This window comes from Pinus tabuliformis, chromosome 6 (genome assembly GCF_031772625.1).
Source record: "Pinus tabuliformis cultivar Carrire ecotype Pingquan chromosome 6, CPIR1, whole genome shotgun sequence".
NCBI classification, from domain to species: domain Eukaryota; kingdom Viridiplantae; phylum Streptophyta; class Pinopsida; order Pinales; family Pinaceae; genus Pinus; species Pinus tabuliformis.
The window spans coordinates 799,089,724-799,211,619 of NC_142292.1; the positions used below are offsets into that span (position 1 = coordinate 799,089,724).

General features: G+C 37.0%; 1 pseudogene; it reads left to right on the forward strand.

The window, feature by feature from the left end:
• Nucleotides 1–67,677: 67,677 nt before the first annotated feature.
• LOC149261213 (nucleobase-ascorbate transporter 6-like) lies at nucleotides 67,678–120,493 on the forward strand (annotated as a pseudogene).
• The last annotated feature ends 1,403 nt before the right edge of the window (nucleotides 120,494–121,896 follow it).

Below are 121,896 nucleotides of genomic sequence, written 5' to 3' on the forward strand. Positions count from 1 at the left end.
TTTTCCTACCCCTGGTAGGCAAGGGTCCAACCCCTGACCCAATGATACCAAGACCGGACAGGTGGACCGACGAGTCTGTGATATGAGATCGGGATCGAAGGAAGTATGAGTGAGGAAGAGAATCAGCAGAGGATGATCGGGGGGGATGTTGAGACAAGAGAGGGCAATGAGGGTCCAGTGGTAGAAATAATGGGCGGAGATGGTACATAGAGAGGATACTGAGATGGTTGAATAGACGATACAGCAGTAATATTAATCTGATCAGAAAAGAGAGAGAGGGATTAAGAGGAGTATCCGTGGTTGAAACCGATCCTACGGCTGAGCGAGCCCTGGTCATCGGTGGCGTAGAGTGCCTGTGTTCGGGATCCACCACTGGTGAAGAAGCGACCGGAAACGGTCCAGCAGAGATGGGTCACGATGTAATAGGAGAGGCGGTCCTCGAAGGGGCAGGAGTGTTCCTCGGAGAACCGTCTGATTTCCGAATGAGTGGGCATTATTTGATAAGGTGCCCCACTTTGTGGCATCGCCTGCACTTGAACGGGACACCCTCATAGTCCTGTATCTGGGTCCAGTTATGTCTCCCCACTGTAATGTAATCTTTTCCTCCAGCCCCTCCCGAGTATCTAAATGTACCAATATACGAGCGAGTGTCCTACTTCTGGATTCCACAAATGTGCGATCATGATCTAAGTAGGTGCCTAGAGCATTACCGATCCTCATGAAAACTTCTTCGCACCAGTACTGTAATGGAAGACCTGGAAAACGTACCCAGATTGGTCCATCTCCAATTTGTTCACGTTCAGGATCGAATAGTGGGCTCCATCTCTTAAGGAGGACCGGGGCCATTTCGACATGCCAATACCTAGCCAGAACTAGAACATGTACTTCTGGCATATCAATAAGCATTCCTCCCCAAATCTCATTCACCCATTGCAATAGCCGTTTAGCTGAATATGCCTTGCCCCGGACATGCCCTACCAGCACAGTACTGGCCATAATTGTAAAATATCCTAAAATCAAATCCTCTCCAAATCGGATGGTGATATCTCTTATAGTAGCCTTAATGCACTTCGACTTCTTCTTGCAAGTACGGGGTGCAGACGGATGGTCGAACAGAGGGTTTGGTACTCCTTCCTGAGGGAAGGGCTTGACCAGTTTAACCTTGACCACATGGGATTCGAAGCACCCTGAAGGGAAAGATCCCGCACAGGGAGTGTGAGACGGGGCCGGATCTGGGGGGTTATCAGATGGATCAAGGAAAAAAGATGGTGATAGAGGGTCGAATGAGGGTGAAGGCGGGGGATGAGAGGAGAGAGTCTGTAGAGTGCCCGGAGATAATGGAGGGGCCTCCAAAGCGAGAGAGTCACAAGGAGGACCGGAAAAGGGTGGAACCGAGCCGTTCCGGGGGAGTGAAACAACGGGCGAAGGATGATCAGATACCGGGCCAGTTGTCGGCGAAGGCGGTGCAGACGGAGAACCAGTTACAAAGCTGGGATTTTGGAATATAACCCTATCCGGAAACGGTTCATCCGAATAGTCCACCGCATCTGTCTCCATATTGTCGGCCATATTGTCCACAGGTCGAGAAGCGAAAGCGACGGGTGTAATCAGTGACGGTGAGGAGTACAGGGAGCTATGTGCAGAACCGAGACGGGTTTCAGAAAAGAGTTCGGATGCCCTAGACTAACCTTGACCTTCACGAGCACGATCCTCCATCCTCACCAGGAATCTCTAGAGAGAGAAGTGTTATCATAATTATAAAAATTATTTAAATTCGGGTAAGTTCTTCCACTTAATGAGATACTCTGAAATTAATCAATTATGTTGTTACTGGGTTCTTGTTTCTGTGACTGATTCAGGCTCAAATATGATTTTTCCTTCTTCGTCAAGTTCTGGCAACATTGTTTGAATTGTGATATTATCACTGATAACCTTCTTTAAGTATGAAACATGGAAAACTAGGTGTACTCAAGAAGATGCAGGAAACTCCAATTTGTATGCCATAGTACCAATTGTTTGCAACACCTTGTAAGGACCATAGTGCTTGGCTGATAATTTATTATCCTTCTTAGCTTGGTTGAGCGACATTTTTTTGTATGGTTGTAGTCGTAAAAACAACCGGTCGCCTACATCAAAACTTCTTTCACTATGATTTTGATATACCTGTTGTTTCATTCAATTTTGCGCCAGAGTGAGGTTATCCTTTAAGAGTTGGAGAACTTGTTGTTGATGCGCGATGTGATCTTCCACTACTTGAACCTTATAATTTTCTCTTAAATATGATGTGATGGATGGTGTATGATATCCATAAAGTGCCATAAATGGGGTCATTTCTTATGCATGAGTATGGAAGGAGGTGTTGTACCACCATTCATCTAGAGGTAACCACTTGAACCATTGTGTTTGTTTATTAGATACAAATAAATGAAGATATAATACCAAACATTTGTTCACTATCTCAGTTTTCCCATCAGATTGAGGATGATAAGATGAGCTATGATCTAATTAAGTACCAAGATAAGAAAATAATTTTATCTAGTGAAAAGGGGATCTCTGTCACTTACAATAATCTTTGGGCTTTTATGTAGCTTTTGGATTGTTTCCATAGATGCAATAGCAACTGTAATGGCTTTAAAAGGATGATATAATGCACAAAATTGATGCATACTTGGTAAGTTTATCAACTACCACCATGATGACTGTTGTAACTTTGAGATAGTAGTAGGTCAGCTACCAATGCCAGAGCATCTAAAATAATTGTTTTGGGGTTTTTGGTTTTAGTTTTGGAAGACCAATGAATGAAGATAGATGTAGAATTGAAATACTTAATCCTTTGGGTTATACTAATATCTCAGCAAAGGGATGCTATAAAGCTTTACACAGTGATATAGATCAAAATAGTGGTGAGAAGAAGACAGAAAATAATATGATTATCACAGTTTCCAGACTTTAAAACAAAACAATCATAAGTAGGAAAACCTTCTAAACTATGTTCCAAAGGTTCAAGGCAGTATACTTAAGCTTACATAAGATGTTGATGATTTATTGATTAGAGGGGATTAGTTAAACAGACAATTCATTAATCCATTCTCTTAATAGATGATCACTTTAGGAGCTTATAGGAATAAACTAAGACATAATTATTCCTACCTAGATATCTCTATAAGTCATAAGCATATGAAGAAAAACATAATGATTGATCACTAGAAAAACTTACAAGATAACGCAAACTGTGTAAAACCAAATTCAAAATCCTCTGCTTTGTATTAAGGTTCCAGAAACACTGAGTACATCAAGTGTCTACAAAAGCTTCTTTCAAAGGTGCAACCAAGTTCAAAGTAGAATGAACAGTCACAACTTAACAAGCAATGAACAATAAACCTTGAACTTCGAACCATTAATAACTCGAGAAGAGAGTTATTTATACAATAATGAAACTTGAGAAAATATCCTAATAATGATTAAGATTTATTCTATGAAAGGAAAGATCTTCATATAAGAAGATAGGGGCAGTTGTTGAACTACTTCTTGCTGTCCCTTTTATTTAGGTTTTGTTGGCTTTGTTGTTTGATATTTTTCCCCTTTAAGTTGTTTGATTGTTTGTATCCTTTATGTTGGTTAATTCCTTCATTTTATCTTTCATCTGATACTCTTTAAACTTTGTGAATATCCTTTAACCTTACTAAGTAACCTTTACTGTGTTCCTTTTTACCTTTACTGTGCATTTCATGCTTTTTTGTTGTGTTTTCCAATAGTAAGATCTTTGTATTTGTTTTCAAACTATATGCAAGCTTTTTTTTTGTAAGCCTGGAATAGAAGTTTTTACCTGCAAAACAAAGAAATTGTTAAGAAAATTGGCGACACGGGAGGACATCAATGACTTTGTTGAGCTCAGAAGGATATTGGAAGGAGTCCAGAGCGTAACAGAAAGTAAAATAATGGCTTTATTGGTCACAGAGGCTTATGGAGGGTTTACTGTGAAGACAGGGGAAACAAAGAAAATATGGTGATTTTTGCATTTAAACTTAAAAACGGCTTTCTTTTTTAAATATGGGGCAAAGTGAACAGTGGTCATTTTGTCATTATGTGGGAGGTGGTTTTGGTTTTCATAGCACTACTTTATAGGGCGCAGGCAATTTTGGGAGGGGTCACTCGAAATAATATGAGCCTGACACATAGCAAAGGGAGGTCAGTGGAATACCACTTTTCGGGCGGGTAATGCTCGACAGAGAGCCAACCCAAAATCACTGAGGATCGTTGGATTTGAATGGACATGATCGAATGGTGGTGGAGCGAAAGAGCAGCATGGAGGGAAGTGGAGAAAGGAATGGAGGGGCCCAACGGTTAATCATGCGGTATGGGCTTTATTATGGTTAAAAATCAAGTATTATCGGGGTTGTATGTTTAAACCGTAAAAACATTTTAACAAAGAAATCCTTCGTAAAAACAGATTATGGCAGACTTGAAATAATATGAATGCGGGCGGATAAATGACATCGTTTCCGGGTTCATTGCATATCGCAATTGGGGTTTAGCGAAGGAAGGCCCATCGCAAAGGAATGTGATAAGGGCCGGACACGATATGGAAATAAATTATAGATAATATGTGATCGAGTCTAATTCCCATCGCATATCGAGGATCGCAATGGCAGAGGGTAATGCTTTAGTCGGGACTTGCGATGGGAGCGGATGAAAAATGGGTATGAATTATGATATATATTTGCATCGGGTCCAGGCCCATTGCACTCACATATCGCAATGCAGGGAGAGTGTATGCACGTTGAAAGGTTTGCGATGCGATATTTCATGGAATACATAGTTTTATTATAAAACTTATGGTTTCAGGGTATTTTAATAAAGGGAGTTAATATATACGGGAAAGGGAACTTTTAGGGGTTTAATACTATAAGTTAGAGTTAATATGAAATATGAGCGGAAAGGGAAAATAGACTAAGTATGATGCTTTTTTATAAGTTATTTCCCTCACATATATATATATATATATATATATATATATATATATATATGTGAAATAACTTATAAAAAAGCATCATACTTAGTCTAGTTTCCCTTTCCGCTCATATTTCATACTAACTCTAACTTATAGTATTAAAACCCCTAAAAGTTCCCTTTCCCGTATATATTAACTCCCTTTATATATATATATATATATATATATATACACACACTTAGGCTAAACAACTTTTTGTGGGTTTTTAGGTAAAAGGGGATTTAACATGGGTTTTTCACTTTTCCTAGGAAAAAAGTATTTTAACCTTAGGAAAAGGGGTTTTATGGAAAATGAATGAATATGAATTGTATGAAGGTGGGAAGGAAAAATTAGTAAATATAGGGATGAATGGGTAGTTAATTAATTGATCTTGTAGACCTTCATTTTCTTTGTGTAATTGCCTCCTGGACATAGAAACATATGGTAAAACATGATAAATGTACGTTTTTTCCAATCAATCATCAAACTTCTGCAACCTTTCTTCTACTTACCCTTTGCTTATCCTATCATTTTTTCTTCACTTAATAGGTGCATTTAAGCTAGCAAACCCTTTTCCTTTTTTTTATTTTACAAAAGCAAACTATAAAATTCTAACCTTATAACATCCAAGGGCTCAAATTAAACTGATGAGCACCTTATTATTCTCTACCTAACTACTGATCTGCCAAGATTAAACAGTTTGTCCAGATCTTTATTCTCTAACTATAACATCAAATTTAAAGCATGAAGTAGTCAAGATTAAACAATTTGATTGTTATGGGTTGTGGCATTTATGACAAGCTGCACACAACCATTATTTTTCATAAAAATAGTAGTGGCATTTAGACTTGCTCACTTTCATAGTTTATTTGTTTTCTTTTCTTTCTAACCTAACATTTTCTTTTTGCCTTTATTTTTTAGGACATCTAACCTAACATTTTCTTTGATATGGGCATCATCATCAACATTTTTTTCAAAAACATTTTATTCACTATTGTTATGTCCACATCCTAACTTAACATTTTTTCAAAATTTTTTTTTTTTTTGACTATTTTACTCTACCTTATCAAAACCAAAAAATGCTACAACATTGTCTCCATATGGGGACTACTTTCTCCTGTAGAATGCAGAGAACATGCAGATCCATGTGCCTTCTCCTTGGGCTATGGAGTCCTTGTTGTAAGAAAGATCACACTGACATCTTGAAAAGTAAAGAAAACCAGAGTATTTACAATGAAAACTATTTCAACTTATTAGTACTGAATGTAATGTTTGAGAGACCTTCCATTTACAGGATAAGTGGACTATAGCCCCTTGAGATTCTACAACACAAAACTTTTGTTAACCTTGACTTCAGCAATTGCTAAAGGTCCAAACCATAGGTTGTCAAATTTGCCATGCTTTCCTTTCTCTTCTCTCCTGGCATCCCATCTTAGAACTAGATCACCTTCCTTAAAGTCACTCTCCCTGGCTCTTATTTCAAACAAGACTTTCATCTTATTTTGATATTTATTCAATTTGTATTGAACTTCATCTCTATTTTCATTAAGTTCAATAATCTGATTTATTCTTCTTGAAAAATCATCAGGTTCGTCTATTGAATCCTATAGGAATTTTAGAACAAGGAAGGCCAAATTGGTAGGGAAGATTGCATCGTTCCCATAGACTAATTGAAATGGAGATTTTCCAATTGATCTCTTTGGAGTAATTCTGTTTGCCCATACTGCATAAATCAAATGTGAATCCCAGCTCTTCTTATGATTAGCTAGAGTCTTTTTTATTACCTTTACCATACTTTTGTTTGATGACTCTGCAAGGCCATTACCTTAAGGGTAATATGGAGTTGAATGATGTAACAAAATCTGATATTTCTGGCAAAATTCAATCATTTTAACACTTGAAAAAGATGTTGCATTATCAGTGACAATTTGAGTTGGACAACCAAATCTAGATAAGATATTTTCCTCAATAAACTTAATTACTACTGAATCAGTAGAATTTCTGACTGGAATTGCTTCCGCCCATTTAGTAAAGTAGTTTGTTGCAGTGAGGATCCATTTATGGTGATTACTTGAAGTGGGGTGAATCTCTCCAACAAAATCTAATACCCATTGAGAAAAAGGTGCTGAAACTATTGATGGAACAAGTGGAAGAGCTGTTAATTTTTGTTTACCAGAAAGCATTTGACAAGGAACACAACCTCTGACCTTTGCCCCTACCTGTAAGAACAATGTGGGCCAACAAAATCCTCCCCTCAGAATCTTGTATGTTGTTGCTCTCCAAGCATAATGTCCCCCACAAAATCCTATATGAAACTCGTCAATGATTCCTTCAGTTTCTAATTCTATTAAACATAATAACAAACTATTCAGTGGATCTTTCCAGTATACATTTGCATTTATAATGCAATACTTGACTGATTTTAACTTAAGGGTTTTGCACTAGGTTTTGGAGAATGATGCTAGACACTCAAAATGGATCAAGAAATTTACAAAATCTTGATACCAATTCGACAACAAGAATTTTTCATCAATGTGTATAGGACTGATCTGCTCTGAAGGTAGAGGTTCTTGTGGATTCTCCCCTTCTACATGAAAGGAAGGTTCTTGTGTATTCTCCCCTTTAGGATGAAGGGAATGTTCTTGTGGATTCTCCCCTTCTGCAAGGAAAGAAGGTTCTTATGTATTCTTCCCTTGTATTTCTAAAACGAAATTGATTCCAAGTACTTTGCAGTTGGATTCAGCTAGAAGCTTGGCTAATCCTTGACCTTTTACTAGCTTGGTAATCTTGATAGTTAGATCAAACTCCAGAATTTGAGTGATCCATCTACCTCTATTGCCATCAGTGTCTGGTTGGGTTAGGACAATTTTCACAGCACTATTAGGGACATAAGCAGTAATAGGTGAATGTAAGACATACATCCTGAATGATTTCAGGGCTTGAATAAGGGCATACGCTTGCTTCTCAATGATTTCATACTTAAGCTCAACACCTCTCATAACCTTGCTAAAAAAGGCTATGGGTTGGTCATGGGAATCTTCATTTTTCTGTAATAGAACAATAGCAAGGGTTGTTTCAGAGGCAAAAAAGAAAATACTAAATGGCTTAGTATAATCAGGGTTGGCTAAGGTGAGAGCTTCAGATATTGCCCTTTTTATTTTTTCAAATGCATGCCTAGAAGAGGGAGTCCATTTGACTTCATGGTCCTTTCAAAGCATGTCAGTTATATCTTTCACAATCTCTGCATAATTTGGAATAAACCTCCTTAGAAAATTAATCTTGCCCAGAAAAGCTTGAATCTCCTTCTTGTTTCTAGGTAAGGTCAATGTTTCAATGGCAGATACTTGCTTGGGGTCAATTACTACTCCCTCCTTTGAAATTATATGGCCCAACATTTTTCCTTCTTTGATAGCAAACAAGGACTTCTTAGGGTTAAATGATATTCCAAATTTTCTACACATATCAAAAACCTTCATCAAGTGCTTTAGATGTTTCTGATCAGATTTAGAAAAAACAGTTATGTCATCAAGATAAATAACCACAAATTTATTTACCTAACCCATAAAAGCTATGTCCATAGCTCTCTGAAATGTTGCTCCAGCATTGGTTAAGCCAAATGGCATCCTAGCGTACATGAATGTACCCCAGGGTGTAGTAAAGGTTGTCTTCTCTTGTCTGTTGTATTAACATTTACTTGATTGAAAACTGAAAAACCATCAAGCATTAGAAAGTCTTTGTGCTCCTGAAACCATTTGAAGTAACTGATCCATTTTGGGCAAAGGATAATTATCTTTTAATGATGCCTTGTTCAAATTTCTAAAATCCACATAGAGTCTTATTTCTCCATTTTTTTTCTAACAGGAACTAGATTTGCAACCCAATTAGAATATCTAAAAGGGAGGATGATCTAAGCATCTAGCATTTTCTTAATCTCCCTTTTTACAGTTGGTAGAAGATTTGGATTTATCCTTCTAAGTTTCTGTTGATAAGGTTTTGCTTCTGACTTCAAAGGAATCTTATGTTGTATTAATGAAGTATCATAGGTCTTTAGATCAGCATAAGTCCAAGAAAAAACATCCTTATAATTTTGCAATAACTTAAGATATTGAGCTTTGATCTTAGGGTCTAGAGATGCACATATTTTGATGTTTTTGATATCTTCATCAGTTCCAATGTTAATCTCTTCTATGTCATCTTCTGAAGAAATGGACTAAGGGTTTTAGAGGACATCATTTTGATCAAACAATTTTTCCAAAGGAATGAATCCTTTTGGAATAAAATTATTAGATAATTGAATAATGTCATGATTAGCAATTTGGGTTTTAAAATCTGAAGTATCATTTCCATCTGCATTTTCATTTATTTCAGTTCTATCTTCATCAATTTGTAGAAATGAAAAATCATCTATTACCTGTAGAAATGATTTCAAATGTTCATCATCTTCGAATATTTTCCAATGTTTCAAATTATCTGGGATAAATGGCCTATATTTGACTTGTATCTGATAGAGTACATATGTATGATCAAGAATTTTAAAAGAGCTAGCAAAGCCAGCTAAGGCATTTGCATGAATATTCTGATCTCTGGGAATACAAGTCAAATTAAAAGCATCAAATAATTTTTCAACGGAATCCCATACTTTCAACTACCTCTTCAATTTTGACTTGAGTTTTATGTTGGTTTGAAGTGAGTTGAAAACAAGCAAAGTCTTGATCTATTGCATAAATTAGATGGTTCCTTGGCTGGTCAGCCTTACAAACAGTATGTACAAATCTTACCTCTCTATATAATCTTAATTGATGTCCTCCATAAACAAGAATAGTAGCATATGACATATCCATCTATAGAGTTCCCCCCAATTTGGCACAGAAAGACCTAGAAAGGAGCATTCCAAACTTGGGAGGGATATCTATGACAACAATATCAAGTACTACACTTTTCACTGGAATTTGGGCAAGAGTAACCACTAGATCCTTGATCAATCCCAAACCGGGCACCCTTTTAGAATCAAAGATGTACAGGTCATGGTAGGATTTAGTTATGTCAAATTTCAAATGATCCATGATAGATTTTGGCATAAGGCTGTGTGATGCTCCTGAATCAAGCATACAATTATACAACATGGAATCATTTGTTTTAAGAGTTACATAGAAAGGAGGCACTATCTCATCTATCATGTCTGAACTAGGGCCAAAAACTATTGCTAGTTTTTTATCTTTCAGACTTATGACATCACCTTCAGCATCAACCGAGGTATTTAGTATCCATTTTGTGACTTGGCTTTTATAACCAGGGTTTTTAGAAAGTTCTGATAGTGGAATTGGGATCTTAACCCTCTCTAATTCTTTTTCAACATTAAATGTAGTCAAAATGTTTTTACCAATTTGGGTAGTATCAATTGACTGATCTAAGGGATGAATAAGAGTTGTTTGAGCTTCAACAGTTTTGCTACGTGGTTCAATTATTGGAGTTTCCTTTGGAGGTCTCCCAGGACCAGGCCTAGGCCTAAGATCATATCTCTTGTTTAACTCTGCAATTAAAAATTCAGAGAAAGCATTATATTTAGAGACTTGTGAAGCTTCCTTATCTTCTTGAACCTGATTTTGTTGTGAGAGAGGAATGATGGTTGTTTTATTGGAATAAGAATCCATACTATTAATATCTTCAGTAATTGTCATAGTATTATCATCAAGTTGTTAGTCATCTATCAATAGAGTAGGAACTTGTTGATCATTGCTAGGTCTTTGAAGAATTTGTAGTGGTGGATTTCTTTTATACTGACCTTGATTTTAGTTTTGAGGTCTAGTAACTGTTTGTTGTATTGTCCTAGGTTGGGTCTCAATCTTTGAAATCCTATTTGATAGGTTTCTAAGAAGAGATGTTATTTCATCTATATTTGAGTCTTCTAATTTAGTCTTAGAGGAACTAGAGGCTTCTTGAACAGATTTGAGTTTTCTTTGGGCCTTTTCTTCCTTAAGTTTTAAAGAAGTTAAGGCTGCTCTATTTGCTTCTACTTCTATAGCGTTTGTTTGCATATCTTCAAGGGTTCTTGAAGTTCTCTCTCGTGTCATAACAGCAAATTCATCATCAAAAGCTTTAGAAAATCTAGACTTAGTTGCTACTACAGGGGGCTTACAATCAACAGGCATTTTGTGATAGAGTTTATTGAATATTTTGATAAAAACTGATACTAGTTCACCGAAGTTCCTTTTAAGCTCTTCAAATTTTGCGAGGAAGTAAAGAGGATCCGTTTTCACACCCCGATGCTTTTTAAATATGGTTGTAATCTCTTCCCAATTTCTAATGGAAGTTGTTGGTAACTGCCTAAACCAAATCCTCACATTTCCTTCAAATGACTATACAATCAATCTCATATAAATGTTTTCTTGTTCAATATTCATGTTGTCTACAAAGTCTAGGAAAGCTTGAAGATGGTCCTCAACTGAGGGACCAATTTCTCCATTGTACTTGGGAAGGTATTTTAAGTATCCAGTTGAGAATGCATCAAGGTTATTAAGTAAGACTAAGGTAGCATATCTAGCCTGTACAATAGGTCGGAAAGCCATGACAACTGGTGGTGTATGAGGTGCTTGAGGTGTATGAGGTTGTCCAGGTGGAGTATGAGGTGTTTTTGTGGATGTAGAGGATGAAAAAGAAGTAGAGGAAAAAGATGATGATTTAGAGGTTGATGAACTAGTTGGAGGTGAGGGAGGAAGAAATCTCCTAAAAGACTTCAAAGGATTCTTAAGAACTAACTTTGGGACCTATAAATGAATACCTTCTTTTGTTTCAAAGAGAGGATTGGAATATATAGAGAAGGTCTCCTCAGGTTGTTCAGAAGAAGAAGCTTCAGGACGGTCAAAAATGGAAGGAAAATGATAGGTGGTAGGGGATATGAAATATGTGGGTTTATATTCTGGTATATTAACACCCAAATCAGATGCAGTTTTAGGTGATCCTGATGGTAGTGTGGGTATTGGATGAGATTCTAATGAATGAATAAGGTAGGCTGACTTAAAATCAACTCCTTTATCTATAAGTTCAGCAACCCTAGGTGATAAATGGGAGTAACCAGGATTAGATGGGATATTACTATAGGGGTCAAATGATTTCTTCAAACTATAGGACTGAAGAGGAAGAAGAAGATGGTTGGTGTCCCATTTTAGAACTGGCTTTTCTCAGAAGCCTTTCGGGATCTGACAGAGGACTAATTAACTCATCTTCAGAATGAGATCTAGTATGTTTAAAAGGTGCTAGCTTGGGAGTGTGGAGTCGCCTAGGTGAATGATTTTAACTTTTCTAAACCTTTAATCACATTAAAGGAAAAGAATAAATGAATATCGTTGTCCCAAGGGAACCTAAAAGAAATTCGAATCCCCGGCAACGACGCCAGTCTGATGTTGTACCTCTGAGATAGTAGTAGGTCAGCTACCAATGCCGGAGCATCTAAAATAAATTTTTTGGGGTTTTTGGTTTTAGTTTTGGAATACCAATGAATGAATACAGATGTAGAATTTAAATACTTAATCCTTTGGGTTATATTAATATCTCAGCAAAGGGCTGCTATAAATCTTTACACAGTGATATAGATCAAAATAGTGGTGAGAAGAAGGCAGAAAATAATATGATTATCACAGTTTCCAGACTGTAAAATAGAACAATCATAAGTAGGAAAACCTTCTAAACTACGTTCCGAAGGTTCAAGGAAGTATACTTAAGCTTACATAAGATGCTGATGATTTATTGATTAGAGGGGATTAGCTAAACAGACATTTCATTAATCCATTCCCTTAATAGATGATCACTTCAGGAGCTTATAGGAATAGATTGAGACACAATTATTCCTACCTATATATCTCTATAAGTCATAAGCATATGAAGAAAAACATAATGATTGATAACTGGAAAAATTTACAGGATAACACAAATTGTGTAAAACCAAATTCAGAATCCTTTGCTTTGTATTAAGGTTCCAAAAAGACTGAGTACATCAAGTGTCTACAAAAGCTTCTTTCAAAGGTGCAACCAGGTTCAAAGTAGAATGAACAATCACAAATTAACAAGCAATGAACAATAAACCTTGAACTTCGAACCATTAATAACTCGAGAAGAGAGTTATTTATACAATAATGAAACTTAAGAAAATATCCTAAAACTGATTAAGATTTATTCTAGGAAAGGAAATATCTTCATACAAGAAGATAGGGGCAGTTGTTGAATTGCTTCTTGCTATCCCTTTTATTCAGGTTGTGTTGGCTTTGTTGTTTGATATTTTTCCCCTTTAAGTTGCTTGATTGTTTGTATCCTTTACACTGGTTAATTCCTTCATTTGATCTTTCATCTGATACTCTTTAAACTCTGTGAATATCCTTTAACCCTGTTGAGTAACCTTTACTGTGTTCCTTTTTACCTTTACTGTGCATTTCAGGCTTTTTTACTGTGTTTTCCAACAATAAGATCTTCGTATTTGTCTTCAAACTGTATGCAGGCTTTTTTCTTTGTAAGCCTGGAACAAAAGTTTTTACTTGCAAAACACAGAAATTGTTAAGAAAACTGGCGACAGAGGAGGACATCAATGACTTTATTGAGCTCAAAAGGATATTGGAAGGAGTCCAGAGCGTATCAGTAGGTAAAATAATGGCTTTATTGGTCGCAGAGGCTTATGGAGGGTTTACTGTGAAAACAGGTGAAACAAAGGAAAAATGGTGATTTTTGCATTTAAACTGAAAAATGGCTTTCTTTTTTAAATATGGGGCAAAGTGAACAGTGGTCATTTTGTCGTTATGTTGGAGGTGGTTTTGGTTTTCATTACACCACTTTATGGGGCGCGGGGGGTTTTGGTAGGGGTCACCCGAAATAATATGAACCTGACACATAGCAAAGGGAGGTCAGTGGAATACTGCTTTTCGGGCAGGTAATGCTCAGACAGAGAGCCAACCCGAAATCACTGAGGATCGTTGGATTTGAATGGACATGATCCAATGGTGGTGGAGTGAAAGGGCAGCGCGGAGGGAAGAGGAAAAAGGAATGGAGGGGCCCAGCGATTAATCATGTGGTATGGGCTTGGTTAAAAATAGAGTATTAGCGGGGTTTTATGTTTAAACCATAAAAACATTTTTACAAAGAAATCCTTCACAAAACAGATTATGGCGGACTTGAAATAATATGAATGCGGGAGGATAAATGGCATCGGGTCTGGGTTCATCGCATATCGCAATCGGGGTTTAGTGGAGGAAGTCCCATCGCAAATGAATGCGATAAGGGCTGGACGCGATATGGAAATAAATTATAGATAATATGTGATCGGGTCTGATTCCCATCGCATATTGGGGATCACAATGGCGAAGGGTAATGCTTTAGCCGGGACTTGTAATGGGGGCAGATGCGAAATGGGTATGAATTCTTATATATATTTGCGTCGGTTCTGGGCCCATCGCAATGAGGGGAGATTGTATGCATGTTGAAAGGTTTACGATGTGATATTTCATGGAATACATAGTTTTATTATAAAACTTATGGTTTTGTGGTATTTTAATAAAGGGAGTTAATATATACGAGAAAGGGAACTTTTAGGGGTTTTAATACTATAAGTTAGAGTTAATATGAAATATGAGCGGAAAGGGGAAATAGACTAAGTATGATGCTTTTTAATAAGTTATTTGCCTTCACATATTATATCAATACTTAGGCTAAACAACTTTTTGTGGGTTTTTGGGTAAAAGGGGATTTAACATGGGTTTTTCACTTTTCCTAGGCAAAAAGTATTTTAACCTTAGGAAAAGGAGTTTTTATGGAAAATGAATGAATATGAATTGTATGAAGGTGGGAAGGGAAAATTAGTAAATATAGGGATGAATGGGAAGTTAATTAATTGATCTTGTAGACCTTCATTTTGTTTGTGTAATTGCCTCCTAGACATAGAAACATATGGTAAAACATGATAAATGTACATTTTGTCCAATAAATCATCAAACTTTTGTTGTCTTTCTTCTACTTACCCTTTTCTTATCCTATCATTTTTTCTTCACTTAATGGGTGCATTTAAGCTAGCAAACCCTTTTCCTTTCTTTTTATTTTACAAAAGCAAACTATCTAATTCTAACCTTATAACATCCAAGGGCTCAGATTAAATTGATGAGCACCTTATTATACTCTACCTAACTACTGATCTGCCAAGATTAAACAGTTTGGCCAGATCTTTATTCTCTAACTATAACATCAAATTTAAAGCGTGAAGCAGTCAAGATTAAACAGTTTGACTGTCATGGGATGTGGCATTTATGACAAGCTGCACACAACCATTATTTTGCAGAAAAATAGTAGTGGCATTTAGACTTGCTCACTTTCAAAGTTTATTTGTTTTCTTTTCTTTCTAACCTAACATTTTATTTTTGTCTTTATTTTTTAGAACATCTAACCTAACATTTTATTTGATATGGACATCCTCATCAACATTTTTTTCAAAAACATTTTATTCACTATTGTTATGTCCATATCCTAACTTAACATTTTTTCAAAATATTTTTTATTTTTTGACTATTTTACTCTACCTTATCAAAACCAAAAAATGCTACAACAATGACACTCTTTCCTTCGAACTTGGTTAAACATGTGATAAAATCCATTGAGACCTCCTCCAACATTTACTTGGAATGGCTAAAGGTTATAACAAACCTAGGGTCTTAATTGTCTCAACTTTATTTTGTTGGCAAACCAAACATTCTGTCACAAACTTCTGAATATTAGATTTAAGTCCATCCCAAAAAAATTGTTCTTAACCCTGTGGTAAGTTTTTAAAAATATTGAGTGCCCTCCTAATTGGGAAGTGTGCAATTCCAAAAGAATATTTTGCTTGAATTGGGAGTTCTTACAAATATATAAGTGATCTTTGTACCATAATGAAACATTTTTCTAGCTAAATGTATCATATGTATTGGGATCTTGTTGCAACTTTTGAATGAGTGTCCACACTTATTCGTCATTCTCCCATCCATCCCTTGCTTCAGTTATCTGATCAAGTTGGATTATAGAAATGACACAAATCAATGCTTCCACATCCTCGTCATTTCTTGAGAGTGCATCTGCAACAACATTTTTCTTCCATTTTTTCAAAATGATTTCAAAGTCATAACCCAACATATTTGGGACCCATTTTTTTTCTTTTCTAAAGATAATCTTTGTTCCAAAAAGTATTTAATGCTATCATGATTTATTTTTACCCTGAAGTGTCTTCCCATTAGGTAAGGTCTCCATTGCTTTAGTGCATGTTGTATTTCCAATATTTCGTTCTCATAAATAGGTCTATGTAAATACTTTCCTTTGATTGGATGATTTTAAAAATCAATGGGTCTTCCTTCTTGCACTAAAACAACACCAATTCCATTTCCTAAGGCATCACATTCCACAATAAATCTGTAGAAATTTCCCTGTAGATCAAACTGATTATGCAATGTACTAAAGAAAAATACTTTATCTACTTCTACTATCAAACTTTGCGAAAGCTTAATCAATTTTGAGCAAGATCAAATAGAACACATATAACTGATGAAGAAGATTCAATCACACATGAAACATAGAATAATACTCTGGGGAAAGCCTCAGCTAAAAACCCTACTATCTGTATTATCATACAAGTGGAAATATCTCAAGATTACACAAAGCTTTAGCTCACAATCTATCCAGCTCTCAGTACAATCCCTCACTGTTGCTCATAGACAGAATAGAAAACACATATGCCTTCCTTCACTCCTCCAAGCCTCCTATTTCCTTGCGCAGTTTCTCCTGGGTCCTCCAACTGCAACCTATGTGATTCTCACCTCACACACAACACTAACCTCTGAAATAACTACGCAATCCTGAAGGATTTAATTCCTTCTGCATGGATGAGTTTCCTTTATAGGAAAATTCCTCCAACTAATAGTACAATGTCCCTATCTTTAATCTCAACTAGGTCTTTCTCTGAACTGACATGCATTGGTTATTTATGAGACAATATTCAGTTATCTGGAGAACACTAGTTGCATGCATGCATGCATTAACTGACTGAACTCACAATTAGTTCCTCCAATTGTTTGGAACTAATTTAACTGTACTTAGCTCAGTTAACTGAGCTAACTAATTACAACTCAAATACAACTCATCCTTATCTCCTTAATTAAGGGATAACTTCCTCAATCAAAGGGATAACTGTTGCATGTCTTCACAAAGACTTCATGTTTGAATTTCACCAACTAATTAACTCAAGATGAATTAATTAATTATTTTTCAAACAGCTAGTGAGTATAAATTCGAATTTTAATTCTCAATTTTGATTCAAGGACAAATCAAAATTGGAATATATCCTGAAATTCTATTTTTAGTATTTCTATTTTTTGCTATTTCCAATAGAGTTGGAGTATATCCTAAAATGCTATTTACAGCAATGCTATTTTTAGCATTTCTTGTTGCTATTTTCAACACTCCCTCTCAACAAGAAAGGCATTCAACTCAAAACCGATCCTGAACCTTTGGAATGTTCTACATGCAACACTTCTTTCAAGTGTTGTTGCTCCAGAAACTCTGAAACAAAAAATATAAAACTTGAATCAGTATGATGCATCTATCATCAAAGTCTCTGATTATTATTACCTCTATCGACTGAAAACTCTGCACCTCTATGATCTTCAGTATCTGACTGCTCTAGCCTCTGTCACTTTGATCTCTAACTACATCAATCACACTGATTCCTCCTGCTGAATTCGTGTTGCTGGTGGTCCTATCTCCCAGCACTGCATCCACACTGCACCTCCTCTCATCATGTTGCATCGTGCTGCCCAATGTTGCACTGCAACTCAATTACTGAGAAGTAAGTAACTGATCTCCCAACTGACCTCCCTGTTGGGCTAGAAACACTCTCTAATGCTAAAGCTACCTCTATCGCTAACAAGTGCTCCCTCTCTGACCTCTACGCTATTGCAACAACTCCTTACATCTCACACCATTGCACACCTCTCTGTGCCATCTTGCACTGGTGCAACACTCATGTGCCTCTCGCATTGCTACAGCCTGCTAGCTCTGCACTGTCTTGGGACTCCTGCACTATATCTCTCTCTGTCGCTCCATCCACATCCGTCTCTACCCACTCAGCGAGTCCTACTACTCCTCGTCGAGGCTCATGTAGCAAGTTCTAATCAAAGAGGTTGGGTACCTCAAGGGTCCTGTCGCTATTTTAGCCTTCTTGGGACTATCACTTCACATCGCCCCACCACACACCTGGAGGTATAGTTGCATGTGATCCCTCTGCCCACTTGGCTCAAAATTTCCCCCTACTGGAGGTATCTGCATGAGTGGATTCCTCCACTCTGTCTCCTCTCAGCATCTCCAATTATGGCTCCTCCACAATTGTCTAAGACTTCTTCTCGGACTGCATGTTGAGAGGCAATTTACTCTCCCTCTCAACCACCAAGTCTCTAACCTTTTCCTTTCTCCTCAAGGCTTTGCATGCATCTTGTACCTCAAGTGAATACAGGTTCTTCACTAGCACACCAATATGTTTCATATTTCTCACCGTCATGAAATTTTCTGGAAAAAATTTAAATCAGCGATATCTCCCTCATCCGAACTCCGATTCAGCCGATTTTTGTTTTTGAATTTGGGTATCTTTTCACAAGGAATCCAAATCTGCTATTTGTTTTTGAAAATTTTGCACAAAGTTTTTCATATCTGCTCTGCAAACTCGCGGCTCAATTTTTTTTTTTACTTCGAATTTTCTTCTTCGTATATTGTTCACAGCTCCGATAAACTTTTCTTCGATAAACTTGGCTCCGATACCATGTAGAAATTTCTCTATGGATCAGCTAGCTCTGATACCATGTAGAAATTCTCATTGTAGATAACCTGATAATGCAATGTACTAAAGAAAAATACTTTATCTACTTCTATTATCAAACTTTGCAGAAGCTTAATCAATTTTGAGCAAGATCAAATATAACACATTTAACAGATGAAGAAGATTCAATCCCACATGAAACACAGAAGAATACTCTGGGGAAAGCCTCAACTAAAAACCTCGCTATCTATATTATCATACAAGTGGAAATATCTCAGGATTACACAAAGCTTTAGCTCACAAGCTATCCAGCTCTCAGTACAATCCCTCACTGTTTCTCATAGACAAAATAGACAACACATATGCCTTCCTTCAGTCCTCCAAGCCTCCTATTTCCTTGCGTAGTTTCTCCTAGGTCCTCCAGCTGCAACCTGTGTGATTCTCACCTCACACACAACACTAACCTCTGAAATAACTGCGCAATTCTGAAGGAGTTAATTCCTTTTGCATGGATGAGTTTCTTTTATAGGAAAATTCCTCCAACTGATAGTACAATGTCCCTGTCTTTAATATCAACTAGGTATTTCTCTAAATTGACATGCATTGGTTATTTATGAGACAATATTCATTTATCTGGAGAACACTAATTGCATGCATGCATGCATTAACTGACTGAACTCACAATTAGCTCCTCCAACTGTTTGGAACTAATTTAACTCGTCTTAACTCAGTTAACTGAGCTAACTAATTACAACTCAAATACAACTCATCCTTATCTCCTTAATTAAGGGATAACTTCCTCAATAAAAGGGATAATTGTTGCATGTCTTCACAAAGACTTCATGTTTGAATTTAACCAACTAATTAACTCAAGATGAATTAATTAATTATTTTTCAAATAGCTAGTGAGTCTAAATTTGAATTTTAATTCTCAATTTTGATTCAAGGACAAATCAAAATTGGAATATATCCTGAAATGGTATTTTTAGCATTTCTATTTTTTTTTATTTCCAACAGAGTTGGAGTATATCTTGAAATGCTATTTATAGCAATGTTATTTTTAGCATTTCTTGTTGCTATTTTCAACAAAAAAAATCTTGAAGTTTGGTATAGATAAGACTGGTGCTTGGCACATTGCCTATTTAAGATGTTCAAAGGCCTTAGTTGCTTCTAGAGTCCAAGAAAATGCATCTTTCTTCGATAATGTTGTTAGAGGTGTTGTTATTCTCCCATAACTCTTAACAAACTTGAGATAGTACCCTGTCAACCCGAGAAAATCCTCAAAGACGCTTTATGGTTGTGGGGATTTTGCATTCCTTAATGGATTTAATTTTTTTAGGGTCTACCTTAGCACCTTCATGACATACAATATTACCCAAATATTCCACATCTTGTACTCCAAAGAAACATTTGGAGGTTTTTGCATATAATTGTTTCTCCTCCAATAGTTTGAGCACCCTGTCAACATGTTGAACATGATCCTTCTAATACTTATTATAGATTAGTATATCATCAAAAAATACTAACACAAATTTTCAAAGGGTTTGAAAATGGAATTCTTAAAACCTTGAAATGTGGAAGTTGCATTAGTAAGGCCAAAAGGCATGACCAAAAATTCATAATGACCCTCATAAATTTTGAATGTTGTTTTTGGAATATCTTTAGTCTTCATTCTAATTTGATGATATCCTAAACGAAGATCCAACTTGGTGAAGTAGATTTCTCCATGCAATTCATCCAACAATTCATCAATGATAAGTGGGAAATTTATTTTTAATAGTGAGTTTGTTGAGCTCCCTATAATATGGACACATACACCATCATCCATCCTTCTTGTGCCACCAATACTACTGAAGCAGAGAAAGAAGTTTGACTAGGTTGATTAATACTAGCCTCTACCATTTCTGCAACCATACATTCAATTTCACTCTTTTGGGCATAAGGATATATATAAGGTTTGATGTTTGGAGGAACACTTCCTAGAATTAAATGAATAGCATGATCACGATCATGAATAGGTGGGAGGTCTTTGGGAGTCTCAAATACCTGGAATGATTGTCCAAGGCTTTTTGGAGATCTGGAGAAATAGATTATTTCGATGTTTGAACTTATAGTGAGCATAATTGTGTAATTACATGCCATTTCTCTCTCTTCAAAATATTTTTCATGCCATTAGAGTTGATTATATTTCTTGGTTTCTCTGTGATGCCCCTTAATTCAACTTCCTTTCCTTCCCAAAAAAAAATTCAAGAAAAGTTCTTGAAAATTAAAAGTTATCGTCCCCAAAGATTGTAACCATTGGACTCCTAGTACAACATCAACACCACCCTTTGGAATCATTTGATGACAATCTACTAGAAGAAGATTTTCAAGGGTCTTCTCCATAGTGGGTTTTTCCCTGGTCTCCTACCAATCCTGGTATCTCTATTTTTGCATGTTTTTCTTCTATTATTCCTCTATGTTTCGTTGCATTTATGATGATGTTATTGTTCTTTCTACATAATTGCATATTTCATGAATAATTAAGTGAATATTAATAATTTTATGATGCCATGGGTTGAACTTAATGTGTTAATGAAGAAATGCAATTATCAAATCAAAGAACAATGTAGTCCTATGAAAAATTAACATGGTATCAGAGTTGGGCTGAAGACAATCCTTGGAGACCACCCACATGGAAACACTTTTGATGGGAGCAAGAAGGGGATGGTGGAGACCTAAAAGAATTCTAGGGTATGAAGGAAACCCTTGGTAGTTAGCGAATAAGGATTTGATGGTTAGGGTTTGATGGAAACCCTAGTTTATGGCAAAGATTTGATATTTGATGTATGAAACTATAGCATGGTCTATGTGAAGATTCTCAAGCACTTGGGACATATTTGATGAAGCCCTAGATGTTCGATTGTTGATAAAGTTGATTGAAGGAAACATTCTTATATGGACTATGGATAGTGATGACGCTTGAAGGTTGGTTCAAGAGGGAGAGGATCACCTCTCATTTAAGATAAGTATTCCTTGACTTATGATGTTTCTTTGTGTCTTTACTCTTGTTTAGACTTATGGATCTGATTATTGTTTTGATCATTGCTTATAATTCCTAGATATGTATTGGAATATGTGGATGTATCTAACCTCCTTGATGAGATGTGATAAGTAGATCCCTCTTGAGGATAATTTGAGATGTCGGAAAGAAAATCTAGATCTCGAAAGAGTTAAAGAGGCACTCAATGGAAATAAAAGCTAGATCTGGAAAAGAAGTAAAGAGGCACTTGATGAAAAGGTGACAAGTACTACAAGCTTCGTATGAGAAGGTGCACAAGTATTTGAACACTACAATATATGAAAGGTATATTGTTTCAATGATATGTTTTAGCTATAACATTGGATGACTAGGTAAGCCTTATGGTATGTTGAGAATGCCTCCTTTCCAAATGGTTCATGCTTGCATATGAAACAGATTTGGATTTATGTTTCCTATGATAAAATGGTGCACCTGGTATTGAATACTTTGATCATGTTGATCTTCTTGATTCTATGAGGCTACTTATTGTTGATCTTGGATATAGTGGCATAACTTGATTTTTGGCTAACATCTATTGTTCTTGGAGATCATGATTCTGTGAAGAAATCTAGTACCTTGACCCTGGTAAATGATACTCTTGACACTTTACATGAATACAACATGATGGATCTCTTATAAAAGGCTACCTCCTTGATACTGATAATGCCTATGATATGTATGATGAAATTATGTTGACACTCTTGTTGTTTTTGGTAAAGTTTTATTGAATGACCTGACTTGGTCATATGGTAACCTTGATGAACAGAACAATGAGATTGATACTCTAAGATCTCTTATTAATCGTGGCCATGTCTTTGATAGTAATTATGGCATATGGTAAAATTGAGTGCCCTAACTTGATGGATTTACTTGATATTGTGTTCATGATCCTTGAAGTATGTTGTCACGCATGGTCGTTGCTCCTATCATGTGAATCTAAAATTTAATTAAAGATTGATGTGATTATGTGATTATGTATTGGCTAACATGAGCATGTTATGACTATGATGGGTATATGTTTTATTTTATGATCTGACAGATCTATTGTTGCATGAATTTAGTACATACATGTTGATGACATGAAATAAGTCAAATGAAGTAGATTCCCTATCAGGGGGAGAATCTCTTCTCAAGATTCTTACTTTTAATACTATTTGCATTCTATACTGTTGAAATATAATCTAGCATTATTAATGTGCAGCAAGGTCTCAGATATGAAGCATATACAGAAATTAGGGTTTCTGCTCCATCGCAAGCATAAAACTGGGAATACTCGTCCCTGGATGCACGCATGCTAAGGCCCAGGTAGCATCCAAGCATCTAAAGATGCACCCATGCTAACTTGATGAGAGAAACCAGAGGTTTGACTACTATTGACTATCATCTGAAGGTTTCTGAAGTTGTCTAAACTCTGAATCAAGATGTTCACCTAGAGGATGTTAGTTCCACAGATAAGTAGCAGATATCTAAAAGATTTGGAAGCAGGGAAGTTTGAATGTTTACAGGTGACCATGACATACATATAGATATGTCATTATGTTTGAAGTTTGTGCCACAAGATTTTGACATGATTTGGTTGATTGATATATATGAGTTGTATATGACCTAGATCTCTGGCTCAATGATTGATATGTGTCTTGGACTATATATCTCTCTATGATAGAAAATTTGGATATTGACATGATGTCTAATATTTTGACTTGAAAACTAATAATTTTCCTTGATGGCCATGATATATAAGCATAGTGACTTCCTATGACTTGTATTATGGGAATGACTTGATTGCGTGGTTGATGACAACCTAATGGCATGATAATAGATGATGATGTGACTTGATGAAAGCCCTACCAGTCATCAGGTTCAAAGAATTGACACTCAGATATTGATGACTTTTGATATTAGTATTGATCTGGCTTATAAACTTTGATGAGTTGATTTGATTGCATAATAAGGATTTATGAAAGGCTAATGGTTTGGTAAAGTGTTATGGTTGTAGTGTGCATTGCATGAAGCAAGCTCCCTTAATCCTAACATTTCCGCATTAACAGTTATCTAATGAAGTCATATGATGTGTTGATTCAAGCCTTTACCTCATAAGTGTTCCAAGGTATGGCTTTTATTTTGATTTTGATTTTTATATACTAACAATCTACTATTGTCAGGTAAAGAGCCTCTGATGATATAAGTAAGAGGGATATGGCTTTTGAAGCTTGTAATAATGTATCATGGCATGATGAATTGATTTTTAAAGTTGGGAAAATATCATCTATATTGTCAAGCTATTAAAGAAGCATTGAAAAGTGGAAATGCAAATCCTTAAACACTCTGATTTGAAGTTAAAGATGGTGTTGAACTTGACATGGCATCTGACAGTTGATTGAAGCATTGATGTTTCGTTTTGAACATCGATTTGTATCATGTGCATAGAACCTGAATAAGTTCATGATTGAGCTGATCAAAACATATTTCCGCGAAGAATCCTTTGAGATTTTTGCATGATATTATCTATTCCTAGTCTGGATATTATTATTATGATATATGGTTGTATAGAGATATTGATGTTGATTATTAATGAGCACATATGAGTGTTGTCGTAGTATTATATTTGCCATGATGAGAGGACAGTGACACAACCAAGGTTGAGTATGATGTTCCTAGCATGACTAGATATGAGCAGGTTGAAGAAGCTCCTTAGAGAGTCGTATGAGCATGATCTGGATATGACATGGATACATTGTGATAATAAAGAGTGGGATATGATTAGCAAAAATACCATATATATATATATATATATATATATAGTTGGGACCATGATACTCTCATATTTGTAGAATTTTCTCTACAAATCAGCTAGCTCACAGATATCATGTAGAAATTTCACCTGCAGATCAAACTGATATATGCAATGTACTAAAGCATAATACTAGATCTACATCTACCATAAACTTTGCGGAAGCTAATCAAACATGAGCAACATCAAGCATGAACACATATAACTGATAAGAAGGAATCAATCTCACATAACACAGAATATATCACTAGGGAAATCACCAGCATAAAACCCCAACACTGTATTATCAATCAAGTGGAAATCCTCAACAACATACAAAAAGAATCAGCTCAAAAGCTATCTTGCTCTCTCTGTACTCTGATGATGTAGATCATAGACTCCCTAGGCCTCAATATATAGGCCACAAGTCCTCTAATCCCCTATTTCCTTGTGCAATTTTGATTGGGGTCCAATTACAAAACACATGTGAATTGGCCCCAGATCATACCTGATGTCAACCTCAGGTCCAACTACGCAATCCTTGAGGACACCAGTTCCTTCTGCATGCAAGGAATACTTACTAGAAATATCCTAGCATCTGATAGTACACTGTCCCTCATCTAATCTCAACTAGGTCTCTGATAGAACTAACATGCATCAGCTATCCATGAGTGAATACACAGTTATCTGAAAATAATAGTTGTCACATGCATGCAAGCATCAACAAACTATATCTCATTGATTTAACAACTTGTTAAATTAATCTAACTGGACTTGACTAAGTTAAACTAAGTCAATTGATCCTCTCAATATAGAACTCATCCTTAATTCCTCAATCAGTGGAGAAAATCAAGGACACATTCCCCAATTAGTGGAGAAATGATTACATGTTCTCACAAAGACTTCAAGTTTGCTTTTCCTTAACTAATTAACTCATGGAGAATTAATTAATTAATATTCCAAACTGCTGGTAAGACCAAATTCGAATATACTTCCTATACATAGACCAGGGACTGCTATAAATAGGAAGGGACCTAGAACTGCTATTTTTAGAAGATGTTATTTTTAGCAGTTCCACCTCTCACCTAAGGTGGCCAAAATGCTCATTGGCCAAACTACTATTTTTAGCAGTTCTATTTTCAACACTTTCTAAATTTAGCATTTCTTGTTGCACATTTTTCAACACTCCCTCTCAACAAGAAAGGCTTCCTCTCGAACTCGATCCTATAACTTTGGAATGTTCTGCATGTAACACATCTACCAAGTGTGGTTGCTCCAGCAACACTCGGAACAAAAAAACTCCCAACTGACCACTCTGTTGGGCTAGAAACATATTTTGATGCTAAAGCTCTACCTGTTGCTGACAAGTGCTCCCTCTCTGACCTCTGCGCTACTGCAACATCTCCATGCATCTCGCACCATTGCACCCTTCTTTGTGCTACCCTGCACTATGCAACACACTTGTGCCTCTCACATTGTTGCAGCCTGCATGCTCTGTGTTGTCCTGGGATTCCCTACATTGTAGCTCTCTTTGCCACTCCATCCGCATATGTCTCTACCCAATCAGTCAGTTCCTACTACTCCACATTGGGGCTCCCGTAGCAAGGTCTCATCCAAGAGGTTGGGTACCTCAAGGATCCTGCCCCTCCTCCTTGGGATGATCACTCCACATCGCCCCACCTCCTACTTGGAGGTATGGCTGCATGTGATCCCTCTGCCCACCTACGTCGAATTTTCCCCCTACTGGAGGTCTCTGCATGAGTAGATGTCTCTACTCAATCTCCTCTCAGCTTCCCTGGTTGTGGTTGCTCCACAACCTCCTGAAGCTGTTGCACCAATCGTGGCTCCTCCATAATCGTCTGAGACTTCTTCTGGTGCTACATGTTGAGAGGTAATATACCCTCCCTCTCAACCACCAAGTATCCATCAGTTGCCTTGCTACTCAAGGCTTTGCATGCATCTTGAACCTCAAGAGCATACAGGTTCTTGACCCGTGAACTGATCTGCTTCACATGTCCAGTGATGATGTGTCTAAGGAAAACCTTTCCCTTACTGAAGACTACATCATAGCCTCTATCTTCCAACATTGCGATCGACACCATGTTTCTCTTCAGTCCTGGTATATACTTGACATCGGTCAAGGTAAGGCGAGCTCCATGCTCCCTCTGAAAAATAACCATGCCTACACTTGAGACATTATACTTCTCATCATTACCCATCGCTATGAGTATCTGGAGATATTTCTCCTCCAAAGTACTGAACAAACTCTTGTCGTCAACCATGTGGAAAGAAGCTCCTCTGTCAAGAAACCAACCACTTCCCACCATGGATGAAACCATGCATGTGAAGAGCGTGAAATCCAACTCAAACTGTGAAGCAAGTGCCTCACCTTCAGATCCTTCCCTAGATCCCTTCTTGGATTTCCTCTATGGACAATTTGTAGCATAATGGTCCACCTCATGATAATGAAAGCATCGTACTTTCAATTTTTCAACCTTCTTCCCACCATTGGAAGAACTGGATTTGAAAAGAGAAACCTTCTCCTTCCCCTTCTTTGCCTTACTCGCTAAGGCACAGTTCTCCTCATCCTCCATGGATGAAGAACCGTCTCTGGTGCTCTGTCTGATCTCCTCCTGCATCAAATTTGACCATAGTCATTCCCAATCTGCATTTTCTCCCTTCCATTAACCGAGTCCTGGTAGCTATGGCAGCTCTTAGGAAGGCCAAGGAGTGTTAGACTCACCATATCATCATCAGCTGTCATGACCCCTACACTTGCAAGCTCATCCTTGCATGTGATGAGCTTGGTCAAATACATAGAGATCGTCTCATCCTTTTCACACTTGATCTTTCAAAGTTTGTCCTTCAGTGCCAGCTTCCTCTGATCATTGTTGTTCTGATAAAGATCTTTCAATGTTTTCCACATCGAAAACGGAGTTTCCTTCCCATGGAGACTTGAGATTATGTGATCTCAAACTCCCTCTAGGATGATTCTCCTAGCTCTAGCCACACACTTCCTCCATTCCACCAACTCTTGGGCATTAGATCCTGAGGGCTTGGGGACTTCTTGATCAATGAAGTCCTTCACCCCATTATCCTCTAATACTTCCTCCATGCAATCCTTCCAGGCTATATAGTTTGAGCTGCCATCCAGTGCATACTCAAGCCTCAAGCCATAGAACACCATTGATGAAATCTGAAACCACAAACTTCTTCCTTCTTGTATACTGCTCTTCCTTGATCAACTTAGCTCCAATACCATGTAGAATTTTCTCTACAAATCAGCTAGCTCACTGATATCATGTAGAAATTTCACCTGCAGATCAAACTGATATATGCAATGTACTAAAGCATAATACTAGATCTACATCTACCATAAACTTTGTGGAAGCTAATCAACCATGAGCAACATCAAGCATGAACACATATAATTGATAAGAAGGAATCAATCTCACATAACACAGAATATATCACTGGGGAAAGCACCAGCATAAAACCCCAACACTGTATTATCAATCAAATGGAAATCCTCAACAACATACAAAAAGAATCAGCTCAAAAGCTATCCTGCTCTCTCTGTACTCTAATGATGTAGATCATAGACTCCCTAGGCCTAAATATATAGGCCACAAGTCCTCTAATCCCCTATTTCCTTGCTCAATTTTGATTGGGGTCCAATTACAAAACACATGTGAATTGGCCCCAGATCATACCTACTGTCAACCTCAGGTCCAACTATGCAATCCTTGAGGATGCTAGTTCCTCCTGCTTGCAAGGAATACTTACTAGAAATATCCTAGCATCTGATAGTACACTATCCCTCATCTGATCTCAAATGGGTCTCTGACAGAACTAACATGCATCAGCTATCCATGAGTGAATACATAGTTATCTGAAAATAATATTTGTCACATGCATGCAAGCATCAACAAACTATATCTCATTAATTTAACAACTTGTTAAATTAATCTAACTGAACTTGAATAAGTTAAAAACTAAGTCAACCGATCCTCTAAATATAGAACTCATCTTTAATTCCTCAATCAGTGGAGCAAATCAAGGACACATTCCCCAATTAGTGGAGAAATAATTGCATGTTTTCACAAAGACTTCAAGTTTGCTTTTCCTTAACTAATTAACTCATGGAGAATTAATTAATTAATATTCCAAACTCCTGGTAAGACCAAATTCGAATTTACTTCCTATAGATAGACCAGGGACTACTATAAATAGTAAGGGACCAAGAACTGCTATTTTTAGAAGATGTTATTTTTAGCAGTTTCACCTCTCACCCAAGGTGGCCAAAATGCTCATTGGCTAAACTGCTATTTTTAGAAGTGCTATTTTTAGCAGTTCTATTTTTAACACTTTCTAAATTTATCATTTCTTGTTGCACGTTTTTCAACAATATATTGAGATAGTGTAGTTGTTCGATACAAGCTTAGGCTTTTGGTTCGCACCCCCTTGAGAGGGAGGATGATTATTGTATCCTTTTGTGATTTATATGATTATTTATGCTCTAACATGATAATTGATTTGATGTCTTGTATAAATAGGTGACAGTTTCTACTAATATATGATTATTACTTGATACAAGTATGATGATATGAGCATGATGATAGCAGCGTTGATTAAGGACACTGAGCCATATTCTTCCCCCATGTTTGAGCTCCTAGGGTGAGGAATCGAGATGGAGGGCTCTTGGGGTTGAGGTAACTCTGGAAAATAGGATGTTACCCCTATCTGTTACCCATAGGGTTAGAGTAGTATCTAACCCCTATATTGGTCTTTGCAGAGTATACCCCAGTTGGCATCATACCCATAAGTCGAGCTTTTTGGGAGTACCACTCCTCATCTGGCCAACGAGTTGAGAGTGTACTTGGAGTTGTACAACCCAAGGTAATTATGATGCATGTGTTCTACCACTTGACTATTTAAGGTCATTGATGAGAATATCAATAGGAAATAGGATGGGTTGAGTAGTAGCTTCCCTATATCACCTATTTATCAATATGGGGTCATAGTAGTATCTCCCCCATTGGATTCTAGGTTGAGTAGTATCTCCTTGATATGGTTCCAAGTTGAGATGTGCTCCCTGATGATATGATCTCTGATGATGATGCAGGTCATAGATCTGACTCCCCACTGGTATTTTCGGGTAGTAGCCCGATGGTGCATCTGAGTAGTAGCCTGATGACATTTCTAGGTAGTAGCCTGATGACACATTTCTGGGTAGCAGCCTGATGACATTTACAGGTAGTAGCCTCATGACACATTTCCAGGCAGTAGCCTGATGGTGTTTTCGGGTAGTAGCCCGATGACATTTCTAGGTAGTAGCCTGATGACACATTTCTAGGTAGTATCCCGATGGTTATTCTGGGTTGTAGCCCAGTGAATAGATGGGTGGTAGCTTAAGCTCCCCTCTGATGGAAAATTCTTCTTCTTCCAGATTCAATAATATTTAGCATATGAGCAGAACAATTGAAAGATAAGTAGTAATAAGCAAGAGATTTACATTGATGATCCAAGATGATGAGATACTTGATATGGGACTTATGTCATGTTGATCGATGGTCCAATATTGGAAGGTGGAATTATCCCTAGTTGAGAGGGGGTGTTTAAAATATTTAACTACGGTCGAATTCCACTTTGGTCTACTCATTTAATGGATATTATAATGGCATCAGATTCCTCTTTCCAAGAGGACCAAAATCAACCTAAATATCACCTCATTTGGACAAGCAAAAGTTGAGTTATGAATTATTTATTCATACATATATTTTGGATCAGGTTGGCCCTATGCACATGCACCAATGGAGAGGTCAAGTGGACCCTCATGGAATTATATAAATAGAAGATACCTCAAGCTAATTTGGACACGCACATCAAGCTCTCTTCTCCTCTTCTATTTTGTCTTGGCTTGCACAGGTTTGATAGAGGAAGCTCGCTCAAGGGTCTGAAACTTTAGGATGAAGCTCACACTGAACTAGGTTTTTCTAATTCAAAGTCGTTGGCACAGAGTGGTCATGAGAGTGAATTTGGGTCCTTGGTCGCTGGAATAGAGTGGTCATGAGAGCGACTTTGGATCCTTGGTCGCTAGCACAAAGTCTTCATGAGAGCGACTGGGAGTTTGGGTTAGTTTGGTCCCTAGTTGCTCGCACATAATGATATGGGCGTGATTGAGCTTTCATAGTCGCTATCTTGCGGTTTATAGAGAGTGACCATGTTAGTCATATTCATTCGCACATCTCCTCCTCCCTGCCACTGGGACTCCAAGATGATATTTCAGTGTTCTAAATATTTCACTCAGTGACAGAAGAGTTCAACAGCAGGCTACAGGAAGTGACAGTACATTACAGTTATCTGAATCAATGTTTTGATGTTTAGATGCATTTCATGGATATTCTAGTTGTTGTGAAGATATGGATCATTGTACTCTCTTTTGTTGAATCATTTGATGACAATCTATTAGAAGAATATTTGCAAGGGTTTTCCCCATAGTGGGTTTTTCCCTGGTCTCTGACCAATCTTGTTGTCTCTATGTGTGCATGCTTTTCTTCTATTTTTCCTTTATGTTTCATTGCATTTATGATGATGTTATTTTTCTTTATACATAATTGCATATGTTGATGAATAATGAAGTAAATCTGAATAATGTTATGATTCCATGGGTTGAAATTAATGTTTAATGAAGAAATGCAATTATCAAAGCAAAGAACAATGTAGTCCTATGAAGAATTAACAACCATCACTTGACACTCTAGTGTTGGATATAGGAAGAAATTCAATTCCTTGGCTATCTTACAATGAATAAATTATGGGGACTACCCAAATCAATCAGCACTATTACCTTTTTCTTCTTGATATATCCTTATATCTTGAGAGTTTGAGGAGTGGTAATTCCTAACAATGTATTACAATATATGGTCGAATTCATTTCTTCTTTCTATGGGGTTGGTTCCTAGTGTATATCCTCCTCTTTTGATGTTTCTTGTTCCTTTTCTTCCTCCTCTTCACAATCTATCTAGAATCATTTATTCTCAACACACTAATGACCTTTACTGTATTTTCTATTGCAATTGTAACAAAGCCCTTTTGATTTTTTTTCCTCCAATTTTTGTTGCTTCAAACTTGTAGGTTGTGGAAGGCTAGGAGTAGTAAAACTTCCATATTTATAGTTGTGAGTGGTAGACTTCCTTGCTGCTATAATTTTTCTTTCAATTTGTCTTGCCACCATGAATGCCTTCTTCAATGAATCAGGTTCCCAAAGGCGAACCTCATGTTGGATGTTATCCTTTAAAGTCCCTATGAAGACATCAATCCTATGCTCCTCTAGAATATCAATTACCCTTATATTCAATTTTTGGAAGTTTTCAATGTGCTCTGCCATTGAACCCTTTTGTTTGAGATTTATCAATTGGCGAAATAAGGTGTTTCTCTTTGTATCCTCATAATGTCCTATCATTTCTTCCATAAAAATTAAAGAAGTGACAATTGGTTACGAGAAAAAAGGCATCGATACCATCAAAAACTTATTCAATTCTAAATATAAAGATGCAATGTGTACCTTTTGTGTGTGTTGCACATCATGGAGATCAAAATATTGCTCCATCTGTAGTATCCATGTTACCAGATCCTTGCCATCAAAATTCCTCATATCTATATTTGTAATGTGATGGTCCTTAAACCTAACATTGGAGTCTCTAAAATCATAATTCATATTCATTTTTTTCTCGTCCCAAGTTTCATGGAATAACTTATCACCATTAGGAAGCATTTCTTGTAGTAACTTTGTCAAACTTTCCTTCAAACCTTCCATGTCTACTTTTAAACAATTCATGTCACCTTTTATTTCTAATTTTAAACCATCCATGTCTCATTTTAATCCAACCACTTCCCCTTTTAAACCATCTATATCCCCTTTTAGTTTATCTTTGGTTGCTCTTTGTGATAGAGAAATTTGGTACACTTGGTCCCGTAATTTTGATATATCGTGTTGCACTTCTTCCTCTTCATAAGTCATAGTAGAGCTTTCTGAGGGCTTAATGGGTGTAGAATTCTTTTGTTTGGTAGGAATTTTAGAACCAAATATTGATATATATGCTTCAATATTCTCTGTGAATCACTTCAAACTGATTTTTCAAACAAAAGTTACGTAAAATTTTTAAAAATACACACTTTTTTATTGTTTTTTAGGATCTCGATATTGAAGATGTTGTATCTCTCTAATTTCAGATCTCCAAGGTCTGAATTTTTTTTTGTGGTATCCCTTTGAGTCTTATTTCCAACCCCACAAGTTAGGCCGAGATTGGATGCTTCAAGAAATATTTATGCCCAATCTCCCACGATGAGCTGATTATAGACTGGTTTAGTAGAGCGAACTTGTACGGCATGCCATGTGTCACTATTTCGATCTTCGGACCTGAAAATGATACACGAAAAACTAAGATCCATGTAATTTCAGTCTCTTTTTATGAAATTCAATTTTAATTCTTGGAGAGAAAGTTGTGAATGTTTTCCCTAGGTCAATTGTTTGAGATGGAATTATATAGCATGAAAATCCCTAACTTCCTCAGATCATATCTCCGAAAATATAGTGAAACAAGATCTTAAATTCATACAATAAGTTCGCCAATATTTTGGCTCCATGTGGTTGCAATTTCAGCTTTTGAATCCTCACAAAAGAAAAATTGTAGCGAAAATTCCAAGATTCCATGTTTGAAGAAGAGAAACCCTAGAATCCAAGGCTTTGATACCAAATGTTATGCAACCAACTCACAAGATAGAAGAAAATATAGATCAATGACCTAAAACTTAGCCTCTTCAGGGCAGAAACCTCCTTTACATTACATAAATGAACAATTATTAGATAATACAAATGATAAGACCTCCTTGGTATATGTAGGAGTCTAAGGGGTCACAATATAATCAAAGCCTACATAACAATGATAATGTAAGGGTGCAACAATAACAATAGTGGGCTTCTATGGGGCACAATAATAACAACATGGGGGATACATGGGCACAACAATAACAATAGGGAGCTACACTAACAATAACAATAAGGGAAATACACTAGTATTATAGGGACCTAATAAGATCTTGAAAACCTGTTTCTAAGGCATATTATCCTATGAATATAGTTTACATGGAAATTTGAATAACTCAATTTTCATATCATATGAGAAAGTTGTGATCAAAATACCGACTGGATATCATAAATCAACACTCTTAAAACTCTCTTTTTCTAGTTGTTCATTGGCATATTTGACCCATTAATTCTTCTTGTATTTAAAACCTATTTCTATTGGGAATATATACATGAGTCTAATTTATTCTCCAATTTGAATCAGTTAAATCCATTATCAAAATGAAAAAGTTACACTTAAAATATCGACTATAGGTTTAAGATGGAAAATAAAAAATAACTCTATTATGCAGGTTATTTTGAACATATTTGACATATCATCTTATGGCATTTTTAAAACATGTTTCTACAGGAAATGTCTCTCCGAATGCACTTTCCTTTGGATTTGTAATCACTTAAATCGGATGAGAAACAAAGAATTTATCATTAAAAAATTGATGGTTAGTATGGCCAGCCATCGCTTTCTCACAGGTAACAAACTAATGCTTTGTTTATCATTACGTGGATTTGTTTTACAAAGTAAAGACTTCTTATTTTTTTTGCATATGTATTGTATTAAGAGAGCATGTTCGCCTCTCTTCCTCCATGATTTCATGTTTTATTGCAAGTAGATGCTCATTTTTTTGTGGATCCCAAGACAATAAAGGTGGTGATTCTTAAAGGAAATGTTAATGAAATCAGAGAATTTCATCCAAGGATATATTAAGAAATTTAATGTTGAGTGGTCTTATGATATATCATAATAGCTTGCTATAAAAAAATTCCCACTACTTCAAGACTTTTCCATTACAAAAAGAAAACGACATCAAGACTCTTTCGCTACTAAATAGATCCATAACAAGAGAAATGAAAAAAAATATTTCAATTTCAAGGCCTAATATTGTCCACCATCCAATCACCCATGCCATTTCTAGCAACATGTTTTTTATTTCTCTTACTCTGATACAAGTTTGTGTTTCAGATATTATTCCCTCAAAGTCATAATTGATGGTCATCAAAATAAGAGAAGGAAGTTCTTGAGTTTTATGTTGTTGCTCCATATTTATCCACTTGCTCACCAATTTTATCAAGTTTACAGTTTCCTCAAATCCAATATAAAAAACACTTATGGTAAGTCTTTTCAGGGATGATTCACTCTTAATTTCTCATTATTTTGTAAAGTGAATATGATTGTTGATTGGCTAATCCTTCTCCATGTCACCATGCCAAGATCGTCCATTGGTTCAGTTTTGGGGGGGCGCGGGGGGGTTGTCATAGTCATGTTTGATACTTCATTTCCACAAGCTTAAAATAATGTGGGTAATTTAAGGGTGTAACAAACAATAATGGTACTACAAGTGAACATATCATATAAGTCTAGGTTCTCTAAAAGTAGTTATCCAATAAATATTTCCAAGTTCCTCTAAGGGGTATTGTTGAAAAACCTCCTATGTTGGACCACTCCTATAAAACCTCAGCAAGCTTTTATGAGAATCCTATCATGATTAACTCGAGAGAACTTCCATTCATTATCTGAGATGCTTTCTTTAAAATGAGATTTTATGGTGGCAAGACCAACCAGTAAGAATTAGTTATTAAAAAGATCATGTCATCCTGAGCTCTTAAGGAGCAGATTTTCCTCCCCACCTATTAAGCAACCTATTTAAGGTTAATCATAATAAGAATTTATTTTAAAATGATTAATTGAGTAATAGGAGGTCTCATTACGATCCAACCTACAATGATCATGGGTCCTAATAGGAATGACATTACCGCTACTGGTCACCAATCCAGGGTAATGGCTTTCAGTTGAAAATATGGAAGACAAGAGGTCTCATCATGAGCCTACTTGTTCATTCTTATTAGTTCTTGTGAATGGCGTTGTCATTAGCTAGTTACCAAGCCAGGACAACAACCTTCAGTTAATTTCCAAACCAATGTAAATGTTTTTAAATGACTCTAAATCTATATCTAATAGATGGGACATGGGAATTTCATTGGATTAAAAGGCATCCCTGTCGAGGCTATAGACACATGTTGGAAGCAACAGCCATTTCTGTGGTATTAAAATTAATCTTACACTATGATTTACTTGGTCATCTTTGTATTTCCCTGACTCATTATAATAGCTCTTTGAGAATGACTTTAAGATCCTTCTAGTAATGTGCTTTAGAGTTTTATATTTCAGAAATAAGAAAGTTTTCATGGAAGTGGGACCCTTAGTGTAGGTGATTTACTTTTCCCATATAAGAGGGCTCATTTTATACACTTGAATAATGGTAATACTTTGAGAGGAAAATACAAATATAATTAGTTCATCCTAGGAATGTATATTTTTGGCATCCTTTTTACCCTATTTATATTCTCTTTTTATCCATCTTTAAAGCCCTAACATTCAACATGATTATGTCACTTTTATTTATAATGAGGTTATTGAGATGATTAAATACTACATAGGCTGCTCATGAGATGTTTTGTAGAAATTTTCATGGCAAGGAAATTGTCTAATTTAGAGGAAGCACTACTATAGTTTATGGAATGGTAAAAAATAATTTTACAACAGTTTGACCACACCCTTCGATTTATTTTCCAACAGTTGCAACCTTTCATTTTTGCAAATAAAAAGAAGAAGATAGATTGTTGGACAATCAGGGGAACAACAATTCAACCCCATCAAAAGCTTCAATAGCCATGTTTCCATGATTACATGTTACTCTATAGGTGTTGTTACTCCTCAAGTGTTGTTACAGGATGTATTTATCAACAACCTTCATCCTACATTTGTGTTATGTTTCAGAATCTTATTTCCTTTATCAACATGCCTAGAAACATCAAAATTTTGAGGTAAAACCTGAGGTAAAAATAAGCATGAAACTTTTTTTTTTTTAAATTTAAGGGATAATGATAACAGTCTACTGTAAGCTTGACATTTCATTATTTTTCACCTTGCCTTTGTTTTTCGTATCTATTTTAGCCCTCATATTTTACCATCCCATTGGTCTACATTATTCAGCAAGGAGATTCAATTATTTCTGAGTATCAATGATTTGTTATTTTCTGGGAATTTTAACTACAACTTTGTCTTCTAAAGGCTCACTTGATTCATTACTTGTTTTGGCATCCCCACAAGCTACAATTGACGTAACAACAACCTCATATGCAAACTATGTTGTTATCGTGGGTGTTATTGGTAATATGTTGACAAAACTACCTTGTTTGCATGAGGACATGCAAAACTGCAGACGTGGGAGAGAAGATATGTTTACAAAACATGGTGGTAATTTCTTATTTATTTAGACTATTTTTCTAATTAAAAAACTCAGAAAAATGATTTAAAGATATCTCCCAACCAATGCATTGGATTGATGTGAAACTTGGAGGATGAAAACATTATGATTATACAAACAAACCCATAAAGTTTCAAGCAAAACTAGTTTATACTTTTCAAGAAATTAAGCATCATCATCTACAACCATTTTTATTATATCTCAATATCCATGCATCAGATGGATCTGATTTTTAGTGTGGAGAAGCATTAAAATAGTAAAAACTTGCTCACAAAATTTCATTGAAATCCAGTTTGTACTTTGGGAGAAATTGCTTAACAAAGTTTGTTGTTACACATACAACAGTTTGTTGATACACCTATAACAATTTGAGGAAAGTTTTGTAGTAGATTATTTGTTATATCTCAGGACTTTTGTAATGGTTTGTTGTGAATTTTGATAGATAAAGACATTATATGGTTATGAACACACCCACTAAAAATTATCTCAATCTGAAGTGTTGTTTGCATGAAATGTTAATGTCCTTGAAATTGTTGCAACTCTATGTACATATTTTTGCAACTCCATTAGAATTGTTGAAAGATTATCTTTGAAGGTATGTTGGTTGTGGGAATTCAAGACAAAACTGATAAGTTTATCTAGGAAATCTTGGATTAAATATCATAAGTTAGACCACTTGGTTTTGTTCATGATTGGCTAATAGAGACATGAGTGTTATGAGAAATGCAACTTTGAGAAAAAGGGACAACCATCATTTAAAAAAGGTTTTTGGGTAGGATTATTGCAAAAAGGTAGCATTTATGTGTTCTTTCTGCATGTATGTGTGCCCAATAGATGGAGAAAATTTCAAAGACAACATTAGAACTACCACACAAGAACCAGCATTGGATATGGAAGGAAATGTTGCTACATAAGGACCTGTTGTGGGAATGAGAGAAATAATCAAGGTGGAATCATTCATGAAAGGAAAATGGTGTGGTGCATTTGAAAAAGTTGAGTGAATATTTGTTATCTACTCTACCATGTTTGCATGAGGACATGCAAAAGGCTAGGCGTGGGAGGGTTGTTGGGCCACTGAATTATCCATTTTTCATCATTCTAAACACCCATTTTCATCTCTTTACTGCACTTATTTTCTTGTCTATTACCCATCTTGTTGTGTTTCTTTGTGAATGTGCCACATTAATCTTAAAAATATTAAAGTAGTTAATTATCATTATTTTCCTTTATTTTTGACAAATTAGAAAGGATTATTGTTTGTTTTGTCGATGATGGTTTTCCTAGTGCTGTTGCAGTGGTTCCTGTGCAGTAATAGTAACAACCCCCATGGCTAGCATATTTACATAGCTCCAAAAGGAATTATGGAACATGGATTTTATTCCTAGGGATGTTGACATGGATTTGTGTTACCTAACTCATACCCAGGTCAAATCTATTAGGCTCTAGCTCATGATCTATAGCTCACATAGCTCACATAGGAATAATTGATTGACTAACTTCAGACGCAATTTACATGCAAAGGAAGATGAAACTAGGAAATCCATGACATGCATTTTTCTCATAACATCCTCAATTAGGTAACCTAGAAATTGTTTCTCCATAAAGTTCATGGATTAGAAGCTATGTGAGGTCCTTTCATGCACATATTTCATGTTGCACTCGTTGATAGATTACGTCCGAAACATAGTAATCAATTAGAAACTACAGCAACTCTAACTTGTTATCAGATAATTTGATGACAAATAAATCTATTGTAATCAGATCTTGAGTTGTTTTCCGACTAAGATCTTCAAAAGTAAAATAGAGTCAATATTTTTTTATCTGTCCATAATTGTGACATACCAGATTTGGGGGATTTGTTCCAATTCATCCCCTAATCTCTTTTCTTGTATAAATGTATGCAAAGAGAGCGAGTTGGAAGCTATAGAGAGAGACAGAGTAACCAAGAAAATGAATAATTTATCTTAGGAAGGGGTGGCACCATCATCTATGTAAAAATGCATCTTGTAATTTCATTTCTAAAGTTAATGCAATCTCTGCAAGTTTGTGGCTTATCTCTAAATTGTCGATTTGTGCGTTGTGAATCACTATCCCCCTATTGAGGAGTAATGGAACTCCTCTTTAAGAGGTGTTGTTGTGTCAGTAGAGGTAATTAATTGTTACAGATAGATTTAATTGCAAGTTATGTTAATTATTTTATTATTATTATTAAAGATTCTTGCTAATATGATGTTGCTATTGTTGGTTACTTTAACTTGCAGAATAATTAATACAGATTGCTTGTGTGTCAGCATAGGACTTCCATATTTATCCTTACTAATTGTGCAATAATTTTCAATTTCTACTACATATTTATAATTTTTGTTGAAACAGAGTGTTATTTGGTTTATGTTACACAATTAATGAATGAGTTGATTTCAGTTGGCTTGGTGGTTGTGATTGAATGTTTTTGTGAGGATTGATTTTAAGGTGTGTTATTTCATTTCTACAAGTGTGATTTCATTTTTAGAATTGTATGAAGTGAATTATTTTTATGTAAGTGAAGGTTTGACATTGAGATTGATTTTCATTCCTGCAAGTGTGAAGAGTGATAACTTTGTCCTTGTAGGAGAAATCTTAGAATTAGGAATTAGCCAATGTCAGTTAACTATTGATGCATGCATACATTTTTCACGGTAACCTTGAAATAAAAAGACCTACCCATATTGATAATTTTTGTTTGAGCGTCCAAATATAGGGGTGGTGAAAAACTGAAAACCGCGCAGAGTTTCTAAAATTCTCAGAGTCTGACCTTAATGGAGGGCCACAGAGGAGGGAGCTCCACTCCCTCCTATAAAGATGCAGTAGCCAGCAGAGGCAAATCACATCTGGGTAATGTCAGAGGTTCAGGGGAGGAAGAAAGCAGAAATAATGAAAAGGAGACAAATGGGGCAAAGTCCAAGGAAAATACCAGCACAAAGGACAAGGAGGAAGAAGACAAAAACCAAGGAATAGGGAAAAAAACAAAAGGGGCCTTGCAGACCCAAAATGAAAATCACTCCGAGAGTAGTATTAAATAATCCTGCACTGCAGGAGCATAGGGAACATATGGAGACTTATGCCATAATATGCAAATTCATGGGATTATGGCCCACTGAAAAGGCTTTACAGACATGGATCAAGTATCATTGGAAACCCAAAGGCAGCATCAATCTTCATCTTGGGTCAAAGGGATTCTTCACAGTGGTGTTTACAAACATCGAAGACAAAGACAGAATATTCGAAGGAGGACCCTACTTTTTTGTAGCAGTTGGCCTCTATATGCGGCCTTGGGTGATGAACTTTGTCCCAGAGCGGGAAAATTTCACTTCAGTTCCTGTCTGGGTAAGGCTCTATTCTCTACCTCTGGATTATTGGCAAACTGAATCACTTGCGGCCATAGGCAACAAACTAGGTCGTTTTGTCAAAGCCTCGGAAGCCACCAAAAGGGGTAAATATACTTCCTATGCTAGGATTTGTGTGGAGATGGATCTTTCAGGAGCTCTTCCGGACAAAGTTATCCTGGAAGTTTTTGATGAAGAATGGGTGCAAATGGTGGACTACGAGCATATTCCGTTTAGATGCCGAAAATGCCACAAACATGGACACTTGATCAGAGACTGCCCTCTCAGTAAAGCAGAAGACAAAAGCAAACTGAATACAAAGAAGGACACTGAAAGCTTTCAGAAAGTGACAAGCAGAGGAAAAGGCGGTAAAAAAGAACCAAAGCAGCAACATAACGAGGAGCAAAAGGCCAGTCAGAATAAGTTCCAAGCTCTGGGAGAAATGGAAGAAATGCCAAATGAAAACCAATCCATGGAGGAAGGCCCTAATGAAAAGGAAAAGGAGGAAAATAACAAGCCAACACAAAATACTAATAATAAGGGAGAAACCATGATGAATGAAACAGAGCCAGAGATGGACCAGGAAATGACCCAGAGTGAAACAGATCTGGAGGATCATGAACTTCAGGAAATTCTAAACAAAGAACACCTAGATTTGGAAGGGTTCCTGAAGCAAGGAACTACGGTGGGGATAGATTCATTACCTCAAGATGAATGCAATAGAATACAGCAGTTGTTTTTGTGGAAAACTCAGGAAAGTGGAACAGCTATAGGAAAAATCATAGACACGCAGGAGTGCAGAGGTGTGAAAACAATGAAATCAACTCCAGGATTAGCTACCAGAAATGCAGGAAAGAAGAGAGGCAGGAAAAATCAGAAGGAGCTATTGATGGAGTGTGGAAAACTGATGATAGACTCAGGTAAGATGAAAGACCTGACCAATTACTCCTTTACGAATCTTTAATTATGAAGTTTACATCTTGGAATATAAGAGGTCTAGGTAGTAAAAGAAAGCAATGAATGCTCAGTTTTAGAATGAAACAAGATATGTCGAATATGATCTTCATCCAGGAAACGAAGTGTTCCATCCAGAAAATCAAATTAATCCATAGCAAATGGCTCAATATATTTGAGTTTTTAGAAGTTAAAGCAGAGAACACAGCTGGGGGCATTCTCACTCTTGGAACCCCCAAAAAATTAGAGTAATAGATGCAGAGGCATCCAGAAATTACTTATCTGTAGTCATTCAACCAGTGGGGGTTTCTGAAACCTTCCTAGTCACTAATGTTTACAGTCCTCAAAGAATAGATGATAAACTCAGATTGCTAGAATCCCTCATTGATCTCAGGAACAGGCAAGCTAGTATTCCTTGGATCATGGGAGGGGATTTTAATATGATAAAATCTCTTTCTGAAAAAGGAGGAGGAACCAAAGCGCTAAACAAAGACTAATTAGAGTTCCAATCGTTCACTGATAATATGAAATTGGTTGAATCAAACTTGGGCAATGGCCTTTTTACTTGGAACAATAAGAGAGGAGGGGAAGCACAGGTGGCCTCCAAGTTAGACAAGTTCATGATATCAGAGGAGCTTATGCTTATAGATAATGAAATTACATCAAGAATTTTTCCCTGTGGAGGCTCAGACCACTAGCTGATTCATTTGGAAATCAAGGGTTTGGATTCTCCCAGGAATAAACCATTCAGATTTGAGAATATCTGGCTCTCCCACCCAAATTTCTTGAGTAACATCAGAAAATGGTGGAATGAGGACTTGCAATTTCAAGGATCCAAAATGTTTCTCCTCCATAAAATACTAAAGCACATTAACTTTAGACTCAAAGAATGGAATAAGAAGGAGTTCGGTAACATTTTTGTGGACAAAAAATCAGTGGAAATCAAAATGCAGGAACTCAACTAGGCACTGATCAAGGATGGATTTTATAAAGAAAAAAATGAGCAGGTTGATAAACTTCATCATGAATGGGAGAACCTCTGCAAACAAGAGGAAATATTTTGGAGGCAAAAGTCCAGAGTGCAATGGCTCAAAGAAGGAGAACTCAATACAAGATTTTTCCATAGATCCACTATGGCCCATAGAGCATTCAACAGAATCTCGACAATAAAGGATAAGAATGGGGAGTTTCAGAACACACATAAAGACATTGAAGCTATGCTTGTTCAGCATTTCTGAAACATATCCCAGGAAAACATTCCAGACAGGGAGCAATCCATAAAGGAAATTACTAGATTTATCCCTAAGCTGGTGACCAGAGAGGACAATATTAACCTAAATAAACCAGTAACTAAAGAGGAAGTCAACGAAGTCCTCAAAGAACTGCAGAATGGTAAAGCGTCAGGCCCGGATGGGTTTAATGTAGATTTTTTCAAAGCTTGTTGGGATATAGTCAAACTAGATATTTTGGATGTCATAGAGGATTCCAGGGGTAGTAAAACTATCCTGAAAGCCCTCAACACCTCCTTCATTTCACTGATTCCCAAACAGGACTCAACTCAAACAGCAGATAAGTACAGACCCATAGCTTTATGCAATGTAGTATACAAGATAATATCCAAGGTAGTGGCTAACAGACTCAAGCCTCTCCTTCCTTTATTAGTGTCGGAGGAGCAATCAGGTTATGTAGAGGGTAGACAAATTTTGAACAACATTATTCAAGCCCATGAAGTGGTTCACTCTCTCACTAGCAAAAAGCAGGCGGGGATGATCATGCAACTAGATATTGCCAAAGCTTATGACAAGGTCAATTGGGTTTATATCAAGAAGGTGCTCACGGCCTTTGGGTTCGATCACAATTGGGTCAGATGGGTAATGGCTCTGGTGACTACTTCCAGCTTTTCTATTTTGGTTAATGGCTCTCCCTCAGAGCTCTTCATTCCTTCTAGAGGCCTTAGGCAAGGAGACCTGCTCTCTCCCTTCCTCTTTATCCTCATGATGGAAGGACTTGGGAGGTCTATCAAGCAAGCCAAAGCCATGGGCAAAATTAAGGGTATTCAATTGACTAAGAATGGTCAGACACTGACGCACCAACAATTTGTAGATGACACCATGTTGCAAGGTATTCCCACAGTCAAAGAAGCTTCAGCCTACAAACAAATCCTTAATGTTTTTGCAAGAGCAACAGGTATGGAAGTCAATCTTTCTAAATCAAAAATATTTTTCTTAAACACTAACATTGCTATTCAGAGAAATATCTCAAGAATCCTTGGCTTCCAAAGGGATTCCCTCCCCTCAAAGTATTTGGGAGTTCCTCTCACTGCCAGACCAATGCTCAAAAGTATCTAGGAACCTATGCTAAATAAGTTGTAGGATAAAGTTAAAAAATGGACCATCATAGCCTTGAATCTAGCTGGCAGGTTGGTTTTGACAAAGGTTGTTTTGCAATCCATCCCAGTTTTCATGTTATCAACCCTCCCAACTCCCAAAGGTGTCTTAGAGCAATTCAGAAATATTCAAAGAGATTTCCTATGGGGCAAGGAGGAAACAAGGAAGAAATGGGCCCTAGTTTCCTGGGACAAAATCTGCAAACCCAAGGACCATGGAGGATTAGGCTTAGATGATCAGGAGATTCTTAGTAAAGTGCTAGGAGCCAAGCTTTGGTGGAGATGGGTGCAAGAGCCAAAAGCCCATTGGGCAAGGATCTGGAAAGAAAAATATGCAAACTCTTGGCACACTAATGATCTCATTAGAATGTCAGGAAACATAAAGGGCTCTTACATCTGGAACAGGGCCTGGGATAATAGAAGCATAGTGCAAAAAACAGTTTCTGGGAAATCAAAGAAGGTGATCTAGCACTCTTTTGGGAGGACAAATGGCAACAAGAACCAGTGCTGTTAAAAGAGGACTTTTTAAGTCTCAAATAGAAAACAGATTCCCAAGGGTTAAACAAAGTAAAGGATTTCTAGGATGTTTCTCAAACACAGGGAAAGTGGAGAAGCTGGAGAAGCATTGACTACAGAGATGACAGCCCCATAAAAATAGAAGCAGAGGCACTGAGAAGCTTACTTAAACAAAGGATGATCTTGGTCACAGAGGGGCAGGATCAATTAAGATGGGGTAACAACAATAAAGGTACCTTTAATCTAAAGGAAGCAAAAGGTATTCTCCTTGGGTTGGATTCCAGTATTCCAGGAAAAACCTGGCAGCACCTCTGGAAAAACCAAGGGTGGATGAAGATCAAGCTTTTCATGTGGCTGGTTCATCATAAGAAAATCTTGACTTGGGACAATATTAGAAAAAGGGGTATTTTGGGTCCTTCTAGATGCCAACTTTGTGAAGAGTAGGAGGAGACTATGGAGCACATTCTCAACAGCTGCTCCTACACCACCTGGCTATGGGATTCTTTTTCCAACATTTTCCAACAGACAGATAGGGACAGAGGTAGTATTACTAATACCCTAAATAAGTGGAGAAAGATCATTTCGGAGAATGAATCACTTAATTTGGCCTGGGCCTTCACACCAAGTTTCATTATATGGAATGTATGGAAAGAAAGGAATAAAATAATTTTCAAGAATGAAAAATCCAACCCTCAGCGGCTATATGATTTGATTTTGAACCAGATCAGGGAGACAGTCAGCACCACAGTTCGCAACATCCCAAAGAATCCTCCCTCAAAGACGGAGCTGAGAACACTCAGGCTTTTGGGATTGCAAGAGATTATTCCCCAAGGACTAGGAAAAAAGGACATAGCTATGTACATAGAGAAGGATTTCTGGCAACCTCCACCGCAAAGCTATCTGAAATTCAATATTGATGGAGCCTCAAAAGGCAATCCGGGAACAACAGGTTTTGGAGGAGTTTTAAGGGATGAAAAGGGCAGTATCATCTTAATCTTCCACAACCATTTAGGTAGAGCCACCAATAATATGGCGGAATTAATGGCTCTGGAGCAATGTCTGGAGATTCTGATTCAAAACCATAACTCAAATGTCATTATAGAAGTGGACTCAGAAATAACCATTAACTCTGTAAAAAGAATTAGCTATGGCACTAAACCGGAGAAAGTCTCTAATCACTGGAGACTAATTCAGGTTTATCAAAGAATTCATGAACACCTTTAGGGACTTCGCACTGTTAGCTTCAATCATGTGCGTTGGAAGGCCAATAAGCTAACAGACATTCTGGCCAACCAAGGTGTGAACAGTGCTGATTGCAGGATGAAGAAGAAGTGGCAGGAAATGCCCCAGAGCCGTTTAAAGGCTCTCTGTGAGGAACAAGCTACAGAGGACAGAGAAGTGGCTTGATATCGAGGAAGGATGTCGAGCACAGAATGATTTTTCTGAGCTATAACTTCCATTGCCTCTTGATAGGCAGATCTCCCCCCGAAGTATTTCTTCAGGATTCCCCTGGTTTTCGGAAGGTTTCAAGATGGGTCATCTTCCTTTGCAGGGTAATCTCAAATGCAGGGTCCGTAGTAAAATCAGGATGGGCGGGAGGTTTATTTTTCCAGTTACCGGAATCGAGCTCCTTACTGTTTTCGGGTTGGAAAACCTCGCCAAGGCTGGTTTCCTGGTGATCGCACGTCACATGCATGGTAAGCGGTTTTACTTTTTCGACAGCGATACCATTGAGTATGCAACACATGGCAGTAGGTTGTTTTGTTTACCACCCTTCATCGCAGACTAACATTTGGTCATGTTGGGAGGAGCGATATGGTTCCTGGCCATTGGATCCAGGCGCCCGGATCGATGGTTGGGACGGAGCAGGTTACTTTGTGGGGCCAGATGGGTTTGATCACCCTTTGGCGTGGTTTTTGAGGCCGGAGATAACCGTTGTAAATTTATGTGATGGTTTCCCGCGGGTTGGGTTCTGTCTGGGGTTGGGTATTGGATATTTGTTTTTGGTAAGGGACTCTTGGTCTGAAGTTCTTGTAAATGGATGAATTCATGTACATTATGTAACTTTATTTTGAATTAATGAAATAGAAGGACGGACTCTTGCTACAGCAAAAAAAAAAAAAAAGATAATTTTTGTTTGAGCGAATTGATTTGTTTTATTAAGACAATTTGTTTGTCCAACAACAAGGGTTGTGTAAGTTTCCTGAGTTTAAGTTGTTCAGATTTTTAAACATCATCTCTGATGTTTCTCCACTATTAGTAGGATTATTTAGTACCCCAACAGAGTCACTTCAAGGAATCACAAACATTGCTCTGCTGCCAATAAGCCTATTTAGTACCCTGGTGAAGTTTCTTGCCTAACATCTTTGTGCGGAATTCCTTTCTCTTCTTTCACCATATACTTATTTTATTATATTATGATCATTGGAATTTTATGAGCATTTATTTTTCCAATGCAAAAGAGGGATCCTGACTTATTTTATGGGCAAGAGAGGTTGTTCCTTGTTTTACAAAGACTTATATATATACCTCTGAAATCGGTTTTCTTTCTTAATATTTCTCCATTCCCTTCTGTACTTGATTTGGTTGACACATTAGAGCACCAATCGATATAAACACTGATTCAAAGAGAGAAAATCCTAAAATGGATACAAGCATCATAGTTCTACCACATATTTCCATTTGAAATAACTGTATTTTTGTCCAGACATCGTCGACCTTTGAAGATATTTAGGCCCAAGCAATGAAGAAGATCAAAAGTTAGCCAAGCATTGTCAGTCATCAAAATTTCCCTTTTAAACTTTTTCCACATTATCTTAGATCCAAATGAGATATTTTTCACACAAGATATTATTTATATAAAATGATCTAAAAATAAAACATGTGCAAAGAAGTGAAGAGACATGACATAAAATAAAGTAATATGTATAGACTAGAAACGCAACCCAAGGTTGCTACTAGAACTATTGTTTCAAGTATTTTTCGTTTATGAAGAGAAAGTCAATCTTCTCATCAAGGGATTGTAGAGAATACATTTTTTTGCTAATATTTTCGTGAATGATAGTTGGACCAATCCAAAAGGACTAGAACTTGGTATTTTTTCTTTTATCCTCATGGGATTTATCCCATTTGAGAACTAGGTCTTTGACACTGAATTCTTTGTTCCCTGTCGATTTCTTGTCAAACCAACAATTAATACGCTTTTGATGGATCATAAAAATTTTCTCGTCTTTCTCCCTTTCTTCCTCCAACTTTAGGAGAGTACCATTCTTATTTTGAACTATAAGACAAGGTCTACCCCCGGATTCGTGAGACAATTGTAAATTTGGGAGGTAGAGATTAGGAGGCAGTATGCCTATTTTCCATATACAAGGAAGTACGGGTTTGTCCCTAAGGAAGGTTTTGGAGTCACATGGTTGGCCCACAAAGAATTCGTCAAGGCATTATATCAATTCCTTTGTTTGTTTAAAATGGTTTTTTTTATAATTCAAATTAGATTCTTATTTATTGATTCCACCAAATTGTTACCTTGTGGATAATAATTAGATGAATGTTTTAGGATGATGTTATTTTCTAATGAAAATTCATATAATTCCAATGATGAAAAATACATTTCATTATCAAATACAAGTGATGTAGGAACACCAAACCTGGTGATGATGTTCTGGGTCATGAAGTGGATGACCTCCTAATCACTCACTTATTTAAGTGAAATGGCTTCAACCCATTGGGTGAAATAATCTATACAGTTAATATGTATTGAAGTTACATCCAAACCCCAATACTGAAATGGTTCTTCAATGACAATTGGTTGCAGCGAGGTGGTTGACCTCTTTTCACGACCAGTGCATCTCTAACAGATGAGACACTTATGAGAATAGGCATGTGTATTTTTAAATAGCATTGGTCAGTAGTATCCAACTCACATAATTTTACGTGCAGTGACGTCCACTGCATAATACCCATCGGTTGGTCCATCATGCAATTATTTAAAAACCTTCTTTGAATCCAGTGATTATAATCAATTTAATAAAACATCGTTGTGATGTTTATGAAATAGCACACCATGTACCAACTAATACAGAAGTTCCTTTTTCCAAATCATCCTCTTTGTTTTGTTGAAAGGTTAGAGGGCATAGTACTTTGTTCAAGATATTGTCATATATTTGTGTATCTTGGCTATGGTTTTTCCAATGAAGAAAAAAATTCAAGATTGTACATCTCAATCTCTTGTTCCCATCCGAACATATCCTCTTCCTATGAACCTACTGCTTTTGTGGCGATTTGACAAAGTATGTGGCCCTTAATAGTATGAACTCCCTTGAATTATAGATCATACTCTTGTAGGCTTTTCATCTAGTTCGCTCTTATCTACCTAGCTCTTTTTGTACAAATAATGAATGAACAACTGGGTGAGGCACGAACACTATAATATGGCTCTTCAAAATATAGGGCCTAGAGTTCTTAACCTCGTAAACTGCATAATCCTGCTTGTCCATGGCAGAGTAATTCAGCCTAGATCCTTGTAACTCGGTGCTCATGAATGAAATTGGTTTCTCGTTATTACACCAAAGGTGTTTCTTTTGAATCTGTTAATTGTCAACCATCGTCAACCCTTTTCTTTTGCATCATTGGATCCAGTTAACATTTGTCATCGTTTTCCACCCTTGGTTCAAGCAAGTTGGTTCAAGCAAGAAGATGTCATTAATGACACTAAAGTGCCCCACACGCTGGTCATGCTCCCGTCTTAATGGATTTTCCTCTTCCAAGCACACCCGTTATTGAATTCCCCCAAATCTGCAAGGGTTGCCACCGCTACTGTGCTAGGCTTTCTGCCACCAGCGCCCACAAATCAGTGCTCCCACGCTACAACAGATGTAGAATGGAGAGAAATAAAAATCATTAGGATAATCTTTAAAATATCATTATTGAATGGTCGTCGTATTCAAGAGAACAAGAATACGTTTAATCTCTAATGGCTTCGACAATCTCTTCTTTTGTGGATACGTTTAATCTCTATAAGTGGGCAGACTTTGGCAATTCTGGACACCCTATATACCTCTTGGCAAGTCATTACAGGGTTATGGTTCAGTTTCAAAATCATGACTTATTCCACTGTGATGTGTCTTTGTCTCTTCATTTGTGTTCTTTGTAATCGTTGTGTGGAATGATATTTTTTGCTTTAAACACCTAGGTTAACCTAAGCATGCTAAGGGTTTCCACTGCAAGAACATCTATGTAGTGTTTAAGAGTTACTAGACGCCATCAACAATGTTGTCCCCACTTAACATGGGCACAACAACCACTTTACACTAAATTTAAATTCATATATATGCATTACTCATACCAAATCTAGATTAAGATTCCAATATTATCTGCATAAATATTTTCATGAAAAATGTTTCAACCTAGCATTAATTACATAAAAGAACAACATTAAAATTAATTGGTAATGTAAAAAGTCATTTTAAATTTTTAATTATACAAATTCTTAACTTAACAACATTTTTGTATATCTTTTTAATAAATCAAAATTATATGAGATATTGGAGAATTAGAGAGTGTTTTTAATTACTAAATTTTAAATCTTAACTTGCCATAAAATTAAAATTAGATATAATATTATTTAAATTAATATACCAAAAATTCAAATTTAATATTCAAAAAAAATTACATAATAATTTTGCACAGATAGAAACCATTCTATTAATTAGGTAGACATTAATGGTATTAGCTACGAAACCTCTGAACTCCTCCTGCAAATCTGTTGTTTATCTCATGATTTTTCAATACAACTTGTGATTTTTGCTCCATGTAGTTGATGCTTTAAATTTACAAAGGTTAATATATCCTATTCACAACGGATCAACCCGGTAGAAGAGTGGGTTGTTGCTCATGTATTTAACCTATATTTCATTACTCAACTTATGTGTCACTTAAATATATTTTTGGTTAATGATACAATGGTCAAGAAAGCAATATACTAATCCCATTTATATAAACAAATTCACTCCTCTCGGGGATCAAATTTTTATTGGATCTCAAAGTTATACATAAATCTTCCTTATTATATTATTACAATTTTTTTATATTTTATATTTTGCAAAACCATATTAATGAAATATATTTTTTTAACAAAGGAAATATTAATACTGAGAAAAAAAATATGAAATCAACCTCAGTACAAATAACTAAACTCCTCTCTCCCATGATTATATTATTGTCTAATTCCAAAGTGTCACACATAAATCCTCCCCAATATATTAATATTTTTTTTAAACCTCCATAATATATTAATACAATTTTTTTTTAGAACCAATGCCATATTCATAATATATTAATACAATTTTTTTAGAACCAATGCCATATTAATATTTACTTTTACTTTTAGAAAAATATTATAAAATTATGATATATTATGTTTTTCATATTTTCCTAAATGTTATGTAAACTCTTATTATACTTAAACAAGCTCTATATAATAATGCTTTCACATTGACCGTCTATTAATTCATGGTAACATGCATTTACATTGACGGTCTGTTAATTCGTGGTAATATTTATTATTAAAAATTTCAATCATTTTTAAAAATAACAAATTAAATTGTTCTATATTAATATATAAATCCAATTTTATTGTATATTAATATCTTTATTTAAAATGTTTTTTTGAGTTTATTGTAAGTAAAAGATGTGATATTGGAATTGTAAAATATTTGAAGTGTGGGTAGCCACATAGTGTAAAGCAACATCACAATAAGGAGAGATATGGGGCCATGCGGCCCACGGGGACTTACACTTTGAGATCCTTCTGCTCTCGCGCTGATTTCAATATTCTGGTACACATGAATAGATTTTTAAAATCAATTCCAGATCTACAAGGAACCACATATGGACTTCTAAGGGCTCGAAATTAATGGATTCTATGAATTAAAATTATGTTTAGCATTTCTACATAATTTTCATAGAAAGTTAAATAAAATATTAATATTAAGTAATAAAGAAAATAATAAAATATTGATATTAAATAATAATAAAAATTGTTATTATGTGGAATTATTTATAGGTAAATAAATTTAATATTTTTATGGTAAAATTTTTAAAAATAAATATTTATATATTAAATAAAATAAAATAAAAATTAATAAAATTTTGATTTTTTAAATTTATTTTATTTTATATAGATTATAGTTATGGCATTAAAAAATAATGTAAACATAAATTTTCTTATTTAACTATAAGATAAAAATTGCTAAAATATTATTATAATAAAAATGTTTTAGATTATTGCATTGTAAAATATGATATAAAATTAAATTTTTTATATCAAAATATAGTTGGATTTTTTGTTTGGGTCTTTGAAGTTGTCCTCTAAGTTGTGTTGACTTGACTAGTGAAAACAATAGTGTAAAAATTGATCCATTTTATCTTCACAATTTGTCTTACCCATCATGACAACATAATAAACAATAAATTTTCTCATTGCTCAAAGAATTAAGGAACTATATAACTTCTGTGATCATTTAGTAATTTGTCTGCATAATTTTCCTTCAATCATATTGCTCCAAGCGTAACCAGGGCATAACAAAATGTTGCAACGAGAAATTTCCATTAGCAAGTAAGCAACCACTACCACTAAATTAGAAGGTTTCTTTTCGTAATAGAGTTTTCTCAATTTTCTTTCAAATAATCTTTTATATAATAATTATTCTATTAGAAATAAGAGTTTTTTATATTTAGTGATGTACTTTTGAAGACGATCTTCCCAAATCATCTATCCTTCGATGTATCTTTGCACCTTTAGGGGCAATTGCTAGTTTTTATTATCCTTCTGATTCAATACATCCGCGACCGAGGAATCTAAAGCAAAAGTGTACAGGAAGAAGTCTTTCTCAAAATTTGTGTTATACAAAGCAGGTGCTTCGACTATGCCTTGTTTTATCTGTGAAAAAACATCTCTTTTTATTATCCCATTTGAATGCCACGTCTTTTTTAATCATATATTCTAAGGGTTTGACAAACTGTGCATAATTAGAAATGAATTTCCTCAAGAAACTAATCTTCCTAAGGAAGGACCACATTGCCTTCTTGTTTATGGGATGTGGTATTTGAGAAATAGTTTTAACCCTTTCTCGGTTTACCTTGATGTCGCTCTTTGCTATAATGTGTCCTTGGAGGTTCCCATCAAATACTATGAATATTATTTTCGTTGGATTTAATGATATGCCATACTTTCTACACCTTTCAAATATGTGTTTTAGATGGTGCAAATGATCTAATCTCTATTTTGAGAAAATTGTTATGTCATCGAGATATACTACTACTCTTTGACCAAGAATACCTCAAAACGCAATATCCATCACTCATTTAAATGATGCGACACCTGCATTGATCAACCTAAAAGGCATATGTCTGAATGTGAACTTTCCCCACTTGAATGTGGTCTTTAATTGGTTTGGTTCTGCCACTAGTGCTTAATTATAACTAAAAAAATTGTCTAGTAATGACAACATTTCCACTCTATAAAAGATCTGTAATGTTTTCTCCATAGAAGGCACAAGGTAGTTGTCCTTATCAGATTCCTGATTGAGATTTCTGAAATCCATGCAGAGTACTGTAAATGGATGAATACATTATTATGGTATGTATATGATGAGATGTGTTATATGTGTGTGTGTAATTTTCACAGTTGTAAGGGGCCTGAAGGACTTTGTGTTAAGCTAATATGTTCATGAAGTGCAAAGTTGTTCACATGGTCCCCTGTGACTACATAATATGGACAAATAAGTTGTCACAATGTGTGAATTCCATCGGTTGGTAATTTCGTACACAAGAAGGTCGTGTTGATGTTTAGTTGGGAGGGTGGTTGTTACATTGTCATACATTTAGTGAAAAGATGATAAGGCACAAGATGATGATGGGGAAGGCTAACATGCCTTCACCCTAATTCAATGAAAGGGTACGTGAATCCTACATTGTATTAAGACTCGAGTCGATTCAACAAGATGTGCATTATGTATCATTATAAAGGTTTTGAATTTCCATAATGAACACTCAATAGCTAGCGTGGGGCCATTGCGAGAGGACCTAGATTATTGAGGCACCCAATTTGTCTAAGGGAATACCGACAATGAAGTAATGGCTTCTTGTTACTTAAGTGTATAAATTTATTTACATAGGGCAGAGGTCCTTGAAGAGCTTGGGATATAGTCATTTTTGTTATCCTATATGAATATTTTGATTAGTTGTCAACATTAAGTTCTCGTCGGCCTAGATTAGGGTCTTTTATAGTCAAGGTAAGTCAACTAGTTGGGTCATTTCGACTAGTCTTGTCTAGTCGAGGTAAGTCGACTGGTTTGGTCATTTGATTGATCGTGTCTAGTCAAACTAAGTCGATTGGTTGGGTCATTTCAATTAGTCTTTTCTATATGAAGTAAGTCAATTGGTTGGGTCATTTCAACTAGTCTTGTCTAGTCAAGGTAACTCGACTAGTTGGGGTGTTTCGAATGGTCTTATATAAACAATGTAAACTTTGAAATGGGAACTATAAACTCAAAACGGGAACTCTAGTCAAAAAACCTTGTAAAAACATCAAAAACAGTGCTAAAAACAAAAAGTGTTGATGCTGGAATAACGCCTTTTTTTCTAGGGTAAATTTTCAACATGTTTTAAAATGGCGGTAAAAACCAAATTTTTGTGCAAAAAATGTCCAAAAAACACCCTCAAAAAGAAAAGTGTTGACGCTGGGATAACAATTCTTTTTTCAAGGATAAAATTTCAATATTTCGAAATAATGACGTAAAATATTTTATCATGACCCCGAAAAACATTAAAATTTCAAACAAAATATAAATAAATTAATAAAATTAAAACAATAAAAAAACACAAAAAAATAAAAAAATAACAAAACATAAATTAAAATATGTTCTAAAAAAAATCAATCATAAAAATGTAGGAAAAAAACAAAATTAACCTTTAAAAGATAAGAATTAAAAAACTATATATATATATATATATATATATATATATATTATAAACAAATCAATAGTAAAAAAAAACATATTTAAAAGAAAATGGAAAAAAAACAAATATGTAAACCATAAAAAATTTGGGGCCAAAAAAAATATTAAAATAAACTATAAAATTAAGTAGGTAAAAATAGAAAAATCAAAAAAATATTAACAAAAAATTAAAAACAAACTAGATTTAATCTAAGCATGCTAAGGGTTTCCACTGCAAGAACATCTATGTAGTGTTTAAGAGTTACTAGACGCCATCAACAATGTTGTCCCCACTTAACATGGGCACAACAACCACTTTACACTAAATTTAAATTCATATATATGCATTACTCATACCAAATCTAGTTTAAGATTCCAACATTATCTGCATAAATATTTTCATGAAAAATGTTTCAACCCAGCGTTAATTACATAAACGAACAACATTAAAATTAATTGGTAATGTAAAAAGTCATTTTAAATTTTTAATTATACAAATTCTTAACTTAACAACATTTTTGTATATCTTTTTAATAAATCAAAATTATATGAGATATTGGAGAATTAGATATAATATTGGAGAGTGTTTTTAATTACTAAATTTTAAATCTTAACTTGTCATAAAATTAAAATTAGATATAATATTATTTAAATTAATATACCAAAAATTCAAATTTAATATTCAAAAAAAGTTACATAATAATTTTGCACGGATAGAAACCATTCTATTAATTAGGTAGACATTAATGGTATTAGCTACGAAACCTCTGAACTCCTCCTGCAAATCGGTTGTTTATCTCATGATTTTTCAATACAACTTGTGATTTTTGCTCTATGTAATTGATGCTTTAAATTTACAAAGGTTAATATATCCCATGGTTTTATCGTTGATTAAATTTTTTTATTCACAACGGATCAACCCGGTAGAAGAGTGGGTTGTTGCTCATGTATTTAACCTATATTTCATTACTCAACTTATGTGTCACTTAAATATATTTTTGGTTAATGATACAATGGTCAAGAAAGCAACATAATAATCCCATTTATATAAGCAAATTCACTCCTCTCAGGGATCAAATTTTTATTGGATATCAAAGTTATACATAAATATTCCTTATTATATTATTACAATTTTTTTATATTTATATTTTGCAAAACCATATTAATGAAATATATTTTTTTAACAAAAGAAATATTAACACTGAAAAAAAAAATATGAAATCAACCTCATATTCCATAGTACAATTAACTAAACTCCTCTCTACCATAATTATATTATTGTCTAATTCCAAAGTGTCACACATAAATCCTCCATAATATATTAATATTTTTTTTAAACCTCCATAATATATTAATACAATTTTTTTAGAACCAATGCCATATTAATATTTACTTTTAGAAAAATATTATAAAATTATGATATATTATGTTTTTCATATTTTCCTAAATGTTATGTAAACTCTTATTATACTTAAACAAGCTCTATATAATAATGCTTTCACATTGACCGTCTATTAATTCATGGTAACATGCATTTACATTGACGGTCTATTAATTCGTGGTAATATTTATTATTAAAAATTTCAATCATTTTTAAAAATAACATGTTAAATTGTTCTATATTAATATATAAATCCAATTTTATTGTATATTAATATTTTTATTTAAAATGCTTTTTTGAGTTTATTGTAAGTAAAAGATGTGATATTGGAATTGTAAAATATTTGAAGTGTGGGTAGCCACATAGTGTAAAGCAACATCACAATAAGGAGAGATGTGGGGCCATGCGGCCCACGGGGACTTACACTTTGAAATCCTTCTGCTCTCGCGCTAATTTCAATATTCTGGTACACATGAATAGATTTTTAAAATCAATTCCAGATCTACAAGGAACCACATATATGGACTTCTAAGGGCTCGAAATTAATGGATTCTATGAATTAAAATTATGTTTAGCATTTCTACATAATTTTCATAGAAAGTTAAATAAAATATTAATATTAAGTAATAAAGAAAATAATAAAATATTGATATTAAATAATAATAAAAATTGTTATTATGTGGAATAATTTATAGGTAAATAAATTTAATAGTTTTATGGTAAAATTTTTAAAAACAAATACTTATATATTAAATAATAAAAAATTAATTTTAATAAAATTTTGATTTTTAAAATTTATTTTATTTTATATAGATTATAGTTATGGCATTAAACAAATAATGTAAACATAAATTTTCTTGTTTAACTATAAGATAAAAATTGCTAAAATATTATTATAATAAAAATGTTTAGATTATTGCATTGTAAAATATGATATAAAATTAAATTTTTTATATTAAAATATAGTTGGATTTTTTGTTTGGGTCTTTGAAGTTGTCCTCTAAGTTGTGTTGACTTGACTCGTGAAAACAATAGTGTAAAAATTGATCCATTTTGTCTTCACAATTTGTCTTACTCATCATGACAACATAATAAACAAGAAATTTTCTCATTGCTCAAAGATGTTGGAAATAATACTGAGAGGAGGGGGGGGGGGGGGGGGGGGTGAATCAGTATTATCACATTAATAAAACTTTTTCATTTCCATAATCAGATTCATATATGCTACTTCCACAACTTCTTATGATTAAGTTAATTGATCTTCAATGAGTGCATTAGAACATTATCAACCATATTATCAGATAACAGATGCCGTAATAGAGAATAGATCATCACACATAAGGCACACACATGAACACCATGATATAAGGTGGAAACCCAATGCGGGAGAAAAACCGCCTGCTGCAAGTCATCTCAATCTTCTTCTTAATAAGAAAATCCTTTTACAATATTTGTACTGGTGCAGTCTTATACCAGTATGGGAGCTACAACCTCCTTTGCTCTTGTACTAACCGATCCATTTACTAGTACGCAGGCTGCTACCTGCTACAATGCTCCAAAGATCTCCCTTAGCTTTTGTACTAGCTTAGATACTAGTACATAGGCGCTGGCCTACAATCTTCTCTCCTCCAGGTACCACGTTTCATCAATTTTCATACTGGATACACTGAAGCACAACACATAATCTGAAAGGCCACTTTTCATCCAATTTTCATACTGGACCCAACAACAACATTGAAGCTCATAATCAAACAACCTTCTGAATCACCCAATCACCAGATCCATACATATACAATGATATTATGAGAGTTATCAACCAGATCTAGTATATAAAGATAAGTCATTAATCATGTTGTTATCTGAACTCAATACCAGTAACCAAACATCAGTTATGCACCCAAAACCCTCCGCACCTGCGCCTTCTGTGGTGCCGCGACCACCGCACCTGCGCCTTCTGTGGCACCTCCGCACTGCGCCTTCTGTGGCGCCTCTGTGGCGTCTCCGCACTGCGCCTTCTGTGGCGCCTCTGCACTGCGCCTTCTGTGGCGCCTCCGCACTGCGCCTTCTGTGGCGCCTTTGCACTGTGCCTTCTGTGGCGCCTCCGCACTGCGCCTTCAGTGGCGCCTCTGCACTGTGCCTTCTGTGGCGCCTCCGCACTACGCCTTCTGTGGCGCCTCGGCAATGCGCCTTCTGTGGCGTCTCCGCACTGCACCTTCTGTGGCGCCTCCGCACTGCGCCTTCTGTGGCGCCTCCGCACTGCGCCTTCTGTGGTGCCTCCGCACTGCGCCTTCTGTGGCGCCTCCGCACTTCCGCAGCTGCAGCGCTCGAGAGATCACCCTTCACAAATTCGCTTTCAACTTCACTTTCATAGATCAAACTTTCAAAACAATAACCCAATATTTCAGATCTTAATATATTCAATTGCAAGGATGAATTAGCCAAGTGATCTCATTTGCTTTATATAGGCAAGCTTCTTCCTAAAATCATGGATCAATACCATAGATAACCAATACAAGGGGCCCAAAAACATGGGGCTCAATAATACCAAGGACTAACCACCATGGACCAAAGGTAAGTTCTCCAACATATACGTGCTTTTCCTTGCATGAAAGTGCATACCATGGTCCCAAAACCATAGGTTCAAATACCAAGGACTAACTACCATGGACCAAAGGTAAGTTCTCCAACATATACGCGCTTTTCCTCCTAGGTTCAAATACCAAGGACTAACTACCATGGACCAAAGGTAAGTTCTCCAAGATATACGCGCTTTTCCTTGCATGAAAGTGCGTGAACTTTTTCTCTTCATGAAATAAACTTTTCTCTGCATAAAAGTGCGTGAACTTTTCTCTACATGAAATAAACTTTTCTCTGCATATAAGTGTGTGAACTTTTCTCTACACTATAATTTATTATCTGAGATGAGAGGGTTGCCATCAAGTACAACATATGTATCATAAAGCCATACCAGAAACATAATGCCAACAAAAGAATTAAGGAACTATATAACTTTTGTGATCATTTAGTAATTTGTCTGCATAATTTTCCTTCAATCATATTGCTCCAAGCGTAACCAGGGCATAACAAAATGTTGCAACGAGAAATTTCCATTAGCAAGTAAGCAACCACTACCACTAAATTAGAAGGTTTCTTTTCGTAATAGAGTTTTCTCAATTTTCTTTCAAATAATCTTTTATATAATATTTATTATATTAGAAATAAGAGTTTTTTATATTTAGTGAAGTACTTTTGAAGATGATCTTCCCAAATCATCTATCCTTCGGTGTATCTTTGCACCTTTAGGGGCAATTGCTAGTTTTTATTATCCTTCTGATTCAATACATCCACGACCGAGGAATCTAAAGCAAAAGTGTACAGGAAGAAGTCTTTCTCAAAATTTGTGTTATACAAAGCAGGTGCTTCGACTATGCCTTTTTTTATCTGTGAAAAAACATCTCTTTTTATTATCCCATTTAAATGCCACGTCTTTTTTAATCATATATTCTAAGGGTTTGAAAAACTGTGCATAATTAGAAATGAATTTCCTCAATAAACTAATCTTCCTAAGGAAGGACCACATTGCCTTCTTGTTTATGGGATGTGGTATTTGAGAAATAGTTTTAACCCTTTCTCGATTTACCTTGATGTCACTCTTTGCTATAATGTGTCCTTGGAGGTTCCCATCAAATACTATGAATATTATTTTCTTTGGATTTAATGATATGCCATACTTTCTACACCTTTCAAATATGTGTTTCAGATGGTGAAAATGATCTAATCTCTATTTTGAGAAAATTGTTATGTCATCGAGATATACTACTACTCTTTGACCAAGAATACCTCAAAACGCAATATCCATCACTCATTTAAATGATGTGACACCTACATTGATCAACCTAAAAGGCATATGTCTGAATGTGAACTTTCCCCACTTGGTTTTGAATGTGGTCTTTAATTGGTCTGGTTCTGCCACTAGTGCTTAATTATAACTAAAAAAATTGTCTAGTAATGAGAACATTTCCACTCTAAAAAAGATTTGTAATGTTTTCTCCATAGAAGGCACAAGGTAGTTGTCCTTATCAGATTCCTGATTGAGATTTCTGAAATCCATGCAGAGTACTGTAAATGGATGAATACATTATTATGGTATGTATATGATGAGATGTGTTATATGTGTGTGTGTATTTCTCATAGTTGTAAGGGGCCTGAAGGACTTTGTGTTAAGCTAATATGTTCATGAAGTGCAAAGTTGTTCACATGGTCCCCTGTGACTACATAATATGGACAAATAAGTTGTCACAATGTGTGAATTCCATCGGTTGGTAATTTCGTAGACAAGAAGGTCGTGTTGATGTTTAGTTGGGAGGGTGGTTCTTACATTGTCATACATTTAGTGAAAAGATGATAAGGCACAAGATGATGATGGGGAAGGCCAACATGGCTTCACCCTAATTCAATGAAAGGGTACGTGAATCATACATTGTATTAAGACTCGAGTCGATTCAACAAGATGTGCATTATGTATCATTATAAAGGTTTTGAATTTCCATAATGAACACTCAATAGCTAGCGTGGGGCCATTGCGAGAGGACCTAGATTGTTGAGGCACCCAATTTGTCTAAGGGAATACCGACAATGAAGTAATGGCTTCTTGTTACTTAAGTGTATAAATTTATTTACATAGGGCAGAGGTCCTTGAAGAGCTTGGGATATAGTCATTTTTGTTATCCTAGATTAATATTTTGATTAGTTGTCAACATTAAGTTCTCGTCGGCCTAGATTAGGGTCTCTTATAGTCAAGGTAAGTCAACTAGTTGGGTCATTTCAACTAGTCTTGTCTGGTCGAGGTAAGTCCACTGGTTTGGTCATTTGATTGATCTTGTCTAGTCAAACTAAGTCGATTGGTTGGGTCATTTCAATCAGTCTTTTCTAGATGAAGTAAGTCAATTGGTTGGGTCATTTCAACTAGTCTTGTCTAGTCAAGGTAACTCGACTAGTTGGGGTGTTTCGAATGGTCTTATATAAACAATGTAACTTTGAAGTGGGAACTATAAACTCAAAAAGGGAACTCTGGTCAAAAAACCCTATAAAAACATCAAAAACAGTGCTAAAAACAAAAAGTGTTGATGCTGGAATAACACCTTTTTTTTTCTAGGGTAAATTTTCAACATGTTTTAAAATGGCGGTAAAAACCAATTTTTTGTGCAAAAAATGTCCAAGAAAACACCCTCAAAACGAAAAGTGTTGACACTGGGATAACAATTCTTTTTTCAAGGATAAAATTTCAATATTTCGAAATAATGACGTAAAATATTTTATCATGACCCCGAAAAACATTAAAATTTCAAACAAAAAATAAATAAATAAATAAAATTAAAACAATGAAAAAACACAAAAAAAATTAAAAAAAAAATAGTAATAATAACAAAACATAAATTAAAATATGCACTAAAAAAAAATCAATCATAAAAATGTAGAAAAAAACAAAATTAACCTTTAAAAGATAAGAATTAAAAAACTATATATATATATATATATATATATATATATATATAGATATATATATATATATATTAAAAAAAACATATTTAAAATAAAATGGAAAAAAAAAAAACATGTAAACCATAAAAAAATTTGGGGCCCAAAAAAAACATTAAAATTAACTATAAAATTAAGTAAGTAAAAATAGAAAAATTAACAAAAAATATTAACAAAAAATTAAAAACAAACTAGATTTAAAAAAAATAAAAAAATAAAAAAATAAAAAAATAAAAAAAAAAATTGAAAAATTAACCAAAAAATAAAATAAAAACTAATGAAATTAAAATTAAAATGTTGATTACTTAAAAAAACAAATATAAAAATATATATAAAAAAGACAACAACAAAAAAATGTTTAAAAAAAAAATTATTTCATAAACCATAAAAGAATTTGGAAAATATATATATATATAAACACACACACACACACAATTACGTAAGTAAAAATAGAAAAATTAAAAATAACATTAACAAAAATTAGCAAAAAAATAAAAAATAAAAATAAACGAGATTAAACAAAAATTAAAAATTAAGAAAAAAATTAAAAATTTAAAACTAGTAAAATTAATTATCAAAAAACATTTAAAAATAAATTTAAAAAAAAAAACAAAAATAAACTCAAATTAAAAAAAAACAAAACAAAACAAAAACAAAACAAAACAAAACAAAAACAAAAAAAACAAAACAACAACAAAAAAGAAAAAAACAAAAAAACAAACAAACAAAAACAAACAAACAAAAACAAAACAAAACAAAAACAAAAACAAAATATGAAAATTTTAAAAGTATGTCTTTTCAAATTAAAAAATCAAAACCAAAATTAAACTTATTAAAAAAAAACAAACAAACTACTACTAAAAACTTTCATTGTTTATTTAAAAACAAACAAAATGTTGTTCTTTTCTTGAAAAAAAAAAAAAAAAAAAAATATATATATATATATATATATATATATATATATATATATATATATATAATTTAAATCTTTTTTTAAACCCTTGTGTTTTTATTTAAAAAATAAATTATTAACGCCCACGGCCGCGCCACCACCGGGAGGCGAGCGAGGTGTGGGGTAATTCTGGGAATCGCCCCACAGCCCGCACGACACCAGGTGGTGGCATGGTCGTGGGGCGTGCAAGCCCTCCGCCCACGGCCGCGCCACCAACGGGCGGCGGGCGGGCTGTGGGGCGATTGTCGGAATCACCCCACAACCCGCCTACCGCCCGATGGTGGCGCGGCCCGTGGGCATTAATAATTTTTTTTAAACAAAAACAAAATGGTTTAAAAAAAGATTTAAAATTAAAAAATTAAAAAAATTAAATATATATATATATATATATATATATATAAACACATTTTTTATAAGTTTAAAATGTTTTTTGATTTTATTTTATTTTTATGTGAAAAGACATATTTTTAAAATTTATATATATATATATATATATATAAATTTGAGTTTATTTTTGGTTTTTTAGTTTTTTTTAAATGTTTTTAATATTAATTTTACTAGTTTTTAAATTTTATTTTTTTTTGTTAATTTTCTATGTTTGTTTAATCTAGTTTGTTTTTAAATTATTTTTTTTTCCTAGTTTTTGTTAATGCTTTTTTTAGTTTTTCTATTTTTACTTACTTAATTATATATATATATATATATATATATTAATTTTGTTTTTTTTTTCCAAATTATTTTATGGTTTATGAGATAATAAAAAATAAATATAAAAAATTAAAAATAAAATTAAAAAAATAAAAACAGAATAAAAATAAATAAAAATAAATTAATTAATTAATTAATTATATTAAAAATTAAAAAATTAAAAAAAATAATAATATTAAAAAAAATAAAAAATAAAAAATTCTCATACTCATCCATGGTCATATTACCTAACTCGAGTTCAAAGAAATCTTGTATCTTTTTATCATAGTAGTTCTCTGACAAGTAATTCTTAGACCGCTACCAAGTAATCTTATTCTCATTTAGATGCTTGCCTTGTCTTAGTTGATCCCACCACATATAAATATTTCCTTGCAAATGGTAAAAATAAGTCCTAGCTTCCAAGTTGGAGGAATATTTATGTCATTTAAAATACTTTGTGATCCTAAGCAACCAAGTTCTAACCTCTTCTCATTTATTATTCTCTCCATCAAATGTGGGTGGCTTGAGCATCCTGAGCTCTCCTTGTAAATTGTCTAGCTCATGTCTACTCATTCAATGTTTGATAGGAGATACTTCTTGACTACTTTGTAATTATTTCAAATGTACATGCCCTCTTGATTGAAAAATCAATTAAATAAAGTGATCTATGAGTTTTGTTAACGCTCCTTGAGTGTATTGCTACTCTATAACTCTCCCTTTCTACATGAGATTTTCCTTCTTTTCCATGACTTGAACTTCATCCTATTCCAAGCTTTTTTTGCAATTGGATCAAAACCTATAACAACTAATCATTGATGTGATATTCCTCCTCTTGGGCCATCCTCTCATTGTCTACCTTGTATCTCAACATCTCCATTCTTGGACTCTTCATATTCTTTGTAAGCTCAATAGGCTCTACTTTTATCTTATGCCCATTGGAATTTGTCTCTTCATTACCCATGCCAAAATTCATGCCCCTCACTTCTTTTTCGTGTCATTCTATAAATTGAATAGGAAAAAAAATTGTTAGAAAAATACTTTAGCCATTCTGGAAAATGACACATTTTTGGACTCTTTAACACTACTAGTGGCACCGATTTTAAAACATATCCTGCCCAAACCAAAATTCTATGTATATGGATGAATTCTAATCTCAAGGAATTTTCCAATGGTTACCCACATGCCTAATTTTAAGCCCTAAGTAGAGAGATATGGTATTTTGAAGTTTGCATAACTCTAATTCTCTTTAATGTTATAGGCATATTTATACTAACTACCTAAAATTATGGATGCTCATGTTCTATTTCTCATTCCATGGTTGAATTCTTCTATCTAATATCTTTCCATTAACGAATTTTGTGTTCCATTTTGACCTTTATGTAGGAAGTTATGCCTCTTGTATGTGAGATGGTATTTTTTCCTCTTTCTAAATTGTTGCAAGTGTAACTTTTGCGTAACATCTTTGTTTTGTATTTTAAATAGCACATTGGAAAGTTCTCACTAAGGGATATCATTTAACGACATGCCTTGGGTGTGTCAAAGATACACCCAAGTCATGAGCTTTCCTAGAGAATGTCATTTAGTGGCTCAAAACAACCCAAAAGTTTAGGATATGAGAAAATTATAGGAAAAATGCTAACTTGGTTGCTAACATGGAATGGGACATGGCATATGGGTCCACTTACTAACATGGGGTGGTGTCATGTCACCCCCTTATCCATTTGAATTGCCTCATCATCACCTACCATACTTCCTCCTTATCTCTTTTATCTCTCTTCTCTTTCTTTTTCATTATCTATCATTTTCTTTTCCTTTCCCTTTCTTCCTCGCATTCTTTTCTTTTTCTTTTACATTGGACCCGCTTGGGCCTTACATCCACATGGAACCTAACCAGTTGTGGATGGATAGGAGGGTCCCATGTCCTTTGGTGTTAGTCAACTTGGCACCCATCATTAGTTTTGGTGATTGGTGGGTCCCATCCCATGCCCTTTATCCCTTGGTGTACAACTTGCACACCCACAAGATGCAATGGTCAAGATCTAGTGATTAGTGGGGGGTATTCATATAGGGAATTGAAGTATGAGGGAAATTAACTAATTTAATCCCCTTTATACCACTTACCACCCCACATCAACATGTCTACTCATAATTGGGGTCAAACCATTTGGGAACTTCTCAAACCCACTTTTGAAAAGTTTCAATACCACCTTTTCCCCCTCCAAAACCACTTGTCTTATGTGGCCTCGAACACCAACACTTGGGTCTGCCACCAAATTCAATAAGCCCCTAACTTTTCCATTTGTGTCATGCTACCACATGCCATAAGCCCCCAACTTTGTCATTATGGCCCGCCACCACATGCCATAGGCCCCCAACTTTGTCAGCATGGCCTGCCACATGGCCATTAATCCCCTTCCACTTACCATTGTGGCACTACCATGTCATATGACACATGGTGTCCACATGGCCTCCACATCATCCCACATGAATTTCCACTAAATTTTAAAAAAATGCCTAATTTTCCATGTTTTCATGTAGGTCACCATGGAAGCATTCAATTAAGCTTCCTTTAACCCTAATTTACCTTGCATCTAGCCAATTTCACCTCTATGGTCAAAATTCCACCAATTCTGAGCCATTCAAGCTCTCAATAGTGCCAATAATCTGGGTTTTTTTGCTCAATTTCTTCCCAAAATAATCCAGTTTCCCAATTTCATCATGTCTACCTACAATTTCTTTAATTTTACCAATTCACCCCATGTATGTTATTAATTTTGGCCCCTACCATGTAAATTTTTATATGGCTTCACTGAAAAATTGGGGATTTTTCCTAATTTCACTTCCAAAGGAATTCTTCAACCATAATCTAGCCAATTATAGACCTAAAACAACTCACTTGAAGATTTAATCTTGGAGCTTTTTCTCCCTAGGTATCAATTGCCCATTTCTCTAAAAAAAAATTGCAATTGCACACAAGGAATTTTGTCAAACACTTTGTAAACAACCCTTGCAACTTTTCCTCCATTAATTACGCCGTAAGGCATTCCCTTTGAAATAAATTTCCCAAACTGCCCCCGTGTACTGATTTGTACCCTCCGATGAAATGTTAGACGATTGGAGTTTTGTTGACTGTCAGATTAATACTTAATAGTTGATACAGTTACAGCAAAAACTATGTAACTCCCTTTCTCCCAGTTGAGACAGTTACCGCAAAAACGGTATGACTCCCTTCCTCCCTCACGCGCACGCGCAGAGGCAAATCCATAACGGCAGAGTTTGGACCCATTCCATTTCTCACTAGGTTTCCCAGCGAGAGTTGCCCTGCAAGAGCTGAACAAGACGCCTGCAATTTGCGAAGAAATTGCCCTTGTATCTTCATTTTACTATGGGGAATCTACCAGTTTTAAGAGCTCTTAAGAAACTCCAAGAAGGACATCAACATGGTGTTGATGAAGCAAAGTTTGCTCAACATAAGTCTCAGGGAGATCTAGTGCTCTTATTCGAGACAATCTCTGTGCTTTAGCAAGATGAATTCTGCACCTCTAGGACCCTGAGGCAGTACCGCCAGAAGCAGAGGCATGTCTTCATGAAGGCGGTGAAGAATTGGGCGCGTCAAATATTGGAAGGATTGCATTATCTTCATAATCATAACCCTAGCATAATTCATAGAGATATGAATTGCAGCAATATATTCTTGAATGGAAATAGTGGTGTTCTAAAGACCCGGGACCTGGGTTTTGGAATCTGTGGCTCTATATGGGAACAATCTTACAGGCACAATCCCCAAGTCAGTGGGACGACTTAAGAATCTGAGAAAGATTTTTCTGGAGATAAATTCTCTCAGTGGCAGCATTCCGAGTGAGCTACGAGATTTAGAAACAAATTTGGAGGAACTGGACCTGTCTAAAAACAATCTCTCTAACAAAATTCCAGCAGCTCTGAGCAAAATCCATTCTCTCCAAATCTTGAATCTCTCTCGCAATCATCTAAGAGGTGAAATTCCTGCAACCCTCACAGCACGCTTCAATGTGTCTTTGTTTGCTTTCAATCCTCTGCTCTATGGCATGCCTCTCAACACCACTTGACAACATCGTCATTATGAGCATCGCCATCATCGGCATGGAAAGCGGGCTATACTGTTAATCGCCATAGCTGTGGCATGCGGGGCACTATTTCTTGTCAACGCCACAGCCTGCCTGGTGATTTGTCTTGTGAAAATGGAGCGCAAGAGACGGCGACTGAGAGAAGAAACTGATCATGTTCTACAACCCAATTTCTTACGCCAATGCTCTGGAAGCCAAAGGGCATTTTGATGAAGAACATGTACTAAGCAGAACCAGCTATGTAATCGTGTTCAAGGCATGTTTGCAGGATGGAACAGTGCTATCAATCAGGAGATTAGCAGATGGACCAATCGAGGAGAGTGTCTTCAGACGAGAAGCAGAGGCTTTGGGAAAAGTGAAGCACAGGAATCTAACAGTCCTAAGAGGATATTATGTGAACCGGGACGTGAGGCTACTGGTATACGATTACATGCCCAATGGAAACCTGGAAACTCTTTTGCAAGAAGCCTCTCATCAAGATGGCCATGTTCAGATGTTCTCAATTGGCCCATGAGGCATCTCATTGCTCTGGGAATAGCTCGAGGCCTGGCATTTCTTCACACCAAAGCGCACCTGACCATTAACCATGGCGATGTGAAGCCAAACAATGTGCAATTCGGCGCAGATTTTGAAGCCCATCTCTCAGATTTTGGCCTGGATAGACTGGCAGCCATTCCAGCAAATCCCTCTTCATCTGCACCCACCCCTGCTAGCTCTCTGGGTATGTTTCTCCCGAAATAAATTTAACAGGGCAGATGACAGAAGAATCTGATGTCTACAGCTTCGGAATTGTATTGTTGGAACTTCTTACTGGTAGGAGGTCGGTCATGTTCACCCAGGAGGAAGATATAGTGAAATGGGTGAAGAGACAGCTTCAAACAGGGCAGATTCCAGAGCTGTTTGTACACAATGTATATAAAATTATTAATAAGAATAAATACAATGCTAAATATGAGATGAAATAGGGCTAAAACAAGGTGGGGCTATGACTCCATCAATTATGATAAATTCAGTTACTTTCCTGATGAGGTCCACAACCAGGGATATTGTCACTGAATTAGTTCACTTCGATTAGAAACTTCTGTGGATAATTTGTATCTCTTGTAGTAATTCGTTTGTCCTAGAAGGATCTAATACCCGTTGACTGTGCTCAGGCAGAGCTCGCTCATGTGCTAATTTTTTGTAGCAAGAAGGCTAGGTTCTGTAGGTTTTAGCGAATGTGAAAGGCTAGCATCCACATAGACAACACCACTAGGTGGAGCCTCCCCATGCATGGCATTTGAGTGACTTTTGGTGGGCTCCAGTATTGTAGCAATAATGCTACAACTCCTGGAGCTTCCTTCTTTAATTTTTATAAACCCGGTAGTTCGTAACAAACTTGGAAGCGACGGTGCTATATGCACAAGTACTAGCTCTTGTCGCAGTTGTCACTTGGTCAGCTGGCACAAGTCCGCTAGGGGCTCAAGCCAACTTCTATGAGCTCTTAGAAGAAGCTTTTGAACTGATGGGTGAAAGCTAATCTATTTGCAAAAAAGGAACTGAAAGCCAACAAGAAACGCAAACCATAGCAAACCCTAATTCTACTAGCTAGTCTTACTGATGCAGAGATGGGGATGCAAACTACTGAAAGAGATGCCATTACTTCTAGGAAGGTGAGATGCATGTGTCTAGACTACTTTGATCCGAAGAGAACATATTTTTGTGTTTTTGTTCAAGTTGTTGGAATTATTATGCATGTGCTTCTAACTGGATCTTTACTGTGCAGGGGTAGATCAAGGGGGGAAATGCTTGGAAGAGGTCAGGAAGGCTTAGAGAGGGTCTAGGGAGTCCCTAACATCCTTTCAGAGAGTTTCACAAAGTTTAGATGCCAAGCAACCGTGTTTATGAGCTTCTACAGGAAGTCTGCAGGGGTTCTACACGATGTTCAGAATTTCTACAGGAAGTTCAGTAATTCCTACAGGATGTTCTACAATCAGATTTTTGGGTGATGGGTGAGTGGAAGAGGCTGCATGGATGGATAGGGAGGTAGGAGGGGAGTTTGTAATGACTCAGCGACAGAGAGATGAGATGGAGAGGGGGTGTGCTAAGCTAGGTTGTCTTAAAGAGGGCAGAGGGAATGGAAGGCCGAAAAAGGTAGAATAACGAGGGTAATAGAATAGTTGAGAGACAATGGGTCTAATTGGGGGACGAGTAGTTGGCCTGGGCACGACTTAGAAAGACAAGAGAGTGAGGGAGTAGCGCTGCACAGTGTAAATGAAACAAATCATCCACGTCCTGCACATAACCGAAATATTATTAACCTATTCTAACTGTTTAATAAAATTAAGGAACAGCAACGTTATTTCTAAGGAGAAGAATGCATGGTACTGAAACAAAGAAACACTCCAAGAGATCTGAATGCATGGACACTTCTACAACCAAAAATATTGCATCAAAGATTGCATGGACACATAAACCAATGTTTTTGGGTGGGCAGCACTGTCTGCAATTCCAGCCCCTAGAAAGAGGTGAAAATGAGTGTGCAGGCAACCCCTTTTTTAGAACTTTTATCAACTCCAATCTCTTCACTCTACTCTAAACAGCTGGAGCAATTTTGTCTTATGAAAATGACCTACTTAACCATACCAAGGAATCTAACTCAGCAAACTGCGTTTCAATTGCATGTAAAGGGAAAAAAACATAATGCTGAAAGAAAGATAACAATACAAAGGAAGGAGGCCTTAGGCTCTCAGGTTGGGCCCAACCCCGAGAGCTATGGCTCCTTTAAGAACTCAGAACTGAACTCAAATCTGCCTGCTTTCCATTAAAAGATAATAATCATAAGTCTAATAACATGCCAATAATGGCTACAAAAGAGCAAAATAGAGCTAGCAGCTCGTAGTCCAGAATGTGCAACAAGGTTTCAAAAGTCCTTTCTGAAGGCTAAAGCCCTATCATTTATACATCTCGAGGCCCCAAGCTGGCCTCCTAAATCAGTGGGGCTTGGCTGACCAAACTAAGAGTGAACTGCTGCTTCCTCAAAATCCGTTTGGCTGCCTGCTAGATTCGGCTGTGGTCATTGTCAGAGCTCGGAGTTGGGGGTGAAAATCTCGAGGAAGGCCATTTAATGTTGTGGACAATCCTCCTACGAATCCTCAACCCCATCTTGGCTGTCTCCTAGCCCTCATCTGCGTGGTTTTGCTCCATTAAATGTCAAAAAATCTGAAATAAGCACATGTTAGCCACCTAGGAATAGTGACTGCCCTTATTCATACAAATGACATAAATATACTAAAAAATGATGCATAAGTTATGAAAAATGAAGGGTTGAACAAGGGTAGTTATGCCAAATGAGCCCAAAATGTTACCAAATTTGGGGCTCATCATCACCCCCCAGCTAAAATGATTGCTCATCCTTGAGCAACTAATCCAGCTCCTCGTCCTTCATTGCTTTCACTGCCACCCTCACATCCCAGGCTTCTGAAGTGGTCTCTTCCTCACTGGCATGGAACCCAGCCTTCCTTTCCACCTCCTCCCACTGCTTTTTCTCTTCTTTTTCTGTGCTGCCTTCCATCAATCCTAACAGCAGAGGTGGGCTTAACTTGAGGCCAATCCAGCTAGCTTGAAGGTTCTGTATGGACTTTTTGTAGAGGGGCACCCGTGCTAGAGCTTCCCTCATTCGAGTTGGAGTATGGTATTCTCTGATTTTAAGGCTGTGGGACAAAGAGTTCCATCGGCGGGTGCAAGCATGAACACAGTTGTCCCCTAATAGTCGCTCCATATCCTCGAAATGTGCTATGGCCTGTGCCTGCTGATCCATGTATTTCAATAAAGTTTGAGGGTTGGTGGCTAAGTGTTGGTGGGCTGATATCAACGCAGTGGGATCCCCTGGCTCTGCTCTGATCAGTAGTGGCTCATGTAATTCTCGGTCCATGACCTCCTTGACTTCTGCTGCCCTCTTCTCTTCATGGTTCAACCATGAGGCAAATGCCATCAATTGCATATCCCCTACAATTGTGTTGGGATCCCATGTAGTCACGTTAGGAAGGGCCAAATTATGGAGATAGAACTCTGAGAGTTTGGCCTTATCCTCTGATGAGCTGCTATTACATAATGCTGTGAACTGCTGCGGGTCTTGGAGTTGGGAGATACCCCTCTGTGCTAATGCATTGATTTGAAATTGCAGCCACTGGTCTCGTAGGTACAGGCCATAGGATTTGGCCGGTTGTCTGCATTGTATAGCATCCATGGCCCAACTGGCCATGCAAGCAAATTGTGCCTCTTTTTGCTGCAACTGCTGTTTGAGGGCTTGTATCTCGATTTGTGCTTGCAGTTCCCCTTCTTGTAGATGCGAGGTTGGCTCCCCAAGACCGACTTGCAGTCCTTCTCTGCCTTGATGTTCTGTTGTAGTGTCCCCTGAGGATGTGCCCTTTTCCTTCTTCATCTCCTGGAGCTGCAGTCTAAGTTTCTCGTTTTCTTCCTGTAGGAACACCCGCTGGCAGTTTGCCACGTGTTTGGCCATAGCTAAATCCTTTCGTGCCTCCTTGAGTTGTTCCTCCAAGGGGCCTATATCTGCCACGCCTTTTGATTTAGCTATTTTCATCCACGTGTGCATTCTCACTCTTTCTTCCTCCAACGCGAAGAAGAGTGGCACAGTGAATTTCTGTGGTATAATTTTTCCAGCTTCTAAGAAGTTATAATATGAGCTCAGACTTGGCTGAGGACTAGGCTCCGGAATATGCTCTTTCTCTTCTTCTCTTGGTGGCTCTACTTCGTCTTCCCTAGGTGGTGATGAGGGTGCCTCTCCCTCCATTCTCTCTGTCTCCTTAAGCCGGGCTAAGGTTTCCTGTAGAGCGGCCTCAGCATCCTGTAGCCGGCCTTGTGAAGCCAACCTGTCCATTCTTTCTTTCCACGTGGTTGTCTTCGGGCTCCCCCGCTCATAAGTGACTGATATTTTTGAGGGGGACCTCTCCCTGGGCGAAGTAGGGGCATCCTCTATAGTAATTGGGCTGCTGGATGGAGGCTGTGGCCTCCCTGTTTTGATTCTCACACTTCTCCGGGCTTTAAAATACAGAGGGATCTCCCTCTTTCGTTTTTCTTTCGGCTTAGGAGGTGTACTAAGGGCGGCCAGCACGGCGGCTGCCTCCCTTGCAAGAATTTCGGCTCTCTTTTCCTTTGGTTTTCCTTTCTCAGGGCTTCCTGTAGAAGGCCCTGTATCAGATGATTTCTGGCTTCCTATAGAAGTCGGTTCTGGTTTTCCTGTAGAAACAGGTGGCACTGTTTTAGCTTGTTTGGCTGAGGGTGTTGTGCTTTTTGACTTTGCTGAAGCTTTTGTCGAGGTGCCTTTATTGACGTGGACTGGCTCAGTCCTGTCCACCCTACTTTGTAATCTTTTCTCTCTGGGTGTCAATATGGATTTGTCATCCTTCTCTTTGGCAACCTTTTTCTCTTGTTTCCCCTTTTTCTCTTTCTTCGGTGCTTTGGCCGTGGGTTCTTGGCCTTTTCCCTTCTTCTCTGTGGGTACTGACTCCTTCTCCTCGCTGCTGGAGGAACCAAGCTCTTCGGTCAACATTTTTATATCGCCATCCTTAGTCAGATTTCGGAAGGCTTCCCACGAGAGAGGGACTTTGTATGTGTGGAGTGCATCCTCCACGAGGAGCTTAATGAGCCCATGATGAGCTACCTGGTCTGGTGTGCCCTCTCGTAATTTGGTGGCACATTCAGTCATAGACTGTAGGAGGAAGTAGGGAATACTTAGTTTGCTTTCTGAAGGTAGGTCCATCTGATGCCTTAATTCTGTGAGTAGTCGGAAATGGTACCCATATACAATGTTGAACCGTCCTTCGCATGTGATGTATTTCATAATTTGGAGGCTGACCTCGCTCCAAAGTGGCAGTAAGCTAGCTCTGCGAACCCGTTCTTATCCTCTGAGAATTGCTCCTCTGGTGGAAAGAACTCCTTTTTAGCCTTCTGGCCTAATTTCCTCTCCTCCTTGTCCCACGGTACCCCCATTGGGAGCTCAGTGACTCGGCTGATGAACTGTGGGGTGAGTCTGAGACTCAAACCCCTGAAATTGACGGTGGCCAGCGTTTTTGATTTTGGCTTCAGAGCTCGCAAGAACTCCTCTGCCACCTCATCATCATATCCTTGAAGTTTGTCGCAGAACGACATCCATCGCGCACGAGTGAACAGTTCTACCACCTCAGGGTTCTCCCTTAGTTTCTTTGAGTCGGTCGGTTCCTTTCTGATGAATCCACCCGGCATGGTGAAAACCTGCTATGTTAGCTGGAGGTGGCGGGTGCGTATCAAAAACTAGCCTTTTGGGACAGAGCGTAGAACTACGCCTCTGCCACGCACACAATTCGCGAAGACTATCTACAGATGAGCCTTAACAGGGCTTAATTACAAATCACATCCTGTAGAAAACCCCACATATACTTCGACGACAATTCATGCAAAAGGAAGACAACGCTTGCAATTTTTATGATCAGACTGTAGTTTTACGTTTTTGAGAACGTCGACTCCGCCACCCTCGAAACCAATTGCATGGGAGGAACAGGTTCAGGCTTACCTTTTCCAATTCGCCACCTTTGACGTGAAGAGACCAATTTTCCTCGTGGCAGTGAGCTTCCTGTAGCGTAGCTTTCCTGTAGAAGCAGCGCACGGGTTCTGGAGAGCATGGCAATGGTTCTGTGCCTTCTGTGCCGCTACCAGATGTTCGAACAAGCCGAAGACTTGGAGTAATGAGCTTCAGAGAAATTCGAACGCTCACTCGACTTAAAAATGGCTGATGATAAATGCGTGTGGTGGCGATCTAGCCGATAGATTTGAATCCCGGCGGAATTCGTGGCGCGGGGGTGAGCTGTCCCTGCCGGACCGTTGGACGACGTCACCTACTCATTCCACTGCAAGTTTCCCTGACTGCCGCATCATTCTCCGCAGATCTGCCGCCGTCATTTCTGTTAAAACGCCGCTTCTCCCCGACTGGACACTTCTCACGTGTCTATTCCCCGTTTTGCTTGCCACGACCGCCACTTTCCAAATCCGACTAGACCATCTGACTGATCGTCGTGGCCAGTTGAATGGCCATTCGACTGCTCAACCCATTCATTCCCACACTTGCAAACATTTCATAGTATGATTCATGTAATTTGACGAAAGAAAGGGCGAGGCACTTACCTGTGTGGCCGCGACATGATTTTCAGGTTTCAGGACGATGGTGATTAGGTTTGCTCGTTGCTGCTTCATGCACAGGCACGGTGGTTCCTCTTCGCAGGCTACTCATGACGAAGCTTATGACTCGGCTGTGGGTGGTGCATGTGCCCGCTATATGTGTTGCAGGCACTTTGATGGTGTACACCCTGGCTAGATGAACTGCTACGGGATTCCTGTAGGATGTCCTGTAGCAGTTTTTCTTCCTCGGGTGCATGCTGAGACAGCGGAGACGGTGGCATCACAGTCACGATCGCAGGGCCCTCGGATGGCTTTGATAAGCATTGCATGGTATCTCTGCATCTTTTTCATTTATTTGAGAAGCGCTCCCTCTGATAATTCAATGTTCTGTTTTGACTGTGTATGGTTTTTTCATTGCATGGCAACTGGGGTGGTAGAAGGAGGCGACAGCAGTGTGTGATGGAGAAAATAGTAGCTTGCATGCCTCCATGCCGGACCTCGGTCGTTAGATCTCCCCACACAATTAGTTCTGGGCTGTCCAAAACTTCTACAGGAAGTTTCCTGTAGAAATACAGAACTTCCTGTAGAAAGTCTGTAGCTTCCTGTAGAAGACTAAATTGTGATCAAATCGTGCCCAGACCTTGGAGAAGATGAGTGTTTTCGGAGGGGGTGCTGGTGAGGTCACCTGGTAGCATAATAAGGACCCTTTTCTTTGAGTTGAGGGACCTCTTTTCCTTCATAGAATACCTGCAACCTGCATGCATTGCCACATTGTGAACTTGTTGTCCCTGTTTTTTTTTTTTTTTTTTTTTTCTTTTTTTGAAAGACAGTAGGGGCGCCTCCACGAGGTTTTCACCCTTACCATCTGCCTTGAGCGCCTCAAAGAGGTTTTCACTCAAGGGTATTTTTTCAACCATTTTCAGAAAGATAGTAGGGACGCCTCAATGAGGTTTTCACCCCTACCATCTGCCTTGGGAGCCTCAGAAAGGTTTTCACCCAAGGATCTTTATTTATTTATTTTTTCTTCTTTTTTTTTCTTTTTTTTCAAGGTATAGAACCTTGATCTATGACCAGCACTGATTTTTCCACAGTTTTGATGAATTCTTGTCTTGAGAGAGGTTTCCTGTAGATCTTTAGTCGATGCCCATTGACAAGCATAGGGATGGCCTCCTCATCAATGGTCCGAATAAGAACAAATCCATTGTCATTACATTTTTCCACTGCATATGGTCCCAGCCATCTGGTTCTCAGCTTCCCCTTGAAATATTTATGCCTGGAATCATACAACAATGCCCAATCTCCCGGCTGAAATTGCTTGTCATATAGGTGTTGGTCATGCCACACCTTCCTCTAAAGTTGAACCACTTCTGAGTGAAGAAGGGCCTGCATTCTGTGCTCATCCAATCCATTCAGCTGCAATAACCTTTCTTGTTGGGCATGGCTGAAATCCAAGTCCAGCTGAGCTGCCATCCTCAAAGTGTTGTAATCGAATTCAATTGACAGCAGAGCTCTCTTCCCATAGACCAGCTCATAATGTGTGAAGCCGGTTGTGGTCTTCCAAGTGGTGTTGTAAGCCCATGTGGCCTCAACCAGGCGATCTGCCCAATCTTTTCTACTGCTGCTCACCACCTTAGTCAAGATCCCTTCCAATGCTCTATTGGTGACTTCCACCTGCCCATTTTCTTGAGGATGATAGGGGGTGGAAGTCCTATGCTTGATTTTGTGATGAGCTAGCAGGTCGTCAATTAAGTTGGAGGTGAACTGGCTTCCTTGATCGGTGACTACCTCTCTTGGGTAGCCAAATTTGTAGAAGATGTTTTCTCTTAATAACTCGGCCACCTTTTCTTCTGTCGCTGCTTTGATTGCCTTGGTTTCTGCCCACTTGGTCAGGTAGTCTGTGCACACAATGATGTAAGACCTTTGCCTCGAGGGAGGATTGATTGGACCCACAAAATCCATACCCCACTTCTCAAATGGCTCAAGAGTCACTTGAGGTTGGAGAGGCATTTCATCCCTTGGAGTCGGTTTCCCCATCCTTTGGCATCGGTCACACTGGCTGATATACCTTCTGACATCTTGATGAAGCGTGGGCCAATAGTAGCCTGCCTGTAGGATTTTGAAGGTAGTCCTCTTTGCTGCAAAATGTCCTCCACAAGGGCCATCATGACAGGTTAGGAGGATATCAAAGCCTTCCTCTTCCCTTACACAACACCTTAAGATCTGATCAGGGCCAAGCTTGAACAGGTTTCCCCTGATCCAAGTGAATGAGGCACTTTTTCTGACGATTCTGCTCTTCTCTCTTGAGGATAGGTGCGGAGGGAACTGTGCTGAAACAAGGTAGTTTTCTATATCAGCAAACCATGGAGAGAGTACCGAAATAGCAAACAGATGTTCATCGGGCATCTGGTCATCCACTGTTCCATCCTCATCTGCAGATAAATCCAATCTAGACAAAAATTCAGCAACAACATTTTCTTTACCTGGTTTGTCAACGATAGTCAAATCAAATTGTTGCAACAAAAGTAACCATCTAATAATACGAGCATTCACATCTGGTTTATTCATTAAATATCTAATTGCAGCATGATCAGTATGTACAAATGTTTGATAGCCAGTGATATAATGTTGGAACTTGTTCAGTGCATGGACCACGGCCAAAAATTCTTTCTCAGTTACAGTGTAATTCAGTTCTGCCTTGGATAAATTTTTGCTGACAAAGTAGATGGCATATGGAAGTTTTTGTTCAACTTGTCCTAAGGCTGCCCCTATGGCTTTGTTCGAGGCATCAGTGTGGATGTGGAAAGGTAGGGCCCAGTTTGGACCTCTCAAGATTGGGGCAGACACCAACTTTTCCTTTAATTCATTCAGAGCCTTCTGACAATCGTCAGTACATTGAAACTCAACATCTTTTGCCAAGAGGCCGAACAATGGCGAGGCTAGCTTGCTGAAGTCTTTAATGAATCTCCTATAATACCCTGCTAATCCTAAGAAACTTCGAACATCTCTTACCTTCTGAGGAGATGGAACCTTCTTGATGAGAGCAATTTTGTTAGGATCCACCTGTAACCCTTGGCAAGAAATGGTATGGCCTAGCACGGTCCCTTCAGTCATCAAGAATTCACACTTTTCAGGACTAAGGGACAGGTTCATCTCAATGCACTTGGTTAGGACTTTTCCCAGATTGGACAATGCTTCCTGGAAGTTGGACCCATAAGGAGTGAAGTCATCCATATAGATTTCCACCGAATCATGGACCAGCTCAGAAAAGATGCTCAATACGGCTCTCTGGAAGGTGGCAGGAGCATTGCATAGTCCAAAGGGAAGAACTCGGTAAGAAAAGGTACCCCAAGGACAAGTGAATGTGGTCTTACCTTGGTCTTCCGGGCTGATTTGGATCTGATTATACCCGCTAAACCCATCCAGGAAAGAGAAAAACTTCTTTCCTGCCAGTCCATCCAACACTTGATCTATGAAAGGTAGAGGAAAATGGTCTTTCTTGATAGCTTTGTTAAGTTCTCGGTAGTCCACACAGATTCTCCACTTCCCATTTTTCTTGGGAACCAACACCAAAGGGGACACCCATTCGCTATCCGAGATGGGGTAAATGAACCCGGCATCCAACAGTTTCTGTAATTCCTCCTTGACGATATCCTTAAGGGCTGGATTCATTCTCCTTTGGGGTTGCCTAACCGGTTTACAATCCTCTTTGATGTAGATGTGATGGGTACAGACCGAAGGATGGACTCCTTTCATCTCCTTATAGCTCCAAGCAAAAGCATCTAGATGACTGGCCAACAACCTACACAGCTCCTTTTCCTGGGAAGGAGAGAGGGAGGAGCTGATCTTTAACATTCTCTCAGGGCCGAATGCCACATTTTTTACTCTGGAAGTGATAGGATCGGTCACACAAAGGTCCACTAAGGTGCTGGCTTGGGCATCCTCCACCAATTCTTCTAAGGACAATGCACTGGGAGGTGGAGTCTGGATCAAGGTCTCAATCAAATCATCTTCGGTTGGGAGGCCTCCCCTAGTGGTGTCTAGCGTGCACAAAGGTGCTGAGTACACCTCATCCTCTTCTCCTTCCTCCAACCAAAGTGGTAAGTCATGCTCTAATAAGGGTTGGGCAGGAGGGTACAGGACTAGCTGCTTGTACATAGGACCATTTTTGATGGTCATGTTTCATGCACGGCAGCTTATGTAAGCATCTGCAGTAGCTAACCAAGGCCTTCCCAAAATAAGAGGGTATCCGGTAAGCTTTGCCTTTGGTTGCAGAACCAAGAAATCTGCAGGGTACTCCCAAGAGTCAACAGAGACCAAGACATCCTCTACAATCCCTTCGGGAGTCACGGTGGAGCGATCTGCTAGTTGTAGGACTGTCGAGGTCTTTCTCAAGGAACCCTGAAGGTTGAGTTTGAGCATGGTATCCCTAGTCATCACATTAATGGCAGCCCCCAAATCAATCAATGTGTGAGGTATGATGGTGCCATTGATGTGGACATCCACTACAGGACTCCCAGGATCCAAATACTTTGGGCAGATGACTTGTCCCAACATAATATTAGACAGTTGTCCTATGACATTGATGGTTGAAGCATCTCTTTTTCGTCTGCCTGGGTGTCTGAAAAACTTTTCCTTAACCAGTTTGTTGTATATTGGTACATCTTTGATGGCTTGGAGGAGTGGTATTTTCACACACAACTGTTTGAGCTCTCCCAGAAGCTCATCCTCCTCTGGGTTGGGTTGTGTGGTGGCTGTTAGTCTCTCAGGAAAGGGTGGAATGGCCTTTGGTTCACTTTCATGTTTATCTTCCTCGTCCTCTGGGGGAGGAGGTTGGCGATCCGGAAGAGTCTTTCCAGATCGCAGATTGATCTCCTGGATCTCCACAGCATAGGTAGGGCATGATGTTTCCCCAGTATATACATGTTGGGCCTGTCTGTTGTTGGGGTTCGGGTTCGGTTGAGCAGGCATTTGGGGCTGCCTTGGAGGAGCAGGAGGTAATGGTTGTGGTTGAGCCGGTGGTGGAGGCAAAATGGCGGGAGGAGTATTGTACTGGGGCCTCCACCCCGGTTGAGGTGCATTCCACTGAGGCTGTGGCTGGGCATGTGAGTGAAACGGAGGAGTAGTGGGCTGAGTATGGTACTGAGGTGGGTAAGACCATGGAGGAGGTATAGACCAGGAAGGATGAACAGGGGGTCCCCAGGAAGGCATAGGAGCAGATTGGTTGGGGCTGTAATAGGTTTGGGGTGTCCCTTGCATCCCCTGTGGGTAAGGTCTAGGTCCATGTGGCCTCCTTTGGTTGAGGAAATAGAGGGGTTCAGTGGGCGCTTCTGTCCCTTGATACATGGCTTTAAGCCCAGGTAAGGTTGGACATTGGTTTGTGGGGTGGTCCTCCTCACAGACAAAGCATACCTCAACCGAATGTAATGGGCACTCGTTCTTAGGGTGTTTCCTTGTACACCTAGGGCAGAAAATAGCCAAAGCCCTCTCAGCTTCCTCTTTCTTCTGCTGGATTCAGAATGTATCAAGTTGCATGGCGGTGGTCTGTCTCACCTCACTCTTGAGATCCTCTAATTGATTTGCAAACTCATGTTTGGAGAAAGGAATACCAGCTGAGAGGATGTTTCCTTTACCTCTTTTCCGGGCTGCCCTAGAGTGGTTTCTAAACACGGTATTTATGTCCTCATAAGGCAGTTGGTAAATATCTCCCCCAGCTAGCATGTGAAGGGTATCTAAGAGGTCTTCCGGGACTCCTCGTAGCAAGACCAACTTAAGAGATTCAGGGTCAAGTGTGCACCTGGCCCGTTTATAGCTAAGCTGGAACCTTTCCTCGTAATCCTCTAAGGACTCATCATTCCCCATGGTCATCCGAAAGATTTCTCCCTTGGTTTCCTTGGACCTACAGTAGTCCCGGTATTTGGTATTGAAAGCTTGTTGCATCTGAGCCCAAGTGTTGATACTGTTCCCAGGTAAGCCCATGAACCAGCGTAATGCTGCATCCTTAAGGGTTGAGGGGAAGAGTTTCAGTTTTTGCTCATCTTCAGTATAGTCATAGTTTCAGCACAGGACAGCAAACTCAAATAGGAAGGTATCAGGGTCTTCAGTAGTCAGTCCATGGAAGTGAGGTAAAGCGGAGGGACTGATGTTCTTCATTTTCATGTCTCCATTGGTCTCTCGGATGGGGAAGGCACCTTCAATTCTCTCATCTTCTCCCCTATTGTCAGCCATAGCTTCAAATGGAGTGGTCTCTAACTCTTCTTCTGCTATAGGATCTTCGTAGATCTCTGGAGGTTCACCTATAGGTTCTTCTGGATCACTGTCACCAAAGAAGAGAGAAGGGTGACTTAGTGATGTGGTGGGGGTGTTGGGTAAGAATTTGCCTGTTTTATCTCGGTTTCTACAAGGCATGAAATGAAAAGACTTCTGATTGCTTTTGTTTTTTCCTGGTACCTGCAAAACTAAAACAGATTGAACTGCAACTAACTATCTTGCTGAAATGGAAATGCGGAATTGAAATGAAAGCATGAAAGAACTAATCTATTTTGCTCAAATGAAATTGCAGGAATGAAATGCTAAGCTATGCTTTGCAGAATTGAAATGCTAATCTACGCTTGCAGGAATGAAATTGCGGAATTGAAATGTTAATCTATGAAAGCAGGAAATGTCTATGCTACTTTTGCAGAAAGGAAATTGCAGAATGGAAATGACATACTACTTAGCAGAAGGCGAGAGTAGGAAAATAGAAGAAAAGCAACAATTACTAATACTCTGACGCTTCCCCGGCAACGGCGCCAAAAAGATGGTGGGATCCAGTATTGTAGCAATAATGCTACAACTCCTGGAGCTTCCTTCTTTAATTTTTATCAACCCGGTAGTTCGTAACAAACTTGGAAGCAACGGTGCTGTATGCACAAGTACTAGCTCTTGTCGCAGCTCTCACTTGGTCAGCTGGCACAAGTCCGCTAGGGGCTCAAGCCAACTTCTATGAGCTCTTAGAAGAATCTTTTGAGCTGATGGGCGAAAGCTAATATCAAAAGAAGTTAATCTATTTGCAAAAAAGGAACTGAAAGCCAACAAGAAAAGCAAACCCTAGAAAACCCTAATTCTACCAGCGAGTCTTACTGATGCAGATATGGGGATGCAAACTACTGAAAGAGATGCCATTACTTCTAGGAAGGTGAGATGCATGTGTCTACACTACTTTGATCCGAAGAGAACATATTTTTGTGTTTTTGTTCAAGTTGTTTGAATTATTATGCATGTGCTTCTAACTGGATCTTTACTGTGCAGGGGTAGATCAAGGGGGGAAATGATTGGAAGAGGTCAGGAAGGCTCAGAGAGGGTCTAGGGAGTCCCTAACATCCTTTCAGAGAGTTTCACAAAGTTTAGATGCCAAGAAACCGTGTTTATGAGCTTCTACAGGAAGTCTGCAGGGGTTCTACACGATGTTCAGAATTTCTACAGGAAGTTCAGTAATTCCTACAGGATGTTCTACAATCGGATTTTTGGGTGATGGGTGAGTGGAAGAGGCTGCATGGATGGATAGGGAGGTAGTAGGGGAGTTTGTAATGACTCAGCGACAGAGAGATGAGATGGAGAGGGGGTGTGCTAAGCTAGGTTGTCTTAAAGAGGGCAGAGGGAATGGAAGGCCGAAAAAGGTAGAGTAACGAGGGTAACAGAATAGTTGAGAGACAATGGGTCTAATTGGGGGACGAGTAGTTGGCCTGGGCACGACTTAGAAAGACAAGAGAGTGAGGGAGTAGCGCTGCACAGTGTAAACGAAACAAATCATCCACGTCTTGCACATAACCGAAATATTATTAAACTATTCTAACTGTTTAATAAAATTAAGGAACAACAACGTTATTTCTAAGGAGAATCATGCATGGTACTGAAACAAAGAAACACTCCAAGAGATCTGAACGCATGGACACTTCTACAACCAAAAATATTGCATCAAAGATTGCATGGACACATAAACCAATGTTTTTGGGTGGGCAACACTGTCTGCAATTCCAGCCCCTAGAAAGAGGTGAAAATGAGTGTGCAGGCAACCCCTTTTTTAGAACTTTTATCAACTCCAATCTCTTCACTCTACTCTAAACAGCTGGAGCAATTTTGTCTTATGAAAATGACCTACTTAACCATACCAAGGAATCTAACTTAGCAAACTGCGTTTCAATTGCATGTAAAGGGAAAAAAACATAATGTTGAAAGAAAAATAACAATACAAAGGAAGGAGGCCTTAGGCTCTCAGGTTGGGCCCAACCCCGAGAGCTATGGCTCCTTTAAGAACTCAGAACTGAACTCAAATATTCCTGCTTTCCATTAAAAGATAATAATCATAAGTCTAATAACATGCCAATAATGGCTACAAAAGAGCAAAATAGAGCTAGCAGCTCGTAGTCCAGAATGTGCAACAAGGTTTCAAAAGTCCTTTCTGAAGGCTAAAGCCCTATCATTTATACATCTCGAGGCCCCAAGCCGGCCTCCTAAATCAGTGGGGCTTGGCTGACCAAACTAAGAGTGAACTGTTGCTTCCTCAAAATCCGTTTGGCTGCCTGCTAGATCCGGCTGTGGTGGCTGTCAGAGCTCGGAGTTGGGGGTGAAAATCTCGAGGAAGGCCATTTAATGCTGTGGACAATCCTCCTACGAATCCTCAACCCCATCTTGGCTATCTCCTAGCCCTCATCTGCGTGGTTTTGCTCCATTAAATGTAAAAAAACCTGAAATAAGCACGTGTTAGCCACCTAGGAATAGTGACTGCCCTTATTCGTACAAATGACATAAATATACTAAAAAATGATGCATAAGTTATGAAAAATGAAGGGTTGAGCAAGGGTAGTTATGCCAAATGAGCCCAAAATGTTACCAAATTTGGGGCTCATCAACTTTGCACTTGAGATGTTTTCTTGATCTGTAAAGTTTCCCTGTTGGGATGAAATGGGACTAGAGATCTAAATTCCCCTTCTTTAATCAGTGTTAGCAAATAGTCTCTTATTTGTCCATTATCTCCGTAGGAAGATGAGCTTGCTGTGACGAAGAAACCACCATTGTGAAAATTTAAGCTATAATGACTAAATGACATAGCTACTGAATCTTTTTGAATCCAGTGGATTCGATTTTACTTGCGCTGATACACTTTCTGGCTTGAGTAGCTAGCATAGATGAAGTCCTTTCATTTGGTTCAAATGTATTTCAGAAATATCTGCATGCAGTAAAAGTATTACTGACAAGCATAAGAATGACGTGACTCAAGTGTTGTCAATTTAATGAACTTTAACTCACTAAAATGGACCTCATATATCTTCAACCAAATCATGTCAGTTTATTCAGCTATTAGTTAATAGCCCAACTCTTAGTTTTTATTTTAAATTTCAACCAATTAAACTTGCATTTACAATAATAAGTTCTGGGTCCTATCGAAACCAGTTTTGCAATTTTCAATAGATTGATAGGTTTTTCGCGTCAAACTTAGAATTTTTTATGTTCACCAAACACCCATACGTTTGGATATCCATATTACCTGCCTTCAAATTTATGTTTGGATGTATATTTTGTAATACCTATTCTATTTGAATTTCTGTTTTGTTTGAAACTATATCCTCCTTTTTGAAAAAAAGTCAAATGAAGTGTTGTACTCTGATGTTATTTACAGGTGGGGAAATGCATTGAAATAGGGCTTCCACAGCTTATTGCACTGGTCTTCTTTTCACAGGTAAGGAATTAACTAATTACCATTATGTGTAAACTTCTAGAGTGTATCTCTCTAGATATATATCATATATCTTGTTCCTAGTCTTTCCATGATTTTTTAAATCTGTTGTATTAAATGATTTGTAATTGGAAAGATTGTGGCACTACTTTGTTGCAGAATGAAACTAACTGATTAAACTCTTTTTTCCTCCCTTTCAGTATGGTCGACATATCAAGACTCGTAAAAAGCCTTTATTTGAGTGTTTTGCCATCATAATTGCAATTGCTATTGTGTGGGCATATGCCCATATTCTCAGTGTAGGTGGAGCATACAAGCATAACCTTCAAAAGACCCAAGTCCATTGCCGAACAGACCGTTCTAGACTAGTTAGTGGTGCCAAATGGTGTGCATTCTTACAAGAAGCATGCATACTAATTGTCATGTCACTTCATGTAGGAATTTACAGGGTAAGTTCCTCAGAAAGAATACCAAAAGGACACCGCTCACAACCAGATCTCAAATCAATACACCAGTATTTTTGACGTGGTTAAAACCCTCAGAGTGCAAGGAGGGAAACAGTCCACGGCCTGTCCCAACGTGGGTACAGACAATTTATTAATCAAAGAATGAAAATTTACATAAGCTTCTCTCATGCACGGATTACCCGAACAATGACCCTCCATGCGCTTTAAATAGAACTCATGGACCAATCGGGTGTCAAGCCACGGATCAAGTGTCGGTAATACCGAGGTGAGAGTGAACCGTCGGATCACTACATATCGTGACCGTCGGATTGTAAGTTACAAAATGTACAACGGTAAAGAAACACACTTTACCTAACTCTAACCTAACTCTATACTAGACCAAGTTGAACTTAACTATATCCTATGTGTCGGAATATCCTAACATCCCCCCTTAAGAACAACTTGGGATAGGATTGAAGGATTTACAAATATGACACAATAGGAGAAGGAAGGAGGCACTAGAGCCTATCCCCCCTTAGTGACAACTTCCTGAACTCCAAGCATATATCGAAGTTTAGTGAACTTCGCCTCTGTGAGAGCCTTTGTGAAGATGTCTGCAACCTGATCATCTGTTGGACAATATTGCACTTCAAGAACATGGTCATGAATGAGCTTTCTGATGAAGTGCATGTGTAGTTCAATGTGTTTGCTGCGCTGATGCTGGACTGGATCTTTGCATAGCTGAATGGCACTTTGATTATCACACCAAAGTGTGGTTGGATGCTGCTGCTCAAAGCCAAACTCTGATAGGATCTGACGAAGCCACAAGGCTTCCTTACTAGCTTCCACGGCACCACGATACTCTGCTTCTGCTGATGAAAGAGAAATGGCAGCCTGTTTCTTACAAGCCCATGTAATAGGTCCCGAACCAAGAGTGAAGACATAACCGGCAGTAGACTTCCGATCATCAAGGTCACCAGCCCAATCAGAATCAGTGAAACCAACTAACAGAGGAGCTGCTTTGGCACTGTAATGAATCCCAAACTGTACTGTACCTCGAACATAACGAAGTATTCTTTTAGCTGCTTTCCAATGACTTTCACGGGGGTTTTGCATAAAACGAGCAACAAGGCCAACAGCAAAGGAAAGATCAGGACGAGTATGGGTTAAATACAAGAGTTTTCCGACAAGTTGACGGTATAAGGTAGCATCAACTTCAGGAGAAGTACAAGAGACTGAAAGTTTGACTCCAGACTGAAAGGGAGAAGTGGCTGGCTTACAGTCTTCCATGTGAAAATGACGAAGAATATCACAAGCATACTTGGACTGGGAAAGGAAAATACCCTCTTGGGATTGCAAGACTTGAAGACCGAGAAAATAGTGTAAGTGTCCTAAGTCTGTCATTTCAAATTTCTTTTTAAGGCTGGACTTCACATGGTTTATAAGGTTGGGATCACTACCAGTAAGAATAAGATCATCAACATAAAGAACAAGGATGATGAGAGAGTTGCCCACTTTCTTGGTGTAGACAGTATTGTCAGAATGACACCTAGAAAAGCCAGATTCTAAAAGAAAGCTATCCATTTTGGCATACCAAGCTCGAGGAGCTTGCTTGAGGCCATAAAGGGATTTCTTAAGTCGACAAACGAGGCTGGAGTCTGTTTGTATGAAGCCAATGGGTTGTTCCATATAGATTTCTTCCTGCAAGTCACCATGCAAGAAGGCAGATTTAACATCCATTTGATGGACTTCCCATTTTAAAGAGGCAGCAAGGGAAAGAACAAGGCGGATAGAGTTCATTTTGGCAACTGGAGAGAAGGTTTCAGTGTAGTCAATGCCTTCAACCTGTGAAAAGCCCTTAGCAACTAGACGAGCTTTATGTTTATCAACTTTCCCATCTGGTCCATACTTGGTTCTGTAAACCCATTTGCATCTAACAAGTTTGCGTCCCTTTGGTAGAGGAACAAGATCCCATGTATCATTTGTCATCAATGAATGATATTCTTCATTCATAGCTGTTTCCCAATGTGGATGGCCTGAAGCTTCTGCAAAAGTGTCAGGATCATGATTTACTGGAGCTTGAGCCAGTAAAGAAGAGGCTCTTTCAAACTGAGAACGTGTACGTCGCTGATCTGTAGGATCACCGGCAAGATCACCTGCTGCATCCCGAGTAGCACGGACCCATCTTGGAAGTTGAGGATCTTGAGAAGGTGGGGAAGGATTATCATCCTCGCTTTCATCATCAGAAGAAGAAATGTTTTCAAAGATAGAAGAGATAGGAAGAGGTGGCACATCCGCCGGACTAGGCTCGCAGGCCGATTTATTTTCATCAAATTTTACATCTCTTCTAATGATAACATTTTTGGACTTAAATGGAATAAGTCTATAGCCTTTTACATCTTCAGAATATCCAACAAAAGTACATTTCTCACTCTTAGGTTCTAAGGCTTTATGCTTTTCATCTGGAATATGGGCCCATGCTTCACTTCCAAACACACGAAAGTGACTTACATCTGGTTTAATGGAACTCCAGGCTTCTTCTGGAGTGATATTCTCTAGAACCTTAGTAGGAGTGCGATTGATTATATAATTTGCACAATTAATTGCTTCGGCCCAAAAACTAAGACTGAGTCCTTTAGATTGCAGCATACAATTAGCCATTTCCTTTAAGGTGCGATTTTTCCTTTCAGCTACACCATTTTGTTGTGGAGTGTATGGAACAGTATGTTGCATTTGAATTCCATTTTCGGTGCAAAAGTTGATGAATGCATTTTTAACATATTCTCCACCATTATCAGTTCTTAGCTTAAGAATTTGATGTCCAGATTGTTTTTCAACGAATGCTTTGAAGGCCAAAAAGGTGGTAAATACTTCGCTCTTGAGTTTTAAGAAGTATACCCAAGTGCGTCTGGAGAAATCATCAATGAAAGTTAAGAAGTACTTGCAGCCAGAGAATGAAGCAACAGGAAGAGGACCACATAAATCACTGTGCACAAGCTGTAAAGGGGCTGAGGCGTGCCAAGAGGCACGTTTGTCAAAACTGTCCCGATGATGTTTTCCGAGTACACATCCGGAACAAACACCATCTTTGCAAGATACCATAGGAAGACCTGTCACCATGTTTTCTTTACATAGATGCTGAAGGGAGCGATAGTTTAAGTGACCATACCGCTCATGCCAAAGTTTGCTCACTTCATCATTATGAGCAACAAATACTGAGGGAAGATGGGATGACCCAAAGTTGTGAAACTTATACAACCTTTTGGAATCATCAGCAAGACCAGTAGCTAGAATCTGTTTAGGATCTTTTAGATCCTTGATTACAACATCATGAGGTGAAAATTCAACAATTTTACCTTCACCTGAATGAGTTATCTGATAGACAGATAGAAGGTTGCAGGATAAGTTTGGAACACATAATACATCATTGAACTGACCATTGTCTAGATGAACAGTTCCAGTCCCTACAACATTAAGAGATCTATCATCACCAACATATATATTTTTGGTGTTACAATCATTTAAAGAAGAAAACATGGCTTGATTTTTGGCCATGTGACAAGAGGCTCCAGAATCAATGAGCCACTCATGAGAATGAGAAGAAGAAGAAGATACATTTAATGCATAACCAGACTGAGATGATTGACGATGACATGCAGAAAATGCCGTTCCGGAAGTTGAAGTTGAAGTAGGCTCCAGATGGATGTTATGTTTCTTCATTGCGGCTTCCAAGGCTTCCATCTTCTTAAAGCATTTAGATTCTAAGTGGCCATCTCGATTACAAAAGTTACAATGTCTGTCAGTCTTCTTCCATTTGTTTTTATTGGTCTTGTCATATTGCTGAAATGATCTTTCATCTTGAGGCTGAGTTGGTTTAGGACCATTCCTTTGAGGATAAGACTTCTTAGGATTCTTTGAATTTGGTTGCTGCTGGGCGGCTAACGCTTTCGAGGAAGAGTTTCCAAGATTAAGAAGATCAAGGTGTAAGAGTTTTTCTTGTTCTCTTATTAAGGAATCACAAAAGGAGTCAAAGGAAGGGGGCTTGTAGTCTTTGCCTTGACAAATGAAAGCTTCCCTGGTAGAATGGAAAGTGGAAACAAATACAGAGTAGGCTGGTCCCAACTTAGTAAGGATGGAATAAATAAGGTTACCATCTTCTTTCTTAACTTTAACACCTTCCAAGAGATATCTAAGGGTCTTGAATTTGGACAAGAAATCTTCAATGCAAGAAAAATTATTAGGATCCAAAGTAAGCAACTCATTCTCAAGTTGATGGGCTCTAATTTCATTTTTAATCCCAAAAACTTTAGCAAGTTTTTCTAATGCTTCATGAGGAGTTTCAATTTCTGCAATGTGGAATCTAAGATCAGGAGAAACAGACATTCCTATCAAACCACGTGCTTGATCTTGTCGATTTTCCCATTTTTCGGCCTTGTCTTCATCTTTGGGTTTCTTCTCTTGGTCTGTGGCTATTCTGAAGAGACCTTTACTTCTAAGTAAATCTCCCATGTAGGCTACCCATTGGAAGTAGTTAGTGCTATCAAGAATGACTTGGCATGGACTTTCCATTTTTTGAAAAAAACTGAAGCTGAAGATGCTGAAAGTAAGTGGTCCAATGGATAGATCTCGAAAAAATAGGCGGTTTTAAAAAAAACGGCTCTGAAAAAGGCTTCCGGATGAAGAAGTTATGGCTTTTTGAAAAAAAATTGTTGACGTTGCCGGCAAAGTGCGCGAATGTGCGGGAATGAAAAAAAATCCGCCCCCACAAAATGGAGACTTGAACCCAAGACCTCTACTCTCTTAAAAGGTCTTTGAACCAATTGATCTATACAAAATATTTGAGAGAGAGAGAGAGAGAGAGAGAGAGAGAGGGGGGGGGGGGGCCTCGATTTGCGTGCTTGCCTTGGGAAGACTCTTTTCCCTACAAAACACAAAACACAAAACCCAACACGAATATCCAAAGAAAAACGAACCTTACGGCTCGAAGTTAGCTTTAGCCAAAAAACTAGAAATTTAAAAAAAAAATCTCAAAGTTAGCTTTTAGCCGAAAAATTAAATATTTTTCTCAATGTTTCTGATTTTCCGAGATCACACTAAGGTGCAGGGAAAAGAGCATACGCATGAGAAAAATCCTTTCTTTCTGTTTCTGATTTGCCCAGATCGCACAGAGTCGCAGGGCAAAGAGCATACGCAGAAATGAAAGGTATAGATCCGGAAAAAAAAGGCTAAATAAACCGAAACCGAAATAAGCAGAGAGAAAATGACAGTAAACTGCAAAAAAAAACACTGTATACCTCCCGATCTGAAAAATGACGCAGCTAGGGCTACCGGAAACCTTTTCGCGTGAAACGAAAGGGGTTCCTCACTGAAACAGATGCTCTGAACGCAACAGAGCAGTCCTCTCGGCCCGAAAGCAGTCAGAAACAGCAGATCTAGGAAACGACAGCCGCATGCAGTTCTACCGGCTTCAGATTTGGATCACCAACGGACGCGGCCCTCAAATAGCTCTGATACCATGTAGGAATTTACAGGGTAAGTTCCTCAGAAAGAATACCAAAAGGACACCGCTCACAACCAGATCTCAAATCAATACACCAGTATTTTTGACGTGGTTAAAACCCTCAGAGTGCAAGGAGGGAAACAGTCCACGGCCTGTCCCAACGTGGGTACAGACAATTTATTAATCAAAGAATGAAAATTTACATAAGCTTCTCTCATGCACGGATTACCCGAACAATGACCCTCCATGCGCTTTAAATAGAACTCATGGACCAATCGGGTGTCAAGCCACGGATCAAGTGTCGGTAATACCGAGGTGAGAGTGAACCGTCGGATCACTACATATCGTGACCGTCGGATTGTAAGTTACAAAATGTACAACGGTAAAGAAACACACTTTACCTAACTCTAACCTAACTCTATACTAGACCAAGTTGAACTTAACTATATCCTATGTGTCGGAATATCCTAACACTTCATACAATATGTTCTCATGCAAAGCCTCAGCATGGTCTTTATTATTCTACAGGATAAGTGTTCCATATCCATTTCAATGGGGAGGACCTGTTTTTGATGGAGGACAGTCTTTTGCAATGATAACTGCAACATTTGTGTCTCTTGTTGAGGTCTGCCTGCTTGCCATATATCAGATATTCTTTCTTCTCTTTTATTTTCTTTATCCCGTTGATATTTCTCATAGTTATCTATGGGTTTCTATTTAAAAACAAAATTGAGTATTGACACTATTTTTTTTCTTTCATAAATTTGCAGTCTACTGGTACATTCTATGCTATTTCAAGGTTTGCAAGTGCTACACCTCCCCCTCCATCTATCATCAGCCGTGGTATAGGCTGGCAGGTAAGGAAATGGATTCGTTGCTTTCACCCTTATGGCTTCAAGTAATTGGAAGATTGTATCATTGTCGTTGATGGAATGTAATGGTCCTCTCTACAGGGAATTGGAATTTTATTGGATGGGATGTTTGGAACTGGATATGGGTCCACAGTATTAGTGTAAGAACCAAGCAACTTGACCCATTTCTGGCAATACTAGCTCTGAAATTTGTCTTATCTTGGGAATTTGCAGTGAGAATGCTGGTCTTTTGGGGTTGACATGAGTTGGCAGTCGCAGGGTGCTCCAGATATCAGCATGATTTATGATATTCTTCTCTGTTCTTGGTGATAATCAACTCAAGTTGGGATATTGTTCTCATTTTGGGGTTTATTCCCTAGTCTAGGATTTTGCATTGCTAATTTCATGTTAATGTGTTCAGGCAAATTTGGAGCAATCTTTGCTTCTATTCCAGCACCCATTGTTACCGCCATGTATTGTCTCCTCTTTGGTTATTTTGGTATGTATACAGTGAACACAAATCCTATGTGTTGAGCTACAAAGTCAGTCAACTAGTAGTCTCTTAGTTGTTGCCATAATGTATAATGGATGTATGCATAAAACCTTAAGGTTAACTCATATTGGCAAACCCTTAGTTTGTTCAATGCAGTTTCAACATATTAGGGTAAAACAATAATTCATTGGGTACCTATATTGGCAGAAAGTTTGTACGATGCAGCTTTAAAATTGTAGGGTAGAACAACAATTCTTTGGGTTTTGCCTCATGTCTGAAATTTTTTGTATTCTTGATGAGCAGCTAGTGGGGGTCTCAGTTTCCTTCAATTTTGCAATCTAAATAGTTTCAGGATGAAGTTCATCTTGGGCTTCTCTCTGTTTTTGAGATTATCGGTACCACAGTACTTCAATGAATTTATATTTTCTTCTTGTCATGGTCCAGTCCACACTCATGGACGATGGGTAGGGTTCTTACAACTTCTTTCAGGGGCTAAATCGAATTTTTTTGGCTAGCAGTTCATTGTGGCAACATTCCCTTCATTCTTCAAATTTTCAATGTTTTTAAATTTAAACATTTTTGAATAGCTTTTTTAACAGTTCAATGACATTATCAATGTGATTTTCTCGTCACCACCTTTAGTTGCTAGCAGCGTAGCATTGTTTTTGGACAACACTCTCCATATGGGGGAAGAGTTCAACAAGGAAAGACAGAGGCCATCATTGGTGGGATAAGTTCCATTCATTCAAAACCAATCCTAGAAGTGAAGAGCTTTATGCTCTCCCTTTCAACCTGACCAAGTTTTTCCCATCTGTCTGAGGATAAAAATCTATTTTAGAGGTGGGGTCTCTGTTTTATCAATAGCCTTGGTGCATTTGGAGAATAATTAGAGTGTCTTCAATTCAGAAAGTGACAACTTCACAGTGTGAAATCTGAGATGTCTATATTTATATCTATCACTTTGATAGGGAACTAATTTCACGAATTATCTCAAATGGATGCCTCTGTGCCCTGGTCAATCATTTTCAGAGCACTTCAAGATCACCGCTCTTAGCAAGCAGCAAAAGGAGAATAATGAAAAGGAAAAGTACATTTCAGACTCTCAGAGTGGTCAATATGCTATCTTGACTCCAATTCAAAAGAGGCATGTTGTGCATAGAGTAGTTTATTTTTGTAAGTACTTTTGAAGATGCAACAGAATGTTTTTGTTGTTGGTGCTTCAAATTGAACCAATGAGCATTTATCTGGAACTCGAGAGTCATATAGAGTAATTTTATAGTAATGATATCTTAAAGCCCCTTGCAAAGGCATTAGTAGGAACTAGCAGTACAATTGCTTTCTATTCTCCACGCATAATGTGAGAATTATTAGTTAATCATAGCACATGTTCAGAATATAATTTTTTTGGTAAACGTTGTTTGCCTTTGAAATAAAGACTTTAGCTCCTATTAGCAGGGCACTTTAGGCTTACCATTAACTTTAGCTTCATGATTTTCTTCCAAAATGAGTGCACGGAAATTATTGCAGCAAAAATGAAATGACATTAGAAAAGTAACGAAAAATATAGTATGGCTTTTCAGATGGCATTCCATGCAATGTGTCACAGATTGCTTTTGGGCATTGTCATCTATTCTTTTGTACTTTTTATTATGTTCTACATATTGGTGATTTTTTCTTATGCATCATGATCAGATATGCTTATTATTGTTAGTTTCATCCTAGGTATATACTTTTCATTTTTTCATGACAGAATCATTTGTAGTTCTCCTGGGGTAGGTAGCATTCACACATGTTGCCACCAATATAACAGGGACCGATAGAGTTGCAAGATCATCCCCATATTGTAAACTTTATCTGATAACATAACAACAAAGGGAAATTCTGAACATCCATTGCATCTACCTTGTTTTTTAAGAAAGTTCTGAGCATTCTTGGATTGAATGTTTGCTTTGGAGATTGTACATGTTGGTGGAAGAGAGTAAAAGGAAGGTCATCTTCTCTCTGTATTGCTATCTCTAGGCCATCACATGTAGAATATTTCTACACCTTTCTAACCAAGTATAAGTTATGTATAGTATTAGAACCTGAAAATGTTAGATCCTTGTGTACCTTCAATTGATGCAATGATGCTTCAGCCATATTGGTTGATTCCAAAAATAAAGGGTTCAATAGTTAGTATATCATCTGAATAGATACCCTCCACGTGTGGGTGCCTTGAACCAATAACATGGAGATGTGTGCAAGGGTACCTATTCAAATGGAGATACATTAATAGGTGGAGCACTCCAATGAAACAAATTCCATAATAAGTTGACTGGTTCACTTCTTAAGGAAGATGCTTGTTCTTTTAAATATAGTCTGGAAAAGGTCAGTCCCTTGGTTTACTTGTTTGCTCAATTGCTGGGGAATGTACCATTTTGAGGAAGATGCAAGTATTTGGAATGGCTTACTAAGGTTGGAGTACCCACTTTGGGGCCCCACACATATTTGAAAGTGTTTGGTTGCAGTGGCTAATTTGTTCCTCTTATCAATTTTCTTGTTTGCCAATTAAACAATTGTTTTATCCAATTGGCCGGTAGTGTATGTCACTCACACCTGGTCATTCAAGTGTTTTATCCATGCAAACTGAATTGTTCAGTTTATTTGAGAAGGGATAGAATAGCTTTTAAATATCCTGAGCACAACCATGCAATAGATTTTGAAAAATATGGTAATGTTACTGGGAAATATAATTAGTGTACCAACACTTATGGAATTGAATTAACAATTCTTATTACCATTATTAGGTGAAACTGCTATTTTTTGAAAGTTTAAAAAAAATAAAAATATTTTTTATTTTTTAGTTTTAATATATCTTGAATTAAGAATTCTTATTACCATTATTATTATTATACAATACCCAAGTTTACATGGAATTATTAAACAACAAATATTTTAATAAAAATATTCTTAATTTCTTATTTTAATAAATCTTGAATTAACCATTCTTATTACCATTATTACGTGAAACGTCTATTTTTTGAAAGTTAAAAAAAAAAATAAAAAATATTCTCGATTTTTTATTGTATGGAATTCTATAATCTATCAATTTTTACCAAGAAAAAAAAACCTTAATTTTATTCAATTCGAAGTAAGGAACAAAATTACATACTCTATCAATTTTTACCAAGAAAAAAAAAACAAAATAAAAACTTAATTTTATTCAATTCAAAGTAAGGAGCAAAATTACGTTTTGTAAATGTTTCATGCCTGGCCATTTAATCTATCAATTTTTACCAAGAAAAAACAAAACTTAATTTTATTCAATTCTTACCAAGAAAAAAAAACCTTAATGTTATTCAATTCAAGTACATAATTTTATTCAATTCTTACCAAGAAAGTAAAACCTTAATGTTATTCAATTCGAAGGAACAAAATTACTAAATTTAGGTATCATTTCATGTTGCTTTAATGTTGGGGTCATTGCTACCATTCGTATCACATAAAGACATACATTTAGAAGCAAAAAATAAGTATAAGAGTATTCTAATTAATTACCATATTAACTAAGAGAGTCCTTGACATTTAGAAGCAAAAATTAAGTATAAGAGTATTCTAATTAATTACCATATTAACTAAGAGAGTCCCCATCAAGACATACATTTAGAAGCAAAAATTAAGTATAAGAGTATTCTACTTAATTACCATATTAACTAAGAGAGTCCCCATCAAGACATACATTTAGAAGCAAAAATTAAGTATAAGAGTATTCTAATTAATTACCATATTAACTAAGAGAGTCACCATCAAGACATACATTTAGAAGCAAAAATTAAGTATAAGAGTATTCTAATTAATTACCATATTAACTAAGAGAGTCCCCATCGTGAACACAAGTCACACTCTTGAAACAAACTATCTTTTCATTCTTAACAATATTTGCACACAAAAATGAAAATTGTATTTAATTACATTTTGTAGATGTTTCATGCTCTATCAATTTTTACCAAGAAAAAAAAAATTAATTTTATTCAATTCTTACCAAGCAAAAAAATCTTAATTTTATTCAATTCAAAGTAAGGAATAAAATTACATTTTGTAGATGATTGAAACATTCAGTGATATAAGCCTTAGAATTATGTGTAAAAGTAAAGAAAATTGAAATCTACGTAAAATATGTGAAAGTTAGGTATCATAAAGATCTCCTAACTTGTCATTTTTGTCTTTGTTTTGTGTGGTTTCTCTTAATACCCCTAATACCCTTTTCATTATGTTATTCATTTTCATGTTGCTATTATGTCATTCATTTTCATGTTGCTCTAATGTTAGGGTCATTGCTAGCCAATTATATCATTCATTTTCATGTTGCTTTAATGTTGGGGTCATTGCTAGCCAATCGTATACTTTTGGCTTTTCAGAACATTTGCTTAAAAAACAAGGGACAATAGACAATAGATAGTAAGGATCACATAAAGATATTTAGAAGCAAAAATTAAGCATAAGAGTATTCTAATTAGTTACCATATTAACTAAGAGAGTCATAGTCACATCATTTAGAAGAAAAAATCAAGTATAAGAGTATTCAAATTAATTACCATATTAACTAAAAGAGTCATAGTAACGATCACATAACATTTAGAAACAAAAATTAAATATAAGAGTATTCTAATTAATTACCATATTAACTAAGAGAGTCCTCATCCTAAACACAAGTCACACTCTTGAAACAAACTATTTTTTCATTCTTAACAATATTGGCACACACAAAAATTTGATAGCCCATACTTTCGCATATCTAAGTGTTTGGATTTGATAGCCTATACTTTCGTATATCTAAGTGTTTGGAAATAAGAGCTCACTTAAACCCAAAAGAATAACTTATTAAGTGAAATCATATAATAATATTTTAATAGTGATGATGACAGATCTTATAAAATGGTGAGCATTAAATTTAGTAAACTTTAGTTACTTCATGATGATGCGGGGTAGAGAAGGATGTGATCACCACAGCAGTTACGCGGAAGGTTCGAAGTGGAAAGACAGCTGGCATTGATGAGGGAAGCATCCCAATTATTAATCCGCCACAAGTTGAGTGCTGACATCCCATTCCAAGTTACCCAATGTCATCGTCGACCGTGTTGAACAATATATCTCACAAATCACTTCACTTATATCCATCAAATTTCAAACTTAAATCAAGAACTGATAGGTAAATTATATAAAAATAAATTTAATTAATAAATTAATGGTGAGTGTCGATGTGTCATCAGCGGAGGAGTTAAAAGGTACCGAGGCAGTTAATGAAGCTATGTGGTGGCCGCATGCAATTATATTAAATATAGTAACATATATGGTTTATATTTCTCTATATATTAAAGAAATTATTTGTTATGAAATTTCTAAATTAAATTGTAATAAATTATAATGTACATGGTTATTTATTAGTTTTTTTTTTCATTTTTTTTAATATTTAAAAGAATTTTATATTAAATTGTTGGAATTTATAGTTGATAAGATGGGATTGTCTAGTTTTTTATTTAAATTATTGAGTAAAACTCATAAATAATTTTATGGGGGTATTTTTTGTTTTTGGTTTAATACGTTGAGTGTTTAGTTTGGATATTTTTTGGAATAATTTATTTATTTTAAATGTGGATTTTAAACAATTTTTCCTTTACAAAGTAATTACGTTCACATTGATTATAAAAAAAATCTTTTACATTAATTGTTATTATTATTATTTTGTTTTAAACACATTGGCTATAAAAGGACTAAAAATTCAGCCCCAAGAGTTAGCTCAATCGGTCAAATCAAGTGCCTCGCCAATGGGAGGTCACAGGGTCGAATCCCGAAAGCTCTTGGGGTTAGGTCAGTAAATAGACAGAGGGGTGTTGATGCCCTTCGGTCTAAATTAAATTGTAATAAATTATAATGCACATTGTTATTTATTATTTTTTCTTCTCAATTTTTTTATTATTTTTTGAATATTTAAAACAATTTATATTAAATTGTTGGAATTTATATGCACATTGTTTCTTCGTTGTTTCTTTTTCATTCAGGTCTAAAAATTTTCTAAATTAAATTGTAATAAATTATAATGCACATTGTTATTGATTATTTTCTCTTCTCAATTTTTTTTGTTATTTTTTTCTTGAATATTTAAAAGAATTTTATATTAAATTGTAGGAATTTATAGTGCACATTGTTTCTCATTCTGGCTAAGAGATTTCTATTTCTACATTAGATGGTAAGAAATCATATAGTATATTAAGAGTTTTGACCCTTTCGTCTCTGTATTGCAATTTTATTAATGCTTTTAATATTGATTTGGTTTTTAAATTATATATTTTTGTTTATTTTGTCAATTCTTTTAACTTTAAGAGTAATAAAATAATTAGATTATTCTATCATATATTATATTTCTCTTAACTTTAACAGTAATAAAATAATCAGACTATTTATATACCATTGTAAAAGGAATTTTTTATAATCGAATAACTTGTTTTATTATTAATGAAAGAATAATTCTAATAATCTTTAGTTTTTTTCTTTTGTTTTTTGGTTGCAAATAATTTTAGTAGGGTGTTTTTAGTGTGTAAGATCTATTTCTTATATCTAAATATTTAAAGAATATATTTTTGTAATTGTGTATTACAATTAAGGGGGGTTAGGTGTTTTTCAATATGGAGAGAAGTTGTCAAGAAAACATAATGTTACATAAAAAGTTCAACATAAGATTATATTGAAAAATTAAGAACATGTAGATCTAATCTATCTTCTTTTTTTTCCTTTGTATCTAAAGGAATTGGCAATTGGACCAATCTCATACTCATGCGACATGGGGTTGATTCCAACCACTACTACTATAACCTCCCACTACTATAACCTCTTGGCTAGGCACTTAGATATGACCATTCTGCATATATATGTGAATTGGGGTGATGTGAACGAAAAACCTCTTCACATATAATACTTCATTTACTTACACAACCATCATTAGTTGAGTTGTCCCAGGGCTACAAATCTACTCCATCATTAACAACATAAGATTAAATTATATATATGTGTGTGTGTGTGTGTGTGTGTGTGTGTGTGTGAGAAACACTTAAAAGAAGATATTTACTAATTAAAATATTTGATTCCTCTCATGCAATCACCCCTTTAAACATTTGCATGCCCTTCTCTCCTATCACCTAGGTCTACTCCAAGAAAGGATAGGCCAAGTCCTACTTTTGGGTGCCATATACATGTAATTTACAATTTTCATCTAAGTAATATTTCTTTTTGTTATTTCTATTCAATAATTTACAAATTTCCGTTTCCAAAGTAATATTTTTTTGTTATTATTATTTAGGACTTATGTGGTTATTCTCTCATTTTAACACACAATTTCTCTCCTCACTAGATCTCAGTTTTTTAGTTGCATAGCACCGTACTAGACCTTTTTATTTCCTCTCATACAATATTCATGTATGTAGGTAAAATCCCAATCAGGCTTCTCTATGTTAGTTTTAGCCTCAACATATAATGCTTTGACATTTGCAACCATCATCTCCTTCTACAAGCCACAATCCCTTGGCTTTGAAACCACTTGTTAGTAAAAAATGAGATAGAAATAAATACGTTTTATAATATATGATAACACATAAACAATTAAAAATACATGAACACCATATTTTACCCTCGAATCTCTTAGGAGAAAATTGAATAATATATCTACTATTTCTCATGGCTTAAAAAAAGCCAAACTAGCCAAAGTGAGCCCTCCACTCAATTCACGAATATTACAATAGAGGATCGTCAAGCTTTTAACAACTTCATCACATATAATCCACGGGCTCAAAGACCATGGGCCACAAAAGTGATGTGCCCACATTTATGATTTCCTTTTAAATTTATTATTACGTAGTACGCAATCAAATGATGTAATCACGAGTCAAAAACATATTAAATTACACCATAATGGCTTAGCTCATCATTTTTAATACTAATAAAAATCTTCGTTATATCCCTTATAACTTGGTAAAAATCTTCTTTTAGTAAGAAGCCAACGAAAACTTCATATGGATGATCCAATTAAATACTTTCTTTTCAATATTTATCCAATTTCTAAAATTTCTTATAACATACTATAGTCTTATCCCTTCAAACTTTGTAAAAAAAAAAATTAGTAAGAAGTCAACGAAAACTTCATATGGATGATCCAATTAAATACTTTCTTTTCAATATTTATCCAGTTTCTAAAATTTCTTATAACATACTATAGCCTTACGGCGTTTCCATTGCAACATGTGGTGCAATTGCTAGTTTTATTTTTTTTAGTATGTTGTCTCTAAACCATATAAGCCCAATGTTATAGTGAGCTATGGTACTAGTTTGTAATGTTCCCAATTCCTCACTTGAAGCACATAATTGCAATTTCTGTAATACCACTCTATAAAGTCCCCAGATCCCCAAATAACATATATTACCACAATTTCCACGTTATTACCACTCTATAATGTCCTTGGGTACCCACTTGAAACAAAATACTATAATCTATATTATAATACCATATCGTTATGTCCCTATACCCAAATCCAAGGCACATTGCAAACATTATGACTATGTTTACCATTAAATTTCCAAATTTCCTTTATTCTTGGATCTTAATTCCACAATTATGTATCCATGCTACCATTTTATTAAATATGCCTTGTGTATGCATCAAAATGGAAAACCTAACAACATATACTACATGCACAACTCATGCATGCAAATAGAATTATAACGTCCATAACGTTATAGAAAGTAAACACAATTACACATGGAAATAAACATTAAAACACACACATAAGCTTAAAACACTTATCCTTAACAAAACGACAAATTGGTTTTTAACTAAGGTCATTCCTCCTAACCTTATGCACTATTGTTCTATGTTTCTCAATAGTAGGTGACCCTAAAGGTAGGGCTATGACACCATAAGGGAAAACATACCTCTTTATAACTCATCCAAATAACTCCATTGGTTACTCAACCAAATACTCATGCAACTGCCCCAACCTCTAGCTCTATTTTCCTCTTCAACCTGCACAACCCAAGAGGGGATCCCCTTATCTAGATTGCAACACCTTGAGATATATCACCCTTTATCACAACCAATCGGTAGGTTGGGCAAGATAATTTCAATGAAATTGAGGGACATTACAAACAGTGTAACTTTGTCCATTATTAAATTTCCAAATATCCTTTACTCTTTTCTCTTAATTCCATTAAGCATCTATGAGACCATTTTATTAAATATTGCATGTGTATGCATCAAAAGTGCATGCCTAATAACACATATTACATGCACGACTCATGCATATGAATAGAATAAAAACTTGCATAACATTATAGAAATAAACACATAACTACACATGAAAATCAACATTAAAAAACACACAAACTTAAAACAATTAATTTCAACAAAAACACAAATTAGTTGCTAACTAAGGATGTTCCTCCCAACCTTAGATGTTATTGTTCCAAGTATCTCAATAACAAGCCACCCCTAAACTGGGGTTATGACACCATAAGGGAAAATAAGCCTATATAGCTTAGTGCAATAACTCAATTACTTACTCCATAAAACATTTGTACAACCATACCAACATCCAGCTCTCTTTTCCTCTTCAAATTGCACAATCAAGTGGGCATCCCTTTCTCCGAATGCAATATCTAAAGATATCTCAACTCTTATCATGGATGTAAATTGTGTGTATATATATGTGTTTCCATGAGAAATGTCTTTATATTCAATATAAGGAATATACATGTTTCAGTCCTCAAGGGACTTCTTAGACAACAAGGCTCAAAGTCATTACAATAAATACTCATTATGAGCTCAACATGTCACATGTGACAATTGAACCCCAAAGGGAGGATAACAACAATCCCCCCAACTACTTGAGCTAAACCTAATTCACGCACACACACTCTCCATTTGATGGTTGTTGAGAATGTGAATTGAGGAGGGATATAGCTACTTCATTTTTATATTATTTCTTTCACTTATCATCAAGCTAGTTATCAAATTATATATATATATATAGATAGATAGATAGATAGAAATTCCTTCTACAAAGAAGATCCTTCTTTCCATTTGATGGTTGTTGAGACTTTTTGGATTGAAGAGCTCTCCCCTTGGAGTACATTTGTCCACATATCTTGACATGGTCAACCATGGATTGAGGAGGGATACAACTACTCCATTTTTATATTATTTCTTTGACTTGTGATCAAGTTAGTTAAATAATTTGCTAACTAACTTAATCACAAGTCAAAGAAATATTATAAAAATGGAGTGGTTGTATCCCTCTTCAATCCATTGTTGACCATGTCAAGATATGTGGACAAATGTACTCCAAGGGGAGAGCTCCTCAATCCAAAAAGTCTCAACAACCATAAAATAGAAAGAAGGATCCTCTTTGTAGAAAAAATATCTCTATATATATAACAATAAAAAAAAATATTATGATAGATATCTTTATTATTGAATGTTGTTCCCTAACTTTAGTTTGACATTGGTATAGTTTTCTTTAGAAATTTTATTTTTTTTTCTTAAATATTCAATTATTTAAAATAATCATTCTCTTAAACACATCAAAAATATTTAATTTCATTTAGATTGTTTACATCTTTCACTCACATGTTTTATTATAAAGTATTTATACTATATTATTAAGATTTTCTACACCAATAAGTAGCATGTGCCATTTATTTTTGACATATTCTTTATTGTTGTAAAAAATTCTTATAATATTTTATAAATACCTCTATATTAAAATATATATATTTAATATATTTAGAAAATGATCGTGTCACATAGCTAATAAAAAAAAAACATCAATGTTTATAAAAACAAAACCAAAAAATAAAAAATATATATCACAACCACATACATTACGTATGCATAAAAACAATAACAAAGGATATAAGATATTAAATGCTAACAAAAGATATATCATGTATTGATGTTAAGAGGCTAAAGTTAAGTTATATAGTATAACAACGTCTACCAATGATATATCACACACTAAGAACTTTGGCTTTAAACTCTTTATATACCCAAGCTTTCCCTTCACACGAGGCATACGTTCTAGAAGGGTTCTGACATCACGCATGCACCAACTTACTAAACCTCGACCTTACATTTCAAGTCACACACCTAGTGGAATAATGTTATTTAAGGTTTTTATTCGGTATAAAAATTAATTGCAAATAAATTTTAAAAAAATAGAAAGTATACCCGGTAAAGAATAGAAAATATATATAAAGATTTTTCTTCTGAAATTTAAAATTTTAAAACTAGATTGATTTTTCATTATATTTTTTTAATGTTAAAATACATTATATATATATATGCTAAAACATTCATAAACCCCCAATTTATTAACCTTGGATTAGAACATAATCGTATTTCCTTTGACTAGATCTATAAAATATCATGGTCAAAACCATCATGCCTAAAACCATGCACAAAACCATGAGTGGGTCTGCCTTAAACAAAAAAATTGGAGCTTTACCCCAAACCTCGTATAGGGGGGTTACCGTCCCTTTGCAAACCCATAGCAAGTGGGTTACCACCCCCTATGACCCCCCACTTACTCAACACAACGTAACAACGCCTAAAACTAGTCAGGGAAAGAATATAGCACATATCCAACAACCATATCTTTGTGGAAAGCCCAATTTTCCAACTAACACATAAGGGAAAGCAAAAATGTACATATATTAAAGGAGCATAGACTTAGTCCCTTTAATTGCTCTTCAACTTTGAAGCATTTTTGTGTTTTTTTGCATTGGTTTTTATTCTCCCGACTCTATGCTCTTCAACGATCCATAGAAATGCATTTGGTCTACATGTGTCATTTTGTTTAAGGTGAGCTTAAAACCAAAATTTAAAAGGTGGGTCATTTTTTTAACAGTTGTGTATAAGAGAAAATCGTAAGAGTCTGTTTACATAATGATATAAACATGAACATTAAATTACACTAAAAACGATCTTGACATCAAATGGTAAATCATCATGATTGTTGGTGTGTGGCCTTACTTAGTGCCCATGTGTCCTTTCCTAACCATCATTGTTGGGTTCAAGTGGTTCACATACTTAAGAATGGGGAGTTGATACGAAGTCAACACTTGTAGAGCACTCCCTCTTCTTTACTACAATTTTTGAATGGAAGGTAGATCTACTACCAACCACAAAAGAGGTTAATAAACCCAAAGGTCTCAACAACAATTGATTTTGATCCCTTTGTAAATTTTACATAGGAGTATTTACTAATCAAGCTAACCCTTGGGATTTCCATATGTAAGATGACTTGTTTGCATGGGAAATACAACTCCTGCAACATAACACATGCTTTTGGAAATTTAAACATTGATAAAGGGTATGAAAAACCCCTACTTTATTACAAAACAAAGAATTTATTAGGATTGTTACCCCTCATTTTACCAAGGGTACCTATAGTCATTTTTTCCTTTGGCATGACGATTGTAAGACCCAAGGATGCAAGTCTAAAGCCTTATAGGTGATGTGATGGTTATGCATTTTAGTATTCTAGGCCTATTATGGTTGGACGTGCTCGGTCCTTTTAGTCTCCACTCTTAATTCCTTTTGTCCTAGATCGGATTGGAGGCCTTAGGATGGACCTACTTGGGAACATGCTTTAGGGAATCCATTGGTTTTGTAGAGATGATCACACTATGTAGGGTTAGTCTAGCCCGTGTCTTAAGTGCATGTTTATCATTTCGACATGGTCATGTGTCATAGAGTTGGTATGCAATTCTTCGGCTTTGGTGCTATATCCATTTTACAATTCTCAACCTAGTAGTCTCAATTCATAACATTTCACAATTCTTGAGGTTGTTCATAGATCTAAATGCATAGGGTCTCAAGTCCAAAAATCAACAAAGGACCAAAATGTTCAGAGTAATGTGTACTTGACATGCCATGTGCAAATTTTGGCAAAAGATGAAGACATCAAGCAAATATTCTAATTTAAAGTTGGCCATATCCTCTATTTTTGCATCTGTGGGTTAAAAGTGGCAAATCAAGGTCCATACTTAACATGCAAGGACAAATATTATGTCAAAATTTATGTAAAAAATTGTTGTGGCAAAACCCATAGTTGATTTCCTCAAATTAGCCAAGGCATTAGAGATCTAGAAAACCACTCATCCATGCAAATTGACATCCCACATGTGTGAGTCAAACAAGTTGTTTGAGAGGTCAAGCTAGTCGTTGGGGACCTAGTGAATGTTGAAGATGGTCAAGAACTTAAGGGAAGTCAAGTCATCGTGTCAAAAACTTGAAGGTATTGGAGATCAGACCTCATGAAGTAAGTTGACCCTCCTCTATTAGTTGTTTTCTCCTCCAAGATAAATGTTGGGTTAGTTAGGGTCAAAGGAGTTGAACACTTGACCTTAGGTGGACATAAACTAGTTGTTTGAAGGTGGAGAAAACCCCCTTGCAAGTAAAATGATCCTCCTTCCAACCAAATCAAGCCTCACGAAGTCAAATCGGGCCTCTTTGCTAGCCTTTTTTCCTCATTCAAGCAAATCAACCCCTTCTTGTGGGAAAATTGTAGTGCAAAAAATTATTTTCTCATGAAGTGACTTAGTCTTTGGGTTGTGGATGACAAGTCAAAGAATTATTTATTTAGGAGATGGTTTTCAACTAGTCATTACAAGAAAAACTATATAAGGCTAGATCTCACTCAATACCATAGTCAACCTAGTGGTTGGAGGTATTTCAAAGGAATTTGCTCCTAGTTGGATTTGGAGATCAGTATAATTATCTTAGATTGGAGTGGTGTGATAGTATTTTCAACTCCAATCCCATTTCCTTTCCCAACACACAAGGTTCATTTAGAAGGGGTTGTGGTTGTAATCCATCACTTGAAAAGTAATTTGAAATGCCAAGATAAGCCTCACACCAACAACCAATTTATTTAAAATCCAAAGCTTATTTTAGTTTTTTTGTTTCTAAAAAATAAAATACCAAAAATATTTTTACTAGCTGTTATTTTAAATCCATATTTCAATTATTTTTATCACTTGGGTTTTACTAAAACCTTATCCATTTGGCCCAAGAAAGGTACGAATCCTTATGTTGTGTAGGGTAACAAATCTAAAGTGATTTCAAGTAGTTGTCCAAGGGCTTTACAAATTTGTCATACAATTTACAACAACAATATTTGGGTGTTAATTGAAACCCTGACTCTAAGGGTTTGATAAAAAAGGCATGCATTTATGAACTTTTTTCTTTTCTTCACTCATAGGTTATATTTTATCAATTATTTAAAATGATAATTGAAAAATCTACATAAAAACATACGTGTTTTTTAACCCCGAGGAAATTTAATCCCTTTTGTTGAATAAAAAGTTTCCAGATTGCATTATCATTAGTTTTGCTAGTTTATTTTTAGTATTGCGTTGTTATTATTATTATTATATTTTCATTTCCATGGCTTTCCCATCCACAAATCCAACTTTTTAGAGCGTCTCTACACTTGTGGATGGCCCAAGGGGGATTTAGTTTGTTGTTTTTGTGTTTTACTGCAATTTTTTCAACTCTAAAAACACAAAATAACAAGATACATCATCATTTACAATGATTTACCAAGGCCTACATCAAGGTATTCATCTCCCAGTTGGTAAGGACCTCTAACACTTAACTTTACACTATTTTAAGAGACATTTCTTGTATTTTGAGTGTCTTTTCACTTGTCGATCTGCATTTTTCTACAATCATATTTCATTTTCATATTAACAACAAAGTAACAATTAATTCTTATGTTCACCCTATTCTCCATTATTAGGCATTGGTCTTTTAATTTCTTTGGTGAAACTTCCATGTATGGAATCCTCCCATAACCTTTCAATAGGAGTTGGGCTTAAAAAGTGGGGACTACTTATGTCGAGGTGACAATGTTACTTATCCTACATGGTGCCACCTTAGCATATCGTGAGGATATTGATGAGACAACTATTTTGGGTGGAAAAAGGGACTGTGTTGAATGGGTAGGGAAGGAATCCTTGCTCATTCTACAATGATGCATCCCAAAACTTTGACAATGGATGAGATCATTATATTTTTACTTTTATTTTTTGAAATACTTGTGATTACTTGGGGAGAAGTGTGTCCTCACTCATTATGGAATAGAAGAAGGTTAAATGTTTTACAATTTTTAACTTTTCCAGTTTGTCATCACTAGAATTTGACCCTAAAACTTTGTTAGAATTGCAATTTTGAATTGTTAAAATTATTGATTTTAATAAATAAATGGATTTAAAACCCTCGAATATCCTTACTACAACCAGATTTTACATTGTTGACAATTGTTATTTATAATCCAAAATGATTCATGTCGAATTTGAAGGAAAAAAATTTTGTTTCTCTTCCCAATATTTTGTGTAGCCAAAAAATAGCCAATTTGTAAAACATTTAAACTACAACTTATGGAATAATATAAAGGAACAAAATTTTGAAATAATACCTCAACTAACCAACTCCATCCACATAAAGAATCTATTTATACATGCCAAATGATTATTTCATTATTCATTTATTTTAATTATTATTATTTCCAAGTAAATAATCTTACAATAAGTTAACTAGCATACAGACTCAACCTCTTTTCCATTAAAATTCTTATCCAAAACTAGTAGAAAATTTGTTAGAAGTTATAGTTCCAATTGATTGATGAGAATTTTGAACATGAAATTTTGTCCTTGGGGTTTTAACCCATTTGAAGATATCCCAAGTTTCTAGAATTAGAAAAATGAATAGATCAAGGTGGAATTATGTCTTTGGAGAATAACACTTAATGGAAAGGTTGAGTTTGTCCACTTATTAATTGATTTTAATAATTGCACCCCACCTTGGAATTCTTTTTCTTTTCTTCTTTCTCTGTCACTCTCTTTTTCTTAACCGTGGTGAATTGATAACTCATTGGAGTAATATGGCAAGTCCCAAAATCAAACCTAGCGGATGCCACTATAGCACCAAATGTATATCCAATAGCTCATAAGTCAAATATACCGGGAATTTTTTTCTTTGCAAGAGCCGAGACTCCATCAGGGTGGGGGAACCTACTCCTTGAGCCTTATCACAATGTGCCAAAGATGTCCCTTTATGGGATTTGAGACTGGGTGGAGGGAAAATTATCCCATTGTGCCAATCACTCGATCATCCCATGAGGAGACCACTTTGGCATACTTAAGCAAGGAATGGGGGTGTTCTTACAAGGCCAATGCATGTAAAGCACTCCCCATTCTTTCCTAAAATTTCTAAATGGAAAGTGGATCCATTGTTAACCACAAAAGAGGCTAACAATCCAAAGGACCAAACAATAACTGATTTCGAGAGCTTTATAAACATTGCACAAGAGAAACTACAAATCAAGCTAACCCTTACAGTTTAGATGTGTTGAATGACTAAGTCTTAGACATGTTGAATGATCCAGGTGGATATTGGTGGCCACCCGCCTATTCCACCTATACCCTCCAGTATGTTTCATATGTTTCCTTGTTTATTTCAGCATTTACTATTTTTAGCAATTTTTCGGGTCCTGAACTCTAGAGCAGTTTTGACCCCCTAAACAGTTTTTTTGAGGTCCATTGCAGGCCCAGAACCATAGATGGGGGCTTGCAACTAAACCTGTAGTAATCGGAGAGACCTTCCCAACAAGGTATTAAACGCGCCAAATAGAGATAATATGACCAAGTTACGACCCCGGGAAGTTGGCTGCCCAACTAACCCCAACGAGGCCCACAAACTCTTGGTGTTACATCCCCTGGGGTTAGGGTTTTGGTTGTTTAGGGTTTTCACATGTTTTTCAATAATAAATGGGCCCTTGAGCCTCATTGTAACAGTTCATGTTGAAAATAGCAACAAGAAATGATAAAAATAGAATCAAGAGATTCCAATTTAATATGTCCTTGAATTAAACTGAGAATTAAAATCGAATTTTATTCTCATAGCAACTTGTAATAGTTAACTAGAGTGAGTTGACTTAGTTAACTTAGGAATTTTGAGTTAGAAGTCTTTATGAAGTCATGTATATGTTCTCCTTATATTATAGGGGTCCAGGATGAGTTAAGTATGAGTTGTAATTAGTTAACTCGGTTTATTGAGTCAAGTCCAGTTAAATTAGTTCCAAACTATTTGAGGAACTAATAGTGAGTTAACAGTCAATTGATGCATTAGTGCACTCAATTAGTGCCACTCCAGTTAACTAAAGATTCCATCATCAAAAACTCATGCATGTTGATTCTGAGAAAGACCTAGTTGAAACTAGAGTACAAGGACAATGTACTATTTGTTGTATAATTTTATGAGTTGTACAGATGGTGCATGCAATCAGGAACTGAACTTAGAAGGGATTGCGTTGTTATGGATGAGGAATTTCCCTTTAAATACGGCTAATTCTCTCAGGAATTGTGCAAAGAATTAGAAGCTTGTAGGCTTGGAAATTTGGCTAAGTATTGGCCAAAGCAAGTCATCAAGCGAAGGATAGGAAATACTTGTGCATGTTAAGTTCAAGGTTGAGCAGAGCATATTGTATTTATCCAAATTCTTTGACCAAGGGCACAAGGAAATAGGAGGCTTAGAGAGCAGAGAAGAGGCTTGGATTTGGCTTGAGCTTTCTTATGAGCTGGGAGATTGATTTTATTGAGTGTTGGGATTGTTCTTGTGAGAACAAGCATTGTATTATCATCTTGGATTTCGGATTAATGCAATACAGATAGCGGTGTTTTGAGTTGTGGCTTTCCTCGGATACTTATTGTGTTATGTGTCATTGATGTTCTTCCTCTTGTCCATTATTATTTCGCTCGATCTTTATGTTCTTATGATGTAAAGAGTAGAAGTATATTATTGTCTGTTTTTTTAGTAGATTACACGAGCTTGTGAATCTATATGATTTTATACATGGTATCAAAGCTGAGAACATTATACTAGAGGAGATTTCGAAGTTTTGAGTTTTGGGCTGCAAGTTTGCAGAGAGTATCTGAAAAATTTTGTGAAAACTTTTCAGAAAATAATAGCATATTTGGATTCTTTGCGAAAAAATACACAAATTCAAAAAAAAATCAGCCGAATCGGAGTTTGGATGAGGGAGATATCGCTAATTTAAAATCAACTATTTTTCCAGAAAATTTCATGAAGGCAAGACAAATGAAATAGATTGGTGTGCTAGCCAAGAACCTGTATGCTCTTGAGGTTCAAGATGCATGCAAAGTCCTGAAGAGAAAGGCAAAGGTTAGAGACTTTGTATTTGAGAGGGAGAGTAAATTACCTCTCAACATGCAGCCCCAAAAGAAACCTCTAAGAAGCTTTAGGAAGTTGTGGAGTAGCGATAACTAGAGAAGCTGAGAGGAGATCGAGTGGAGAGATCCACTCAAGCAGAGAAGAATCAGTCTCAGACAATTGTGGAGTAGCCACAAGTGGAGAAGCTGAGAGGAGACTGAGTGGAGGCATTCAGTCATGCAAAGACCTCCAGTAGGGGGGGAATTTCGAGCCAAGTGGGCAGAGGGATCACATGCAGCCATACCTCCAGGTGTGAGGTGGGGAGATTTGAAGTGATAGTCCCAAGAGGGTTGAAATTTGGTAGGTTCCATTGAGTGGTTTTATCTCATGGATCGTACCTTGCTACGAGAGCCCAAAGTACATAGTAGCAGGAGGAATCAGTGGGATTGATGTAGTCAGAGATCAGAGTGACAGAGGCTAGAGAAGTTAGATACTAAAGAGCGTAGAGAGGGTTGACAACAGTGCAGAAAGGTAGAGTCAATAGAAGCGCAGATTTTTTAGTCGATGGAGGTAATAGTAGTCAGAGACTTTGATGACAGAGGCATCATTCTGATTCGGGTTGGATGATTTTTTGTTTTTGGAGTTGTTGTAGCAACAACACTAGAGAGAAATGTTGCATGCATAACATTCCAAAGGTTCAGGATCAGGATCAAGTTGAATTCCTTTCTTGTCGAGAGGAAATGTTGAAAATAACAACAATAAATGATAAAAATAGAATTCAAATTCCAGTTTAATTTGTCATTGAATTAACTGAGAACTAAAATCGAATTGTATTCTCATAGCAACTTGTAATAGTTAACTAGAGTGAGTTGACTTAGTTAACTTAGGAATTTCGAGTTGGAAGTATTTCTAAAGCCATGTATATGTTCTCCCTATATTATAGGGGTCCAAGATGAGTTAAGTATGAGTTGTAATTAGTTAACTCAGTTTATTGAGTTAAGTCCAGTTAAATTAGTTCCAAACTGTTTGAGGAACTAATAGTGAGTTAACAGTCAGTTGATGCATTAGTGCACTCAACTAGTGCTACTCTAGTTAACTAAATATTCCCTCATCAGAAACTCATGCATGTCAATTCTGAGAAAGACCCAGTTGAGACTAGAGTGTAGGGACAATGTACTATTTGTTGTATAATTTTCTGAGTTGTACAGATGGTGCATGCAATCAGGAACTGAACCTAAAAGGGATTACGCAGTTATAGATGAGGAATTTCCCTTTAAATATGGACTAATTCTCTCAAGAATTGTACAAATAATTGGAAGCTTAGAGGCTTGGAAATTTGGCTAAGTATTCGCCAAAGCAAGTCATCAGGTGGAGGATAGGAAATACTTATGTAGGTTAAGCTCAAGGTTGAGTAGAGCATATTGTATTTATCGAAATTCTTTGACCAAGGGCACAAGGAAATATGGAAGCTTGGAGAGCAGAGAAGAGGCTTGGATTTGGCTTGAGCTTGCTTGTGAGCTGGGAGATTGATTTACTAAATGTTGGGATTGTTCTTGTGAGAACAAGCATTGTATTATCATCTTGGATTTCTAATTAATGCAATATAGATAATGGGGTTTTGAGTTGTGGCTTTCAGCGGATACTTATTGTGTTATGTGCCATTGATGTTCTTCCTCTTGTCGATTATTATTTTTCTCCATCTTTATGTGCTTCCGCTATAAAGAGTAGAAGTATATTCTTGTCTCTTGTTTTAGTAGATTACATGAGCTTGTGAATCTACAAGATTTGCTATAGTTTAGAGGCATGTAGCTGCCACATCTCTTCTCAGAGATAAGCTACCATTGCTCGAGCTATCTTATTTCCATTTTGTTTGTAAGTATAGTTCAGTGTTTTTCTATTAATGAAATGAATTGTTTTTCTGATGCATCTTTATATTTATGATTATATTTGTAATTTGTTGCGTTCCTATTTAAGTTCAGATTAGTGATATTAGAGCAGTTTGCTCTTTCTCTGTTTTTTTATGCATGTCCACAACGAGGTCAAGGTATAAGGAGTTAGGGCTCGATCTAGTTGAACCACCACAAGATCAGCCTCACAAATCCCGACAACCTCCCATGGCAAAAGAAAAGAAAGACGAGGGGGGAGGATATCCTTTCAAAATGTTGCTCAAGGAATCCCTCGAGCAACAAAGGAACGTGATGATGGATAACTTTTCCCAGATCCTTTGACGACTACCCACAGGCAATGCATCTTCATCTAGCATCCACTCTGGATGCACCACTCCTTTTAAGGTACAAGTTAACTTTGATATTCCCATATTTGAGGGCTTGATAGGTGCAGACGTTGTAGATAAATGGTTAAATCTATTGGAAGGATATTTTTCAGTTCATGACTTTTCCAATCAGGAAAATATTACTTTTGCACTTCTCAAAGCTACCCCACATGTCAAGGACTGGTGGGAAACCTACTGTGAACAAAAAGATGAGAGTGAAACCTCGTTGTTTTTACCACACCCACTTGGGATTCTTTCTGAGACGCCATCAAGGGACAATATTACCTTGTCAGAAGCTATGAAGATAAATACATAAAGGGGACCACGCTACGACAGGGAAGGGACCAAGATGTGTCAGAGTTCACAAATAATTTCCATACCCTTCTCATGAAGCTGGGTATCAAGGATACTGAGCAACATTTGGTACTAAAGTATCACGACTGTCTAAGCAAGTACATCTAGGACGAGATGGAGTTCCTGGACGTTTCTTCACTTGGCACGGCATACCAATACGCTGTGAAGATTGAACAGAAGTTTAAACAGAAGAAGCAGGACTTTGAATCTATGAATCCAAAGCAAGGAAAAGGAACCCCCAAAGCACATGGCAAAGGACAGAGCTAAGGCGTGACTACCAAGGATAGTCCACCGAAGCCGCAAGCAAAGAAAAACACCATAAATACAAAGAAGGACACGGGGAAATGGTGTGAGTTCCATAAGAGATCCACTCATAAAATAAGTGAGTGACGGGTCAAGCAGTCACTGGTGGCTGAGTTGAAGGCCTCTGAATCAGATGCATGTTCTGAATCTAAATTAGAACCTGATAATGGGAATGAAAAAGGGAGGCATATCATTGATGCAGAGCCTAGTGCCACCGTGGCCACAACCAAGATCCAAAATATTGAGCCTGAAGATCCAGAGGAGGGGGAACGCCTCTTCCACTCACAGATGTGGGTGAAGGGTTTTCCTTTGCAATTCATTGTCGACAGCGGGAGCCAAAATAACCTCATTTCGGCAGAGGTCGTGAAGCGGCTGGGCCTAAAGACTACTTCATATCCACAGTCGTATACCATCGGGTGGATTCACCAAGGATAGGATCTCTGCGTCAACCAGTAGTGTCGCCTTCCCTACAGCATCAAGCCCTTCACAGATGAGGTACTGTGTGATGTTTCTCCTCTTGAAGTTTGTGATGTATTGTTAGACAACCATACTTGTGGAAGTTACAGGATGTATATGAGTCTAGACCTCGCTACGTGATTATTACTTTGGCTAATAAGTTGTACAGGATACCATAGTCAGCCCTGCCTACTGCCATATCTTTGATCACTGCAAAGAAATACAGTAAGATAATTTCCCAGACCAGGAAATTTGTTTTCCTTATGATTCGCCCTTAGGGCAAGAAGAAGGTTGTGGCCACAGCTTTTAGGAAGGGCCCCTCTCCACAGCAGAAGCATATAGACAAGGCCATGGAGGATTACATGGATATTTTCACATCATCTACATGGGTACCTTTGCATTGTCAAGTCAAGCACTCCATTTATCTGACCCCTGGTACGCGTTGCGGAATGGATCGATCTATGGATGCTCTGTTCTGGAGAACGATGAGATCAAGAGGCAGATTCAGGAACTATTTCAGAAAGGGCACATCAAGCCAAGAACATCACCCTGTGGGAGCCTGATTGTATTGGTACAGAAGAAGGATGGGACTTTGAGACTCTGCATTGACTATCGGGCGCTAAACAAGATCATTGTCTGGAATAGGTACCCAATCCCGTGAATTTATAACCTTCTGGACTGCCTCAAGGGGGCCAAATATTTCAGCAAGATTGACTTGAAGTCAGGTTATCACCAGGTGCCTATCGAACCCTCTGATGTGTAGACGATTGCCTTCAAATCCAAGGAGGGCCTTTTCGAATCGTTGGTCATGACGTTCGGATTGACAAATTTTCCTACAGCCTTCATGGGATTGATGGATGACATCTTGCAACCCTTAACCAATGCATTCGTGGTGGTGTATTTAGATGATATCTTGATCTTCAGCCAGATTTGGGAAGAGAACCTCCACCATATTCAACAGGTCCTTCAAACCCTGCGACAACACAAGTTGTGTGCTAACTTGGAGAAATGCACTTTTGGCCTGACCTAGGTTCAATATATGGGGTACATCATTGATGAGCAGGGTGTACATGTGGACCCAACCAAGATACAAGTCATTCGGGATTGGCCAACCCCGACCACTCTAACAGAGCTCCATAACTTTTTGGGTCTTGCCAATTTCTACCGTAGGTTCGTGTTGGGGTTATCTCGTATCACTTGACCTTTAAGTCAAATCACCAAGGGCGAGCGAAAGAAAATTTTTTCTAGTCTGAAACCCAACAGTGTGAATTTTCTAAGTTGAAGCATCGCCTTCGCTTTGCATCAGTGCTCACATTACCAGACCTGCAACAACCATTTGAGATTGAGACAGATGCCTCTGACTATGCTATTGGTGTGGTTCTTACTCAACATGGGTATCCAATGGCTTATCACAGTGAGACACTTTCAGACACAGTCCAAAAGTATCCCACTTATGACAAAGAAATGTATTCCATTGTGCAGACATGTCGTCAATGGAAGCATTACATTATGGGGAAGGAAACGATCATCCACACAAACCACTGACCCCTGTAGTTCATACAGACACAAGGAAAGTTGCAGAATGATCGCCATCAGAAATGATCAGCACCAATAATGTTGTTGATTACCTCAGCCGACCATCGGTCATGGAACTAATCACTGTGATCGACTACTTTGGGCACAAGATTTCAACGTGGTTGCATCTTTACAAGAGCGATCTAGAATTCGGCAGCACATACTAGACACTCTTGGAAGGGAAGAAAGTCCCAAATTTTCACCTTCAGGATGCACTGTTATGCCACCTAGGACACATATGTGTTCCTTCAAGTGAGCGTGCCAAGATTATTTGGGAGGTGCACTACAGTTGGTTCGCTGTACATTTCAGAGTAGAGAAAAAAGTGGTGGTATTGCAGAAGTATTTTTATTGGTCGAAACTTCATCAGGATGTTGGGAAGTACATTAGATCCCAAACCGCCTGCACCATTGATAAGCCAAGCATCAAGAAGCAAGGCCTGTATACTCCTCTACCTATTCCTATTTGGCCTTGGAAATATATATCCACGGATTACATGTCGAGCCTTCCTTCTACTAAGCATGACAACGATTACGTTTTCATAGTCGTTGACAGATTCTCTAAGATGGCCATCATGGTGGCCTGCAAAAAGAGTATCACAACAGAAGCCACTGCTAATATCTTCTTTGAGCGAGTGTGGGTACACTTTGGGATCCCACAATCCATTGTCTCAGATCAGAACATCAAATTCCTAAGTTCATTTTGGTCCAGTCTCTACTCGATGTCGGATACAAAAATTACTAAGTCCATGGCTTCCCATCCCCAAACTAATGGCCAAACAAGGGTTGTCAACAGGATGATCGTACACATTCTACGCATGTACAAGTCAAATCATCCACGCACGTGGGATGAAAGTATCCCTTATGTCCAACACAGCTACAACAGAACTCTCCACAACTCAACAGGCCACAGTCCCTTTCAGGTAGGGCTGGGATTTTAGCCATTATGTCCCATTGATGTGGCAATACCATTTGCAGCCACTCACGTAGATTCAGCTCACGTCCAGCTCGAATCCGAAAGGGTTAACAACTTCATTAAGCGCATTCAACACATCTGCCAGCAATTCCATGATATATTGGATAGATACAATGCTAAGTATAAGTAGCGCCATGATCAGCATCGAGTGTCGCACAAGTTCTAGGTGAGCGACAAGTTTGGATACATTTGCAGAAGGAGCACCTCGCTGGACCCCACCGCAAGCTTTTCTTGCTCCAATATGGGCCATACACCATCACCAAGGCTATAGGTAACAATGCCTTCGAGGTCAGCATCCCACCATTCCTTGGTCTGCACCCAGTATTCAATGTAGACCACCTTCGGCCATACTTTCCACCATTGTTGGACACATCCGACATTGCAGAACAACTCACACCAACAGAGCTCAACCTGAACTGCATGGAATAAGCCACAACTGATAAGATAATGGATACACAAATTAAGAACACTCGCCAATAGAGGATAAAACTATATTGAGTTGTCAAAGCAGGCCAACTCCTTCACCAAGGCAAGTGGTTCACTAGGGACCAGGTTCAGTAGAAATTTCCTCACCTCGTGGAGGCTCTACACGCAATGGGGACCATTGCTTCCTAAGGGGGGAGGAATAATCCAGGTGGATATTGGTGGCCACCTGCCTATTCCACTTAGACCCTCCAGTCAGTTTCATATGTTACCTTACTATTTTTAGCAATTTTTCGGGTGCTAAACTTCCAGAGTAGTTTTGACCCCCTAAATGGTGTTTTTTTGAGGTCCACTGCAGGCCCATAGTTATAGGTAGGGCCCTACAGCGAAACTTGTAGTACTCAAAGAAACCTTTCCAACAAGATGTTGTATGTGCCAAACGGAGATAATATGACCAAGTTACGACCCCGGGAAGTTGGCTACCCAACTAACCCCAATGAGGCCTACAAACTCTTGGTGTTACATCTCCTAGGGTTAGGGTTTTTTTTAAACACACACATGGAAGCAACATAATATGAAAGATAAAACATGAGAGTACATTTTTTATTAACAAAACATATACATTTATAATACATGGTGTGACCTTTGGGTTCCACATCCCAAGGTATCTTGGACTTCGTTTGTCTATTCGACTTCCACACTAACCCTTAGAGGATTAGGTGTCCAACATTCCCCCCCTTAATCCCAAGAATTATGTATGAGTCCAAGAAGAGAGTTGTAATACAAAATATGCAAAAATGCATGGCAGCACTAGACTGAATGTGCTCTCTAAAATGTTGGTATAAAGGGCGGTGGTTTAAGGATGACCAAAAACACTGGAACGCTTAGTGAAGCTCCCGGAACTCTTCAAATTCTAGCATGAAGCTCAAGTCTTCTGTTAGAGGAAGTGCTCCTCATGTTTTGAAGAGGGAAAACTTCAACCATGAAAGGGAGGTCTCACCCCACATAAAAGGGAGAACTTCAACCTAAAAAGGGAAGTCTCAACCTGTGATGGTTTAAGGATGACCAACAACTCTGGAATGCTTAATGCAATTCCTAGAACTCTTCCAAAACTGGCAAGAAGATGAAGTCTTCTGCTAGAGGAAGTGTCCCCAATTCTATTCCTGGAACTCTTCCGAAACTGGCAAGAAGCTGAAGTCTTCTGCTAGAGGAAGTGTCCCAAATTACCAATTGAAGGCATGCTCAGGGGCATCTTTGTCTTTGGCTACAACTCTGAAACTGGTGTGGTAGGTTGTGGCTCAGGCTCGCTTGATGTGACTTTGAAGCTTGTAGATGACCATCATTTCCCCCCCTGTTAGAGACAAGGTGAGATGATGGAGAAAACTCAATTGCAAGACTGTTCAATACTCTTGAACAAGTTCTGATATGTGACTGAAATATCTTCTTCGTTGTTGATGCCCATTGCCAAGAAGCGATCCATCCAAGATGAATCTTTGTTCTTGCAGGAGGTTTGTTTCTGAAGCATCTATTTAAAGAATGACCGGTTTTATGACAGTGCTTACATGGATGAAGATCAAAACAGTGATCTTTCAAATGGCCAACTTGGTCCCAGTGTTGGCATTTCACAATATGTTGTCGTTGCTGTTGCTGTGGAGGAGGGACATAATCTAGAACAGCTGAAGGTGAACTGTCATGAAGTAGTCTAGCACTCTGAAACTAGATGGGCTTTGAGTAATCTGGAATATGAAAGGACACGTCCTTGTCATATCCAAGACCGTTTCTGTGCTTGTTATGGACAAGCTCTTCCCAAGGTTTGATGATGGGCTTGGGAGGTGCAAGCTGAACTTCTACATCTGCATGTAACCTTGTTGCTTTATTGGGTACTAAATCTGAATGAACTGTAACATTATTGTCTTGCTGTTTATGGGAGTCTGTTTCAATCTTTTGAACAGAAACAGGTTCATAATGATGACTCCACTGTTGTAATTCTTCCTGCTGTAGTTGAGATTCAAGCTACAAAAAATCAATATGTTCTTGTGCATATTGTAGACATGTGTGAATTCCAAAGAGAGAGTCTTTGTTGATTTTGACTATGTTTTTGACACTGGAATGTATTAGTGTATTCAGTAACTCTAATACTCCATAAAGTCTTCCCATTTTGTCAACAAATCAAACTCTGTAAATGTGGAGTGTCAGCTTCAATTAAAAATAAACTTATTTAACTTATTTTCAAAGACATTAGAAGTTGCTTCAATTGCGATTTGCACCAGGTTTTGGCTGAATGGTGAAATCATACAACTTTTGGAATAAGGGGATAACTTCTATATACTTTAATACTCTACGGAACTTCAACACTGAACACAAAAACCATAATGAGTTTTAAATACAATGCCACAACTGGGGCAGCAGCAACTGCAAACTTGCTTGGATCCTTCAAATACTTCTTCACTTTCTCGGCCAGTGGAAAAGAATAGTCAAGTTCAATAGCGACTGCTAATACATTCTTGTAACCATTGATGATAGCATGTGGAACAACTGCAATTGTGGGATAATTGATCACCAGAGAAAGAGCTGTCACACTAGAAATACCATGTTAAACAAAGAAGCTTTCAATAGTCTCCAATCTCCAAATAGTGAGATATATATGTTGAATTGATGAGCGCTGGATAAAGATATTGAAGAAACCAACCATCTCTAAGATGATGAGAAGTCGATATAACATTCTATAATAACTTCTAGTACATCAATCTGCTGAAGCTCAATCCAGTATTTCATTCGCTAACAACAATGTTGGTATGCACTGGGAGCAGATAATTGATGAGCGTTGGATAAATATATTGAAGAAACCAACCATCTCTAAGATGATGAGAAGTCGATATAACATTCTATAATAACTTCCAGTACATCAATCTGCTGAAGCTCAATCCAGTATTTCATTCGCTAACAACAATGTTGGTATGCACTGGGAGCAGATAATTGATGAGCGTTGGATAAATATATTGAAGAAACCAACCATCTCTAAGATGATGAGAAGTCGATATAACATTCTATAATAACTTCCAGTACATCAATCTGCTGAAGCTCAATCCAGTATTTCATTCGCTAACAACAATGTTGGTATGCACTGGGAGCAGCTAAAGGAATGAAACATATTTCTGGTGATTATGGGGGAGACATCTGTCCCAAACTGCCTCCTTGATCTTCTAAGCTTGGCCTTCACGACGATGGCTAATGACAAATGTCTTTGCAAGTATTCACGGTCTTCCTTTTCTTTTTCTTTTTTTTAATCCATAGTGATTCAACTTATGACCAGAGGAAAAAACACAACATATATAAACAAAATATTATACCAGTAGTTTAATGTACAGGATGACAGGACCAATGCATACTTAGGAATTTAATGCACCAGTCTCTACGTCGATTCTTCAACTGATTCAAACTTTTCAATGCACCATATTGCAATGTAACGCCTCAACATAGTAGAAATATGACCAAAATTAATGCCTTTTCAATGCTTGATGCAGAGCAGTAATACACAAACAGGATGTTGTTCCCTCCATCGCATACAACCCATACACTCCAACCATTCCAAGCTCACAGCACCAAGAGTCACGACATGGTTAAGATTTCCACCATATACTCAATGCACAGTCTTTTCAACGCTTCAAAAACCAGTTCTCACAGTGGACATTCAACGCAATTCCACGTGTTTTGAATGCATAAAATCTTAACACGGCAGTGTAGATCCTCGCTTCTCTTCGACAGCTTAACACGGAGCCCTTAGAGACAAGTCTCAAAAAATCAACAGAAAATAGATTGATATTTTTCTATTTACTGGACTGTGTATGCACAACCAAAATCTTTATGCAATAAGATTTGACCCACAACAATTAGTTTCTTTAATACCATTCAACCTTTTAAAAACCCTTAATGCAACATCGATTTGGATTTACATACCATGATCAGTCTCCATATATAATGTATGGCATGACCTCAAATAATGCAAAACAACATGTGAATGAAGGTTCAACGCACCACTCACCAGTCTCCAACCATGCAAACGCAGTACAACATGTTCAACGCATATATATATATATATATATATATATATATATATATATATATATATATATATATATGTCGATCATCTCAACATTAGGAAACATTCATTTCTTCACCTCATTCAGTATTCCAACACACAACAATATGCATAATTCAGACCAACGTTCACCACGACAACGATTTCGACCAACATATTCAATGCAAAGTCCTTCAGTCTTCCAACAATCGCAAGCACCGACTATTCCTTGACTATGTCGCTCTAATACCAATGCGACGGTTGCAAGGAATCCGGCTATGGATTCAGATACAGCTGTCGTCGACCTCGATGTAACTTCAACCTCCACGAGTCTTGCGCAACAGCACCCGGCGTAGTTAATGGAGCTCCCGGTGATCATCCACACCCACTTCAATTACATCGATATGATTTCTGGCGAAACCCGTTACTGTATGACTGCGAGCTTTGTGGATGCTTGTACTGTGGATGGTTGGAACCGTTTAGACTACAGTTAATTTATTTGTTCAACTGTAATGGAATTAAGCAGGTGGAATATGGAACTGAGCGCAACACTGAGACTGAGAATGGAATGAATACCATGACTGATGCCAACAACAAAGCAGTGTGTCAGAGAGCGTCCAGAATGGCAAAGCTACACTTCTGCAATGGCAGAGAGCGTTTCTGGAATCCACTGGAGCGAGGGAGTAGGCACAGATTTCAGAGCGTTAAAGTAGGCATAGCCTGAGGAAATGGCTTGGATAGCAAATGATTTCATGCAGGAGCGGTTATGGAAGACGACAGCTACTGCACAGTTGTGCCGTTGGGTAGCTCAGGAGAGAGAACAACCAAATTTTCAGGTAAAGGAGCATCCAGTGCAGAGAAGAACCGAAGTTTCAGTGAAGCAGTTTCGAAAGGCACAAAACCGATAAGGAGAAGTGCTCAAATCTACAAAGGCCACAAAACAATGGCTCAAATTAATTATGCAGGGCAGGAATACGCCTGCTCTGATACCATGTTAAACACACACATGGCAGCAACATAATATGAAAGATAAAACATGAGAGTACATTTTTTATTAACAAAACATATACATTTATAGTACATGGTGTGACCTTTGGCTTCCACATCCCAAGGTCTCTTAGACTTCGTTTGTCTATTCGACTTCCACACTAACCCTTAGAGGATTAGGTGTCCAATAGTTTTATTTGTTTAGGGTATTATCATGTTTTTCAATAATAAATAGGCCCTTGAGCCTCATTGTAACACAGTTCAGAGGCATGTAGTCGCCACATCTCTTCTCAGAGATAAGCTACCATCGCCCGAGCTATCTTATTTCCATTCTGTTTATAAGCATAGTTCAGTATTCTCTATTAATGAAATGAAGTTTTTCTGTTGCATCTCTGTATTTATGATTATATCTGTAATTTGTTGCGTTCTTGTTTAAGTTCAGATCATTGAATGACTTGCTTGCATAGGAAACATGATGCATGACAACTAACACATGTTTTCTGGAATTCAAACCTCGATGAAGGGTGGGAGACTTCCCGCACATTACTATTGAACCTAAATACTAGATAATTATGAATCTTAATGGTTAAAAATGTCCTAATTAAGAGCATATGTTTCCTCTTAGAAAATCAAATTTGAATCTAAAAAGGATAAAATATATACAATTATATAAACTTAAATAGTCAAATATACAAATTGTTGAAGAAAATAGAGTAACTCAAACTTATGTGTATCGATTTTACTTCAAAAATTTATAGATTTGTTTAATAAAGTTTCAAAACATTATTCATTTATTTTATAAAGTTTTATCAAATATTTTTCTTCTACAAAGAAATAAAAACATAAAAAAACATATATATAATAATATTAATCAACACTATTATTTCCAAAACTAAGATAAATATATTTTAAACTAACATTAAAAATATATAGTTATATTAATTAACTCTATTTTTTTTCCACAAAACACACACACACACACACACACATATATATATTGTAACTAGGTTGAGCCTAGGTCGAGGCCAACCTACCTATTGGTTGGAAGAAAACCGATCCATCCATGATGGGATGCTTATCACCAGGATTGTACGAGGCTCAATTGAGCTTGGACGCCCCTTGGGAAGTTTAATTCTCCCA